This window comes from Vidua macroura, chromosome 3, assembly GCF_024509145.1.
Source record: "Vidua macroura isolate BioBank_ID:100142 chromosome 3, ASM2450914v1, whole genome shotgun sequence".
Lineage (NCBI taxonomy): Eukaryota > Metazoa > Chordata > Aves > Passeriformes > Viduidae > Vidua > Vidua macroura.
Window position 1 is genome coordinate 43,577,973 of NC_071573.1, and position 123,868 is coordinate 43,701,840.

General features: G+C 39.3%; 4 protein-coding genes across 4 annotated transcripts; 1 reads left to right on the forward strand and 3 right to left on the reverse strand.

Annotated features, from left to right (window-relative positions):
- Positions 1 to 4,053: 4,053 nt before the first annotated feature.
- On the reverse strand, positions 4,054 to 27,227 carry C3H1orf198 (chromosome 3 C1orf198 homolog). The gene is made up of 4 exons (XM_053972867.1): positions 24,875 to 27,227; positions 17,536 to 17,586; positions 8,418 to 8,972; positions 4,054 to 6,529 (listed from the first exon to the last, which is right to left on the reverse strand). Exons 1-4 carry the CDS (start codon positions 25,220 to 25,222, stop codon positions 6,473 to 6,475), a joined length of 1,011 nt encoding a protein of 336 aa, XP_053828842.1. The 5' UTR covers positions 25,223 to 27,227; the 3' UTR covers positions 4,054 to 6,472.
- Positions 27,228 to 28,006: 779 nt separating this feature from the next.
- On the reverse strand, positions 28,007 to 67,643 carry TTC13 (tetratricopeptide repeat domain 13). The gene is made up of 23 exons (XM_053973284.1): positions 67,400 to 67,643; positions 63,579 to 63,673; positions 60,617 to 60,692; positions 57,755 to 57,825; positions 55,438 to 55,503; positions 53,849 to 53,941; positions 52,676 to 52,792; positions 51,747 to 51,857; positions 49,370 to 49,452; positions 48,127 to 48,268; positions 46,588 to 46,762; positions 45,973 to 46,129; positions 45,572 to 45,702; positions 45,108 to 45,240; positions 44,532 to 44,624; positions 40,213 to 40,296; positions 38,677 to 38,761; positions 36,271 to 36,377; positions 34,784 to 34,919; positions 34,034 to 34,113; positions 32,815 to 32,893; positions 31,243 to 31,322; positions 28,007 to 28,169 (listed from the first exon to the last, which is right to left on the reverse strand). Exons 1-23 carry the CDS (start codon positions 67,641 to 67,643, stop codon positions 28,046 to 28,048), a joined length of 2,562 nt encoding a protein of 853 aa, XP_053829259.1. The 3' UTR covers positions 28,007 to 28,045.
- ARV1 (ARV1 homolog, fatty acid homeostasis modulator) lies at positions 67,598 to 82,857 on the forward strand. Its single transcript, XM_053974507.1, has 5 exons — positions 67,598 to 67,980; positions 77,152 to 77,271; positions 78,936 to 79,089; positions 80,306 to 80,530; positions 81,010 to 82,857. Exons 1-5 carry the CDS (start codon positions 67,642 to 67,644, stop codon positions 81,114 to 81,116), a joined length of 945 nt encoding a protein of 314 aa, XP_053830482.1. The 5' UTR covers positions 67,598 to 67,641; the 3' UTR covers positions 81,117 to 82,857.
- An 11,209-nt stretch (positions 82,858 to 94,066) lies between these two features.
- Positions 94,067 to 100,285, reverse strand: FAM89A (family with sequence similarity 89 member A). Its single transcript, XM_053974689.1, has 2 exons — positions 100,001 to 100,285; positions 94,067 to 96,056 (listed from the first exon to the last, which is right to left on the reverse strand). Exons 1-2 carry the CDS (start codon positions 100,250 to 100,252, stop codon positions 95,898 to 95,900), a joined length of 411 nt encoding a protein of 136 aa, XP_053830664.1. The 5' UTR covers positions 100,253 to 100,285; the 3' UTR covers positions 94,067 to 95,897.
- Between the last annotated feature and the right edge of the window lie 23,583 nt (positions 100,286 to 123,868).

Sequence of the window (123,868 nt, forward strand, 5' to 3'; positions counted from 1 at the left end):
GTCAGTTGAAATCCTCTATAACTGGGGTCACTGAGTGCTGGGTAAAACCTGTGAGACCAGATTCAGAAGCCACCCCTGATTCTCTTTCTTATTATAATGTAACTTCCCTTACCAGCACATTACCATTACAACCCAGTTTTTCCATCTGCTCTTCTGGCTCTACACTGGTGAAAGTCATTTGGCTTCAGAGAGTGGTGTTGTAAGAGAGAAAAGAGCTGGGTTCCAGTGTGAGGAAAGAGCAGAGGCGAGGCTGGTGACCTGGTGGTTGGGCTGATGCCAGCAGAGGGACCAAGGCTGGCTCTGTACATCTTAGGGTTTTGCACCCTCTAGTACAAAAGAAAAATAAAATGTTGATAGAGACAAAAATAACATATTTAAAGAATGCCCACAAAAATCCAGCGGTCTCTTAATGGCCGTGCTTTACAAATACTTCTGTGCCTGATTTTCCAGGCATGTTTGAGAAGTTCGCCCAGGGGTTTTTAAACAAAGTGCTTTAGGAGACTTTGCTGTAGCTGGTGAAGCCTTCTTGTGGCCCCTCCACTGAGGTGCTTGCTGCAGGGGTGGGGGCTTTGGCAGGACGGCACTAGACTGGAGAGTGAATAACAGCTCAAGATGAAAGGTTTTTCTGTGCTGAGGGTCATGAGAACTGATGGGCTGCAGGTGGGCTCTGGTGCCTAGCTTATGAGCTACTGGTGGCCAAATACCTCGAAGGGAAAGTTTCCCATCCTGGCATGGGCCCTTTGCTAAGCTGCTGCTGCAACAACAATCTCTGCTGCTGGGGAGCGAGCCTGGTGGGGAAAGCTTCCTTTAAAAGGGCAAGCCCAGTGCTGGAGCAGGCTGGACCGGAAGCTGACAAGCTCGTCAGCAAGTGCCCACCTGGCCAACTCCTGGTTCTTGCTCCATCTATCAACAGCAACCCACCCCTTGAGCCCCGGAGTCTTGACAGCCCAAAAGGGACAGCTGCCTGCCAGGAGTGACCTAGACCAGTGATGGGGCAGGGAGAGGTCTCAATCACTGGCTATAGGTCTGAAGGACCTGGCTCCATGCTTTGGCACATTCATGCCATGCTGGGAAGGGGGGAGTGAATGTCATTCCTAGTGGAGAGGTGCTGGACACATCAGTGACAAGGAACTGCACGTGGCTGGAGGGGAGAAGTTCGTTCAAAGTCATAAGCAAGATTTGCTTGTTCCCAGCCAGGGCTGGTTTTGAACCAGCTGGTGAGAAGAACATCCAGGAGGGTACTCTGCTTTTTGCTAAGCTTGTTCTTAGTCACCAGTGCTCCTGAAATGCTACTTGTGAAATCTCAGTGATGAGAAGTTTCCCTGGGACTTTTGTGGGATTTCCACAGTCAGATGATTTGATGCCATAGTTAGCTGGTTGACTCAAAGCTTGGGTCAAGGCTAGTGGTAGAGATATGGTACAACTTGCCCTAAGATTGGGCATTCAGAATTATTTTATCTGGGATTTTTTTTCCCTTTCTCAACTACTTTTAGTGGTTTCTGGAGGAAAAGCGGTTAAGATCTGCATGAAATTTAGCATGCTAGATGTGCCCCAGTGAAAGCAGGTCTCTGATGCCTCGCTATGTTATTAGAATGTCTTGCAACTTTACGTTTTCTCGCTAATAAGGCACTGCATGGCTCTTAGTGACTGCTAAACCATTCTCCTGGTGAGATGGGAGCCAGAGAGGATGAAACAGAGGACAAGCAAGAAGCAGTACTCCTGTGTTGGCAGGACAGTGGGCAAAGAAGTACTCATCTGTCAGTACTTTTGCAGGGACTTTGGCCAGACTCACTTTCTGGAGCTCAGTGTGTCTCAGACTCAGGCCATGGGGTGTGCTGAGGGCTTAGAGGCAGTAGCACAGCCCCGGGCAGCAGCTCCCAACACTTCAGTCCCTGCAGCAGTTGCTGCCTGCACTGCTGCCAGCCTGGTGGGAGCTCAAAGGTGCCCTCCTATGTGCTCTGAATCACTGGCAGCAGCTCAGTTTCTCCAGGACAGAGAAGTTATGAAAAAAAAAGCTTTAATTACTGGCCACAAATATTTGCAGTACTCTTGCCTTGGAGCAACTGAGCTGCAGCCAAACGGGTGGAACACAAAGGGATCAGTACAACACTGATCAGGCCAGAGAAGGGTTTCTTAAACAGAAGCTTATAGGCACACACCAGAAGTTTCTTTCTTGGCAGATGTAAGGTCTGAAAAATGTGTCAAAGAGAGCAGGATATTCAGTTAGAACTTTAATAACAAACAGCTGTAATAAAGCCTGGGCTTCCTACAAGTCAAAATAAATTTTGCCACCAAGCTAAGTGGAGCCAGTGTTCCAGTTCACATAGCTTGGAAATGTCAGGGTGGAGAGGACCCATGTGGTGAATTTTCTCCTCCCAGCTGAACTTTGTTTTTTCTTCCATCACCTTTTCTTCTCCCATCTCCATCGGGATGCCACTCCATCTTTTCATAGCAGCCAGCACTTCACAGCAACAAAAACATTTCTCCGAGATAATTTGCACCTATTGCAAGTGGGAGATTTTCAAACACTGCCTTCAACTCTGGTTATTGGATTTCAGAGAACAAACTCAGGAAAGAAATGACCCATTTTTGTTTTGTTGGCATCCCAGTCAAATCCTGACTTGCCAAGGGCATTTAGCTCTATATCCTGATCCTGCATAAGGTCCAAGTTTCACAGCCATGTGCTCAGCCACCCTTTGAGTGAAGAACTTTTTTCTAATATCCAACCTAAACTTCACCTGACACAACTTCAGGCCATTCCCTCAGGCCCTGTCACTGGTCACCACATTATGGTTTTGCTCTCAGAGTAATATACAGTAACATACTGATTCAAGTGGGTGATGGGCAAACTTGGACAGCAAAGCCCAGGGGTCTGTCTGTTAATAACCCCTACAAAGTTGGCTTTGTCTCCCAGGGACATGACTTGCAAGCTCTTTGAGGGATACTGTTGCTCAATGATCAACAGGACTGCCTGCTGGGTGCTGCACAAGTACCCACAACCATGACCTCAAAGGTTGTCCCAACCTCAGCAAATATCACCAAAGTCACCACTGAATCAATCAATCAATCAATCAATGAATCAATCAATCAATCAATCACCATTCTTCAGCCACAGCATCTTTTCTACTCTGCCAAGTCTTCACTCATACATCAGACCTGCTGGCTCCATGTGCTGAGACAGTGCCCAGATGCTGTGGATTTGCCTTTAGTAGAGAACTTCTAAAAGTTGAGAGGGAGCTTAGACAAGATTGAAGCAAATTATGTGTAGGCCAGATCCTAAATATAGTTGGAATACCACCCTTAGTTGGCTGTGGAGTCTTTCCAAACCAAGTTCTTCTTCAAATGCCTTTTTAGCTGTTGGAAATCAGCTCGAGTACAAACCAAATTGTTTTTCCAAATACATTTCTGGAAGAAGTAGATGTGAGCATGCAGAAGAAAAACTATCCTTGTGGCTGCACTCTTGATTCTCTTACACTTTGGGAACTTGCTGCATATCATGAAAGGCAGGCAGTGAGACTACCCAGTGGCCTCTGCTAGCACCTTCCTTTTTGTGAGGTGCTTTTAAAGCCCACTCATAACCCATCCTCTCCCCCATCCTGCTTGGGTCAAGTGAAGGAACAGCTGTGTGGTATTTCATTGACAGCTAAACCACAACATGAAGTTTTCAAATTGCTTCTGCAATAATGATCCAGATACTGCTTTGGATTACCTGGAGATACTGGTGGGAGAGTGTGTGTGTTAGGTTTAAGTCTATTGCAGTGAAGTACAAATAGATTTTAGTCTTCCCAAATCTCATCCTGCCCCCAGCTGTCAGATTACATGATAAAGCAAGAATACCTCCCCAAACAGATTCACTTAAAGGCTTGAAAAAACAGCTGAAGTGTGTTGATTTTTTTTTTTCCCCCGATACAAAAAATTCAGTTTCTAAATTCTCAATCAAATCATTCTTGTGTGTCTCTCAGGCAGATTCAAGATGCCCCAAATGACTCCAATGGCACCGAGGAAAGCACTGTATCAAGGACAACATACAAAGCAGCACAAAAACTTTGACAGTTCTATTTAAAGTGACTTTATTAAAACATTGTCAATATAAAATGTGACCAAATACAATTTCTTGTTTGTAAGAATGTTTAATAAAAACATATTCAAGAAAGAAGGAGCATCAACTCTTGTCAAAGCACAGGAAAAACCTACCAGGATAAGTAAAAAGTTCTGCAGCATGTTCTACCAGCTGGTCCCAATGTGTATTAGGGTCAAGTTAGCTGATGGAAGAGACAGGCAGCCCAGGTCTTCCCTAAGAAGCTTTAAGATATTACCAGAGATTTAAAGTAATGCTCCTTGACAGTAGGAGACTTTGTTTTCAGATCTCCCCAAATCAGAGTAAGATTAGAATGTGCATCTTCATTTTTGATTTACTACTTTTCAGCAGCTGAATGTACAGAAAATCAGAGTCGCTGGTAACTGTAAACCCCAAGATTAACATTTATTAACTTTAAAAGGAAGGTGCAAGTCAATATCAATCATAGATCTAAAGAATTTGTGTTAAAGTTGTTCTAAGCTGTATTAACTCTGGATGCTTGTAGCAAATGCTACAAAAGAAAAAACAGCAGAAAATCCAGGATGGTAATAACAAGTATTTTCTGAACTGCTGAATGAAGAGATAACATCCACAAACTACAGGAGCTTGTACATCTCAGGAAGAATGTAAAAAAGCTTTCAGAAGCCTATATATAAGAGTATGCTATACAATGACTTCTACTCTGTGGTGATCTTACCATTTAGCTAAGGAACCTTTTAAGAAAACACTAGAAAAAGTGGAGGTTTTGGCGTTGGGTTTTTTTTGGGGTTGTTTTTTTTTTTTGTTTTTTTTTTTTTTGTGGGGTGTGGGGGCAAGAAAAGGAATGCTTGCAGCATTTTCTTTGTCCAAGAAGTAAGTTTTAATGCTCTATCAGCATATTCTACTTGTTCAGAGCAAGCAGCACACCAATTAGAGGCAAGGATTCTTCCAGGACATTGCAAACTCTTCCTGTAACAAGCAGAAAAAATCCTGCTGCATCCAATTCTGCACATTTAACTGCCCCTGGCACCGAACCAAATGTCAAGTGCTAATCCATGAGAAGCCTAGCACAACTATGGCTTAGGAGATGGTGACCTTCTTACAGCCTTGGCTGGGACCCATTAGAGCCCTGTGTTTTGCCTTCTACCCCAAACAAATGCTATGGGACTATTGCTGAGGTAAAGGAAAAAGTCAAACCTTTGGCATTGGAGCAGACCAGTCACTGGCTGTGCGTGGGGGAATTAAGGCTTCAAGGTGAGGTAAACACAGTGAGAATCAGTGTGTAAATCATGCTGCATTTCAGAGACAACAGATCCAAACGACAGCTACTCTTGTTCTCTACATTTTAAACACCAAAGATCATTCAAAAGCAGAACTGGAGGCAACACTGCCAAGGACCACCTTGAGATGCCTCTCTGCACCTTAGGAATAAATGTAAGCCAGATGTTGAACACTGAAGAGGATGAACCCACAAGGAGGAAAAAGCACCAAAATTGATGAGTCCTTAATTGATGAGACGATAAGCTGCTTAAAAACCAAAAAAGCCTCATACTGCTGTGACCTCCCATAAACATAGTGGTTTAACACAAAGGTAATCTACACTCCAGAAATTCTCAGTGCTGTAGTTCCAGCACTAGTATTATGAAGAGTTATGCTCTAGGTAAGGAGGCAGTAAAATTGTGTTCCCTGAAGAATTTCTCAAATTCGTTAGGTGTTGTCCCACTCCCTTCTACCCATCCCCAAGTCTTCAATCCAAACATCAGAAACACCATTTCCCCTGGTCATTTCTCTACCACTCTTAAGTTATTTTAGCAGATTTGTAGGGTACAAACACAGTGCTTTTTTGCATCCATCATTTTGGCAATGCCTTTGCCTTCTTCAGAAGAAAAAGTGTCTTCAGTAAGTGATACAAAAGATACTTTCAAAGGAAATGAAATCTACCAATCAATGCAATTCTGGATGCTTGTTTTTCATACTGTTTTTTGTTAGCTATCTGAAGTATGGTTGGAACCACTCCACGTGCAACACTATTTCTTACAAGCCACGCTAGCAAGGTTTCCACTGAAAACAGCAATCTGGTCCTGTAGGTTCCATTTCTAGGATACAGAGACTCTCATTTGTGTTTCTTTAACATGTGTACAGTAACTTCTCCCATCCTCTCAATACAGTAGCTACTAAAATTTTTAACAGATATTAAAAAAATATCCAAATGAAACCACACTTCTATCACTGTTTAAAAAACAAAAACGCATATGGTATTACAAAAGTTTATACAAAGGCAAGAGTTTGAAAGATACATTTAAGAGTTTGAAAGTTACTTCTAGAAAAAGACATAAATGCTAGTAAATTAACATACAAGGAGAAAGGTGTTTCACTCCTTCCCCAAAATTGGTTTGATCTGTTCTGAAGTATCTTTTACCAGTTGTCTAGAAAATCAAAGCCAGTCTTCAAGATAACATTGCTTGTACTAGTCTGCAAGGTAAAAAAAAAAAAAAAAAAGGAAATAAGATGTAGTTGTTAATTATGGTATTACAAACTCAATATCTGACAGCCTATCTAAAAACTAAAGTTTAAAATGTTGCCTGACAATATTTCAAAGTCTTCACCATGCTCTAGGATACCTAAGTAGCTACATCATAAAATGCTAGACATGACATGGTAAAATACTCACAATGCCCAAAAAGGCAATTCCAGATAAAAATAAAATTATTCTTGTGGTCTGCAGGCAAAATGTTTTTTTTTTCTGTCATGGAAAAAATTAATGAAGATCAATTTTTTAAACTATAGTGCGAATTTCAGAGAATGAAACAAACACAGAAGGCAAGCATCATTAATTCAACAGATTGTCTGTTGCAATTAGAGCCAGTTGTTTGCTGAAAACTACACAGATTAAACTTTGATGACAAGTTATTTACTAGGCTATCCAGAACATACATACTCCTGCAGTGTTAGCCATGACATTTAAGGTGATTCTAGTGTTTAGGAAGAGTATTCAAGAGGCACAGCTGAGTCTCTGGATTCTCTTCCTAGAGCATGGCTTCCCAGAACAGGGAAGAAAATCCAGAAAAGAAAGGAAGAAAATTCTTATCATACACGAAGTTCTCTGCTCCTCTCTTCCCATTTTCACATGGGAGGGTTGTTTCTCCACAGAGAGAAGAAACAGACTTTTCAAACTATTTCAGTTATCTTGAAAACATTCACAAAGGAATTGAAACTGTTAATTTGTAAGAAAACTCAAATTAAAGGACTATCATATTCACAAATTGTAGCTAGGCAGCTCAGGAAACATTATCCCTCAGCCTCAGAAAATGCTAACTAAACAAAGGGCTGCGAACACTGGAGTGGCTTAAGTATTGTTCTCTCCTAAGTGCTGCCACTTACTTCTCTTGTAACTAGTTACCTCACCCTGCATCTTTCAGACTTTACATCATCTTGTTTGGAATTCAAACAATCCCAGTTGGGAAAATAGAGAAAAACCTGTGTGAAGTGCTGAAGGTGTACAGTAATGTGTCAGGCTATTGCCAGAGTGATGCCACAGATTTCAAACAAAACTGCACAGCTGTGCTTCAAGTACCACTCCTCTTCTCTACTTCACAGTTTTCAAGCTTTTGATCTCTTTCTTTTTTTTCCCTCCTTGTATCATATCCTGCTGTTCCCTTTCTTTTCTCACAGATCACCATCTGCTTTTTAAAATAGCTTCAACTGGCTATTGATCTGCTTAAGGTTATTTTATGTTGTTCTGTTGTTTGGGTTTTTTAAAAAAACATTGAGAAGGCTAATTCTGGAAGCTCATTCTATTTCTATTTTGGACTTTAAAAAAAAACCACATTTGAAAGCAGCACAGCTGCCTGGGACAAAGCACTGGGAAGTGGCTCTCAGGCTACTGCTTGGAACAGCTGAGAACTAGTTCACCATTCACCACTATGCTGTGTGTACCAATAAAGTATGCTAGACCCTAGTTCACCTTGAACTTTTCAAGTTAAAAAGCTTATTCTTTCCATTAAGTGTTTTTCTTTTTCAAATAAAACCCCAAAACCCCACAATCTCTTTTATGTGATACAGCAACTTGCTAGGTTGCTGTCAATTAGCTACTTGGTGCCTTGTCAGCATTTCCGGTGTTAGATTTAAACTGTGCCTTTATCCTATGTGTTAAAAAGCACTTAATTGAAGTTAACATGTTAAACAGACTGTTAAATAACAGATTAAATAGACTTCTTCACATCTGAAAGACAAAAAAGCCATCAAGCTGAGCTATGGCTTAGTGCCTTTTGGAGTTCCTAATCTTCCAGAGTGGCCCTGCCAGATTTTAATGTGCTGTACAGTTCTTAAATATAAGGACAGTGGGTATAGCTGTACTCACCTGTCCAGGCATTTGTGGGTCTGTAAGTATAGTACCATCAGTATCTTCCTTGTTTGTCCTAGAAGATGCCAGATCCTGTGGTGGATCAGGAAGAAAGAAGTAATCTAGAGAACTAGTAGGGAGTTGAGTAGGTAGAGGTTTCTCCCACTCAAGAGACACAGAAGGTGTGCTGGGGACAACAGACTTCTCTGGTTTAGTTATGCTGGGCTTCTCAGCTTTGGTCATCTCCTTTGGAGCAGACTCTTGCCTGTAAAAAGAGGGAAGGGGCTTCTCTCCTTTCTCCATGGACTTGATCTGGCTGGGGGTCAGGGACTGGAACTCAGACTTGTCTCCATCAAACTTCGAGCGCTCTGCGTTTATCTTCCAGAAGGACAACTCCTCTTCCTTTCTGGATGCTGCTATCAGCCCCTCAGAGCCAGGGGTCTTATTGGCCTGAGAAGATTTAGGGACTTGGACACCAGGTGCTGCTTTAACAGGCTGCCTCTGCTCATTCTGCAACTGGACACCACCTTGCTCTTGTATGGAGAGAGATGCAACACTGAACTCCATCTGACTCTGTTCAGGGACAGAAAAAAGAAAAACAGCATTTCAAAGCCCTTTACATAGATACAGTTTTAACTTTCTGACCCTGGTGCACACAGATAACACCTCAGCCCATTGTGAGACAGCTCTCAGACAACAGATACCACAGCAAAGATAACTTAATTCCTCATAAATGTCTATCTTTGTACTTTCATAAAAATAATGATTTTTAAAAGTCTGAACTGCAAGCAAACATAAAAGTCCCAGACCTGCTGCAGAGGAGACAGAAAGCAATTGTATTGGAGTTGCTCAGTGCCATCTAAGGCAGCAGTGCACAGCATGAACAGCACTGAAACATAAGAATAGTGGCACTAAAACATTACAACAGCTGCAGATGCATTTTGAAAGTCAGAGATGTTTTACATGAAAATTTTAAGAAAAAAAAAGCTTTGGAGTGTAGCTCAAAAGGCAATTTTCCATTATAGTCTTTAAAATAGTTGGCTACAGGTCCATTTGCTTCCAAGATAAAGGATTAGATGTAATGGTTATGCATAGGTGAATCATTTTATAATTCTAATGCCCCTCTGAAGGAAGAGAAATAACGCCAGCAGGACCAGTTCTTCACCTATTCCAGAGCTCTGGTTTGTTTTCACTTGCAGTACTGAGATGGCTGTACCCATTTCTGAGAGGTAACACTGGGCCAGGGAAGCAAGTGACCACAGTTAACACATGAAAATAATTTTACAAGTCACAGAAAAGTGAACAGTACTTCAAAATGTTTGTTTTACTTACCACCACTTAAGTAAAATGATTCTCAACTAGCTAGACACTCTTCAGGCTAATAAAAGTTAAGCCTTATTACCCTCTGAGAAACATGTAAGCATATGTGCCAGGAAAGAAAAACCTAATACACAGACTTGTGTTTGTAAAAAGGAACAAATAATGCAAGGAAAAAAAAATGCCTTTACTGTTAAAGCTGTGTTGTTGTCATTATGGGCCTGATTGGGTTTGAAAAAATCTCAATAGGACTTGTAGCCTTTGCCACAAATGGTTGAAAGACACTTTGAAAGTTCATTACAAATTTGTGATGTTTCTTCACCATTCTACTTCATTGCCCAGCCTTTCCTGAATGAAACTGCAATAGCATCTATGGGCTGCAGTCTAAAACAAGTCCTAGTTGCATATAATTTTCACTGAAGTGTTTGATCTTGAGTCCTACATTACTGTGCATGTGAAGTTCAAAGGGACTCTAGATCTAGCAGGACTCACATGCCTAGTAGTTAATATTCAGAAACTTCTCATCAAAGAACCACTGTTAAGCCAGATTATTTATAAAACAAGTTTTTTTTAAAAAACATAATTTGTTTCATGGACTTAGATCTGACCTTTCTAAAGAATTAGATGCATCATTTTTCCAAGGCTGTAGGCAAGAGAGCACCAAGCTCCATGTTCTCATGAAGAATATACTGTGCTATCAAAAGATGCAGAACATAAACAAGCTGCAAGTAATTATAGCTCAGCTAGAATAAGGTGAGTGCAAGGATACACACATGTCTTACCAAACAACTCAACACCCCACCCTGCCTGCAAAAAACTATGAGGAAAAACCTTAGTGCTCTGATTTATTTTTTTTAAACAAGTCATGACGTAAAATTAAGAGCAGGCTATTTATTTGCAGATAAATTTTGCATAAACAAACCATAGATGCAATGGTGTAGAGGATTATTTACAGTGACTGCCATTCCCTATATTAAAATATAGGGATTTATTTCCTTAAGCTCATTTGGCAGTATTACTGAATAGTGATTTACCACCCTGAAGTTAAGATGCTTTAAGACTTTAGAACTGATAAAATCCCAGCTTAAAAAACCCACAACACAATATAAAATAGACCTGCAATTCCCCAGTAGCCAAGAGAAAAAACGAAAGACAGATTCTAAAAATCAAAGCCAGGTTTAAAAAAAAAAAAATCCATCTTGGAAGACTTAAGTCATGTAGGAATTAAAACAGTGCTACTTTTTGTCCTGCAGCAGTCTGCTGTCTTCTGAATAGCTTGTCCTGGGGCTCCCACTGGGGATGACAGTAGCTAAAGGCCATCACAGCAGCAGTCACTTCCAGCAGAATGATTCCTCCACCCCCCCAGCCCAAGGGAGAGGGAAGATCAGAGCCCAGAGTGCAAACAGTCATCATAGCCCCCAGGTCCACCAGGGTAGTGTTGGAAATAAAATCCAGAAAAAACACCAATGGAAGGGAAGTATGGGTCTATTAAAACAAAAATTAGAAAAAGTAAACCAACAAGATGGCTCTGCACTTCAACAGCAGCTAGCCAGACAAGCAAAGCCAGGCTTTCTGAGAAGTTCTTAGGCTGTGGAGCTAAAGACACTGACTGTGGTGATATTTTATGTTCTTTTTATGGGGCAAAATATCAACTCAGAGCTGTGGTTTGGAAGTGGCACATCGCTCCTAGTGTAGAGAAGAGTGTGGCACTGGAGCAGCACTTCAGGCAGTTGTACCTTTCCAACCTGCTCATGGATACATGTTCTGCAGAGGATGTCCTCTTTGCCCTTTGGTGCAGAGACCACAGGGTGCACCCATTTCAGGAGACAGGACCACCTGACATTTGAGATTGCATATCTGTCTCACAGAATGCTCTGGAGATCAAACAGTTCATAGCCTGACACGGAATAATCCAAATGAAAATACTTCTTCAGGAGTTTTCATTCTCCCACAAGGAAGGCAAAGAAGACAAGACTACCCCAACAGGTTCTGAAAGCACTGTGTCTCAGCATGATGTAAATACAGCTCCGAGAGGTCACAGGGATAATTCTGCTTCTAGCATTTAATTCCAGAAGCCAAGAGCTTCTGTGGACCAGTCACAAGATATTCTGTTTTCCCTGAAATATATAATGATTCTATTTGACTTCTGAGGTTATTTAACACATCTAAACTCCTAAGAAATGTAGCTGACGAAATAAAATGATTAATAGGCAATATCTTTCCGGTCAAAAATTTGGCAAAAAAACACCCTTCCCCGCAAGGAAAAAACAAACCAAACAACAGAGCAGCAGCCCAAGTAGGAAGATAATTTCAGAGATAGAAAAGGCCCATGTGTGAAATACCCTATGCTGATATCTAAGTAATGAGTAGTACTGCACACTCTAATGAGTCACTAGACACTACAAATGTGATTTTAATTAGAGTTCTGCTCTCAATTTCTTACATCAGATTGCAAATTGGCAATTGGTTGCGTCAGCAGGAGAAGGAAAGAAACTATATTTAAAAGACAGCAACCTCCCCCTACCTCCCAAAAAATGTCCTTTTCCTTTAGGTTTGCCAGCCATGAGAATATCTTGATGCACATCTCTCCTGGCCCCAGCCAAACTGAGGGTAGCAGCTCACCTGTAAAGGTTTGCCTTCCCCAGGCTGGGACAGAGTTGCTGTGAGCTGCACCTGCCCATGCAGCGCTCAGAAGTAGAATTGCACTTGCGGCACTCTGCCAGCTGCCACCCTGGGGAGGCAAGCACTGAACAGTGGGATGTGATTTCATGGTCAAAAGCAAATTGTCTTTCAGGCACAGTTTGGGATTCTAGAGAGAGGGTTTCAATTCCCCACTGCTTTCATTGATTTTGTGTTACTTTACATGAGCTGCAGTTTCTGTATGTATAAATCCCCATCTGAGGAATAAAATAAAAATATTTTCTTTTTCCTACCATCTGTCCAAATGGTATTTCTGGGAATCGTTCAGCACAGAAAGTCTCAAGAGTTTATAGACAGACTAGTACAGTCCCAACTGTAATTTCTATAAATTATTGGAATTCAAATAAAAGCTATTAACAGTAGTAATTTTACAGCAGTAGTATTTTCAAGATATTGCATGAGCAAGTCTTTCTCAACACATTAAGAGAGAGGGGGTAGAGAGTGCATGTGAAAACATACACAAAGAAGTATTCTGAGGTAAAGCAAACCTAGAAGTCTATGATCTTTTCAGTCTTATCCTTCTGGTCCCAAACCACTGCAAGTGCTTAAATATAGGAAATCCTGTCTTGATCATTTTTCTGTATTATAAATATAAATAATATAAATTGCAGGTTTTAGGAGGTTGCATGTCCATCCTTCCTTAAAAAGACCATATGAAGGTATTTAGGAATTTTGTTTACTGGATTAAAGAATTTAGACCAAACTTCAGTCTCAAGGCAGCAATAATCCACTAAATTGTAACAGTGGCTGTATATACTCATGGGAAACAATGTATGCTGAAAGAGAGGCACCAGAGGCACTGAGAATGTAATGATTTAATTATACTGTATGAAATCAGGTCTCAGTTCATAAGTACATATTAAAAACAAGATGACCACAAAGAACCCAGGATCTTTTAAAGCTTCTTATTCACTCAGCAGGAATGTGTAGTACTTTACTAAGCAGTCACGCAAATACAGCCAAAACAAATTGTTTTGCTTGGCAGGCTGAAAAATCCAAATTGTTGAGACAAAGACTACAGAAACACTGTCAAAAGCAACTTGTTTTAAGCACAGCCTGATAAATGCAGAGGTAAGAAAGACAATTTAAAAAGATTTAGAAGATGACTTTGCTTTGCTGAATGGACAAAACCAAAATAAATATAGGGCTCAAAGCAGCTGCAGTTTTTGCTTTGTTTCCTGTGCACACCATGGGTGTTTTCAGGATCTTTTCAGAGTCAGAAAGAAATCCTTGGGTCAGCAGAGGCAAATTGCAAGGGCAAAAAATAGAGCAAAGCACTCAAAACCAATCTAAGTAATTTCAGTCCATACAGAAAGATAATGCCAATGTTATATAATATGGACCTTTGGAGGAAATTCCATTCTATACCCTGCTGATATGAACTGAATACAGTCAGCCACTATTTCTGGCTAGCTTGAGCAAACTTGTACTGACAGTGCCTGGTTTTATGCTCAAAACCAACAAAGATTGATGCAGGTAACTGAATCCTTACACTTGGCCATACAGACTAAAATAAACCTTGAACACACCTTCTATTACCACAGGTTGGGTTTGGCGGGTTTTTTTTTGCTCAAGAACTAATAGTCAACAGAAGTTTTACAGCACTGCAGCACTGTATTTTAAACATACTTAGTCTAAATCAAAAAGGGAAGGCTAATCTCAAAAGCTCAGGGATCACTCTCCTTCCAAGGAAGTGCTGCCATTTAAGCCAGCTTGGTAAAAATAATCACACCAAATTATAGCTTGTATCAAACAATTATAATATGCTGCTAAGGAAGGAAGGAAAAAAATTCTCTTCTGCCACTGTGTTCCTATTAAAAAAAAAAAAACAACTAGGGCTTGTACAAAGAAGGATACTGAAGACTGCCTCAATTTTAGATAAAGGAAATGGTTGGTAAAGCATATTTATTACAAGTGGAACATAGCTTTTTATTGAAGAGATTGAAGCCTGTCATTTCTTCAAATTGCCTTTTTTTTAATTTGTTTGTTTGTTTTAAACACAGCTCAGAGGCTTCTCTTTTCAACAAATACCTGGAGGCCTGTTGAAAACAGAAGAAAATCAGCAACTATTCTACCTGTATCAAGATAAAGAAATCTTTAGATATGCATGTGTCAATTTAAAGCATTTGGAATAAAACCTATTTTTGTTAATAGCATGGATTAGAGGTAAATTGCAATTTATTCCCATGCTGCTCAGTGCATTCCGTGTGTTAACTGAGGTGGCAAAGTGAAATATTTTCTGCCCATTACTAAATTAATTAAGTCCCTCCGTGCCCCTGCCCAAATCTAAAATCACAAACCCCATAAAGTTCTGAGTTCAGGAAGAGTTGCAGAAAAATTTTACTTCCAAGTTCAGGCATGATTCTTGTTTTCCATTTATATCTTGAGGTCTGTGTTGAGTTTCACTGAATTTTTACTTCAAACAAACCAAGAAACCTCAAAGGCTAAACTCAGCCAAAAATGTCATCTTTCATCTCACGTAAACCTGAAGCCATAAATAGAATGCCCTGAACTTATAAACCTGGGTAGAGCTGCAGTTAAAAATGTAACCCACATTTCAAGACATGTTATGTCCATGAGGGCTCCACCCATGAACCAAATCACTCCCTCCAATTCAATCTTTAGTTTTAAAATGTCAGCCCTTTTGCAGTGCCAAGAGAACTCACTGCTTCCCAAGTTTTCCTTCCGAGAAGTTTTATCATTATCTACTAAAAATATTATTTTAAATGCTGTCTAACAGCTAACTTGGTAATTTACATTGTAGTTCTGCTTTGTTTGCCTTGTCTGAGGATTTAAAAATAAAAAGGTGAGACAAGAAATACTCATCTAAAAATAGTGGTGATATTCATGTAAGTGTTTGTTGTGATATGAATGACTGCAGCCCTATCTCACATTTGTGTTTAAAATGAGAATACAGAAAGTTTACTTGTGACACAAGTGAAGTCACTAAGCCCTTCAACAACGTTCTGAACAAAATGACAGCAATTCAGTACACTGTTCTCTAGGTAAGTTTGACTGCCATGGAAGTAGGGAACCCATGGCACTAGCTACAGTGAGAAAAATTTGTCCATACCTTATCAACTAGAATCCCCATTGGCATCACTGTTACAGCTGAGAGCCTTCAACCTGGGAGAATACATGCCCTCCCCTCTTCTCTACACTTCTCACTACCCTCTCACAGTTTCCATCATGTTAGTTACAGAAAATACTAATTTTGCTGGTTTATTTTTCTTTCTCGTTGTTAAAAAAAAAAAAAAAAAAAAGCCTATTGGCTTTACTGATTTACATCTCTACTTTCTTCTGCTCTACAAAAGCCTCATTCCCTTCCTTGGGTAAGCCAGTGCATATTCCTGCACATTCAGGCAATAACACACTAAAAAACACAAACCAAACAAAAAGCTCTGCATTAAAGGGAGATCAGGGAGAAGACTACTATGGAAAGAACAACCCATCCTGGGTAGAGCTCATGGAATGCTCACAGGTAATTGAACAATGCATTTCAACACACCAACCTTCTTGAACAGCTCATTCAGGTTTCCTCACATGGGACCATTTGAGTAAGGCTACTTTTTCCTCAGCTGGTACCTCATTAAAAATTGCCTTCCAGTATTACCTCATAAAAGTTAGGGAAGATCAAAGAGTAAGCACAAAGCAAGATCTCCACTTCTGAAAAGGAAGACTCAGCAGTGGAAGGATTTGGTTGAAAGATTGATACACTATGGAAAAACCAAAAGGAAGAATCCACAGGAACCGACCAAACCATACCCCATAAATCCAGACAAAATGGATTCTCTAGACTTTTGCTAAAGAAAAAGATCACGCAACTTTTCAGCCCACAGCTGTGGCACAGCTTTTATTTCTGGTCAGCAAGGAGGGAGAGGGGAAAGAGAGACACAGAAAATCCTCCACTGGTTCCTGAACCATCACAGCTTTTAAGGGAGTTTTAAGGCAAGTGAAGACTGGCATTGGCTTCTCTTAAACCACAGCACTGCAGGCTGCCAGGACCCAGGAGTCACATCAAGTTATAGGTTAATCAGCTTCTGCAAAGCACAGATGGGGTGCAGCTACAGGCAGTGACCTTGAGCAGGGAGGGCTAATCTCAGATCAACTGGATTAATTTAATATTCACTGGCATTTCCAAATAATTACTCTGCATTAGGCTAAGATTATATTCATAAGGTCGTACATGATTATCTACATAGTTCAAGGGGAAAAAAAAAAAAAAAAAAAGGGAACAGGGCAGTAGCAGCTTTCTCTGGCAGGTAAGGGCAGAAAACACGAAGTCTGAAATGTGTTATTAAATTAACATGCCTGCCATACCCAGTTGAGAAAGACAATGAGCTGTGGTTTTGTTTCCAGAATTTCTCCAACAAGAAGAACTAAACTTGATTTCCCACCACACATATGGCACAACTGTGTTTCCTCACACTGCAGGTTCAGAAAGATGGAGAACTCTGGCTCTGTGTTAGCCATATGAGAATCCCATCGTAAATAATGCTTTAACAAAATACCAGAGATAAAGTGAGGTGTAAAATAAACCCCAAACCAGCTCACCACAGAAATATATGTTATTCTTTTAAGGAGCCTTTTGGAGAGGAAATAGCACAGTACTTCTAGCATGACCCTAGGTTAACAAGTTTGACTACATTTGTCCTAACATTCTAGTTCATAATAAAAAGATGAAGTACTAGACAGGCTTTCAGAAAGAATCCAGTGAAGTTATGAGATACCTGCAAATTTCTCACACCATCTTCTAGGTACGTTACCCCTGACCTAAAAGTGAAATGCAGCTATATTTATACAGTATCTGAGACAAGGGTCTTACTAAACCTAGAAAGTTGATTTAAAAGTTTGCAACAAAAAATAAAATTGTAATGAATTGGTTTTACATCTGCACTCAAAGCCAGAACATTAGTTCATGAAGTACATTCTGAGTTTCTCCTGATGTAAATCAAAGCATACCAGTCTTGTTTGATTTGTAGTATGGTCACTTTATATTGCTTGCACAGAATAAAGGTGATATTAATCTATCAAGTAACAAAATGAAGACAATAAACACAGAAGGAACAGCATAAAATGACAAAGCAACATTAAAAAACCAAAAAAGCTGTTTCATTACCTTCGTTTCCCAGGAGAATGGAGCTGAGTGCTCATCTTGCCAAGTTATGTCCTGAAATAAAATTGAAGAATGACTAAAAATCAGAAGAGTAGCTCATCTTCTCAGAAGCATCACACAGATGACATTATGTTACAGTGCTGGAACTATAACAACCACTGCTACAGAACTGACTAAAAAGTGAAAGCACTACCTAAAGATGGCACTGATTACATTTTAAGACTGACTGAAAGCAGGTCCTCTAAGGGGAAGGTTATCAATACTATACCAATTTAATCTACAAAATATATGACGGTTTAGCCTGGCCTAAATCTCCTGAAATGGTTTCTCCACAAATAGCTTTAAAATTATATTTACAGTTTTCTACTAAGCATTTCTTTGGTAGCCACAAGCAACACACAGGGACAGAAACAACAAAAGGAGAAGGGGCCTCAGGGAAATCAAGTCCCATTTCCCATTTCCTCCCTTTGGCAGACCAAAGAGCACGTGCACAACCAAGCAGCTGTGGGGCAGTGAAACAGCTGCGTGGCCATCAGGCCAAGCCACAGCTCGATCCAGCCCCAACAGAACACATCATCGCACCACAGCAGCGACGGCCACTCTGAAATACATGTCAGTGGTGTTGAAGGAGCCACACGGCATCCACAGCACAAAATCTGAAATCCATTATTTGAAGATGCTGCATTTCTGAAAATAATCCTAAACTGAGAAATTTAAACAATCTCTTCATACATGGCATGTCCTCTGGAAATACATGCAGCCCACACTGAAAAAAGAAAGGGTGGAAAATAATTTGAAAAATGATTGTTGTTCATATTTGTTGAAGAATTCCAACAACATGATTGCATTTCTATTCCTAGTTGTGGCTGGGACTCACTGGTACACTGGATGGTCCCACAGGTAGAGGTGGTGAGCTGCACCCTCCATACTGAGCAGGTCACTGCCTGTGGACACGGCAGCACACCAGGGAAAGAATAGGAGTGGGAACACCGTATGGAAAGGGAAAGGCCAGGAGTGACCATGCAGGATTTTCACACTCCTGTTGTTCAGAGAATAACAGAACTCAGCCATGTTTTAGCACAACACAGGAACCCCACATTTCACTGTGGCTGCTTTTTTCTTCTTATTTCTGGTCTCTGCCTTTCTAGGAATATGTTTCTCAGACATCTGATAACATTCTCCTGATCTGCCCTCTCTTACTTCACCGTAGGCAGATTTTTATGGCCTAGAGCTATGAGATCATGATTATAAGTGTCTAAAATCATCTCCTAAACATAAAAACATGTCATACTCCAACTATTATTCATCTGTGAAACACAGGGTTTCTAGCAGCAAGGTATTTGTGGTATACATGAGAACGTAAAAAGAAACTGTTCTGGTAGAGCTCATTTAAGAGGAAAGGCCCGGGCTCTTCTTAAGCACATATTGTGGCCAAAAGGAAATTTGGTATAGGAGATTTTTGCCAATAACACAAATGTAATTCACGTTCTCTCAATCCAGGAAACAGATTCTCAGATATTTTAACATTCAAAGGAGAAAATGAGCAAAAGTCTGCTTTTTAGTATCTATCAGCATTGGCACTGTGGTGTGCTGTGGTCTACATGAGAATGCCACACCACTCAATGTGTGATACCTCACAGCAGGTGTGTCTAATTATTTCAAACTCCTTCTAGGACAATATCCTTTGCCTCTGAAATGGAGTTGGCACTCCATTTCTGAGGCATGCATAAGAGAGGAATCATGGCCCAGAAGGGAAGAGAGATGGGGGAACCTAACCATTGGATTGAGTCTCACACACAAGGCAGGACTATAACACTTCTCTCTGCATGGGGTCTGGATAAATCAGGGCTTGACTTCAACCACAGCAGTAAAGGACAGAACTGAAGTCCAGAGAACAGTGTAACATTCCTGCATGCAGTCACAGCACCTTAAAGCTCCAGATGTGTAGGCACAGGTGCCAGTGGGCTTTATCTAAAGAGTTTAGAGGAAGCTGTCTCTTCTTGCCATTCACAGGACAAGCAAACCAGCCGGGAACCAGTTTTAAACTTGGCAGTAAGCCAAGTTCATCCTCGTCCCAGATCCAAGACATCCAGTTCTTTATTTTGCTGTATTTGAGGCAAGAGAAGACAGCACTGGCAGGGACAGCTCTTTACCCAACACTCCCTGCACACCCTCAACTCAGCAATGACACCGCTGCTGTGAGCAGGCCCTGAGGACAAAAGATCGACCACAGAGGGATGAAAAAGCAGCATGGGGAAGACAGAGTGAAGGTGTGAGGCTGTTATGCATTCCCTGCAGGACAGAGCAAGTCAGCCTCCCACTTCATAGAAGCTGATGTCTCCTCAAGCATCATTGTCCTTGTTGGCACTGCAACTTGTAACCTCAACCTCCTGCATAGGCAAGCAAAAAGTTCCTGGAATGAATTAATTTTGGTAACAGTTGTCAAAAGTTCTGGTCAGAGATACAGTCTAAGAGTTTCACAGATTATGTAAGATGGAAGTAATAGACCCTTGTTAGGCAGCAGCTTTCTTTTTTTTTTTTTTTTTTTTTTTTTTTTTTTTTTTTTTTTTTTTTTTTTTTTACTTAAAAGGATGGCTCGTTTCTTGGGCTGCACAGCCTAGGCCTCCTCAGAGCCAGTAACTCTGAGGGGCTCTGTCCACATTCAAAAGATTTTCCATGGCATATAGCAAAGAATAAAATAGGATAAGACATGGCTGGAGGATACAAATCTTCAAGCAATTGATGTCTGTGGTTATTTAAAGTGTATTTGGGGCTAGGATGAAGGAGACAGTTGACAAGTTCTGCCCACTGTCAGGGAAGGGATGGAAGTTTGTGGCCTCCACCTCATGTGTCTTCACACAGAGAACATGCAGAGGACCAAGTGAAAAGACAGGATACTGTTGAACTGTGTTGTGCTATCTAAACTACCTGATTTGTGTTTATCACCAACAAAATATGAGAAGTAACTTAGGTTTTTTGTAGAATAAACAAGTTCTTACATGCTTGACACAACTGGGAGCAAAAGAATCAACTATTTCAATAATAACAGAAGTGAATTATGACTGGAAATTCTAGAGAAAAAGGCTTTATCATCAACATGCTTGTTTTCCGCACACAACAATGCCTTCTTCCAGAAAGAAGGCAAATAAATAAACTTTTGTTCACCAGCGTTAAAAAAAAGAACCTATTTGTAAGAAATGGGGCCTCATGCAACACATTTCTAAGCTGAAAAAGATGAGTGAGAAAGAGAGGCAAAAATCTGGTCATACACTTTACTTCAACAACCAGCTGCAAAAGATATAAAAAAGAATCACAAATTACATTTGCTATATGTAGGCAGCTTGCTGCAAAACAATATCTGAGTTTCCAAATGGAAGACACTGGTAGAAATATGCCTGTGTATCTGACATGAGCATTGTTCAGCACAGCTGACAGTAGCTGGGCAAGACACAAACTCACCAATAAATGCTTCTCAGAAGTGTTATTAGAACACAACTTGCTGGTTACTGAGGTTTTACTGCACTCAAAAGCTGCCTTTCATCTTTGAGTGTTTGAAAAGCACAAATCTCTAAAAGGCCCAACTTAAACGTTTTTGCTATATCAATTATTTGTTGCTTTAAAGCAATTTTAAGTAGGGAAGTAAAAGGGTTGATCCTTTGTTTGGTGCCAAAGTTCTTAAGGCTAAGCAAAACAAACAGCATCTCTGCCGGAAGGCAGGTAAGTCAAGCTTCCCTCTTAAAACACAATGAATGAAGCTAACCAAACTCTCTTACCTGTCTTTCCTCCACATAAGATGTTTAACACTTCCTAAAGCATATGGCATTTCTTCCAATAAAAAGTTCAGTTATTTCACATCCAACTCTTTTACTGCTCAAATACTGAATATCGATTCAAAGAAAAAAAAAAACTAAAAAACAAAGGAAAAATCAGACAATGACTCCGTGAGTATGTCACATGCTTATGGATAAAGAGGGGTGGTATTAAGAGAACAGTGAGAACCTGCTGTAAACTGAATATCTAACCTATCTTTCACTGAACCAGAGAGAACCCAGTGGTATCGACTGACATCAAATCAGTTGCATTATCAAAGGTTGGCCATTACAGCGTGCAAAGGGTGGTAGCCTCTCACATACTGCTGGTTTTCCACCTATTCTCCTCATGGTTTATGGCATATTTCAAAAATAATCCATCTATATTACATTCATGCTCAATCTCAGTTTGTATTCCAGATTTCTGTCTGCTCAGTTAATCTTCATTTCTACTGCTATGGGCATTAAAATGAAGAAATTATAAATGGAGAAATGCCAGCAATTGGAGGCTTGTTGGAAAGAGGAAGCTGTGTTGCAGCATCCAAAAGCCCTTGGTCAGGAGGCTGGGGCTGTCTAGACACAGAAAATTATGGTAAAGCAACAAATAGTCTCCTGAGCTGGCTCATGTGCGATGATAGCAAGTCAATCTTCAGCAAACAGGACAAAACTTATTTCACTGGGATGTGAAATGACCCTGTTAGCCTAATTCTCTTTTGAAACTGTGTTCACAGCGCCTGCAGGGCTTCTGCTACTGACTCCATGACTGGTGATGCTGAAATGAGGAGAGATAGAAGAGAAGGAACAGTGACTCCAGGCATTTGCTAAGAGTCACACATGGTGCTGCAGTGCTCTAGCATCATAAAATGACTGGATCATGGCTACAGGATGCCACGGTCCTGTTACTGCACGTCTATTTTCTGTAACACCCTTCCCACACAACCAACATACTCAAATGTGTTTTGAAAATGTAAGAGTTGTTTATAGCTTGAGAACTTACAGTCCTGGGCTACAAGTTCAGGAGATAAATTTGGTGTTAGAAGAAATATACAGGAAATGGTGGGGGCAAGAGGGAAGCAACTGTCCAGAAATACAAGACCACTACATATATATATCCTCTGGACCACCTTATCATAATGGTCATATGCATGAAAATGGGACTGAAACAGTGAGAGGCCCAGACCAGCAAATCAGTATCTTCAGTATTCATTCTTGGTTTGCTTTCTACCACAAACTCCAAAGAACATGAGGTCAGAGAGATAAAATTTCCATGCTTAAGCAAGCCCAGGTAGATCACTACAGATTTCAACATCAGTTAACAGGGAAGATGAGCTGTGGCTGGAAACATGAAACTTTTGGACCAAGTGTATCAGCAAGACCATCATCAGGCCAAAACACTGTCACTGAAAGCGCTGCAGCATCCAGAAGTGATTCTGAGGCATGCGGGCTACTCTCTGTTTCACTGCCTTAGGATACCATACACCAATAGCCAGGGAGAGCAGGCAGGACCAGTCCAATTGTCCTGAGCGAGGGCTGGGTGACCACGGTGCATGCAGAGCTGAGTCTCACACAGGCAGCAGGGGCACAGCTCCCTGAGCCATCTGAGCAGGACACAGAGATAACAGAGCTCTGCAGGCCAAGCCTTCGCGAGCCCGGGAAGTTGAACTGAACAGGCGAGGGACTGGCATGGCAGTGACTCTGCTACAGTGAGACAAGGAGGAACAATTTGTCAGCCAGGGCAAATGTCCAGCAATTGGGTCGAATGCCAGCAAGGGAGCCAGGGGAAAGGAAGCTATCAGATGAAGAGCCAGGAAAGGCTCCAAGGCTGAGTAGTACAGTTGGAAGAACTAAAATGGAAATGGCAAATGCCAAAATGAGTGCAATCTCTTTTCTTCAGAGAAGCAATTTATATTAACTTCTGCTTAGAAGTCAAAGAGGAAGTCAGTTGAGGCAGATACTTCCAAAATTAAACACTTTGTATCAAGTATTTGGCCGAACCGTGTCTTCTGTGGTTAATGGCTACAGAAACATTAACATTAGGCATATTGTAACTGTATTTGGGGAGAAGAGGGGAAAGAAAACTATTTGCTCAGTTTCAGATGGACTCTTTAAGTTTAGAAAATTATTATTTCCATACAGTGCAGCACAACAGCCTATAAACATGCTTGCTTTCCTTCCAGATCCACATAATTCAAAGCAGGAAGCACAGCAGAGCTCTCCAAGGATGGGAAAACTGAACATATTTATTTTCCACACTCTTTAAATTCTTTCACAATTAACTTCAGATTTCAGCTTCTTTTCAAAGGTTGTTTGCACAACCAAATTTGTTGTCTTGTGTCCTTCTACACCTCTTTTCGGCCATTATTATCAAATATTATCTAGAATTTTGGGTATCATGAACTAGACCTGTAGAACCTGAGCTGTAGCTCTCTAGCTTTAGATATGATGTGTGTGCAGAACAGCATCACACCTTCCTGACACGGCAGCAGTCTCCTGGCACAAAGCCAGTTGGGAACCATGATGCCCAGTATCAGTGTGCCCCACATGCTTCTTAGAAATCCCATTGCAAGGGATATTGGAGAGGAGCCTAAAAATAGCACTGCTCTCTTTAAAATTGGATTGGTGATTACAAATGGAGAAGCAGATTTTTTTTTTCTGGTAGAAGCCACATAATTAACAATAGGTCACTTAAAGTTATTATATGGACATAGTGAAAGAAACCAGCTCTGTAATCATACAAGAATAAAAAATATAATAGAAATGTAAAAGAATAGAAAACAAAGGGAATCAATACACTGAATAAGAGACACAGTATCTGAAGAGTACTGTCAGGTCTCTTTAAGCATTGTTAGACCTTCCTCCTCAAGGGCTCACACTCGGTAATACGACCCACAGACCGGGTACTCTTTTACTGTGGATTTCCAGAAGGGCTACCACGCTTCACCATTGGATAGATGGTTCAAAATCCGTACTTTTTGCCATCTATCTTTCCACACCCTTGTTTTTCCTGGCATGTGACATGGAACAGGCTGCATTTTTTTAGGTGTCAAACATGCCAAGAGCTGGAACGTTTTCAGTGTTGTATTTTTAACCGCGTCTAAAACTAGAAACGAAAAGGAAGAGATTTAATTCAGTGTAAACATTCCCTACAGCCCATTTTCAGCAAGAGACTGTGTCCAGCGCCATGCCCCGCCGTCGGGGGAACTGAGACCGTCCTCTTCTCCAAGTCTCCTTTCTGCAAAATCCACTTCAGTGCTATCGCTGCCGGCACCTTCCCTGCCTTTACGGTGTAACCCAGCGCCTCTTGCGCGGTGAACATCCCGCCCTCCCGCACAGCCAGGCAGCGGGGAAAAGGAATCAAGCTCATCACCGGGGCAACTCCTCCCGCTGCCGACGGTGCGGAACGCCCGCCACCCCGTGCAGCCCAGCGCCGGCGGCACCACAGCCCGGGGAGGTCGCGGTGGTGCCGGGGATGGGCAGCGCCGCTCCCGCCCGGACCCCGCCGGCGCCCCTTCCCCTTCCCCCGAGCCCGGTACCTCGTCTCCGAAGCGCACCACCTTCTGCCCGGTGTTGAGGCGCAGGCTGGGGTAGGAGGCGGGCTGCGCGGGCGGGCGGGTGGTGCTGCGGTGCGCGGCGTAGCGGGCCTGAACGTGCGGCTCTACCAGGCACTTGTCGATGATCTCGTCCTGCTGGCGGGGCGGCAGCCGCTCCCACTCGGGCCCGTAGCGCTCGCGGATCCGTTCCTTCTCCGCCATGATCTTGCGCGCCATGGGGCTCAGAGAGGAGAAGTAGCTGAACCGCTTGCGCTCCCGCTCGTCCAGCGGCCGGTTCCCGTTCATCACCGCCGTGCGGGAAGCGGCGATCGCCGCCGCCATGGAGGCCATGGCCACCCCGCCGCCGCCAGCCCCGCACTCGCACGGTAGGACTGGGGATGGGACCGGGAAGAGAACCGCCTCCTCCGCTCCGCTCCCGCAGACGCCGCCTCCCTCGCTCCCTATAAAGCTGGGCGGCCGCCGCCCCGCGCTGCCCGCCCACCACACGCCCAGTCCGCGGCGGCCCCTGCCCGCCTCCCCCGCAGCGCCGCCTGCCCGCCACTACCGCTGCAGGGAGCCGGCCTTTCTCCTGCCGCCTTGGGCCGGCGACAGGGACGGAAGTGGGGACGCCGCCCCCCGGGCTTGCTTCGGTCTTGGTACCGTCGATAGCGTGAGGCTGAGCGGGCCCCGCGGCCCTCAAGTGCTCCTGCCCGCAGCGCTCGTCTCCCACAGCACTTCCCTTTCTTTGTCGAGGAGGTAAACTGTAGTATTCCCACGCTGCCGGGGCTAGGAGCACCACGAAAGGACTTGCCTCAGCTGGCAGAGGAGCACCGTGCCCAAGAACCTGCCTTTCCTCACTTCCTAAATAAGTCGTACGTGTTTCTTAACACCATAGAAAACAGCAGCTGGTGTCAGAAGAGAGAGGATGCCTGGCACAGGTGCTTTTGTCCAACTCCACCAGTTAGGGTGCAAGACGGTCCGAAGCCTCTGTATTAATTTGATAGTAAAGTTGCAGCCTAAGTGTAACAAGTCTAGACAGTAGGAATTAGTTACATTGGTAAAATAGATGCCTAAAGGCTGAAATAACTAGGTTTTCTGGTCTCTCCCTTTGCTGTACAAATGCTTGTTTCCAGTAACAAGTCCTTATTTTGGCAAAAGATTCACCGAGGTCCTACACACAAATTCCCAAAAGATGACCAGTCTCCTGGGGTGGGGGAAGCATAGTTCCTTTCCACAAAAAAAAAAAATCCCAAAAACCAATAAACAACAAGAAAAAAAGTCAAGCTTACCCAAGATAGGCAAATATGTCAGAAGATTTATGTGAGACTAAATCTATTTTGACTTTTGGCCTAGGTAATTGCAGGGGAAATTTTTATTATCTTCAAAATATATTACAAAGTAGCACAAATACTGAGGTTCAGATTAATGGTTTTTCATTGCTTAGCCTATTTTTTTTCCTCAGTCTGCTTTCTTTACTATCATTCTTAATAGATAAATGACTGGGGCTGCAATACATTAATGTTCCCATTTAAGAGTTCAAATGGTGTCGCCAGACCAGCTGTCTAAGATGGCACAGAAGAGGATGGAAAATGATAATTCGATTTCTCCACATACTTGGTCCTTAGGAGGTAATTACAGTTCCCCAAGTCATCACATACCAGCCCAGTTATATAATCCTGTTTTGTTTGTTAAACTTGTTTGAGAGCACTTGACTTGAGCTCACTTTCTTAGTCACCTGCATCACACCCAGAGAAAGAAGCCTTTGAAACACATTTGCAGCCACACACACACTCATAAGAGGTGTAACACACGTTACCCCAAACCCTCCCGTGATCTCCCATTAATCTCTTTTGCCTGCCACCAGGGGCTGGGGATGAAGTCAGTCACAGGAGTAAGAAATGAGGACAAGGAAACCCAAACAATTGCACATGGTTTGTTTGTCCAGGCAGTTTTTTTCTTCCCCACCATCCCTTTTCCACTCCCTCTGGTCTAAACCCCAAAACAAAACCCCTCCTTTTTATAGCTCCCAAGACCGTCTGGTCAAATGCCAGTATAACTCCCCTTTCTCAATGAATAATACAAGGCATAACAAAACTTAGAAGAGGCTTAGAAGATCACATTAGAACACAAGGTATAAAGTTAGGCATAGTTTCCAGGCTGCTGTTTTTCCAGGAAAATACCAATTCCTTTCCTCCTTAATGAAATGTAGTAGAGGTTTCTTAAACTTCTAGACTTTTAAACATAAGAAGCAAACAATGCTTATTTCTAGTGGGATAGAAGAAGGTACTCAAGAACAGAATGTTGGGAATACCTTTGTCACAAATGGACAGCATCCCAATTCTTTTAATGAAAACTTACAAGCCTCCTTTATTCTTACTTGCAAAAAAAATTCTGATCAAGAAAGTTTAGAATTCATATTCATTAGTACTAAACATACAGGTGATCAAATTTGCCTTTATTATGGTTTGGTTAAGGAAACCTGCCTTTCCAGGACGCTGCCAAGTCTGTCCAACAAAAAACAACTCAAGGAACACTAGCTAGTGCTCCCAATATACTTGAATTCTGTCACTCTTTTAATAACTTTTGCTAACCACCACCATCAATGGGTACTTGGAAAGGGAGATTGTTGTGTTTCTGACATTTACTCACCAAGAGCCTAATTCCAAATAAGTAATTGGTTTGGTTTTGTTTCCTAATGATGTTTCCCTGAGCTCCATTCTTTTAAGGTGACACCTGTTCCTTCACTGGACTGCACTACATGAAATGCCTGTGTATTCTCCAGTTACTTACACATGGTAGAGCTCTAAGTGTTCTGTGCAGAGGCTTTGAAAAAAAACAGTGAGAAGTAGGATAGCATTATTTCCAATGAAGATTACTTTTCTATTTTTTTATTAAATAGATTTTCATAACTGATCAAGTTTCTTACTGGTCTTCACTTTGGCCCCTGATTAACTATTTTTGTTAGAGTGTGTCTTAATACAAAAAAGCAGTAGTTCTGCTTCTTTTTTCTTCTTTAATATTATTGGTCACAGAAAGATTTCTTTTACTGGTGATAAATAGTCAAGTAAGTTTGTTCTATTAAGAAAACCAAAATAAAATCAAACCATTTTGACCATAATTTGCCATTCAAAATAATTTACAAAGCAGTACCTCTTGGCCTTTTATTTGTATAAATTATACAACAACTATAGTTTTTTTTAGACAATGAGATGAGTCTGTATTTAATACTTCAATCATCGTTCTCAGGGTTGGAAAAGTCTCTGATACTGATGGTAGGCTCTTGTAAGAAGGTGAAATACTGAAAGAGGAAAAAAGTTATTTTTTAATGAGTTTTATAATTTCCCTGCAAGTTAGCACATTAACTTAGTTAACTCAGACTTCTCCTCATCACTTTCTTCAACAAATTTGGGACCTGTGTCTAGAATCAACGTGATGCAACAGGCTTAGGGCAGAGTGGCTGAAAGCTGCTAGGCAGAGAAGAACCTGTGGGTGCTGGTTGACAGCAGCTGAACGTGAGCCAGCAGTGAGGCCAAGGCGGCCAGTGGCATCTGGGCCTCTGTCAGCAATAGTATGGCCAGCAGGACCAGGGCAGTGATTGTCCCCCAGTACTTGGCAGTGGTGTGGCCACACCTCAAGTCCTGTGCCCAGTTTTAGACACCTCACTGCAAAAAGGACAATGAGGTACTGGAATGAGTCCAAAGAAGGGCAATGGAGCTGGTGAAGAGTCTGGAGCACAAGTCTTAGGAGAAGCAGCTGTGGGAGGTGGGGTTTAGCCTGGAGAAAAGGAGGCTCAGGGGTGACCTTATTGCCCTCTAAAACCACCTGAAAGGAAGGTGTAGCCACATGGGGGTTGGTTTCTTCTCTTAGGTTAACAAGGGACAAGACCAGAGTAAATTGGCTCAAGTTGTGCCAAGGAAGGTTTAGATGGCATATTAGGAAATATTTCTTCATGGGAAGGGTGAAGACATTGGAATAAGCTGCCCAGGGAAATGGTACAACCACCATCCCTGGAAGTCATCAAAGGCATGTGGATGCAGCACTTGGGGACATGGTTTAGTGGTGAACACAGTGGTGCTGGATTAGCAGTTGGACTCAATGATGTTAAAGTTTTTTCCCAGCCTTAATGATTCAATGATTCTCAGAATCTGTTGTTCACAAACAGCTCTTGCTTTTCACGACTACTCCGTCACCATACAGAATGAAAACCATGTCCACATAGAAGAGCTTTCAAAAGCAGCAGAAGTTAAAGAAAAATGCATTGCTTTAAGTCTCCCAGCCTTATTTACCATATCCACTATTATTTGTCTACCACAGACAAATTAGCCACTCAGGCTAATTACCTTCATGTTATTATATCAAGTCCTTTGGGCTGTAGTTCTTCAGATTTTTTTTTTTTTTTTTTTTTCCCTCAGCAAAGTCAACTTTAGCATTTTCTCCACTCTGGCTCATTTCCTCATCTATTATACATCTCTACTTTGACCCAGTGATTCCCTAGATTCTACTGTACTACAAAATGGTATTGATTAAAAATAAATTTTTTTGGCAAGGTTATTTTTAACATGAATGACTTCCCTGATCTGGTTTGACATGGATTCCCATAAGTTTCAACAGTACAGCTGAGGGAAGCAGAAACACATGGGTAGCACTAAAATATCTTAAGCTATCTTAAGATATCTTAATATCTTTATTAAAAGTAGTCTTAGAGACTACTTTTAATAAAATCCACAACTTGCTACACGTGTAGTTTAAAAATGTCACTCCTTAATGAATACTGAATTTTACTCATTTACAAGTAGATTTTTAGTCTAAGTTTGACAAAGATGTCCTTGAATCTTATTAGCCTTCTTCACTTAGGAAGGGATTTTATAGTCTAGTGAAATTCACCAGGCTCAGAACCCCTGATAATGAAATCAAGAAACACTAATCAGTGTGAGATGTTTGGCACTAAAAGCAGCTGCAGAGTTCCACAGTCTCTAGGAAGCTGGACCAGACCTCAGGAGGTATGGGATCTAAGATCCTGTTCAAAGAAAGGTCAACTGAGAAGTCAAATCAGGATGTCAGGGCTTTATCCTACCAAGTCTTGGAAATCTCCAAGGGTGGAGACTACACAGCCTCTTTGGGCAGTCTGCTGATGAAAAGACTAGGCTAAATCTAAATGTTGTTTCAACTCATGCACATTGCTTTTTGTCCTCCCACCAAACACTCAGAGGTCCTGCAGAGATGCTCTTCAATCAAAGCCTTATCTTCTCCAGGCTGAACAAGCCCAACTCTCTCCTGTTAAGGCATGTGCTCCAGACGATTGGCAATATCGGTGGCTCTCTATTGAATTTCTTCTGGTTTATTACAGTTATCATCCCCAAAAGTTGTTTATTGCCACAGAGAACCATCATTGGGTCACAGAATATTTGGTAAGCTCATGTTGATTGTTTTCTCTGACTTCTTCCTTCATATCAACTGAAATGCTTTCCTAGAGGACTCACTTCATGACTTTCCCAGGGATCAAAATGAAGCTGACCAGCCTACAGTTTCTCTGGGTTACCTTTTGGCCTTCCTGAAGTGGAACTCAAGATTTCCTTTCCTGCAGTAACCAAGAATGTCCCCTGATGTACACCATGTTCCCAAGATTATAGATGGCCCTGTAAGGACCTTGGCCAATTCTCTCAGAACCCTTTAAGTGTCTTGACCCTGACTTGAAGCATACTAGAACTGGTGTTGTGTCTGGCCTGATTTTTATATTTTGTATGGGGAATAACAAATTTGGGACCAATCAAATGCACCTGATTCATAATATTAATTCCTTGTCAATGTATGCAGTATTAAATTATAAATTCATATGAAAATTAAAAATTTGAAGCATTGCACAAGTCATGCACCTATACTAAGTAACGGAATTCTCCATATTTAAAATGTCTACCTACTTTGAAAACACTTATTCTCCAAATCAAAACAGAACTAAAGGATAAGCAAATTACTTCAGATGCATAATTTGAAGAGACCCATAGGAATTTTAAAAAAGGGTAAAAAATTTCCTCTTGCTTTGTTCACTCATTGCCAGATGTACTAATGATGAGCCGAAATATAAAAAGACAAATTTGACCCACTGGACAAAACGAAGAAAACATTAACCCAAATAATTTCCTCAGAGGATAATACATAACTGAATGTCTAGACTACTAACTACTCTGTTAGACTAGAAATACGCTACTGTGTATGTAAATGCAAATCTTCTCGTAATTCCTAAACAGTGTTAAAAAATACACTGAATCCTTTACTAAACTCGTAATTTCTAAGTAACATTTCTTAGTATAGGTTTGAATTTTACATATAGTATTTTGTATTTTATTTCCCCATTCCCCATCAAAAGGATTTACCTTTTTAGATTCATCCAGCTCCTTGCTATTTTGGTAAACGCTTCAGACCCTGGTGCTGTCATGGCTTCAAAATCAACCAGCTGAAAATTCAAGAAAACAGAAGAGATATTAAGGGACATTCCTCTAACTTTAGGAAGGGCTTTGAGGGCTTTGTTACCTATATTCTTGGTAAGACAGGAGTAAGCTTACAAACCAGTTTGTGCCCTCACCATCTGTTTGAAGTCAGCATTCAAGCCAGGCACTAAAATTCTCTGTGGGGCTTGCACACCCCAACACAACCAGTACTGGAAGCTACACTGGCCATGGCTACTGAATGACTTGTCAGGCAACAGCAGGACTCTTGGCTACTGTGCACCTTTGACTTCAGAGCAGCCTGAAAATGCATGTTGTCATAAGTCTGGGACCAGCTTCGCCCTTCTAACAACTCAGGCAAAAAATAAATTCCAATTTCATTCCACAATTTCTTCCACATCATGAAAGCTTTTCTAAAAAGTAAGTTTATTTGTATTCAGGCACTCTGTTTCAGGAAAAACCCTCAAATGTAAAGATGTCCCCAGTGTTCCTGTAAGTCAGAAATCCTGCTTAGAAGTAATTCTGAAATTCTGCTTGCCTACATAAAATCAGGCAGCAAAATATTACTCTATCAAGTCCTAAAAAAATACTTAAGAAACCCCACAGAAGTGTTTTACCTTAGCTTGAACTCTCACAGAATGGGGAAGATAGCAGCTTAATGGTGTACTGAAGAGAAGCTTTCTTGCTGCTAAGCAAATGCTGTTTGCTCTTAAAAGCTACTAGAGTTCATTGTACTCAAAGGAGTACATTGTTTTTGGGACTTTCTAGAACAAAAGATAAAATCACCCCTTCTTCAGTTATCCATGCAGGGTGTTTTCTTCAACAACTTGGATTCTTACTGGAATTTTACTGATTCTTTTGACAATACATTAAAGAGACAGAGGTATTCTCACTCCTTTCATGCTGAAAAGGTAATACAGCTAACACCTCCAACTGTCGAAGAAAAGGAAATCCTTTATTAAACAAGGTGGTATAATACTCAAATGGAGTCACTTAAAAACTAGGACAACTAGGACTTAGTTTGACTTCAGCAGAATACAGAGGAGAAGGAGAAATCAAGAGAAATTGCAAATCCATTTCTACTAGTCAAACCCTAAAAGCTCTACAATACGCTGAGAGTACAGATAGAAAACTTCTGCTGTGCACCAGAAGAATCACTAATTCTGCCCCAGTATTCTCAGAACCCTTCTCAAAGCAAACTGAAAAGAGCAGCTCAGCACACTGGAAATGCTTCAGTAACAGATTTGTAATTCCTATCGGACCAAACTGCTACAATTTGGCTAATCCAAATTATTGCACATACCATCCTCTAAATTCACCGGCTGTCAGAACAGTAATGGAATTTTCAATACTCTCTCAGGCTGCAAGACATCATAACATGCAGCTGACCCATCTCCAGCAAATAAGCATGCAACTTCTGTTCATTCTTACAGCTCTTTCCCCAGATTTACAAGTATTAATTTCTCCATCAAGACTGAGCTTTGATATTTTGATACTTGCCTTTCCTTTAGGGATTTTTCCTGATACTTCTTTTCCACTTGCCATTAGTGCTCCCATGATCACTGAATAAGCTATCACACTAAAAGAATAAAATTAAAAGCAACAAATGGAGTAGAAATCTTTCCATAATGCTATTTTGGACTACAAAAGAAATGGAACATAGTATTTTTTCATAGAAGGCTAGTAAAGATTACTGTGCCAGTTATTTTAGAAGGAAAAAAACCAAGCACAAAACACTTAAATAGTGAAATCACTGTAACTATGCATCATCACTAGAATGAAGTTATGAACCTAAGGAGTTTTACTACTGTTTCTACATTAGTCAGAACCATATTTTCAGACTTTGGAGCTCTTAAGACTCCACAGGGCTGAAAATAAAGCAGACTCCTGTTCCCAAGAAGATCAGCTGTAGCCCACAAGAGTTTATGAACTCTACTCCAATAGAGCTAGAGGCACTGTAAAGTTTTTCAGTTATTTAACTTTTAACTTAATTTTTTGAACTGTGAATCTCAGACAGAATGTCCCTTAATTTTTACATTCTATAAGATAAATGCAAAATCTGATTATAAAATCCCAAAATCTCAGAGGTTTTTCCATGCTGAACTGTATCTAGAAGTAAGATTAAAGATATTAAGTGCTTAAGTGCTTTGTGGAACAGAGATTCAGAATAGTTTTAGATGTACGCAGGTTTGCATTAAACTAGAATTCCAGCTGAAGAGTTCTGTGATATATGGAACTTTATCCTGCAGTTTCATTTGGTGACCCTAACAGCTGCAACAATTTACTAAAATAATATTTTAGTGTACTTCATTAAAGTTATGCCGAAGTATATTTCATCTTAAATACACATTTCAGGAAAAACTTCCTAAGTGAAATTATAGTGGTGTAACACAATATGGATTAGAAAACCAGGCATTACAATTTAAAAATAACACTTCTCAATGTGTGAGCTGATATTGATAAAGACTGAGCTGAGACTAGTCATCACTTTAAATATACATGCATCTATGAATAGTTACCACTAGCAATTACAAACTAGCTTTTAAAACAGTACCAAGCCAGTTCCCATTGTCACAGCAGCAGAAAAGGAAAAGCTGTGCAGGGCACACAGCTCTATTAAAAATAATATTAATATTAAAAAATACATTAAGATACTGCAAGGCATGGACATCATACAGCAGGAATTAAAGGTAACAGACATGAGAATACCAACACTAACCTAGATCCTCTTGAAAGTGGCATTAAATTATAGAAGTAATAAACTAGTGACAGGATCAAGTTGCAAACAGCATCTACTTCCTAAGAGAAGAAAAAAGCATGAATTAAAGATAATTTAACAGCCAGGTAATACCTTACAAATGTACACATTGCAAAGTCTTACATTATTACAAGTATTTTTTAAGAACCATTTCAAATGTAAAAATGTCAAATTATGAAATTGAAGTCTGATTAATAGATGTTTGAACAAACTACTTTGTTGTATCTTTAACATTTAGATGAAACACAGTTCATCTACACACCTATTAAAGGATGTGTAGGCACAAGCCCAAATTTAGTTAGACTGTCCTAGCATATCAAATCAACACAAACACAATTCTAGCGCTTCTCATGAATTTGTGTTACTCATCTTATATGTAATCACCATGAGCCAAACCCTAAACAGTACTTGCAGGGATGATGACAAATGTGAACACAGACCCATGAGAAAAATAAAAAACCAGAACACACTGCAATACTGAGATCTTGCCTGGACATTCTCTAGTACTACAGGCAAAGCCCAGCAAATTTTAAAGTAACAGAATTATAGCAACTTCTTAAGGTACTTGTCATAATTGGGCTTAAGTGACTTTATCACCTATGAGCTCTGTCAAGAAGTAGTAGAACTGAGACTATTAAACAGAGAGAACTGAGACTATTAAAAACATAAAAGGCTTTTTCAAGGAATTAATCATTCCTTGAACAGCCTTACCCCCAGCTCTGCAGACAGAATTAGAATTTTTCCTTTAGCTGTTAGGTCCTTATACAGTGCATCTATTTCTGCATGATACAGCTGTGTTCTCTCTTCTGTCGTCTGAGTTTCTACTGAAAATAGTATGTTCCCCACTCTGTTAAGCAAATGAAAAAGAAAAGGAGGTAAGACATTTTGTGAACAGAACTTGATGCATATCCAGGGTAAATTACAAATCTACTACAGTTCCACATCACCTTTTTTCTATCATCTTCCTAAGCAGGAGATCATGTGCATTACTTCCCATTTAATTAAAAATCCCCTAAAATAACTGAATTAAAAATGCTGCATCATATCCTAAGTTTGAAAGAATATATAAAGACTGCCACCTAATAACAGATGAAGTATTTCCATTAAAGAATACCTGACAAGGATTAGTGTTTCACTTAAATTGTGGGTAAAAAATAAGAAATATTAAATTTTAAAATACCTTCACAGATTTAGGATTTTTCTATAGAATGTTGTATGTAGTTTTCTTCATTTCCAAACTACCAAAACAGCATTGTTTTGGTATAAAGCAGTTACAAACTGTGGATCAAAACAGACTGAATGACACTGAACAAAGTTTGTCCAGAACAAAGTTAGGCTATTTACTGACACCAAAATGTTTTCCTCAAAATAGTGAGGCCATATATTTAATACCCTTTCATCATATATAATCCTGTGATTTAGAATGTAAAATAAAAAAACAAGAGATACATTAATATTTTAGCAGAGAAGTTTGGATTCCATGCCACTCATTGAAAGCACACAAATTCTGGGAAAAAACCCAATGCATAGAATTTAAGCTTTTTTAAATTAAAGTTTTTATTTAATAGTTTGACAGCACTTCTAAGCTTCAGCTTTGCTCATTTTTCAGAAAGACAAAGAATCAGAATCCATAAAGTGAGACATTTACTATCTCACCCAGAGAGTGACCCAAAGCCTCCTGATTGTATTCTCATACATTCAGGTACTATGCAAATTTTCACTTGCAAATAGAAGGTCTACAAACATCTCAAACCTAAAAGAAGTCAAAATCTCAAATAGAAGAGAGTGTCTCCTATTCTTACATCACATAAATTTCCATTTCAATCAGGACTTCTCAGTCAACACAAATACAAGGTCTCACAAGAAGAAATGCATTTTGATATGTATAAAGATAAGGTATTTGATATTTTTCCCCTTTAGGCATTTTAGGCATAAGCTGAAAAACAAGGTCTCTTATCACTTTTGTGCTATATGTTTGAGAATCAACTCAGTTCCATCAGTGTTACCCAAATCTCCTTCTTGTTGAAAACACAACAGGAATTAAGCACTCAAATGAATAAACTTCAGTTTTTTACAAAAATGCCACTAGTGAAAAACAAAACCCACTTTATATGAACAGAAATGGCATTTCAGACAATTAATTGCTAACAGTTCATCATTGCTTAATGTACCCTAACCCTTGAAAACAGTGAACATACTTATCTCCTGTTATTGTAATTGTGAATCCATCGTATTCTTTCCCTTGATCCTTCAGGCTGGGGACTTTTGTGTTCACAGTGAACCCATCTCTGGTTTTACTGTTAAACTGCTTTTAAAAGAAAAAAAAAGTAATATTAGAGGTAGCAGAGACAGAGACTATCTGCCTATTGTTTTGAAGCACATAAAATACATGGACTAGAAATGAATGTGGACCAATTTACATAACAGAACAAAGTTACTGTCAGTGGCATTATTTCATTCATCCTTTATTTCCTTCTGAATGGAAACTGAATGAGGCATAGTGTCATTCAACTTTATAACTAAATAGTGAATAAAATGTGCTGTTTATGAAAAGCCACTGTACAAAGCAGTTCAAGTTGTACAGATTCCTCTCCAAGTTGCATGTTGATGGTAACCTTTTGGTGTGACAATGTAAATGGAAAAGCAGGATTTTGAGACCCCATTTTATGTTTACACTAAAACACACTAAGTGGCTGCATTAGTCCAAGTGTGAATTCTAGAATACAACCCAAAATAAGGGTTTCTTAACTGTGATCCACTTTCAGTTGATGTTTATCCTCATCAGAAGGCAAATATCTCTAGGTTTAAGAATTTTACAAAGCTACAATATCTAAGAGTAACACTGTAGCCAGAGTTGTATAAACCAGGCAAAACTGCATTTACGTAAAGCCAAAACCCCAGCTTTCCACATACAGCATTCACCAGCTACCCAAATAACCAAATTACATCACTATTAGACAGACACTCATATAGGCACTAATAAAGACTAGTATGCACTAGTGTTCACTCATGCAGTTATTTATATTAACCCAAAACCTGTGACCTAGGGTGTTTTGTTTCAAGAGAATCTGCATTTATTTTAAAGGAACAAAAAGCCTCTAATGAGACAGCATTCCACTTTGATACAGTTTGGAATGGGATGCAGGAGACTCAAACCAGACCAAAATGTACAGGTATGGAAACTGGGAAGAATATTTGCTGCCAGTTGAGACATTTACTTTGAAACAATAATGTACAGTCCACTATATTTATATATTTTCATCATTTTCTTTGAGTAACCTGTATTTTTTAAATCCACTGGTAGCATTTTTTCTGTCCTACTAGTTAAAAAGTAACCAGATTGCACATTTGTGTTTCAGGAGGGAACACTTAGATGTCCATCCACCCCAACACCTACTACCTCTTCAGCAAAAACTTTTGTTAAGGTTTGGTTTGTATCCATTTGGCCTCATCTTTCAAAGCCAAGAACAAGACAGTAATATTAAAAGGACCTCTTAAATTAGGGTGTCTTCAAAGAACATATATGCACAACACATTTTAAAACCCAGAGAAAAATGTAGTGCTTAAACCCCATAGTTCCTGCAAAGATAACTGTAGTGCACAAGTGAGCATTAGTATCAAGAACACATCCAAACCCAGACAGTCTGTCAGGAGTATCAGCAAAGCAGCTTCAGAGATCTCTGCTCTATGGCAACCCAGCTGCTTTGCTTAGATAGAAAATTCCAATGTGGACACATAAGATAAAGTAAAGAATTTGTCTCTAATTAGCATAATGGTTTCTACCCAAATTTTATTCTGCTCTGAGTAAAATACTGTACAATCCTTTAAAAAGGCATGTTTTGTATCTTTCTTTCCCCAGCCCCCAAATACTTACACCCTAGATGTATGTTCACCCTAGATTAATTTGGAGGAATGGGGGGGGGAAAAGGAGAACAACTTTTACTTAAAACCAGCTCAAGCCTTACTACTCAAGTTGAGATAAGAGTATAAATCATTTTGCAGGTCATATATCCAAAGCCTTTAGACAAAGACCACCAGCAGCAGGAATAAAACCTCTACGTTTCCCACTCCTTTTTTGCTAAGTCTTCCTAAGCTCAAAAATGTTATCCAGGACTTCATTTTAGCTATCAGTCACAAGGAACAACTATTCCCCCACTTCCCTGTGCCAGCCCCACCACATACTGAGCTGAACCAATGAACATAAAAGTAAAAAGAGTTTCCATATTCCTAACCTGACAGACACATCAATCATTTTTTTTCATTCCTATTATACAGGCACAGAGTGAGCCTACTATGGCAGATCTGACTACAAACCCTCTTGGGTTGAGAAGACTGACTTCAAAGAATTACATTTAACATTTTGGTTTCCCATTATTTTGTTACCAGTTCACAGTTAGGCCAAGGATTTCAAATATACATCACCCATTTGCACATTTCAAAGGGAAGGTTTAACCCTATATATCCAGATTTGGAGTAAACTAAGCTAGTATTTCCAGTTACTCATTTTAAGTTTATATACAATGGTTTTATTTTGAGGAACTGAATATCTCCCAGAACACATTTTATGCTTTTTACCATATATTAAAGTTTTTTTTGTAATTTACCTTCATTATGGGAAGAAGATCTTCTACTTTATGTACCTTTTCCAAAGCTTCTCGAACCTCTAGCAGTCCTTTTGGATTATTAGCACTGGAAAAAAATTAAATATGTAATACAACAGTTGAACATCTGTAGAATTTCTGGAAATTAACATACCTTTAACCTCATCAGCCACAGTGAAGTAAGTTATTGAAAGTTAAATAATTATTTCCAGAAAATTAGTTCCTTTATACTTGTCCACATGGTCTCCTATATTTCAAAAAGCAATTTTCTGCTATATCAGCTCAGCTTATTTTTTTTCAGCTTCAAACCTCAATTTCACTATTCAGATTTATCTTATTCTAATCAACTATTCTGTCTTACTCTTGCTATTGGCCACTTTAAAGCATCAAACAGTGTTTGCATGAGCGTGTGCGGGCAGGGGGTTCTAGGTAAGGAAAGATGGAAGTACAAGAGTTAAAATTAGAAATATTCTTCACAAAATAGACGCACCTGGGTAGCCTCAAAGGCAAGTAAATACTTCAGATGCAGGCACAGCTGGATCATGAAGAAACCTGTTGCAGTACTGGCCTAAGAATTATTAATTACACTATACCAGATTTTAAGAACAGAATTCTTTTAGAAATCACACCACAAATTGGTCTGGTTTAAGGTCAAATGCTACTGGGCTTACTCTGAACAAACTTCCTATCAACAGAGGACAGATTGCCAGTTACTACAGAACTTACATATTTTCAGCAACTATCATAAATTTCTAAAACTTGAACATTTTCAACTGTTACAAGGATTTTCTGTGCTCCCATTTTTTGATATTTAAACAGCATAATGAGATTGAAAAACAGAACTCAGTATTGAATAAAAGTTACCAGGCCAGAGGAAAATTAGAGGGCTTAAAGCTAAAAGAGTTTTTTATGTTATCCGAATACTGAGCCACAGTATTCAGTTCAGATGCCAACATCAATTTTCATATTACCTTTAGTCATATTATTTCATTCAAGATTCTACAACTCTCTTCAGTTCCAGGACAGCATCTACCAACCCACCTACGTAACAGATAGTAGATTCTCTGCTCATTTAAAACTCCTTGTCAAACACCTGTTTCAATGAAAATTACCTTCCACATCTTTGTTTCTCTTTTTTCCTCACTTCTTAATAAATTTATATCAATAGTCAGAGTAACTGTACTTGATTCTACCAGGAGGAAACCAAACTTCTTTAATAAATCATAAACTCAAAAAGAATAGAGATCCAATCATGACAGAACCATGGCTACAAACTCAAAAAAGTTATTAGTTTCTAGATATACTATAATTCACAGGGTTTTTTTTCCTATTAAGTTTCTTTATGAATACAATTTTCCATTTAATACAGGAAATTTTCCATTTCCTGTAAGAATTAAAACAATTATATATGCTAAGGAAACCAGAACTTGCTAAACTAAGAAAAAAAATCTTTCAGACTTCGTGAAATTAATATTATGTAAAATTCAGATCACTATTAGCAGGAGAACAAAGCAGGGGGGAAAAAAACCTGTAATTTACCCATGATAAACAAGGATCCTGTCTTTGATAAAATGAAGAATTTTCTCAAAGTATTCCAGGTACCGCATGTTAATGACCTGTCCCCTACAAAGAAAAGAAAGGATTTTTTCAAGTCTTGTTTTTCAACTCAACATTCCAGGACACAAATATTAGTCATTAATATCTGACACAATTTTATTCACAGTTGCCCTGTAAATTAAAGGAATGAACCATGTAGGATTTATCTACGTGGTAAATTGCCAATCTTCTATTTTAAATATAGATTACATAGTGAACTTGCTCAAACTCATGTATCATTAGAATTGTTGTTCTCTGATAAACTACATTCCATGCATATTTCTCCATTTTAGTGTGCCTGATTCCAGCAAATCCTATCTATATATAATAATTACCAATTTGTACAAGATATAATCTTCCCTAGACTCATAGATACAACACAACTAGATAAGAAATCTCAATTTGCACATCTAGAGAATCAACATGGTCCAGTTTACATATTTGGCAATATATATGTTGATCCGCTCTGACTGTCCACATGTATTTTTCTTTATTCACCTATGTCCTTCTATATTGAAGTATTTTTGCTTTTAAACCCAACAGTTACAAGTAGTAACTGAAAAACAAAAACATTAAAGGTGTTGCTTTTTCCCTTGGACTAGTAAGTTTAAAAAAAAAAAAAATGTAGAAATGTGGTAGAAATCTGTTAGGATTATAACCACTCAGAGGAAAAATTACATACCATTACTGCACTTGTAGGAGTCCTTCCTCTTCTCCCAGTCTACAAAACAAGATTTTATAAAGCAAGCATTATCGCTCTCTGAGGAAGCAAAACCACTGTCAATCACAGGAAGCTGTGTACACCTAGCTTTTTCTTTCCACTTTAAGGGATTTTTGTCAGCTCAAGTCCCTGTCTAATGTCTCACTTGACAGTCTCTCACCTTAGGAGGCCTAGTCTCAGAAAACCAGCAATCAGTCCTCAAAAACTGAACATATTTAGAACACATACACATGTCTGCACATAGGAAAGGGAGGCAGAGAAACTGGAAGGATGAAGACAAATCTAATATACATAATTTGCCCTTGTCATACATCCCATCCTTTCCCATCTGTACTAAAAAAATATCTGTACAACAGGCAGTAGCGTGTCAGCATAAGGAAGTGGATTCTACTTTAGTGTCATCTTGGAAAATACGTCCAAAGCAGACCTACCTTCTATAAGGCCATCTAGAAGCTGTCACACCGAGAAAGACTTTCGGTGGGTGGTCAAAAGTGATTTGTGTTTATTCCCACTCTTTCTTCTTGTTTAGTAAACACTACCAACAAGAATTCCAAAGTTGCAGTATTCCAGACTGTCTTTTTTTTTAATAAGGACATTAAGCATATCATTAATGTTTAGCTGATCACAAATCCTTGCTTTGTCTATGAAAACAACAAAAGCTTTCCAAAACATTTTCTCTACTTTAAATCAAACTTACTAGCTTTGATCATTTAAGCCAGAAAGAAGATAAGCCAAATTCACCCCTGTCTATAGACCAACAAAGAGACAGATGACACACTTGCATCTTGAGAACATTAAGATCTGAATTCCTATCAACAATTGTGAAATGCAAGATGTTTCTTATGTACCTTTTAAAAAGGTCCCCAAATTGACACAAAACAAACAAAAAAGGTTTTTGTTTTCTGACACATTCCAAACATTTTGCCATTCTGGAAAAGAAAAAAAATTAAAAACCAAAAAAAAACAAAAAAAACCAAAAAAAACCAAAAACACCTCAGCAGACACTGAATGCTAATGCCTCCACGACAAGACTCATTTGACAGGAATCACTGAACAATACTGGACTTCCAATGGAAAGAAAGAATTCAAGTAAAGAAAAAGGTTGTGCTAACAGACAAGTAATCCAAGTATTTCTGCCCACAGAAATTCCTGGTGTATAATTCAGATGAAATAAAACCTAGAGAACAGCTTGAGCTCAGCATGACTACATCTTTTACAAATGCTAGAACACCCAACTTCTGTTGCTATACTTCTTGTTTGACTGAACAGCTTTTATTTTAATATACATAATAACCATGCAAACTGCTATTTGTCAGCCTAAATCTATTGTTACACTGACAGCATGGCTGTCAGGTAGCCATGCTATTTTAGAAAGAATTCAGCCTTAGTCATATGGATATGAGAATAACTTTCAAACCATAACCTAACTATAAAACAAAGTATATCTTCCTGAAGGACAGTCAAAAGACCCTAAATCCATCTCAGTTATCAAGAAAAGGGTATTAGCTCTGTGCCTTATTAGTCTCTTCAATCAGCAGCCATTTTACAAGCTGAGAATGTAAAAAGGAAATTATACAAATGTGCGTAATTCTTTAAGAAGAAATTTTAATTTAGAAATCTGTGAACTAGAACATGCTTCAAAACTAAAAAAAAAAGAAAAAAAAACACAACCATTACCACTTAATATGTTCATTTATTTTATCCCTCACATCATGTGAAATAATCAGGATGGAGCCAAAAGCAGAAACAAATCACAACAGAAAGCTGATCAAAGAAAGTGGTTATTACTTAAGGCTGAAGAACGACCAAACCAGAAGAGGTTTCCAGAGTCAAAAAGAATGCAATCACCATCCAGTACTAAAGCACGAGCAATTCCTAAGGCAGTGGTATTTAGGGTGCTTCAAATCTACTGTTTCTTCATAAAAGGCAGCAAACCAGTATTTTTCAGAGAACCACTAGTTATCTATGAAACAAGCACAGCCAAAAATGCTGAGGAGATCCCCAAAAGGCTGAGCTAAACCAAAAAGGTTAGAATTAGGCTCACTGTGGGCCTACAGTTCTGAATGTTCATGAAGCTTGCTTCAGACTTCTATAAAATGACCAAAACAGCTGTAATAGTACATCATCAGTTTTGCCAGCACTCCCTGATGAAAGGAAAACAAGTACCTTGGCCACTGCAAAACAAGTGTTCATGACACAGAGATTCTGTACAAGGACATATTTCCACAGATTAAATGTTCAGTATTAATTTCAGGATGTTAATTAAGTGCTGTTACATGAAAGCCTTTCTGCCAACACAGATCACCTAGAAGTTAGGCTTTTACTCTCCCATTTAGAAGTAAAACCATGAAGAAACAGGTGAAGTATGGAATGCATCTCTGTCTCCAAGTACAGATGGCTGTGGTTTCTGCTGCATTGTACATAAAACACGACAGGAATGTAGCAACAGCAAAGACGGAAACAGCTTGGAGCCCAAATGTAACCCTTGGCTTGAGTGAAGAGAGAAGCCTGAACACAAGACTGTTCAAAAGCAGCACATCTTGCAAAGTATATGATCTGCACTGGAGTTTAATGCTGCATTAACCACTCCAAGTAAAGGAGAGGCTGCTAGGGTCCATTCCACAGACTGGAAGGAAAAGTGAGGACAAATCCTCATTAGCTTCTGCTAATCAGAACATCACTATTTCTCTGCCTGAAATAATTCTTGAGAAGGCTTTGTTACCCTTATTCTCCTTTTACAGTATAGCTTCTCAAAGAACAAAGAGATAGACATACATAAAAGTAGAATGACAGATCAAAGATTCAGTATTTCCTAGGAGGGGGTGAATTAAGATGAAACCTGGCTACATATTTTCTTACACAAACACACTCTGCTCCTGTGATTGACAGTGATGTTGCCACATCGAGTCTATCACACTTGTGCTACTCCAAGGGAGGTAGCACTGTCATGACTACAAATACAGAATTTTGCAGCATGGGAGAAGATGGAACATACAACAGTGGTTGTATCTTTTAAATTTTACCTTTATTTGGAAATGCAACTGTTACCTTTCACAGGTTCCTTATTTTGTCATTTTTGCTTTACTTTGGCCTGCCTTGAAAACAACTATGAGAACTGTTTTTCCTCTTCACTGTAAATCAGTATTAAAGCTAATAGAAAAGCATTGTTTCAATACTGATGCCATGCCTTTGAGAGGCAGCATTCACAAAAACTACAACTATGATGAACTTAATAAAATTTTTACATTTAAGTTACTTAGGAAATAAAAACAGCATGTAAAAACATACATATTCTGGATCCTTGTTAGATACTGCTATAACTCAGTTGTACAATTGAAATTCAGGAAAAAGAGGAAATCTCATAAGAGAAAATTGTGCACAAATCCCAAATGTTCCATCAGAAATCATAAAACAAATATTAAAGTCAAACAATAAGCACATATACATTGAACGCTGTAAAACACTGTTTCACAAAGAGCTGTTAATTTCTGGTACAACCCCTTACTGTGTGTGGGAATGCTATTTGGTAAAACTTTCATACCTGATTAAGTTAATGTGATTATTGAAACCTCTGCTAAGGCTCCGGGCAGGCATTTGGTCCAACCAAAGCACAGGCTGGTCAGGGTCAGCTATCCTACAAAGACAAAGGACATCAACATTGGCACACATTTCAATCCATGTAATATTTCTATAGAGCTTTATTCACAGACAGAACAATTTTAGGCAAAAACTAGAATTCAGATTATGGAAAAGAACTTTTCCTGAAACACAGGGTTTTTTCTTATAAAAACCATACAACACAAACATTTGATGTTTCTGGAGTTGAAACTGTTAGTTTTTATTTGCCTTAGCTGCAATGGTCTCTCACAGCTTTGCTTCAACTGGAAAACGCTACTCTGATTTTTTCTCTCCTCTATAGAAGAAGAAAAATTGAGTATTTTCAGAAGTGCACTCCTTGTACCTACACCATCCTTTTCTTTTATCAGAACTTTTCTAGTTACAGAATGGCAGCAAGTGTTCATTTTCTTCTCCATGACTGCAACCCTCTGATCAGCTGGAGCACTCATCATTAACAACAACCAGTCCAGGCTTGCTCTCTGTCCTCTGCGACCATTACCTTCGCCACTTCACAGCAACATCAAACATATCTCTCCACTGCATCAGTCTGGTCTTCCCATTCATCCGAACTTTGGAGTTTGCCCAAGTCCGCTGCACAGCTTGCATTACTTCTAGAGTGGCCAATCCCATTGCTGAGGTGAGGCATGAGGAAAGAGGTACCAACAACAGAAACAGAAAACCAATTAAAGCCAAATACTCAGTGCTGCACGGACAGGAAAACTGAAGTGAGAAAGAAATGTATTTACAGGAAAAGAACAGACAACCTTGAAAAGTCTGGGAGATCCTGATTTCCAGTGCCCAGCTAGGTCAAGAAAATGCTGACATAATGATTATTTTAAACTTTCTATCTGATTTGAAAGAAACAGAGCATAAAACTAATTTGCAGATAGAAAAGATACAGCATTCAATTATCACATTGACTCCCTCATCCCCTCTCAAATTTACAGAACATTTTCAGTATACCTCTATGTATCCTTTTATTTGGAAGAAATCCAGGTGTCTCATACTGCATCATGGAACCCAGATGATCAGCTACGCATATGAGTTCTTGCACATCAGGCTTATAGTTTTCAAAATTCTGAAATAACACATCTCTTACAGAGGAGAAAAACATGCATCAGACATAGCTTGGCCATAAAAATCCTGAAAGCATTTGGCAAACAAATCTGTGTTTTACAAATCAATACCATTTGTGTGAGAAACACTTAAACACAGGGTAGACAACACTCATTCCTCCTCCAGTCCACTGAACATACATAGTATGTTGCAGTTACACCCAATACCTCAAATTAATTCAGTCTGACCGAATTCAGTGGCAGACACCCCCATTTAAAATAGGCTTAAAAAAATCAAAAAAATCTCACTTTATATGTGGCTGTAACCCTGGCTGTTCTTCATAATTTTCTATAAGAAATGGAAGATTTTTGGCCCAGTGATCCTTGAAATTTCCAGGAAGATCTGTATCTGTATTATACTCTGTAAGAGGGGTATCCAAATGTGCATGCAAATATCTAGAATACTCTGGAGGAAAGAAATAAAATTAAATACTGTTTGCATAATCAGTTTACTTATGCCATTACACAAAAACAGTACCCAGGTTATATGCTTGTCAGTTAACTAACACGACTTAAATAAGTCATTATTTTTAGATAATATAATTTTTATATTAGCCAATTTCCAAGATAGAAATAAGTCTTTCAACTAAGTATCACCAACAGTCTACATTTATGTAGAAATGTATATTCCAGTTTTGGACCTAGCTTTTAACTGTATGAACAATAAGTCAGTGTACTTTTTTCTTAACATACACAGTCAACAGTGCTCATGAGAATCTAGTTTTCTCTAGAACGACCATAACTACAAGCAAGCTTGCACTTTTAGAGTCTATGAAGCATTTAAGAATATCTTAAAAAAAAAAAAAAAACAAACAAAAACAAACAAACAAAAAAACCAAAAAAACCCCAACAATTCCAACTTACCTCGGAGATATTTCACTTTCAGATATTCCGGACTGGCCTTCTGTCCTGGTAAAGGATCATTTAACATAACTTTGGTCTGAGCTTTTATGCCCTCATAAAACTGTCCCATTGCAACATGGCTGAGACCCTTCATGTACTGGCACACTTCATTGTATGGTTCTAGCTGTAGACATCTCTAGGAGATTAAAGGAACAAAGCACCTTTGTCTCAATCAAGAGGCAGAAAGAATATCTTCAAATAATCCATCCTGTCTGGCCAGAATAATGTAATAATCAATAAAGATGTATTAATCAATAAAGATTTATTGATTCTTAATAATTATATTAACAACTAATTATTAATTGATTAATTATTAAATAGAGTATCTATTATATTAATTATTAATATTAATTAATAATTAATATTAATAATCAATAAATATTTATTGATTATTAAGATCCACTTCCATCATCATTTGCTTTCAAATGCTGCTGAACACTTAAACTGCTAGCAAATGTACAAAAAAATATTTTCAGTTTTATCAAAAGGGAAAAAACCTGAAAACACAAACCTTGCTAATGCCTTTGCATACTTTGCTGTAAAAATATTAGCTCAATGTTAGCTGGGTGAAATTAGGCAAAATATACTCCTGACAATATTACAAATCATTTGGGGTTAATTATATAGATATATATCTTTTCTGTATTCATCTCTTCATTGCTTAATGCATTAGTACACTCCTATGTTATTCAGCTATTTACTGTAGGTTAAACACACAGCAAATTCCTGTTTATGATTCAGAAATGAATGCTCCAATTCTGCCAGCAATTACATGTCTTTAGAAGATCATCTCCATCTCAGAAGTTGAAGTACCTTTTCAATTACATCAGTATCTACAAACTGGGTTATAGAAAGTGAATATGTAATAATGCACATAAAGTATTCTCCTTGGGATAAGCACAGACTCATTTGGAAAGGCATCTTATTTCATTCCCTGTTAAGAATATGGGCATACACATAAGATCTGCCTTTTTTTTGGTCTGTCTCCAAAATAAGGCAATTATTTAATACCAGCAGAGATAGGCAAGATTTTGACAACATAAAAATTTTTGCAAGCATGATGAATCATAACATATGCTGAATTTTTCAAAAGAAAATACTCTAGAGAAATAAGATAAACATTGTAACTTATTTTCAGCTGAAAATTACAGACTAGTACATTTTACCGTCCATCCAATATGAAAAAACTTTAAAGTCCAAGTATTAGCAAGAACACAATTACCAGTTTAAAAAGAAAAATAAAACACTTCAGCCAGAGCTTGGCTTTACAAACACATAAAACAGTTTAAAAAGTCACCTGAGTTTTAGCAAGATTACACTTTAAAATTACAAACTGTTAAGTTTTATCTTTTAAGACAGACTTCAGAAAAGAATACTTCTAGTTCAAATGCACACACACTCAGAATGAAAAACTGTGAAATACGTCCATTTTATTGCACTTGTTGAATACAAGACCATGTTAAAACATTTAAATTTTGTGTTTAATTAGGGCCTGCTTACCTTAAAATTCTTTAGTGCTTCATCTAAGCTTCCATGATGATAAAGCATCATTCCTTTGAGCTGTAATGTCTGAACATGATTTTGATTCAGCAGTAAAGCCTTCTGGAAGCTCTCTGTTGCAGCATTGAAGTTGCCAAGCTCTCTAGGTGATTCCAGAATGTGGAAAGTGAAAAATATAGAAGGCAATAGTGACAAAAAGAATTACTTGTTAAAGGTGATTTTAAGGTGTCCAAAGGAGATATCATTGAAGAGAAACACAATACTAAAGGAACATTTCTAGAGCAAAAGCAGTAATTTTGCAACTATTCTTCTGTGGTAATAACAGAACAGCTGCACAGAGTTTGTTACTCCCAGAAATATGTATTCTGAAATACAACCCCACAAGATCACAGATCTTCACAATCCTCAGCAGACATTAAAACTGTAAAAACACATACCTAAGGTATTTCTTCAGAAACTAAAGTAAATAAAACTTCCACACAAAGCATTCTTGGAAAAAAATTATCTTTGAGAGGTCTTTTTAACTTTTAAGTACAAACATGTTTTTAAAAATTTACCAACTACTTAAAAGCTGAGTAAGAAGAAAGCATATGGTGTTTGAAAACTGAAACTAACTAAAAATTTATGGACTGGAATTACTCCATGTGCAGGACAGCTGTACATATAAGCAGACAGTAAAAACAGTCACAGAGAAACTGTCATGAGAAAATTCAAACAGAAATAGTATACAATCTAGTTTATCATAGTTTTTTAATTCAATAATTCAAACAAGAGCAATCAAGAAAAATAAACAAGGTTTACTAGTTTTAAATACATTTGCCAAAAATAATTTTTAGCAGAACAGTGATTAACCACAGCTCTTTAGTTTCAAATAAATGCTTGAACACCAAAGCCACTACATTTGAAGCATGATTTAATCAGCTACAGCTCATGTTGTATTAACACTTTCTATCATTTAAAAATCATTTAGCACACCTAAAACACATCTTACTGAAAACTGTCATTTAACTAACCATTGAGTCTGTGAGACTGTGAGCTACCAGAGACTAAATTAAAAATACAAAGTAAACATAGAAATTATTTATATTGAACATATCCTGACATAGCCATATTAGCTACTGGAGCTAACAAATACCACGTTTGGTTCTGCACAACTTTGTAACAAAAGTGTAAAACTTAGAGTGCATTTTAAAGAACACAACCAGATGAAAAAAAGACTAAAACTACTTCTGAATATGAGTACCTGTAGGCTTGTCCCAGACTTTTATATGCATCTATGAAGTCTGCCTTCTGCTTCAGAGCTTCTTTGAAGGATTCAATGGCTTCCTACAGAAAGGGAGCAACAGAAAAATTTGTTTACTACATTCATCAAATTTCAGCATCCTCAGTAGTTACTAGCTATGGAATTTACGGTTGTATGTCAAAAGCTTTGAAAGGAACAAACAAGGCATGAATTTATTACAAAATTTATGGAGTAAAAATTATTACATAATAAATGAAATACCAAAACATTCTTTCCAGTTCTGACAGATTTAGCTGGAATTCTTTTGTCTAATATGCAGAGGGAATGAGCAATTCTTTTAGTATTTTAATAGAATCCAGAGATTAAATCCCTTCAGAGTTTGCTTTCAAAGCACAATCTGGTCCCAAAGGCAAAGCAGTCTGTCCTTACAGTCTTCCTTCTTCATTCATAATACACCTTTTCAGTTTTGGAGTCTTTAGGGATTAGAGTAAGTGATCATCCCCACACAATAGCGTGTACTTCGCTATTACTGCTATTGCTGTTGTAAGGAATACAGTGTAATAAAAACAAAAGCTAACAAAATAAGCATGTGGTTAAAGAAATATTCCTCTTCAAAGAACCTGATTAAGAACTCAGCTTTTCAAATTAGAGTGGCTACACAAACTGGAACGTTCAATACTGAGACTTAGAATTAAGGATGGAATAATCAACTACTTTCTATTACTAAGGAATGCCCAAAAAGTATTTTGAAGTCTTCAGTGCAATAAATTAGATGCTGTACGGAAAGAATTACTGGTATCTTTAGTCAACTTAGAAATTCTTATTTAGAAAAACTATCAAATATATTCTGAGCACTACAATGTGCACAAAAATACCCACTGAACAAAAATGTAGGACAACCACCTACAACTATGGGTAGGCTCATATCCTATAGTTAAGTTTTAAAACCAAGATTATTATTCCCAAAAGCAGCAATTCAAACAAATCTCTTTTCACTCAAAAATGAACACATCCACCCTCAACCTAGATCTTCAATTTTCAGCAAGCCTTATAACAGATGGCGTGTATAGCTTTCCTTTAAAAGGCAGCCTGAATCTGACCAGAAGCTAAGGTGTAACTGGGGATGAAAAACCACTCAGTGACCATCTCTCTGAACGTGAATATCAGAGAGGGAAGATGCTTCCTTTGAGAAAAGAAACTGGGGGGAAGGAGGTGGTAGTGCAGAAATGTGTTGAAAATGTATCAGAAAGAAGAAGAAGTTGCTTCTATTCTGCTAACTGGGACAGCATTTATTTTTGTCAGCTGTATTTTCACCATCACTTTTTGGGGTCTCTGTTGCCTACAACAAAATTCAGAAATCTGGACTGTTATTTGCAAGTATCTCTTCTTACTGCAAGAAGATACAGACAATAAAAGTTCGATTACAGTCTGATGTTCTCACAGCATACAGTGAGACTGGGGTAAAAAAATACCTGCTTGGATATTTAAAAAGTGAGGAAGTGGACTGCAAAAAAAAAAAAGAGATAAAAAAAACAGTGCTTGCCGGTGAAAGACAGCGGGCTAAACCTCAGGAGTCCTGGGTTCCCTCCAGATTCTGCATACAACCCTTAATGAACCCCAATTTATTATCACAGTTTAAAAAAAAAGACAGCTTCCACTGCTGGAATCCAGGAATCACACCACTGCATCTTAATTTTTCAAACTGAGGATTTCAGAAAACTTATATAATTACTCTCCATCGTGGAAAATAGCAGCAGTACCTCTAAATACTTTACAAACAAGAAACAGGGGAAATATTACTACACCTAAAACAGAGAGAAGTTTTGAATCAAAAAATGGTGAAAACTTAAAGACATGGGATGAATTTACTTCCCTGCTGATTTTAGAAACTGAAGGAGCAAGTATGTTCCCCCGAGTTAGAAATCAGCCTTCCAGAAACAACATATAAATGAAATAAGCTTGCATAAATGCAAGGCTCTTTCCTTGATTATTCCCTAGCTCATTCAAGGAAGAGTTTAAAATTATTTTCCTCTTCATCTCTCTCCCCTTGCCAAAACCTAGGAAACCTCCATTCCATTTTGAAATCTTTGAACGTAATCATATAAATACTAGCAGATGTGCTAAATACAAATATCCTTCAAAGTACTTCTTAAACATGTCTGTTATCGCTGACCTAATAAGATTCAACAAGACCTTCAGTATTTACATATCATATAATGAAATCTTTTTATTTTGCTTGCACTCTTTTATCTTAAAAATCATCCTTATGTGAGAGAAAATACATACATCAACACCAATGATATTTCTACTATTTTATGGAAATAACTTCAAATAAAGGGTATTGTTCTACATGAACTATTGTTTAATATAGCTTTACCTTCAAAAGTCCTCTGTGAAAGAAGGTTAAGCCTTTATAAAGTATAGCTATAGGCTGATTTTTATTCAGTTCCAGTGAGCGCTGAAAATCTTCATGGGCTGTTGCATAATCCTATGATAAAGAAGATTTCAGATTATACAGAAAACACCAAACAAATAAAGAGGAATACGCACTTTTATATCCATAAAAATAAACTTCAGAGTTTTGTTTAATATATGAAGTCAGTCTCAGGGCTAAGCAGCAATGATTATCAACTACCAATCAGAAGATAAAAGAATGCACAATGCACTTCCAACTTGTACAGGAATTGTTGTATAAAACATGGTAAAGTAAATGGAAAAATAGCTGGAAGCAAACAGTGAAATCAGAAGAATCAAGTAGGAAATCAGCTATCTAGTATTCACACAGTCTTTGAAGATAAAGCTACTTGTTCTACGTTAAAGCTTTAAGAACACACAGATCACACAGCAAAATTGGATGTTAGCATTTTTGTAGGGTTTTTTTTATTGTGAGAAGTGTTTTAAGTATATAGAAGACTTACTGCCTTGGCCATAAGTATTTTCCAGTATTTTAGACTGGTGTTTAGCAATACTAATTAAATGCAGCTGCAGGTTATAAATCAAGTCAAAGTCTTTATCCACATCCTACTCCTCAAACACAAAAGAATCTGAGGTGTGCATGCAAGGTACTTGTCCACTGATTCTCGTCATTAAACAGATTTGCAAATGAAATACTTAGAGAATATCTCTGAACTGTCAGAAAGCCAGCTACAGGAGAATTAGGGCTTTTGTTATTATACTGGTTTGGGTTTTTTTAACTAAATATGAAAGAAGTTCTAGAACAAAAGTACAAATAGCACAGAAGTCAACAAAATAATGAACAACATCCCAAACAACCAAAGCCAAAGAGAATCCCCAAAATCCACTAACCTCAGATATGAAGTAAAGGGTACCTCTGTGCCTGTAGAGTCTTGCTGATGGTTGTAGCTGAATAGCTTTGGTGAGATCGGATAATGCTTCACTGATTCGTCCTAGTGGGGACAATATCTAAGAGTACAAAACCAAAACACAGTTTAGAGCAGACAAACTGAAGAGACTTGTTTTATAAGTATGAACATTATTCTTTTCCATGTTCAGCTTTCACAGAGTAATTGTATTTGCTAGAATAGGCTGGAAAGTTCCACTATAAATTTTAGTAATTATGGCTTTTAAACCCCTATGAAAGAGTAAATCTGAAAGAATTTTCTCAAAACTATCAGTGTACATGAACATCACCACATTCACAGAAACCCTGTATTCCAAACTAAAAACAAGTTGGTCAAAGCAAAATACTCAATTTCAAGCCATTTCAACATATTCAAATGAAAATGTCATTAAAGTATTCTCCTAAGCCTTATTTGAAAAGAACATTCCCCCAGTGGAAAATGGTCCATTTCCAATTATTCAAATGCTTTTCACATTTTTAGATCAAGGTTCACAAATGTACTAAGAGATCACAAAAAACATTAAAACTCTGAATATTATGGCAGCTATCATTATACAGCATGCTGACTTAAATATTTACTCTTTTGATTTGTCTACAAAGCTGCTTCTTAACACCCATTTTCTGTAATTTAGTTAGCAAAACAAAACTTGATTTTCAAAATAAAAAATATATGTGGGTTTGAATGATTTTTCAATTACAAGCACAAATATAAACCCAAAATATTTCATTTTTTTTAAATTTGGTATTTTAACAACTAGTATTCACAGTAGATTTACTAAGGCAACAGAAGGTGCAAACAGTAAGGTTCAAGTGATATTTTGATTAATTTTATAAAAAAACCCTTAAACACAAATGATCTTGTTATATAGTATGTCAAAAACTGAACATTTACACATAATATATGTCATTCCATTGGCTGGAGTAACTCTATATGGTCTATGTCTTATTTTAAAACTAAATATTCCACAAATTACACTGTTTGAGAGAAAATGCATATGTTTTAAAAGAAAGGAGAATAGAACACCAAGCTTTAGCCATTGAATCTGTTAAGATATAACTGGAAACACTGTATAATTGCAGCTTCTCCAAAAGTCTGAGAAGACACAAAAATTGCTCACTTCTGCTCGCTGTTCAAATACTTCAGGATGATCTGGTTCTAGACTAATCACCCTACTGAGCTCAAACAGAGCAAGTTCAGCATTTTTCATATCCTGAAAAGGAGAAAAATAAACAAGGTGAACAACTGTGCATACTTAGACTAATATACTCTCAAGATGAAGGACAACTAGATTGGCTAAGTGTCTAAAAGTGTAACAGTTTATACTAAAAGCTCTTCACACCTTTGCTAAAAATATCAAGACGCATTATTCTGCAAATAGGTGGGAAGAAACATCGGTCTGCCACAAACTGAAACTAAACTTTGTTTGTACACATCATCTTTGTGTTGTACCTCTAATAATTTATTAATATAACTCTGTGAATAAATATTAGATATATAGCTCCAGAGGTACCTTACTTGGCAGCAACACTGTTTGAAGCTCCCACATGAACTCCTACACACAGGCACACTCACACCCACCAATGTTGTCATCAGCACTGTCTACAACTTCACCCAAGTAGTACTGATAAATGGGGTGACACCAACAGCATCCTGCCTATCTAAAATTTTAAACTGTCCTCAATGAAGTAGTTAATTAATAGGATGGAAGTAGTTACTACATTAGAAAAAAAAAATTGAAGTAATTATATAGCACGTTCTGTATTAGATTTCATTGATCTTTTTCTTTTGTCTCAAAGCAATTTTGTGCTTAATATCATCTTTGTGTCTTGAAGGTGTCACTCAAAAACTTTTACGAAGTGAAGCTGTATCAACACCTAGCTAAACTGAGAAAACAAACTCATGCTGATGTTAAAAACAAGCAGATATGAGGGACTCCAAGCTCTTGTCAGCACCCCTTGATAATTAAACACTCTATACAAAGAAAATTTTCAAGAAGTTATTCAATTATTCATTCTTCTAAAACTCTAGCAACCATTCAACTATGATTCAACTGGCCACAAAGTCCTAGAAGGACCACAATCTACTCATAAATTTCTCTCCGCTCAAGAAGTTATTTGAGCAGTAAGTATTGCAAGCAAGTAATTTAACTTTGGGGTTTTTTTAACAAATTCAAAGTGGTATACCTATCAAGAGGCATAAGCAATCAAAAAGCAATGCAAAATCCACTGTCTTGGAAGAGCTGACAATGTTCCCAGGCTGCAAAAGACTTTTTCATTTCCAAATGAAATACAGATGAGATATAGAGATGAATTCAGTGGGACTTCATAAACCTGTCTCTCAGAGGCAAGACACTGCTTCTTATTTTAATAGGCAACTCTTTCAAGAAGCTGTGGCTCACAGCCTTATTATCTATCACTCACAACAGTGCCTAACCTTCTCCTTTGGCACACTCATGTCGTGCAGCTTTACTTCCACAGTCTCACAAGGTAACGTATCCATGGCTTGGGCAGTATGATCTGCTAGACTCCTCTATGTTATACAGTGCACCAGCCAAGGGACAGACTCCTCATGGAAGTAGAACAGCACAAAGACTTTGGGGTGTACTTAACACGTTCTAACCAGTCTAGTTATTCCTGTAACAGGCTTTCTTATAGTTCAAACTCAAATAATTCAGTTCGGTATTAATTTAAAAAATTATCTACTCACATGTAGTCCTTTTTTTCCGTATGCTATCCCTCGTCCATAAATTGCACTAACCAGCTCTGGTTCTTCCTGTTAAACAAATAAAATATTAATTTGTGGTGTGGGCTTTTTGGTTTTTTCCATATGTATTTAATTTTAGCTGATCTAAACTACTAAGCAATGAACAATCACAGCTGCCAGGCAAAGAAATTTATTGTATTACAGTCCATACTTTCATATGCTCACAACTTCCAATTCAATTTAATGGAATTGTTCTGGAGTATTTGTCTGGTAAAAAAGCCAAACAGAGAGGAGTTGTCATGCCAGTGACCACCTACCAGAAGCTATTACCGAGTATACATTAGAATAGATTAGAATACACAGTATTTATTAGAATACTCTGTTACCCAATCCATTAGCTGCAACCTTACTGGTAATTATGTTATTTCTTCTGTCTCATGTCACTGAACTGATAAGAAACACATAATTTGGCCACTCAAAGCTTATTTTGTATGCAACATAAATTTGAGATTTAAAATTTGGGAGCAAGATATTGAGACATCCTGATGGAATTTATATTCAGACAGCAATTAAAACCAGAGGTATTCTACCAAAATAGTTCTGTAAAATTCAAGCCAACTTTCCTCGAGTTAGATTTAATTTTGTGACTTTCCTACTTGGGCACTTAGGGAGGATGCACCCTACTTCTTGTTGCAATCTACTTCTTGTTTGATGTCATTTACTCCAACCACAGTTTCCCATACAAATTTCAAGAACTACACAGCAAAACTGTTTTGTCAACACAACAATGCCTATACAGTCAAGTTTCCCTGAAAACCAGTTCACACCTGCAAGGAACACAGATGTCCCACAAAAGTTTGTAGCACAGGCCTGGTCTTTTTTAACTGGGACATCTGCCAAGAAACAAACTGTTTCCCAAGAAACAAACTCTGCTGTGGACAAAACAACACAATCCGTGACACATCAGTGCTGGCAGCTTGCCAGAATCAGCTGATTCCAAGTTTATGCTTGGCTTACATCAACAGTAGGTAACTTCCTACATTTAACATAACGCCTAAGCAAAGCTGTTTTATTCAGTTAAATGTTTTAATGCTCACTTTGTATGTATTTAAAATTGCCTTGTGGAAAACTGAGTGAACAATCATGATTACAGCCTTTCAGGCATACTATAAGCATGATATTAAAGCATACTTTTCACTGAGGTGTGGGCACTTTAGAAGTATTCTATCACATAAACACTTCTCCCAGTATCTTTCTACACTTGGTGTATCTTGCTTATCTTCACCGATATTAAGTTTCCTTCTGAATAAAGACAGGAAACAATACGTAAATCCAGTGGTTTTGGAAATTCTCATTAGGGTAAAAAAAAATCCTCACATTAAAACAAATCAAAGACAGATATCACTAAAAACTATATCAACCAAATAAAAATAAAAGCAAACAAAAACTCCAAATGTTCTTGTCCTCAGATAAATTCCCTGGAATAATTCCATTAAATTTCCACACTTCCACTCAATTTAAGAACAAGCCATATGACACTTAAAAAAAAAAAATACATGCTATTATTTGCAGTATTGCTTTCAGCTTGCATTTGTGTACTTTAAACAGTTTAAATGAAAAAGTACGTCCATGCTTCTGGATGTTCCAGGTTTTTAGCAATAAAAATGCAGTATTTTTAAATCATCTTTAGTCGAAGCTTATAAATTGTTTGGGCTGATTTTGTTTTAAATGTGACTACCTCCTACTTAGCTGCAGAAGATTCTGAATTCTATATTTTGGTCAGGAAGAACATCCATAATATAAGTATTAGTTATGTTTTATTTATATATTAAACTAATCAAATTCTTACAGTTGAAAAAGGATAAAGCCAGCATACAAAATCATTTATCATTGTGAAAGCAATGTGTTACTTGCCACTAGCAATAAATTATCTCTGTCAGGGCTTTTTTTCTCATGTTACTGGCAACATGCTGTCACCCAAAAAAGTCTACTTTAAAATATCTCATCCTATACAACAAGCAGACAATCTAAAAAACTTCAGCTCTGCAGAGGTCAGGGCTCTGAACACATGTGCTTTTTTGGACAAAGTGCCATAAAACTTTATGCCTACAGATGAGAAAAATACTCACCAAATAACCAAGATACTGATCACCCAGTTCTAACAGTACGCTTATGTTTGGATGGAAAAGAAAACGAACAAACAGTAGAATAATTACTCTCATTTAAAAATCCTTAATTTAGTATTTGTTTTATTAAAAGCCATATGTGGCAACGGATATTTTCATTAAGTTATTTCCTGGGGTCCAAGCAGAAAACTTACCTGCAGCATTGTTGAAAAATGTCGTAGAGCTTCATCATACAAGCCATTGCCAATTAACACGTAAGCAATTGCTAACAAAACATTAAAAATATAAATAAAACAAAAAAATCCAACTTTTTAAAAAGTATTAAATACTATCAAATTATAAAATGTTTAAGTTCCTACATCGCAGTGAAGATTAAAATAATCAGAGGATTCCTGAACAGCCACCAAAATGACATTCCCTCAGCCATTACCTAGCATCCATTAATTACTCAATTCATATTGTGCTCTTCAGAGATGTTTTGGGGTTTTGTGATCTGCCTGTGGGTTTTTTCTCTCCTTTTTACAAGTTGTTCAGGAAAGGGTCCATGTTTGCTTCTCAAATACTCAGGATCTGAAAAGGTACTATAATCCCAATAAAATAGTCCTGGATGCTTTCTCAATTAGAAGTGCCACCTTGCTATCACTAACTTTTTTTGACAATTTGATTAAGGAACTTCCACTTGTTTGTGCACATAGTGCTAAACTTTATTAGTTCACAATAAGGTTTTCCTTCATTTGAATTACCTAAAAATACCTCAACTAAACTGATTTCATTATTTATAAAACTGAAACTGAACAACAACTGAGTCTTTACTTATGTTATAATTATGAAAAACTTTTAAGTTTTTGTGCATCCCCCCATTTTTAAGCAGAAGCCAAGTGTTTGAAAAAGAAACAGACTATTAGAAATACGTTCCTGTAATTTCCACATTACAAAACTCTAGTTTTGCTTGCATGACTGAAGTTCAGTTCTGACAGCTGAATATCTCAAGATTGTCTCATTTTGCATGTCTTAATCTCCCGCAATTCTTAACTCTGAACTAAGCTCTGTCTACACTGCCAACAAAACACAGTACCTTGAAGACCACAGCTATGAAAGTTAGAGAGAACTTCCCCCAGGCAGTTTGTTCAAACAGCTGGCAGTGGAACTACGAGCAGATTTCACCTTTCCCCACTTACAATGAATTTAGCAATGGAGGAGACACCTCTTAGCTTAATTATTCATTCAAACATGAGAAGAGACAAGTAAGTCATTTCAAGCAAAGGTATTATTAATAGGATACAGACATTTGTGTTTCAGGCACGCAGAGCCACATTGTTTTGGCAGTGCTGCTAAGCACAGTTCATTAAAAAAGGAAAACAGTTAAATAAAAGAGAAATAAGAAGTGTATTTAATCCAGAGCTTGTCTCATATTCAGAGCACTTCTATTATGAAGAAGGAAATATTTGTGTGCAATATAAGCTTTCTCCTCAATACATAAAAAGCTTCACTTGGCACAAATACATAGTATTACCAAAAAAGGTAATAATAATTACCAAATTACCAAAAAAGGCAGGGGAAGGACAGTATGAAGAGCTCTTGAATATTCCTCATTTCATTCTTCTTCAAGACTATACAGTTATTAGTATCATCTTTAGGGTTCCAATCCCAGAACACAGAAAAGATGGAACATAAAGTTAACTCAACCATTCCAGTGTTCAGAAAAAATGTGGAGGATGCAAGATAACCAAGACTTACATTGTCACTCAGTTGTCTTGCTGATAACGACTGTAATTTCTACAAGACACCTGGCAAAAAGCCAAACTGAACTGTGAACTGTCTATAAAACTCTAGCTAGTAGCTGACAGGTAGCAGCTGATACAGTACCAGCTTCTTTTTACACGGTATCTTTTTGATTTTTTTAATCTTTAATATTACAATACTTACAAAACTACAAGTACTTCATTATGAAAAAATCTAATGGTTAACAATGGCCCATTACCCAAAGTATTTCAGTCCCAACATTCCTTCAGAAGGCCCCATACATTCTGTGTTCTCAGAACTTCTCCTCAGAACGGTTAAAAACAACATGCACAAACAAGAAGGACCAAACCAGGCTCCTCACACCACAACATCCTTGGACTAAAGTGGGTAGATAGGTGCCAGCCTACATGTCAAACACAAGAAAAGAGACCTTCTAGCATAGCATTCCAAGTCTACAGAACAGATACTAGAAGTATCAGATATTTTCATCTGAATAGAAGTTTGGTATTTGCAGGATCCTATGAACATATCTAGGTAGTCTAGGAATATGAAAAAATATTAAGCCCCCAAATTTTCCTGGATAAATTTGTGAAGGTAGAAGCTATGTCCAAAAAAACTTTTTAATTATTTTAAGTTCATTAGAGGGGAATAAAATCTCCCTTTACTCTTATACAAAAGATGGTCTGCTGCCTTCCTTGACACACACCCTCAACAATCTCTTTGCTGCCTCGGAACACCTCTGTTTGAAGAAGCAGTGCGACTCCATTTTTGAGTCCCTTGATTAAAGTATTTCCTGTTCATTTATTTGAAATGCCCCCATTTTTTTTGTGCTGAGTGTGCTTTGAAAAACTTCAAGTAGCAGCCTAGGTCATAATTCAGAAAGTCTTCCTGCTGCATATAAGTTTTGATGGGAGGAGTGTGGAGACAGGAAACAGATGCAAGATCTATGCTTCATAGAAAGCATATTGCATTGGTAACATTTTCTAGATATTTGAACAGTTTTAGTCATCAATAATCACAGAAAAATGGAAACAGGAAGTAGCCGAGCATATTAAAAAGGACTTTATTAGAATTCTTTTTGAACATCTGCTTAAGCAGACATGGTGAAGAGTTCTAGTGAAGAAAGTAGGAAAGGTTTTTAGCAACCGAGATAAGTATTTGCTTTATACAAACAGAGAAAACTTGCTGTATTTCCAGACTTATTAAGATCAATTTGAAATTAATGCATCACTTCAATCATCAATTTTCAAAACATTTAGTGCTAATAATCAGCACATCATTCACCTGTACAAACCTTATATAAAATATCTTACCCAATTCTTCATTTGTGTTGTCATTATCAGTAGCAAATGGAAATCGTTTTTGCTCAGCAAGCAACTTCGCTTGACTCTGTAAAACATACATTTTTAAGTGTTCAGCAAACAACAACACAGAATTTAACAGAAAATCCATGTCCTAAATCCTTAAGAGCATGCCTTAAAACACAAAGTTAAAACTATTGTGAGTTAAAACTAATGTGATTACTAATGTGAAAACTAAGGTAACTGAAACCAAGTTCATTCCTAGTCTTCCACAGGGAGAAAAGCTTCTCTTCAGTTAGATGCTGCTGTTTTCTGCTCTAACATAAGGATAACTAAACCTCAGAAAAAACGCCGTCAGGATTTTACGAAGGACTGATGTTTCTGTATTGCATTTGCTTAAGGTGAAGTTTTCAGGTCTTTTTAAGACACCTTACTTCATAAAAAAGTTTATGCTGTTCACCCTATAATTACTCCTTTGTCACCTCCAAAGGGAAGAGTAAAACACTGAAAATAAACACTGAGAAGAGCATCACTCCATCAATATAAAAAAGTTAAACTTCACCAAATGCCATACTAAAGAGTCTGTCCTTTCAACAATGATATTCTATCATTTCTGCACTTTGTTCAAATTGTAGCCTTATCTAGGATGTCTGTTCCCCAAATAAGGCACCTATAGAAACCAATACTGTCAAAGACAAGCCCCTCAGAAATGTAGAAATATTCACCTCTGTTTACTTTCACAAGTACTTTCCATAGACAGCTGTAAGCCTACCAGAGTAGTTTATGTTAGAAAAATACAAAATGTTCATTTAAATCAATAGGTCTTTCGAACTGTTTTAGGAAACAAGAAGGGGGGAAAATAACATCTCTCTCCATTCAGTTATCTTCTTTCAATTCAACTAAACAGCTTATTTCCACTACTGCGCTCCTTTAAGGTTGTTTTACCTGTCCAATCAAAAGTAGTCACATTAATCGTGTCCACAACACAGACATTTAGTTTATCTACAAAGTGCAAAAGTTAAATGGTCAAATTCCAATTGCACAATTATTGCCCTGTGTGTCTAATGATGAGAAGAACATTTGGTCTGCTCTAGGAACTTGAGTATTTTGGAAAGCATGAATAATTAGCAAACAGATTTTACAAACTTTTTATTTTTTACTGCAATAAAAAGTTAATGTATGAGCTCTGCATTATACCATAACAGTGAAAAATGTTACTCCACCTATATCTGCACCGCTACAGTGACAGAGTGTGGCAGTTATTTCCCTTATAGAGAAAAAAACATTAATAAAACAGCACAAAAATGAGCAGGGTTCAACAGATATAACAGTAAGAAAACTAAATCTACATTGCAATCCATATGCATTTACAAACACAACATTTTTATATCACCAATGGCCTTCATGTAATGACCTTTAACACTTAACACTGCAAAACATTATTCTTCTATAATCATTTTAATATTAGGAAAAACAGCACAACTTTTTTACTGAAGGACAACCTCTTCCTTGGTGGATTTACAAAAACATATCTACACATCTTTGTCTGCAGACAAAGATAAGATATAGCAAGATTCCACACTGATATTGGAAAATAAGCCCCAAGCAGAAGAATCTCACAATACATTAGGATAATTTCCTACGGATTACTGAGCTGCATGTGACAGCAAGAGAAGTACCACTAGCTCATCTATTTTGTCATTACAGAGTAACAGAACCATTGGGGTGGCAGAAAAAGTGGTTTCTCACTTTCTCACACTTTCTCAACAAACTCTGAATTCAGGCACAGGTTAAACATCCTGCAACTCTACACACAAAAAAATGTCAGTCACTCTGTCTTCAAGAAACAGGAGAATTTTCATCATAGCACCATATCCTAACAGGTTGAATTCTTGCTCTCTTTAACACAACCAGTTTGGGTTTTTTTAACAGGGAAATTTCTTACCAACAAATATACATTTCACTGTGTTAGAAAGAATTGCTTGTACTGTTGGACTAGACTAGAAAGATCTTCTGAATAATATATGATGAAGTCTAAGGAGAATATTCAAGTTAAATAATTGGCTTAGTGGATTTGCAGTACAGTAGTTTTAATTCCAAGTGCCACCTTTGGAGAACTTGCTTCCAGTCATAATATTGCTTACACATTCCCTCATTGCCAATAATTCCTAAAAATTTGCCAAAGCTACTTTGTTTATTCACATGGAAATCATTTGAAGATTTTCAACACCTGTACTCTACTGGACTGAAGATGTAACATCAAATCCTTGTTCTAAGAGGCTAAGAGTAGTGTTGCAAGAAAACCCAAATTCCAAAATAATCTTCTTTAATCCTCTTGAGGTCTCTCTACCAAAAAATACTCTTCTTTTGTTAGAATATTCTTCACATGCCAGGTCAGTATCACATTTGGTGAAACACGGTCTGAAGTGTTTAATCCTCTTGAGGTCTCTCTACCAAAAAATACTCTTCTTTTGTTAGAATATTCTTCACATGCCAGGTCAGTATCACATTTGGTGAAACGTGGTCTGAAGTCTCTCTCATCTTTGCACAATGTTACTTCTGTAGAGACTAGAAGTCATTACTCTTACTTTTACACATGTTTTGTAGTAAACCCCAGGAAGTCAATCTGGGTAGAAACTACTGCATCTCCCCCTTTTTCAGGCATAGCTCCTGCACTCCCAAAACAAAAAATTAATTGGTTGATTAACTGAGGTGAAAGTTAGCTCTCAGTGACATCTGATTCAATTAGTTGACAGCCCTAAAGACTCATGACAGATTACTACAAAGTAATACTTTTATAAGCAACTTGAGTTTATTCTTATTTAAGCCTTTTGAGCAGCTATGCCTATTGATTAATAGATCTATTTGCATTTATTTCCCTGAACTTCATTCTAACTGGTTATGCAGCTGTAGTGATCTGTAACTTCAACAATCTAGTAAAATTATTTTGTACGTTATATTCTTGATAACATACCAGAATTTTTTCTGTATTCAAGGAAAGTATAGATTCACAAGATGATGATCCTCCTATGTCACAATCTGATTCATGGAAGTGCAAAAATGATGAATCTGGGAGAAGAGAGAGAAAATACTTTCAGGAACTCATAGAGTTACATATATGCTCTATTACCACGCCTCACATTTCTTCATGTTTGGCTGAACACTTTCCCCACTGGGCATCCCATAGGGCAGAACTTTCATGAAGCGCTTTCTGCCCATAGCACTACATCTGCACAGCCAGGGAAGTAACAGCTGACATAAAAGCTTTATATAATTAGTTTTATCCCTACTTATGCTTATGGTTAGAAATAGATTAATAAAAAGAGGTGCTAAAAAAATGGGGCAGAGGTGAAAAAGGAGGAAGCTGGAAGCAAATAACAAGAGCTTGGGGTAGGCATGTCCTCTTTCAGCATTATGATTCCATTCTCTCACCCAAAAAGTAACATATAAAATTTTCATTCCAATCCCAGAGAGGGAAATAAATGGAATGGACCATAAAGAGGTAGGGGAAAAGCTGCAGAAAAGCTGCAGATGTATAAAGACTGTAAAAAGCAGCCAGAATAATGAACTGTAATTGACCGAAGATATACAAAGGTAATCTACTAAGAATGCCATTTCAAAAAGCGTAAGACTGATTCATTTCTCCTAATAGTCAAACAGCTTGTTGGCATAGCAGAGAAAAAGGTTAAGATACCAAACAAATAAAGAAGTAATAACAATAATCAACAACACCCTCTCAGATTGATAGACTACAAAACCACTACTTTCCCTACATGATGCTTTCAATTGCTATTCCAATAGAATTGTTAACTTTCGAATCTTTGGAACTAAAGCTTCTATAATCTTTAAATGTTTCAAGAATAAACAAGAAAAAGCAAATATACAGCATTATCTCCTTGAAACCATGTCACAAATACCAAATTTTATCATCTCACTTGATTTTGTAAATCTAAACTTGCTGCTAAGTTTGAAAGGCTGGGGGGCAGGGTTTGCTCTTATATTTTGACTTCTTAAGGATTGCAGTTAATTAATTCCCTATCTCTCAAGCACAGAGCTAAAAAAACCAAAAAGAAACAGTCTTCTTCTAAAGAGAAGTCAAAGCAGCATCTAAAATCATTCCCTATAAATAGGAACCTGGATCTACGTTGAGCCATAAATTATAACCAGTGGGAGAAGTTTTACAACAAAAGCAAGGGTGGTAAAAAGCAGAAGTTCAAAGTTTAAAGTCAGTCCTGTGAGAACAGCAGCAAACCACTCATAGTTTCCAAAAAGAGTGCTGCCAGCATGAGGTTTCATCACTGCCCTTTGTTCTTCACATTGGTCAAACGCTCCTGTGCTATGCCAGCGTTATTAACACATTACTTCTTCCTGTTGGTGCTTGTGATTCAGTAACTTAAGAGTTTTGGCTGCAGACTCAACAAGAAACTTTCACTTCAGACATCAAAACAAAGAGGTGCAGACATGGCCTACCTCTGGAATAATTTTCGTCACAACAGCAATGATTTAGTGAAAGAATTTCTTGTAAGGTGGTAGGGAATAAGACAGCCAAGCCACAAGCTTGATACAAGCTACAGCAGAGAAAAGCCTCCTCAAATCTTGCAGTTCTTGGGGCAAAAATACTGCTTTATTCATATGGAGAAATGGATCTGCCTTTGTCTTCAAGTCAGACACAATCAAAACTGAACTACACTAACAACTTCATGAAAATGAAGTTTTCTTCATTTTCAGAAACACGAACCAGATAAAGTACTTTGGACCTTGTAGTAGCCTACAGGGAAAACTATTTGAGACCAAAAAAAATCTCAGCTTCTGTGCAAGTTGTGCTAAAACAAAGACCGAGAGCTAAAGGGATTTTTTCAATTGCAAATTCATTTAGTCCTAACACTTAAACAGCAAGGAGTGAATTGGTATACAGCTATTTGAAGTTAAGTATGTTGTTCTGTAAGTCAGGCCTATCTTACCACCAGTGAATGCAAGGTACCTGAGATACCTGATGATTCAAGCAGAATTATTTGTATCAATCCTAGTTACACTGGTTTCTTTAAAACATCCACCATTAAATCAAAATCTAATCTTCCAATTCCACCTCTGAAGGAGTACCTTGAGTCAATCATTTATATCTGGTCTAGTAACAGATGTAATCAAGTGCTTTGCCATTTATTAACTTGTAGGGTATACAGATTTTTATCTCAACACTGGGTGAAAGTCTCCTTGTTTTATGCTTAAGCTTGAATAGCTTGTAGCAACAGTTACCTGAGATAACTTTCACGATCTGATTTCATGTTTATGTACTATGGTTCTCAGCCACTGTAGTCACACACACACAAAAAGGTGATAAAAACCAACCAAAGAACTTTATAATGTGAAGATAAAAGTACATACACGAGGGAGGGCAGAAAGTAAAAACCGAGGTGCAGAAAACTCATAAGAAGTTATTTCCACAATGTCTATTATTTAAGTGGATTATACTAGTTTTATATTAGTTGTTAGGGACCACGGGAATTGTCAATACGAGCACAGGCTTTATGAAATAAAGGGCAGAAAAAAAATCACAAAACCACGCTGACAGTTAAGATGTCATGACACATCACTGGTTATTCTCTTATACATAATTTAGTATCACATTCCAAGCAATTGACAGACCTTTCTCTTCATCTGTATTATATGTACACTGTGATTCAGACTGGCATTTTTGTATGGCCCACTCACACCATGCTCAAGATCAACAATCATAACACGTTAAGCCACATGATCCAGACGCAAAAGATATCCAAGCAGATAAAAATAGTTTTAACTATGCCTGTATTACAAGACACCAATTAACCTGAAAAATAGCAGAAAATCTGCTACCCAAACTTGGCACTCATAAAGAGAAGCATCCAGTTCACCAGTAAAGTACATGTAACTGTGGCTGAAATTAAATCAAGCTGCATCTCACTCACTGAAACATGGAACTGATATGGTTGGAAGAGACCTATGAAGATCATCCAGTCCAACCTTCCTGCAGAGTCACCTTGAGCAGGTGACACAAGAACACATCCAGGTGGGTTTTGAATGTCTCCAGATAGGGAAATTCCACAAGCTCCCTGGGCAGCCTGTTCTAAGTGCTCTGATACCTTCATACAAAGTGGTTCTTCCTCAAGTTGAAGTGGAATTTATCATATTTGAGTTTGTGGCCATTGCTCCTCATGTGTCTCTGGGCATCAATAAAGTCTGGCACCATACTCTTGACACCTGCCTTTGAGATATTTAGGTACCCTAATGAGATTCCCTCTCAGTCTTCTTTTCTTTAGACTAAAGAGGCCCAGCTCCCACAGTCTCTCTTCGTGAGAGAAGTTCCAGACCCCTGGACCCTCTCCAGCAGCTCCTTGTACTGAGAAACACTGCAATATAAGCACGGAGTGCTGGCATATCCCCATACTACTGAGCGCAGGAATTAAGAAGCAGACAGAGTCCAGCTGCTGGGCTCGGGAGGTGAGTAGGGCAGCAGGGATCCTCCCGTGTGGTACCTAAGGTTCGCCCGTCCCAGGGGTGAGTTTTTCCTCGGCTCGCTGCCACAGCCTCTGTGGCTCCGCGGCACACACCGGCACGGCGGGCTCGGCGCTGCAGCTCACCCGCCAGCAGCCTCGCTAGGAGTCAGCCGAGCGGCAGCGGTGCCCACGGCCGAGGGGCCGCCGGCACCCCACACCGCCCCGAGCCCACCACCAGCACCGCCGCCCCCGCCCGCCGCTCCAGCGACCTCGGCACCACCGCCCCGGGGTGCGGATGGTCACCGCAGCCACGCCCGTGACTCACCGCACTCGGCTGAGTACTGCTCCGCCCACTCCCCCGCCGGGCCGTGGCGCTGCCGGTGCCGCTCCTGCTGGAACAGGGACAGCGCCTGGTAGCGCTCGGTGAGGGCGAGCGCGGCGCGGGCCAGCAGGGCCAGCACGGCCAGCGGCACCCACGGACGGCATGCCCACGGACGGCATGCCCACGGACGGCATGCCCACGGACGGCATGCCCACGCGCCGGCAGGTGCCATCTTCACGGCGCGCATGTGCGCTTCCTCGGCCGGGAACATGGGATGCCCCCGCCGCCCCTCCCACGGGGCCGCCGTCGCACTGCCCCCTGGGCCACGGAGTTCCCTACTGGCGCAGTCGGGCGTATGGCAGCAGCAGGAAAACCACAACTCCCGGGATGCACCACGGCGCGGTCTGGCTCAGCTGCTCTCCCGAACGCGGAAACGAGGAGGCGGTGTGGAAGCGCTGACAGGGCTGGGCGTGCTCCCGCGCGCCATGGCGGCGCTTGGCGCCTACCGCTGTATCGAGTGCAACGGGGAAGCGACGGAGCTTTACCGGGACTACCAGCGCGGGGTGCTCCGTATCTCCATATGTGTAAGTCGGGGCGGCGAGCAGTGGGTGGGAGAGGCCAGGAATGCACGTGGGAAGCTCTGACGTCAGCAGGCGGCGGCGGCGGCGCGCGGCACGTGGTGGTGGGCCCGGTGGCACGCGGGCGCCTGAGCCCCTTGGAGCGCCCCCTGCTGCCGGGCTCCGGCCATTCCCGCGCGTTGTGGCCGCTTTCCCGAATCCAGGTGTTTTATGAGGAAAGGCTGAGAGAGTTGGGCCTGTTTAGCCTCGAGAAGAGACGACTGAGAGGGAGACTCATCAATATATATAAATAGGGAGGGTGTCATGAGGATGGAGCCAGGCTCTTCTCGGTGATGCCAAGCAATAGGACGAGAGGCAACAGGCAGAAACTGATGCACAGGAAGTTCCACCTGAATATGAGAAAGAACTTCTTCAATGGGCAGGTGACCAAGCACTGGAACAGATTGTCCAGAGAGGTTGTGGAGTTTCCCTCACTGGAGATGTTCAAGAACCATCTGGACACAACCCTGTGTCGTGTGCTCTAGGATGGCTCTGCTTGAGCAGGGAGCTTGGACCAGATGACCCTCTGTGGTCCCTTCCAACCTAACCCATTCTGTGATTCTGCAGGTTTTCTGTCTGCTCTGCTTCCCATTGTAATTTCCTCCTGTTCCTTGAGTGCATCTGTGTGGTGGAGCTGTCCTAAGTGGCCTGCATGCTTCTTGCTTCTGTGCAGGGCACTGCAGTGCGTCTGCTGCTGTGTGTGCTCGGCCTGGCTCTTGCTGAAGGGCAGATCTGAGCGTGGCTCCATGGTTGAACACAGCTCTCGTGCCACTGGACCTAAATGTCAGGGTATGAATGATGATTATTTAGAGGGATGTGGGTCCTGGTCAAAAGTTGAACATGAAAGTTGAACATGAGCCAGCAGTGCCCTGGTAGCCAGGAGGGCCAACCCTGTCCTGCGGAGCATCAGGCACAGCATCACCAGCCAGGCAAGGGAGGGGATTGTCCTGCTCTGCTCTGCACTGGGGCAGCTTCACCTTGACTGCTGGGGGCAGTTCTGGGCAAAGCAGAGTAAGAAAGATGTAAAGCTATTGGAGAGCATCTAAAGGAGGACTACAGAGCTGATGAAGGATGTAGAGAGGAAGCCGTATGAGGAGCAGCTGAGGTAACTTGGCATATCCAGCCAGGAGAAGGGGAGGCTGAGGGGAGACCTCATTGAAGTCTACAGCTTCCTCTTGCTTATTAATCTGGTGCTAATAAACAGATTTAAGGCAACCTGGGAGCCAATAGATGGCACTCATTCCCCTTGGCATTTAACCATTTGAGGACTAAAGATCCTGGTCTGTTGGACTTGTAGAATCCACGTAGAATCAAAGACTTAAGTCCCAGTTGCTGTATGCATCACAAATGCTAAACTCATATAAAAAGAGTAAAGAACTGAGTAAAAGGAAGAGCAAAGAATCACACATTCCTAGCAATTTGGAATTCTGTCCACCTTTCTCCATGCAGCCCCACATCTGTACCATTTTTCACTGACTCGTACCAGTCTGTTTCCTCTGGCTATGTTGTGAGTCATCATGGTTCAGTTTCAGTTCTAGTTGCTCTTATGTGGCACATGTCGTATTGTCACAAAACTTCCCCTCAGTTTCTGGCCACCCAGGCAGTGCTGAGAGCTGGAGACATGTTAGCTCACGGCACATAAAGTGGAGATGAGAATGTTGAAAGATTGTCAAGATCAAAAGATTCTTTCAGTTGAACTGATGTGACTTTGGGTTTATCTCTGTATGGCACGAAAGCCCTACTCATGTCTCCAGCTATCAAGGCCCCATGGTTTCCAATAGAGCAATGCTTGGTTTACTTTTTAATTTGCAAGGATAGTTTTGTCACTGTACCAACCCTCTACAGGCATTCTATTCCATGCAGACAAAGCTGTGCTCTGGCCAGAGACCTGGAAAGTCGTTAATCATCATGCTGCTGACAATGAAAAATAGTCAAGTACTGAATGTCCTTTGATACCCTTCATAGACTTTCATGAGTAGTGATATGAGTGTGTCAATGTTATGAATCTTCTTGATGATCAAACATGAAAATAATGATAGCTTAGAAGTCTTCACTTAATATATGAAGACCCCACTTATCAGTGCAAAACATCATTTATATCAGTTATGTATAAAACTTAGAGTGTAGGCCTCTAAAAACTTAAGAAAAGCTGAAGGTATTTAAGAAAAATTGAAGGTCTGAGGTGAGATTAGAAAGTGTGATCACTCAGCCTGAGAACATTTTTCAGTTGTCTTCGTGGAGTGAGAGCATTGAGTACTCCCTGTAGCATTAAGAGAGAAGAAGTGAAAAATTCATAGAAAGATTGTATATTGATACTCAAAGTGAGGCCAATGGGCATCATCTAGATATTTTTTTTGTTAAAAAGCACTTATGTTTCATTCCCATTTTCAAGTAGTACCTGGAAATACTGACACCTTAAGGAAAAAAAAAACAGACAACCCCAACATTTGTTACATATGGTAAGTAAAACAGAGGGCCCCAGAAAACTGGGAACAAGCAGAACATTGTCAGGATCATCACTGTTTCATACTGACCTACAGACTTTCCCCAATACTATTTTAAAATTATCCTTGATACCTTAAGAAATCTGCATCTAAAAGGTCTTTGCCATTCTCAGGACAACCCTGTCATTTAGCACTTTTTGGAACAGTATCTCAAGGTTGAAGAAGCTAAGTTCTCCCAGCAGCAACTTCTGTCTAGCCCTACATTTATTTTAGGATGTGTTTAACCTCATCTGGATGTGATTTTGAGGTGGAAGATTTAAATTTGAATGCATAAGCAAAATACCATGATTTTGTATTCTGTTATTAATTTGTTGAAGAAAAGAATTAATTTTTTCCAGAGGCAAATACTAAAAGCTTCCATTAAGGAACATGTGTTTCCAGCCCACAATATTAGAGCACAGTTTTGGAAATTCAGCCTAATGTTGCTTCAGTTTAGTTACTCTTAATATAATTTAAAGTTTCTTTGAACTCCATATTGCAATTTTAATGTGGGCAAGCATTAAAGACCTCACAAATGTTATTATCCACTCTGGGAATAAATTTGCAATGGATGCTGAAGGAACTAAAGGAACTTTCTTCTATAAAACATAGAAGTCCATACAGTACGCTTGGGTTGGAAAGGTCATGCTTTTCTTAATAACTGTGCAAGGTGGCTAAGTGCCATAAATTCCTCAAGTTCTTTTTGAATCTGTTTTGTTTAATTAAGACCATTTTCAGCTGAAGCCTAGCCCAGACCTCTGGCATTGCACATTCCTTCTTGCTGGAGATTCACATTTAGTGGATGAACCATTTTCTCATCCTGCATATACTTAGCTGTGGAAGTAGCGTTACAAGAGACAGTTGGACCTCTTCAATATGGTTTTTGCTTAGTTTGAAAACTGAGGAGTGACAGGGGAGGGTGTGGAATCTGTGGGCATGTTAGGATTGCCTCCAGTGGAGGTGACATTTGACACTCACTTTGCATCTCCTGGGTCTGGGTTTAGTCCTAAGTTGTGGATGTACTGATGTGTTCCCTATTCCCAGAGACAGGTGATGGTGAAAGTAAGCCTAGGTGGCTCCTTCTAGAGAAGGTTTTTGGTAATTATTTTGAGACCCTTAAAATTTACTTGATCCGTAAATAATACAGCAAATCTTCACTGAATATATTACAAACCAACCATTAAGAACAGTAAGGAAAAAAATACTGTTCAAATAACACTGCTACTACAGTAATAATTCTGGGGCGTGGGGTGGGAACACGTTTGGCTAACCTGAAATAAACTCTGCAAAGTGCAATGAATACAGAAAGAAATTAGCAAACTTTGCTTATTCAGAAGTAGAAGGAAAAGCATGCAAACGTTTTTAAAATTTGGTTTTTAATTTCATATATGTTGTTATGTTTAAAAATAAAATGTTAAAAATGCTCCAGACCATAATAAAGGAAAAGAAATTACTTACTGCAATATATAGAGCACAGTCACCTTACAAACACCTTGTGTTTTGTAATAAGAAAGCCAAATTGCCTGAGCAGCTCACACTTCATTTAGCTTTTCTGCAATTAAAAAATAATTGAAAAGCTTTTTTTTTTTTTTTTTTAGCAAGGCAGAGAGACCTTGCTTTGAATGCAAAGCATTTATGTGGTATGGTACAGAATCTGTCAAGAGTACAAAGGTCATCCTGGAAAATAACATACGCTAATTTTATGTAACTCTATTTACAGGCCAACTCACTACTGGAAAAACAATTTTTAAAATTTGTTTTCTGAAACTGAATGCATCTGAAACTGGACTGTTTTGTTTTTCAGTCTACTGTGACACGTGGCTCCATCCCTAATAAAGAATCCATTTCTGAAAGCAGCACAGCTAATGTGTTTTATTATTTAAGGGTGCAATTGGGACTAAGAGCACTCTCACAAGAGCCTTTAATTTGCCTAAGAACCTATGCAAATGGACCCCTGTTCATGTGGAAGCTATGTAAATGTTGTTACAATTTGCTGTATGTGTAGTCCAGCAAAAAATTGTATCTTAATTTTGCCAAACCCTGGAGAAAGGTATACTATAATAAGACTGTTTCGTTGATATTTCTAATGCCCAGAGATTTGCAAATGTATTCCTGATGTGGTTTTCATGGTAGTTTTAAATCAGGATGAAGCTTTATTCTTCAGTGTGTATTTTTACTTTCTGTCATGTCCTATGGCTTCCTCCTCAAGTGTTCTTTTACTTTCCACAAAATCATTTTTTTTTTATTTTCCCAAAATATTTTTTTTTTTAAATTAGAGAGATGAATCCAAAAAAAGTCGTGTTTATATACTTGAGAAACTTTATCCTGCAGGGACAGAAGGTGTTTTCTCAAATAATTGTATACCGTATTGTATTGGGCACACATTGTGAACACTGTTTCCAAATTGAGTATCTTTGATGAACAAAGCAAGAGTTATGTCTTTTGAGTAGTGATTTATAAAAGGCTGATAAACATGAAGTTTGAATTAACATATCAGTACTTTTTTTTTTTTTTTGGTCATATTTAATACAACTGAGACTCTAAAATGTATGTTACTTTCCTTAAATGTTTTAGATTGCTTTGATCAAAAAGAATCTCATATACTACACTATGAAGAAGATGGTTGTACTTGCCTTTGAAGTTTTCTTTTTTCTTTAATTTGCCTTTGCTAATTGGTTTTAATTTTTTTAAGATAACTAAGCAAACTTCTAAGTTATGAAAGTGGAAGAATTTTTTTGAACAACAAGTATAGTCAAATCTTCCTAAATATTTGATTAGTCAAACAGTTCTTAAAGTAATAGCCATTTAAATTTGCTAGAATATTGATATACTTTTAACTTATCCTTTTTTAGGGGAGCACAGTATCTGTTGGATTTTTGTATGTCACTATCAAACCCTCATAATGTTCTTTAAATTTACCAAATCAGAAGAAGATGTGTAAATAGAATTTATGGTGTGAAGCTTGACTTTTTTCTTCTGCAACACAATCTGAAAGTACGTGTTAAGCAAAGTAGTGTCTATTTTTTCAAGAAAAAATACCAGTTACTTATTTCTGATGCCAATTACATATTTAAGGCACAAGTTGAAAAATGGCTAAAAGTGTAGAGAAATCCAGTTACCTCTTTCTCCTGCTTTTGTGATAACTGAGGCACATCTTTGAGAAAGTCCAAAGAAGATGAAAAAGCTCAGGTATATTAAAGATGTGCCTTCTTCACTCATGCTGCCCAGGCCACTGACTAGAGCTGTGCAGAACAGCAGTGGGGAACTAGACGTGGGCACCAGGATTGTAGTTAAATTGCCTAAAATCTTAAGTGTGCAAGCAGTTCTCCATAGCTGAGCTGCTCATACCAATCTTCTCTCAAAGTGTTAGTGATTATCAGTGTCCCCAAAGTTCCATCCCTTTAACTAGCTGAAACTATCTAGTGAAACGTATGTGTACTTAAACTGCATCAGTCCTTGCTTGCACTGATTTTGCTGAAGATAGGCTTTACTCACAGGTTTCCTTCCTAGGCATTTGAGGTTGGTGTTAGATGTTTTAGTTGTATAGCTGGACAAAATAATGAAATAGCCAGGTATGGAAAAAATTCTTCCTAGAGGACATATTAGTTCTGTAGTATACTAATGGAACAGCAGCCATCATCCAATTAGTCCGTAGCAGTGCACACACAAGTCTTTTGCAGCAAAGGTAGTTTGTAGGTCTCACAAATCCCTGGGTGAACTCACACTTGCTAGGTTACTGGGTAAGCACAGAGGATTTTTCCTTCTTGCAACAGAGACTCAGAAATAAAGTATCTTAGGAATATAAATTATATTAAGAATAGGGCTCTCATATAGCTCTAGAAGACAGAAATACTAAATTCAACATAATTTTCACAGCTGCAGAGAAGGTTTGGTATTTGACTGCCAGAAGCTGTGGGGCAGAGGACACCACTATTTCTGTATTCATTTGCAGCAGTCTCCATATATATCTGCAGTACAATTCTGAACTGTTGGTTTTGCCTGGATGGTTGGTCTGATAAATTTTCATTGTCTAAAAATCATGTCAGCTGTCAGTGAAAATTTTTCAATACCTCTTAATGCAAATTTTTTGATCAGTGTTTGATTGGGATATTCCGATTGAAAATACCATTCTTTACTCAGAAAGAATTTTGGTCCTGGTCAGAAAATGTTCTGTTGTAGGAGAATTTGAGAGCATAATGAAACTGGGTTTATGTAAGATACTCTTCATCTAACCTTTATGACATCCCTTGTGTTGAATAATCTTACTTTGCCCAGTGCTTGTGTGAATAAACCTACTAAAAAAATTGCACTTGTCCAATGCTACATCAACCCAGAGATGTGAAATATGCAAACTACTACCTATAAGAATATGTTTATGATTTCCCAGTAGAAAGAAATTCAGCAAGACACTGCCTCTAATTAAAGTAGCAATTTCTCTTTCACTCTATTAAATCTTATAACTGTGGTCTTGTGTTATGTTCTTTTTCCATCTAATTCACTTTATTTTTAGACTTATCAAACTCCTGGTTATTGAGGGAGTTTTTTAATTCATTATCTTTAACTTGTGTACTGTCATACACAGTGCAATAAGTCTATTGAAATGAGTTGAGTTTTTCCTTAAGCTGGACCAAACACTGATTAGAGGTTGCAGCGTCCCCTAGACCCTGTGTTCAGTTTATGCATTTGTTCAGATGTTTTTCTTGACATTGATGTTGGACTTCTGAGTCAATTTGCTGGTGAAATTCTGCATTCTCAGATTCTACAAAAATAATTCTGTTAAATAGCAAGGCAGTGTTAACTTTGGACACTGTCATAGTTTTGGCTGATTTAATTTTATGTCTAGTAGCTGGTAGAGTGCTGTGTTTTGGATTCAGAATGAGAATAAGGTTGATAACACATGGATGTTTTAGTTGCTGCTATTAGTGCTCACCCCAAGTCAAAGACTTTTCAGTTTCCCATGCTGTGCCAGCCAGCAGGAGCACAAGGAGCTGGGAGGAAACACAGCCAGGAGAGCTGACCCAAACTGGCTAAAGGGATACTCCATACCCCATAGAGTGTCATGCCCAGTAAATGAACTGTGAGAGTTGGCCAGGAGGGGCTGATCACTGCTCAGAGATGGAACGAGCATTGGCCAGTGGGTGGTGAGAAATTACATTGTGCAGCTCTTGTTTCTCCTGGGCGTTATCTCTCTCTTATTATCTTCCATTTCATTACTATTATTATTATATTTTGCTTTATTTCAATTATGAAACTATTCTTTTCACCACCCATGGGTTTTACCTTCTTCCAAGTCTCCTTCTCATCCTATTGCAGGGTGACTGAGCAGCATTGTGGTACTTAGTTGGTCTTTGTATGACAGAAAAATGAAAATTGAGAAGCCTATATGTTCTGTCCTGGGCATTTGTCTGTAGGTGTGTGTTGTCTGCATGATGCTGCATTTTTGACTGTTGCAGCATTTTAGAAAGTGGTGTGCCGACATTTCTCTTCTGGCAGTGCACCACCATGCACTCATAATTGAAATAGAGATAGTTTCTGTGACTGTTGTGTTCTCAGCATGGCAGCTAATGTGAAGGCCTGGGGGACCAAGATCAGCTGAGGACAGCTTGGAGGAACCAAGTAGCCAGGCTGGAGGATAAGCAGCAGGAGAAAGCAGGCCTGCAGGAGAGCACCCTTCTGCAAGTGCACTTGTTTGGGCTGAAGTGGTGGCCGCTGCTCCTCTGCTACTCCTCAGCTCTCTGCTAGAAGTTACTTCCTCCTTAGGTCTGCTAGATGAACCTTTTGTGAGATTATTTAACCCTCCTGCTCACAGTAGAACAGCCTTTTATTAGCCCTAACTCAAATCAAGGAGTGATCAGCCAGGCAGGTAAGTCAATAAAGCTGGAGGGGATTGATGACCAGCAGTTCCCAGTGGCCTGGGTGAAATAACCTCTCTAGCAGAACCAGCAGACGTGTTGGAGAAGTGATGTTTTAGTGTCCTACCACTGTTTAGTGCCAACTGACTCTCTGGCTGTGGATCTCTGTGAAAACTACATTATCAGTATCTGAATGTATTGGTGTTTGCTTAATGATGGAAAACTGGTTGAAACAGACAGACAGTTTAACTGTATGGAAGAACAATACAACAGCAAAAAACATTTACTGTCTCCTTGAAAGGAAGAAAAAGGTAGGATAGGAGGATAAAGCATCTCTGAAAATTAAGAAGTGATAGAAGAAATTAATTTTCTTTCTAAAAGATACCCAAAATAACACAAATAAAATATGCAGTAAATGAGCCATGATCAGTTAACCTTTAGCATGATACTGATGCATTTCTTGAGTCTTAGAAAAGTAGTTTAGTTTTTGGCATCTGTGGAACACAAAAGTCCATTCCTGTACATTTAATTATCGATCTTAATCCAAACCCTGTAAAAATCAATAATAAATCTTTCTATTTTATAAGGGAATTCTGTGTGTCAAGTGTAGTGTCAAGGGAGAAGAAGCAGTTTTCTGGATGGATTAAAACACTTTTGAAAATGAAGATGACATTAGAGAAAAACTAATAATAATTGAATTGCTAATTTGTATTTATCCAGTTGTACTAAGATCAGAGAAAAATTTTTTAAACTCTTCCTTTCCTTTTTTTTCCCCCTAATTCTTCTTATTTTGTGATTTTCAGAAATTCTGCCAGAAATCTGTGGATAAATACATTGAGTATGATCCTGTTATCATCTTGATTAATGCTGTTTTATGCAAAGCGCAAGCATACAGGCACATTCTTTTCAATACAAAGATAAATGTAAGTTGCTTTGTCCCTACCTTGTGGCTTTTTTTGTTAAAAATATATTTAGGTTTGGTAAGTCTGTTGCAATAGTTATAAAACTTTAAAGACTGTTCATCTCCTGCACTTCCACAGATTTCAGCAAGCTGAACCAGTTATATCATGAATAGAACACATGGAATCTCAAACTCCCACCATTACTCAGACAGCTTCTGTCCTCCCAGAAGTGATGCTGAAGTACCAGCAAATACAAAGTCATCTTACATGTTAAAGAGAAGGAACTGCAAAGAACTGTTTGTGCAGTTTTCTACCTAACCTCTAACCTGCCTATCACAGTAATTGGTGCTAAAAGGATGATGTGCTAAATTCCACCGTAAGAGAAAGACCTAATTGCAAATTAATTTTCAAATTGAATTTCTGTTGGAAACAATTCTTTTTCAAATGAGCAATCAGAGTATAACATACCAAATTAGCAATACTGTGCCAGTTAAACTTACTGTACTAATTTCTCATAAGTTTCCCTCTGTGTAATTAACCATGCCCTCAAAACCAGAGCAAAAGATGGTGGCTTTCACTTGAACTGTGGTTGATGCAGAATTACATAGTTGGGCTGGCCAGTCTGGAGTGTAGAGGTGTAGTGTTTTAGTATTGTATATTTTTACTCTAAGGACTGATTTCCCAGGAGAGGGAAGCTAATCTAGAGCAAAATCTTTAAGCATAAGTATGTGTCTTCATGTTGGTACCTCTTAGCCAGTTCTGTTTAAGCAGTGTAGATAAATACATTTGCTTCATCTTTCAAGCATAAATCTGTCTAAATATTTTTAATTAATTCGGTTTCTAGAGATTGGTAATGATGTTTCCTGTGAGGCTTCTGCAAGGACTGTCTGTGAAAAGTTCATCTATTAAAATAAATTGAGTTGAATTTTAAACTGGCAATGCCTATGCATGTATGTGCAGTTGGCATAACTTGCCTTCAATGGAAAAAGTAGAATCCAGCACAGAAATTGTTATGGCTTGTTTTAATCTGTATAAGACCAGAAATCACCTCATATATGCACTGGCTTATAGACTGTATATTGTGGAAATATGCTAACTGTTGGCCCTCACAACATAATTTTTGACATCACTTCAGAAGATATTTTAAATGGTTTTGTTTGGTTATATTGCTCCCTTTATTTTTGGTGCCTTTCCCTTATATGACTAAGAAATATTTTGGTATAACTACACTACCAATTTCTTCTAGTGGAGATTGTCCCAGGGAACAAGGCTACTTAAACCAGTTTGCTGAATGGAGTAGTTGCCCTTAAACAGAAATTTTAGATAGTATAATTCTATGCTAACAATGGCATAATTTTGGTTTTTCATTCCTAGCTGAATAGCCTTCCCAATTTTAAATGGTATGGATCAGGTCTTAACCACAGTTATATAGCTTCTTCTGTACAGAACTGTTCATGCAGTTTTGTGCATGTTGTAATTGTAATTTGACTATCATGTTAACAGATGTTAAAAGTGCTAAACTAGTGGCTCAACAGAAGTAATTTTGCTTATATGCTAAAGAAAAATAATACACTTACAGAGTTTGTGTCAAGGTGTTTAAATGTATTTTAAATACTGATTTCTTGCTAATGCTTTAATTTATGCTGATTTAATACTACTCCTTTTATTGTTCTTTCATTTACCAGATTCATGGGAAGCTCTGCATATTTTGTTTGCTCTGTGAAGCTTATCTCAGGTGGTTGCAACTACAGGATTCAAGCCAAAATACAGATCCTGATGACTTAATCAGATATGCCAAAGAATGGGATTTTTATAGAATGTTTGGCATAGCTTCTTTAGGTAAGATTGGTGATTTGTAGTATATATTCTTTAAACACTGAAGAACTTCAAGCCCATACTGAAAAAATTTATACAGAATGGATGTGATGTCCAACCCAGTATGGTTACACAATTACACATATATTCTCTAATTTGCCTGCATTTAATGCAAATGCCTATTTTGGTCCTGATGACAGTTCAGACTGATATGATCAGCATTAGATATGAAAAGACCGAAAAGTGGCAATATCCAGAAATCTTTGCCTGATATCTCTTGACATAGTTTGAAGATCAGTGTAGAGCTCAGCCTTATTCCATGCTTCTGTTGACTTCAAAGTTTATTATTCATTAAGGTGATACAGCCTTATTAATGTAAACAATTGGGAAAAGCTGTATCTGCTTGGGTTTGGTTTTTATAAACAAATACACTAAAATACAGACTAGTGTCATCCACAATAAAGAGTAAATACTTCTAAGACTGCACTTGAAGATAGGGGAGCGGTTTTGTTCTATGCTGGTTAAAACATTTTTTCTCATACTTTTTCAGATGTGATAGTGTTTTAATCAAACTTGCAGACTAAAACTAGTATTTTTCTTACACATTCAGAGCTTAATTTAAATCCTTTATTGTCTGATGTTGTTTTAAGTAGGTTTTTATAGTATGTCAGTAAAAATATTGAACTGATTTTTCAGTAGTGACTCATCTATTACAATTATTGTGGGAGTTTCTTTGACATCTGCATTAATGCCAGCATATCACAGGAGTGGTGGTAAAAAAAGTCTGGTAGCTCAATGGTGTTCTCACCTTGGTGTTCTTTCTCATGCTGGATGAAAAGGGTTCATTGCTGGTGATCTTTTGCAAAGAATGATTGATTTTGTTTTACAGCCTAACAGACAGTTGAAAAAAAACCCCTCTCTTGTTGCTAAAAAGTGAAAGTGAAGAGGTTCTCATGCTTGACTTCCTCTGCTATATGGAGTCAGAAATCACAAGTATTATAATCCTACAGATAGAATCCTGTGATAGAATTATTCTGAATGTCGTGATACTGAATTGGTTTAAGAAATATTTGGCCATTAAAATGAACACAGGAGATAGAGAACATTTGTATTTCCCTGTGGCTTTTAAAAAGTGACTCCTTTGCATTTGGGACATGTAATTTTACTGAAATTCATTCAGATCTGGACTTGATTTTTGGCATTTCGTTCTCTCTTTCGAACACCTCTTATCTCCTTTCAGAACAAACTTCATTTTTCATTGGCATTTTTATTACCTTGTGGTGGATGACACCTGAGATGCTGAAAAGAAAGTCTGACTTCATCTTACTTCTCAAAGCACTCCTGTTGTCTACCTACGGAAAGCTCCTGCTAATTCCAGCTGTTATTTGGGAGCACGACTACACGCCTTTGTGCCTTGCATTTATAAAAGTGTTTGTCTTGATATCAAACTCTCAGGCAATTAGAGGTACATTTTCGCATTTTATATACTACATTATGTGTATAGAATATGTGTGAGAGACTGCTGATGTTACAGAAGCCATTATTGTTGTCTTTTTAATCTATATCAGATACGTGACTGAAATAGCTCTAGTTTAAAATTGTGTTCCTTAAACTTTATTAGAAAGTGATTGAAACAAAAAAAAGGAAGAAAAAAAAGTACCTCTTATCTCACTATTATCTCTTTGTATATACAGTATTATATCCACCAGATCCATCTGTTACAATTTGAGGCAACTCATGAATCATTGAAACATAAAATAGATTTCTTCTGAGTTTCTGAAAAATTAGAATGTCATATTAATTTCATTCATGTCTTCAGAATGCAGACTTTTAACAAATCTGTGTGATTTCTAATACACATAAATTAATATGAATTCTCATATGATTTCTGTGATCTTCTTAAATGATACCTGATACATTTGTTCTGTTTTTTTTTTTTTGCAGTTACATTGAACTTGAACCGAATACTCCCTTGGTTTGCCATCTTCTTTGGATTAATTTTGGAAAATGGTGTGGTCTGCTTGTTCCAGAAAATGGGATGGCATGTTTGAAATGTCAGCCCAGTGAAGAAATACCAACAACAGGATGATAATTTTCTAAGAATGATCTCTGCCAGCAGGCTCCAAAAGCCCTGTTTTCATAGATCCCTATGAGAAGGTGATAGATAACAAAAAAGCATTAGAAGTTTGGCTATTTACTGTGCTGAGCCATAAAACTTCTGCCTTAGGTTGTTTATTTTCCCATTAAAAATATGAATGTCTCACTATCCTAACAGTTTTATAAATCTGGCTGCATAGCTGTTGTTGTAATAAGAAAAGTACACTTAAAAAAACCCAGCCCTGCTACCAATCAGCGCATTTTGGCAGAGAGAGGAGGATGAACTGTTCCCTTAAGAGGAAGGGAGTCAGTGGAAAAATGTAAAAGCCAAAATTTGTATTTCTGCAAAACCAGATTTTCAAAGAGAAAAGTGAACATTTGCAAATAGTTTATTGGAGAAAAAGCAATTATTCCAGAGTGAAACTACAGTAGGAAAACCAACCTACATTCTCTGGAATGTTTGTGTAACAATCCAAAATAATAAAATATCTAGTTCTAGAGTAATCTCTAGGAATGATAGTTTTAAACTGGCTTGAAATTTTAGGTGATCTCATAAATATTTGAAATTTTGTGTGATCTCATAAATGCTGCTTTGTTCTGAAAGCTGAAGAGAGAGTGAAAGGCCTGACCCCCGACATGCAGGGCTGTTTGGGATACTGCTGCTTCTGCATTTAAGTCACACCCCCCACACCCAGTCCTCATCTGGCTGTACATTTAGTGGAAACAAAAATTGAAACATGAGGCCATTCAGCAATAGAGTAGTTGTTTAAAAATAAACAAACAACAAAAATGTTTAGGCCTAAATTAATGAAGAAACATTTATAGAAGTTCTGCACCTTCTTCCTCAGCAGGCAAAAGAAGAGCTAAGTAGCCCACAAAGGAACTGACAGAATCAGTTTCCACAAGACAGTAAAAAGGGCACAAACCCACTTTTGTGCAGATCAGTTTCCATTCATTCCATCAAATATTTACCTCTCCTGCTTGAGTTCTGGAAGGCTTTACTGTCCATAGGGATTATTACCATTCTTTGCTTTCCTCAGAAGCTATCTCAGGTCTGTGTTTTCCAGAATGAATCAAAAAACATTTTGCAACATCTTCAAGTTAATTCCCAATAGGTTTAGAGTTAGTCTAGATTACGACCACAAAAGATATCAAATGTGTTTGTCTGATGGAACTGCCCATGCTATGCAAGTTACTTGATCAGAAGAGCAAATGGTTGCTGATTCTATTAAATCAAAGGCTGACAGCAGTTTTATTGTGTTACACATTGCAATTTCCTGAGCATGTCAGAGAAAGCAAAAAACCCCAAATTGCAACATTTTGAAGTATATGAGACTCTTAATTTGGTTGGTAATTAATTGATTTCCCCAAGTTGAGTCTGTTTTGTCCATGACAGTAACTGGTGACTAAACTCTCTCCATCCTTATCTCAACCCATGAGCCTTTCCTTTTGTTTTCTCTCCAGTGCCTAACTGGGGAGCGACAGAGCAGCTTTGGTGAGCATCTGACATCCACACTAGCACTGGCAGTGGTTTCAGTCTAGAGGCTGAGTGGAGCCCATTTCAGTGTAACTAATGCAGGTCATTATATGTAAACATGATGTTGTCAGCGGCAAAATTGTAAATACAATGTATATAAATTTTATTTGAGAATAGTCTTCTTAAATTAAACTTCATTTTGAATTTTTAAAAACTGATTTCAGATATTTTCTGAGGTTTTTTTCAGAACACCTAGAATGGACACGAACACATTCAGAAAGAAGCAGTGTTTACCTATGGTGTCATATACACTGATAATGTATCAGTTACGCACTCTGTAATGCTGCCCGGAGCCACCACTGCCCTTACACAACTTGGAAGCAAGAGAAGACAATTAAAAGCTACAGAGCTGTGGAAAAAAGCAGGTGTGGTACAGGTTCTCAGTCTTCAGAGGCATCATTAGTAATGTAGGGCATTCAGCATTGTTTGGTGTTAAAGTTACTCCTTTACCAAAACTAATATGACAAACACACTAATATTTCATAAATCTAGGGGGAGCTTAAGGATGCCCACTGGGAAGGGGGGTGCAGATGAGTGCAATTTTTATGCTTTTGAAAGCATATGGTGCTTCAAAGAGAACCAAGACTATTTTAAGGTTCTGCCTCTTTAAAACCATCACATCTCTCTTGCTTTTACTCTTTTTTGTCTTTTGAACTTATCTTTTTTCCATAAACTTTTTGTAATGAAACAGTTACCTGTTCTGGAAGATGGATGGCAAATAGCCCTTTCTGGGGATCATAATCTGTTTCACTAAGTTATAGGAGAGGATTTATTTGAGTTAAAAATACAGCAACCTGGGAGTGAACCTATAGAAACTCTTTTTTTGCTTGGAATCAGAAGGGGTATTGTGCCTATGGAGCAAATTCAGAACTGTGTTGCATGAAATGCACAGAAAAATCAGGGGTGTTACTGAGACTTGGATTGAGCAACAGCTTAGTGATTGCAAAGTGGGAACTGGGAACTCCTGTGGGTCCTTAGGCCATGTAGCAAGTAATTAGAAATTAGTGTATGCAAAATTTGAGAATTACAGTAAAAGCTAAGGAGGGTTAAAAGAGAAAGTAGGAGTCTGGCAGACTTCTACAAAATTAAGATGGCAATAAAAACTGAGGAGATAGCATCTCAAGAAAAATATGTAAGAAAATATGCAGTATTGATGTTTATGAGTATATCATTAAGCAAATATAAAAACATTCTACTACCAAGTTTGCAAATGATGAACATGAAAGAAGAGTAGTATTAATTGCAGACATTTTTGTAATAGTCTAAGTGACAATACGACATAGCAAAAGATGTTTTCCGAGCAGTAAAGTCTATGGTTTTCCCTAGAAAATATACCAGTAATCTCATTACCTCAATGGTTTGCACTACAGCCTTAAAAATACACTTTTATAAGGCAGGATTAGCAATTGTACGGTGATAGAATTAGTCACTGAACAGGAAGAGCTATGCAACAGCAGAGCTTCTCCCTTCATTCTGCATTAGCGTGTGCTGCATTAGGCTTTGCTGGTGCAAAGGCTACCACTCTTGTGCCCTCCTGCACATGCAGACAAGGGAGCCCTTTCTTCCATGAAAGTCCTATCTCAGAGGCATGTAAGCTGTCATTTGTTATCCCAGTCTTCACCAAACTGAAAGTAAAGCAGGACATCTGTACTGGAAAATTATTAGCTGATTTCTCATAAAACAAGCATGCCCTTGTTTCTCAGGGGCTTGCCTGCTTTTGCACTCCTTGAGCACTCCCCAGCCGACTGCTGTTAAGCACTGCAGTGCCAATCTGGAGTTGATGAGGAAACCACTGTTGATTTCAAAACTGGAAGGAACACACAGACACTCTTGTGTAGTGTGATTAATTTTTGTTTTTTAAAATCACAAATCCAAGCTTTTAAAAATGAACATCCATCTTCAGTTTGGAGAATGAAATTAGTGATGAAAAACAGATCACAAAATACTTGTTTTAGTGACTTGGTATCAAGGTCAATTCAAGATACAACCACAAAAGCTGTAAAATTCAAATTATTTCAGGACGACATCTCTTAAAAACCTAAACAGTCCCACAAGCTGGGATTATTCTGCATCTTGTTGAGCTCTGCAAAAATTCATGTGGCAGGAGAGAGAATGAATGCATTCCTCCACTGCTAAAATTCAATAGGGTTTTTGTTTATGAATTAATTTGAAACTCAGGTTTCTGCAGTTAAAATTTGCAGGAAGTTGTAAATAACAAGATTCCCATTTTCTCTCCTGCCTCTTAGCTGTTCTGACCTTCTTAGTCTTTCTGGTAATGCTTACTGTATTACTGAGGTGGCAAGAAAGAAGATATGAACATAAGGAGCTTCATGAAATCTTGATCTGCTATCCTAAATTTATAAAGCTTTTTTTGAGCTCTGTGTAGACAAATGACAGGTCTGCAAAGCAACTTGGGAATACTGCTAATGATATTTTATTAGCTATTAATTAATAGCTATTCATTAAAATAATAGCTATTGTTTAGGTTTGTTTGGGTTTTTTTCTCTGGGTAAAAATGTGGTTTAAATTCCTTTACATAGAAGCATAAGAGTGTGAACTTAAGAGATTTTACATGTGCTGGCTGCTGCTGAAATAAATCCAGATGATCCCTTTGATTTCTTACAATCTCTGACTGTAATTCTGAGGACATTTTTTAGGCAGAAGAACTGTTTTGCTGCACAGAAGTGCATGCCATGGCTCTCTGAGCACAGGACTGGGGACCTGAATTAATACCTGAATCCTAATCCTGGCTCTAAGACCGACCAGTGCTGTGACCTTGAGCAGGTCATATATGTGGCTCCATAAAATGATTGTATCTCCACCATCACAGGATTTGGGGGAGGATTAATCTTTTCATGTCTGCTTAGAAAGATGAAAAGCATTAGGTCCTTTCAGTTGCAGGTTGTTAGGAGTCAGTCAACACCATGAATGTCAGGAAACAGACAAGCCAGGAGCCAGAGAATGTGAATATTAAAGGTGACATGTTTAAAGTCTTATATATACTAAGGGGAGCTTTAATTCTGACCCTTGCTGGCATGCAGTTCTGGAACGTACACATCTGAAGACTTCTAGGAGTATATACAGCAAATCACTCATCCCTTATTCAGATTTTGAAGTTATTGCAGCTGTTGTGTGCCAAAATAAATCTGAAATTGGTTTAAAAACTTGGAGCAAAGGGAACTGGCACATTAGTTGATCTTGCTTTCAGCTATCTAAAAGAAAAAATAAGGTACTTTATTTGACAGTTTGAGACTTTGAGGTAGGAAGCACTGGTACATTTTGCAGAAAAATATTTCTTAAAAAAATACTACAAACCATTGGTATCTTTTTAGTAAACAAATTCAATAACATTGCACAGATTTAAACAAGAAAAGAAGACCTCAACAACATATAAGCACTTCTACTCACCTTGCACTCCTTCCTCAGAACTGCTTATTCACTCTGTAAGCATCTGTGGGTGTTACCTTTATAGTGATTCCCTGCCAGGCAAGCTGCAGCCCATCTGATACTGTCATACATGCATCACTCCTTAACTTTGATCCTTTCTTTGGTCTCTCATTTCTCTTCCAGAATAAAGCTTTGGTTTTAACCATCAAAGCCACATATGTATCATGTCTTGGCTACAGTAGAGATAGTCTCTCTTTTTCTTAGTAGGGCTACAGCGTTCTTTTGATCACTGAAAATCAAAAGCCAACAGAAGTGTAATAATAACTAGGAAGAAAACATTTCCTATTGAGAACATCCAGTGGATAATAACATGCCACATACCAGCACAAGAAAAAGTGTCTTGGATTTTGCAGGATAGGGACCAAAGGAGAATGTATTACATTGAGCATACGCCTTATAAATTTGACCAAAGCAGGAATCTGTTTCCCTCTAAGGACATTTATCCTGCTTAGTAGTGTGAAAATGGCAGATGGGTTGCACAGCAAGGAAAACACAATCCATCTCTTACTCATTTTGTCCTGGAAGGGAGCAAAATGAAAATAAAACACTGATGATTCACGAAGAATTTTTTTCAGGAATGGTGGACATTATTTGAACCCTTTTCTTTAGAGAAGCAAATTAACTTTGCTGTGGACGAATACAATGGCAGGTCTTCATTTCTCTACATAACCACATGACAAGATTCAGTTTGTACTAGAACTCTCATCTTTTCAAATGTATTCTGCACTTCTTTAAGTGGATTTTTCCCTAAAATAGTTTTCTGCTCAACTGAATTGTGCAATTTATGTAAATGATGTGTGTGTGTAGATAGAAGGAGAGGGAAGGTCAATCCTGTTCCTACAGTCTGTGAATTTTCTGCCTTATCTATGTATGAAATGGTGCAGCTTCTGTCTGTTTAAAGGTCCTACATTGAAAGGAAAGGCCACCAGCAAGAAAGGCACTTTCCTCCCACAATAGTTTGAGTATTGTGCAACAGAACAGATTGTATCAGTTTTTAAAAAATGTCATGTCCCTGACAAAACAGTATCAGAAGTATGTAGAGATCACGTCTCCCTTCTCTCATTTTTACTTGGCTACTTTTAGGTAACAAAATACCAGCATGGTGATTCTAATCTAATTCAGCTGCACAAGCACTTCGATTGAAAGTTCAGAGAGGTGTTTTTAATCCTCTCCAACATGACTTAATAGAGGATGGCAAAACAGGAAGCCCTCGTGTGCAGATCCTTCCTCACTATAATGGCAGGGTGGAAGGTGCCATCTGTCATTTCATGCCATTATATTGGAAAGTGCTGTCTCCTCTAAACTCTGCAGCAGCTGCTCCTGAAGGCTCAGCTCTTTGTCCTGAGCAGGCAGCTGCCTCTGCCACCCCCTTGGGAACAGTTTTGTTTTCACAGAATCAGACAGGGCTAGAAGTGATCTCAGAGGTCATCTGGTCCTTCTGCCAGCCACTGGGATGGATAGGCACTCCTGACAGATGTTCTCCCTGGCAGGCAGAGATTCTGTCTCTCAGAGACCAAACCTAAGCTGCCTTTCCTAAATTAGGAGACCCGCCAGCTCCCACTGCATGTAGTAGTTTGATGCCCAGTTGTTTTTCAACTATGACCATTTATTCAAGCAATATGATTTTGTGAAAATACAGGATTTTACTTGAGGAATCTGTTGTGAAGATGGTGGCTTGGTCTTTTAGAAAGTTTCTGTCCTTCAATTTTATTCTCCAGGTTGCACGCTGTCACTGTCGAGCAGGACGGGAACAGAGAACTCCAGATCAGAAGGCAAAGAAAATGAGCTCTGATTTATTTCAAATATACCGCTCTATATATAGAGAACATCGTGCAGACTAATTTCATTGGTCTTAGAGTAAAAACATGTCACACCATTGGTGTACAGTGAATGACGCACAGTGGCAGAGCATATCTATAAACAATGTGAATAACAAGATAGATTAGAGAATTATTTACATTCTTTCCCAACTGTTTCCCAGGCTCTTGCCTGGTTAGAAAACCTTTCTCTTTCTCTCTGACTGAGCTGAGAATATCCACAGCACGCTTCCTATTCTGCTACTCCCTGCTTAGACTTGCTAAACCAGTGATACGAAAATCCATCAAATTCCTTGGCTGCAAGGACCACAAAACATTGAAGATTTAGTTTTAAATGAACAAGGCAACCTGCACCTCTTCATATCTACTACAGACTTTTTGTAAGGACATGAGCACTGGGTAACACACCATTAAGCTGAAACAAAAATACAATCAGTGCCTACAAATGAAAATAATTCAGAGAATGAGAGAATGGGCATGCTGCATTGAGATCTCTGTTCCTGGAGAATAAATGCATCCCTACAAACTCTCCTCATTTGCAAAAGAAATTGTATTGTAAATTTTCATTAGTGGGTGCACATTTTAGCAGATGCTTATACAAATAAATGTCTTCAGTAATAACGAGATATGCTTGGCTTCTCTAATACTGATTGATGCATTCTGCCTGTACACACCTGCATTCAAAAGCACAGAAAAGAGTATTATTCTCTATGAGAAGAAAGAACATTGAAAGCTTCAAACAGTCCTGTATTTGCAACGGAAACAGAAAGGACTTTTTGAATAACTGGCTAGTGATAAGTGAAAAGTCCCATTGTGTAACCACACAAAGCACTGGAGACAAGACAAAACCTATTTACATATGAGAACTCAGACCTCAAGCAAACCCTATAAGGAAGGGCATGAGACAGGATAAAATATATGCAAAACCCAGAATTCCTACTTTCCCACAGAAATTACTGCAAATTTCTACTTCTCTCGTTTATCCTTAAGGGTTAATCCTGTATGCAAGCAACTGTGCAATGATGGTCTCCAAAAATACACTAGAACTCTGTTCATAAATGTCTTTCCTCTTCTAAAAATGCACACAAATTATACATTTAATAGATGCTATATATTCCATGCTCTCTACAGATTATATCAATGATGCAAAGTATTTAAGGAAATGTTTTTCCAATTTGAGCATCATGACTAAGTATCAGTCAGAAAGAGCAAGGTTATTTTAAAGATACAAGATTTTTCATATGGGACAAGATCCACATAGTAACAGAGCTTTGATACTCTAATGCTATGAGAAATTAATTTTCTCTCTGATTTTATATACTATTTTTTTCAGCTGATTCTGATAAAATGTCCTTCCCCTATACCAAACTATTTTAGTATTTCAGTTGTTTACCTTTAGTGCAACATAGCATATAAGAAGTTATTTTATTCCACAATACAGCCTTTGATGTTGTTTAGGAGTAATGGAACAGGTTAAAATGTGGTCCTGTTTAAGCTTGTGCTTTACCTTTTCAAAACTTTGCTTGTTAGCTCACCTCTGCATGCAATGTTTGAATTTTCCATTATCCATGAGGCCTTTCAATACAAATAATTAGTGCTTTGTTAAAATCAAGATTCAGGTAACCAAAGATACTGTAAAGAGTTGAGAGAAAAAAAAACATCAAAATGTACTGTCCCTGTCATCCAGGTGCTTGCATAACTGAAGTAATGACCTTATTACACTGCCTACTTGTAAATTATTTAAAAGGTTCTGCTATTTGACGAGTCAGAAGAGTTTAAGCAAGAGCTGGTAGGGCTCAGACAGGCAACTTTATTGTTTGTGACAGCGCCTGGTATCCTGAGCCAAAAGGAGCTCACAAACTCTTACTCATGTGTCTACCCAGATAATCACATAATAATGTTCCACAGGACACTTCTGACCTGTGGAAAAAATGCTTGTGACTTCTGAAAGTGAGTAGTTAGCACTGCAAGGAGGATTGAACTGCTAACGTGAATTTAAGGCAGTAGTTTGACATAGAACCGAACTCTTTATGCACCAACAATTCCAAACAATCTGCTTCAGCCACTAAATTCTAACAATCCATTATTTGCATGGGATTTCTCCTCTCATATTAAACTGAGGAATTCTGAAAGATTACATTCTCTTGCAGACATTATCTTAATAAAGTCTTAGCACAAATGCATTTAAAATCTGTGGCAAAAGGTCAGAGAAGAACCAAAATAGTCACAAGTCTGTGTATTTCAATAGCAGATGGCTTCGTCTTTTTAACTTGCATACCAACCTTATCTGAAAAATGTAAATTCTACTGCTAAAAGCACATTCCTCTGAAATCATATGTGGGCTTCATTACTTAGGGCTGGTTGTTCCCACATTCATTTAATTAATTTTTGTGAATAGAACAGATGAAATAGAAGGGGCCAAAAACCTAAGGGAAAGAGACTTTTGCAGTGAATATTCATCCCCTCCAAAGTTCCTCTGTCATTTAAAACCAAATAGCCAAACTCACTGCTGAGTGAGTCATCTCAGTGAGAACCCCATGCTAATCCTCTTCATTCCTTACAAGATGCAATTGCCCCACAAGCTGCAGGTGCCAGTCCAGCACACATCCAGCCTTACCTAGACTTTAATCCCTAGAGCACTTCTGGATTCTGTACGGCCATCTCGGCTTTTCCAGACCACCTCAGCTCAGGAGAGTGTGTCCCTGTGCACAGATCCCCCAGGCTCTTTCAACCATGGCAGAACTAGTCCTCACAGCAGACCCTGAGTGTTTGTAAAGCTACCTGCAGAGTTGGCGTGGCCAGGATCATAGAATAAGCAGTTAAGAGGCTTTACCACATAGGGAGCTTGGAAACTTACAGAAAATGTTAAAATCAATAGAAGATGACTTTGCAAATAAGAGAAATATTTTAACTACTTTGCTAAAAAACAAACAAGTTATTTCCTTAGGTCATGCAGCGTTGTCCAGAGTTAAATGTAGTAATTTCAAATAAACCAAAGATAATGGATGGAAAAATGTACTTCTGAGGAGTTATTTTCTGAGAAAATGCATGTCGTATATGAAAAGGAATATGAACCTCAAACTGCTGTGGTAATGTATCCTGTACAGGCAGGCATCACAAAAACAGAGTAAATTCTTTCTAAGTGGCTGAAGGTCACAGAGCTGTACATTGGAGAAAAGACCTGTTGTTAGGGTTCCCTTTGGCACATACCTGATTAATCCTTCCATTTCACATTCCTCCCCAGCAGGCAGCTGAACAGCAGAGTGAGGGAATTAGTTTCCTTTGCCCTCAGAGCAACCTAATTCCTCAAGGAAAATGGATGGTTTTAGCTAGGCAGCTAAATAAAGTCAAAGAAAACATGTTCTTTTCAGTTAAGCAAGAGTGTGTACCTGCAACAAATGACTGTCCTATTAAAAATGCATGACAAGTAGCGTAACCCCAGTCTCTAAAATAAGTCAAAAAAGGACATGAAAAGTCCCCCAAGGTGTCAGCAGCAGAACTAATCAAATATGGGACTTAAAAGAACTCATGTCCCAGGACCTCAGCATCTCTTCCAAACTGTGCCAAGCTCTCACCTCCAGAAACTCTAACATTCCTCCCCACTGCTCTTCCAGCATCCCACTGAGTCCTGAAGGCAGCCCCTGGGGGGTTCCCAGAGCCCCTTGATGCATATGCAGTTTTCATCCTCACTCTCTAAAAGATGTGCTGAGACTCACCTCCCTCCCACAGGCCCCCCTGGCACCCAGCACTGCAGTGCCCCAGCTACTGCAGAGCTGCTAGCAGCTGCCTGACCACCCAGCTTTTGCCTTCTGGCAGCTGGGTGGCCAAACAGAAGCCAAAAGGGGAGAGTTATACCTGTGATCCTGTCCAAGGAAGAAGCAGTTAAGTCTCTCTCTCCCCTCCAGCTCCAAATTCTTAAAAGGTTTCTAAGAACAGAGCAACTTTCCAACTTCTGTCCTGTTCTAGATCTAGTTTATAGCAAGCAGACTGACAGAAAATGCCTGGACAGATTACTGCATACACTTTGTTTCCTTAGGATGAAGGCTAAATGTGACACAAAACCTTAGGCTTATAAATAGGTACTAGGTGGATCAATTATAAGCACTGTGGGGGCTTTGCTACTCTCTTCATTGCATTTAAAATTTGCAAACTGAATTCTTTACAAGAAATTGTAAACATAATTTTTAAAAAATCAAATTATTTTAGAAGCCACATAAAATTATTTGGTTACCTATTATTAGAAACTAAATTAATTACAAATACTATAATAATTTTTGCCTAGTTCTCCTAGTCTTCCAATTTCATGACTAACCAAATATTGTACTAAAGCCTCACCTTTAGCAAGCATCTAAACTACACCTAAACTGAGTGCAATATTGCCTCACCTGTACTGGAAAACTCTTTCTTTGAAGCAACATTCATGCTTTTTACAAATTATTCCAATGATTGCCTACTGCATTTCAGTGCATTAAAGCATCACCTTTTAGTAATACATTTGTGGTGTGTATTTGAATATCTCCTTTATCTTAGTATGCAGCTGTTCCACAGTCGTGGAAATAACAAACAGAATTTTGATTTTAGGAAAAGATCCCTGCTTTGAAGTCAATCCACACTAAAGTCAATAGCACTGTCAGTGACTTCACCAGGATCTGAAGCTGAACCTAAATGCTCATCTGTTATATTAGCCTTAGTATCAGTCACCCATTACTTTTTGGCACCTGCATTCTCCAAAGCAGAGCACTCCTTCCAGACTCTTTTCTTATTGTAGACTAAGGAAATTTCCAGGGAACTAAACTGTAATGTAATTATGACAGTATGACTCTGCAGTTGTCATGGCAGTGGAATGAGGGTGATATGCTGTTGAAGTAAAAATAAAACTTCAAGTACAGCTAGTAGAGAACCAACAATTTTTTCTAACTGCTTAACCACATTTATAGGCCCTTTGGAGAAAGGCCATTGAAGTCACACAGGGTAGATTACCCTCTGAACTGCTGGAGCAGCAGGAGCCTGACTGTTCTTGCTTCCTTGTAAACCTGTTTTTTCCTGGGCCTGCTCATTATTGCATGTGCTATGTGGCACTGGAAAAGTTGCACAGTGTTCACTGGGTAGAGAAATTTCCAAGGGTTTCTTTTACTGTATCCTTAAAAGGTACCCTTAAAAACTAAGGAGTTGAGATGAACTGGGGTTATGGAGTCAAAATGGGAAAGCTGTGCTGGGACATGGTTTGGACCACGGGTAGGAAGTTTTTGTAGTAACATGATGACTCTGTTCCATCTACCAAACTCGGACTGAAGCTGCCTGTAGCAACTACTCAGTATTTAAGCTACACTTTCATACCAGGCACCTCTCTTTCAGAGCAATTTCCCTGCTTCGTGCTGTTACAATGTGGTAAAGAGATACAGCTCACAACTGCAACATCAGGTATAGAAATCAGCCTCTGAAACAACTGCTTATAGACTTAGTAACAAATTTCTTCTTTTTAAAACCTCCATCTGGCTAGCCAGCCCTCGTGGCATTTGAGTTTTCCTTAGGAACACAGATTATAACTTCTCTCCCACGCAAGATGGTGTTAATAAAAGGGACAGGGTGCTGAAATCTTAGCAAGTCCTTATAATCCATCCTGGTTTTCAGTCCAAATTTTGTGAAGTAATGTTTTAGGACTTTTATTCCTCCCTTGGCACAGGAAATACCAGCCAAACGTTCCATGTTGCCTAAATCATGAGCACGATTAGAAACATGAATCATTTTGCTTTTTAATTTATGTAAGAGAAAGTACTGTGAATTTTGCTCTAGTCCATTCTCACCACCGAGACTATTAAGTAATGGCACTGTCTAAAGATCTGTAAAACAGAATCATTAGTTTTAGTAATAGAAACAGGATTTTCTCCTGAATTCAAAACCAAATAAAATCTAATTAAGACAGAGAAGCAGGAAATTCCATTCCAAATAGAGGTAGGTGGAACTTTTTCAAATGTAATTCAAAAATTGATTTTTTCAGTCCAGGGTGATGACTAGTCCTAGTTTTCTTATGGGAGGGTTGGGAAGGGGGATAGGGTTTGTATTCACTGAAAAGGTAAATTAAAATACACACTACATTAGAAAGTTATGCTAAACATCATGCTTTTTATTTTTTGGGAAAGAGCAAGGAAATAGCAGTACTTCAACAGACTAGAAAAAGCCTCATGTAAATACTAAAAGCACAGCAAATTATACTAAAAAGCTTATACATTCTTAAGTCAAAGCATAAAGTTGCATGTAAATATGTGTGTGTATATATATTTATACATGTATACACACATACGCACACAACTTTTAAGTACAGATATAACTATCTGAATTATCTGTGTTTTCCTTATCATTCAGTTTAGTTTTGGGTGAGTGAACCAATTAGACCAGAATTAACATTAAAAAAATATCCAACCACTGCCACAGACTAGATTAAGAACTTATACACATACACAATTACAGCACAGTCTTTACTCTTGTGGCCTTTGAATTCCACTAAAATCAGTCAGTTTTAGAGGGAATGCACCCTGGAAGTCTCTTGGCTTTTATCACTGAAACATCCTAGCCTTTGTTAAAAACTAACAGAGGAGCTACCCCAGAATGTGCTCTCCAATTCTTCCTGCAAACTGCATGCATGCCAGACATGAACCATGCAAAAACCCTTTGAGGTTCAAGCCCTTAATTATTACCTTGTGTCAAGATTCATGTACTGTGCTTTACAGCAATCTTCAGAATTAATTTTAAGAAACTAAAATCACATTGGGAGTTGATTTTACTTAAAATAGAGAAGGGTGAAAACTCAGTTGGCAACTCTCAGCTGATTAAGCATTTCACACTATGAATTAAAAAAAAAACTTAATCAAGTGCTTTAGTAAGTTCTGAAAACAAAAATAAGTTCTATTTCAAGAACAAGTTAGTATAAAAACTTTTAACATATGCAAAGTATGTGCTCAAAATACATATTTCGCATTTTTAAAAAGAGCTGTCATCTACCTTACAGCAACAAAGTTCACCCAGTATAAAATATTGTAATTTGTCATATGAGAGGTTTCCTTATTCTTCATATGATCAAGAACACTTGCACAAGAGTTCATGATATTCCAAGCCACATAGTGGCAGACAGACTATGTTTGAAAATGTGCTTTTACTATGCAGTGCAGTAAAAGCTAAGCAAACCATTTCAGAGCAGCGTTTAGCAGGTCGAAGAGCTACGTCGATGCAAGAAATCCAGAGAAGTGTATAAAAGTTAATGCCAAGTGGTAGTACCAAGAAAGTGAATTAGATCAACAGAAAAAAAACCCCTGCTGATAACATTCACTATCACATGTACAGCTTGTAAGCTAGGAATAAATTAGCTTAAGGAGAAAAAAAAAAAAAAACCAAAAAAACTGTGTAAACAATTCACCCAGTACAAAACTGGATGCAGCTGGTAAGAGCAGAACTAGCTTAGTAGTGCTGAGGATGTGCGTGCATCCAGATGCCTGTTCAAAATGCATTTATCAATGCCACTGACCCCCCCAAAAATCACCTAGAGCTATTGACACCACAGCAGAGGCTTCCCTCCCCCCTTATGAAGTTATTACATCGCAGGAAGTCGCTGCTGTCTACTACGATTAGAATTCCAGTTATAAGCTACCAATGCTTGTAAGGTGAAAACGCCCACCTTCCAAATTAAATTGAAAATTCTTGTCAAGCATGTCTCTTCAAAAGTTAAAGTACAGCACTTTGCTCAAGCGGTATTTGCATGAGTAACTTGTACTGACAGCCTGTTAAAATAAGAGAATTTAATACAACTCAGGGTAGCTGGGTGTTCCTCCTCAGGAAGAGGGATCCATACAAATTCCAGTTGTTCTTGTTGAGGTGTGTTATAGGGAGAGAAGGACAAAAGAACTTCAGTTCAGTCAGCCTCGAGGGGAATCTTCCTGTTTTTAGAAGTATTCCTCCTCTTCATCAAAAAATCCGTTTTCCAGGGCATACGAGCAGTCTGCGTTAGAGTCAGCTTGGCAGGCACCTTTGTATTCTTGAATGGATTCGTACAGGGAGTAGAGCTGACACAACAATGACATATCCAGCTGCCGAAGGCCAACCTGAAGGGGGAACAATTCAAATAATCAATTGTCTTTCTATGGCAGTGTAATGCGGTATATCTTCTGTTGCTAAACTGGAGGTTCAAGCTTCTTTCCACCTTGAACAGTTATGAAATGTGAAAGTAAAATTCATTTTCTAAGGTGACAGATGCCCCACGGGATAAACTGGACAAAAGGATTATAATCAAGCCTATGCTTGAGTGATGCAATGAATGATGTGATGCAATAGTACAGAACAAATGCAAAGTGTTCTTCAAAATGTTGTATTACAATGATGTGCTTAACTTCCAATAAGCAGTTCACTGCTGTAGGAGCCATGGCAGATAAATTCATAAAGTCTATATTCCTCATTATGCAAGGGAGATATTCTTCCAGAAACACCATGTGTCTTTCACACATCTTTTTCTCACACCATCACAGGCGCTCTGCTTTTGTCTGAAACGGCCTGGAGTAAAAGTTTTAGATGGGACTCTAACTGGTTTTCCCATTTCCCAGCTAAGTATTTCTACTCTAATTTTCTTTTCTATATTGGCATAAACAAGCATCTTACAAAGTCACATGTGTCTAGCACAATACAGCACACTACTTCCTGGCAGCAAAACTAAAGCAGAAGTGACACAAGGACAAACGTCATCTCTTGCAAATGTTCAGAGTATTTTCATGTGCCACTCAAGCATAGGCTTGATTATAATTATGGACCTAATATTTTGGTCCTTAAGCTTCTCAAATATTAGTTCCAGACCAAATTAAAGATTTGAAGAACCATTTAAAAGAAGGGCTGCATTTTATGCCAGGTACAAAACCAGTACGTTGCACTGCAAGCTGAAATACAGCTACTCATTTAACTCAATTCAGTCTCCCTCCCTGGCAACAAAATGGAGAGTTCACTTGGCATCGTCACCTATCCAAGTCAGATCAAATTAAAACTAGGTTTTGTCTTGAAGCAAATTTTAACCCAATTAGAGATTCTAGAGAAACAGCCATTTCAGCCTTATTTTTCAAGGAAGTGTTAAGCCAACATACTGCTCCAAGTGAGCCTCAGTTTCATCAAAAAGAAGTTTTTGCCACAACTCATGTCAAGAGGAAATAAATAATGTTAGCAGCCTTTACTTCAACCTGAACACCAGGCTGTATTTTACTTAGAATGAGAACTCTTTGCCTCTCATTATACTTCTAAATTCTCAGGACACAAGAAAATACTCAGCACACAAGAAAACCACAAGAAGCTACCATGAAGATCTTACTTTGACATTGCTGAACTAGGCTACCAGTAGCTCTTTCTGAAAGTGGGGAGAAAAGAAAATCATACACCACAATGCCACTAAGAAAAACAGGATACAGCATCTTTCAATAACAATACAAATTACTTGGTGACATCATGAAGCTAAAACATGAAGTCCAGCACAGGCTAAATGTGAAGACTTTAGGACAAGACATGGAACACTGTACTAGCTGCCAGGATATTACAGGTAGGTCTTTCCACCACCTCAGATCTATGCTACTTTTCTCACCCATTTTCCTTTATAACCTAAACAGCTCACCTCAGGTAAGAAAGAACGCTGTGAGGCTGGACTTAATGCTCTGACATATAAGCGTAAGATCCACCTGGCAGACCTGCATGAGAGCTAAATGTTTGAGGGACAAGACTGCAATCCAGAGCTGCTCAAAAAGCAATCAGGAGTGAATCAAGCAAAAAAAGTCAACCTGGAGACCGGCGACCTTTGTCTCCCAAGGAAAGTGGGTGCATTGTCACCAGCAGCTCTCCTGTTTCAGCTCCATAAAAGACTTCAGTACCTTCTGTGAAGTTCAATCCTACTGACTGCCAAGCACAAACTTCAAGAGAAAAATTGCTCAGCAGAATTAAAATAATAGGTCTTTAAACCAAATGGTTATGTTTAATATCTTATATTTTGTTGCTGCCACTTATATCAAGCAATCAAACAAGAAGTCTACTGAGAAAAATGCAGCCTCTTCAAAACTTTCAAGTATGATCCCCAAGGAAAGAAAAGCCTGGAGAAATGTCCAACCCTGATAGCATTACCACAGTTTTTAATGCCAGCCAAGCTGTGCTTGACTCTTGATAAGCCAACCTATAGCACACAATTCCATGTGATAACTCTGTTCCTTACAATCACAGTTCTGAAGTGACCTCTCCTTTCCTCCCTCCCTCTCCAAAGCATCCAAGTTCATCACTTTCTCAGCTTTAAAAACTTACATACACAGTACCTTGCTTGATCATGCAGGAGAAGATGCTCTGTGCATTTCTTCCTCACTCACTATGGAAAATTTAAAGCAAACCCATTACTCAATAAAAATATCTTTGCTGCAAGAAAGAGTGTTCAGTATCACTAATAAAGTGCTTTTATTTTCTTGATGAAAGACAGCCTGTTGGTACACAAGAGTCTCTCTAATTTGCACAGGCCACAGACAAGTACATCTGGAACCAAGGACCACGTTGCTTGAAAGTCTTTGATGTGTTTAGAAGTATCTTTTTCTTCAGAAGTATTTTATCAAATTATCATCAAGGACAACAGAGTATTGAAGTTTAAAGAGGAAGTCTAGTTATCAAATGACTTGAGAAGTATGTCATTTGATTTCCAATTAGGAAAAAAAATAGATTAGACTTGCCTAATGAGTTATCTTTGCTTTTTTGGAAAGGCTTAAGATGACTAAGACCATATGTCCTTGTTTCCTTTTACAACACTGCAGAAGAAAGCCCCAGCACTTGACAGACGCCCATCCTTCCTGAGCTTTAATGCAAACTGGCAATTCTAATACACAGTTTTAAGTATTATCTCTAACTATTGAAACACTGGGAGCAGACTAAGATTTCAGCACACTACACTGTCCTTATAAATCCACAGAAGGACCTTTCAAAAGAGCTTTTTGTCCTCAAGCACATTTTTAGCCTGAGAAAAACAGTCTTGGCAGATTTTCAGCAATATAATATTTTATATGCTTCACAGAATTATTAAGAGTTGGAAGACACCTCTGGAGATCATCCAGTCCAACCCTCCTGCCAACGCAGGGTCACCTCAGGCAGATGACACACAAACGTGTCCAGGTGGGTTTTGAATGTCTCTGGACAGCAGACTCCGTGAGCTTCCTGGGCAGCTTGTTCCAGTGGTCTGCTACCCTCAATGTAAAGTTCTTCCTCATGTTGAGGTGGAACTCCTTGTGTTTAAAGTTTATGGCCATTGCTCTTCATGCTGTTGGCTGGGCACCACCAAAAAGTCTGGCACCATCCTCTTGAGACTCACCTTTCAGATATTTATATATATTAATAAGATTTCCCTCTTCTTTTCTCTACACTAATCAGGCCCATCTCCTGAAGTCCCACTTCGTAGGAAAGATGCTCCAGACCTCTAATTATCTTTGTGGCCCTCCACTGGACCCTCTCCAGCAGCTCCTTGTCCTACTGATTCTACAGAATCCTCAGCGCGCGAGGCTTAGGCAATTATTAGTCATTACAGCTGCAGCTTGCACCAGCAAAGCACCAACACCCAATTAGTGTTTAATCAAAAGGTGCGCCAGGTCGCCCGGAAGAATTTCGCTATAATAATGCCGCGCTACAGGATCAAAACAGAGTCCTGGAGAAAACTACGCCGAATCCCAGCCACTTGGGCCGCACGAATCACTGCCGACACTGGGGTATTTTTTAACTCCAGCCTTTCAGCGTGGGTGCCGGGTCCCGAGGGGTGCTGCAGGGCGCGGTAAGCGGCTCCCCATCCGCACCCGGAGCAGCCCCGCCGCCACCGGCCCCCGCCGTTCCCTGCCGCCGGTACCAGCAGCCGGGCAGGGTTACGGGGGCTGCACCGGCCCGGGCCGCCCGCGCCCTCCCGGGGCCGGAGCCGGGCGCCGTTCTGGCCCCGGGGAGGTGGCGGTGCCCCCGCCGCCGCTCGACACGTCCACCGCCCCGCCGAGCCCCGGCCCGCCCCTCTCACCATCTCCTTGCGGAGCAGGGCCAGCGCCGCGTCCAGGTTGGGAGGCTTAGGCGGGCGCGGCGAGCCCCGGCCGCCGCCGCTCAGCTCGTCCTGGATGCGGGACTTCTGCGCGTAGAGCCGCTCCAGGTCCCGCCAGCGCCCGCCCTGGCCGCCGCCGCCCGAGGACGAGGAGTTCAGCAGCCCGCTCAGGCTCTTGGGCAGCGGCGGTAGCCCCGCGCCGCCGCCGGGCCCCGGCAGCCCCGGCCCGCTCATGCTGCAGCCACGGCCACCGACGGAAGGAGCCGCCTCGGCCCCGCCGCGGGAGGCGCCGCCCGGAGCCCGCCCCGCCTCCGGGCCGGGAGGGGGAGCCGTGCGGGGCCGGCGGAGGGAAGGGAGGCAGGGGATGTAGCCGTGCGGCGGAGGCGGAGGAGCCGCGCCGCAGATGCCCCGGTCAGTGCCGGGGCCGCTTTGTCTGAGCCGAGGCGAGTGCCTGCGGGCGCGGCCTCAGCCCGTGCCCCGCAGAAACACCCCCGCGGCAGCGGTCGGTCCCCGGGCACAGGGAGGCAGAAGGGCCCTGGGGCAGCGGGGGAGGGATGAAGCGCAGTGAAAGCAAGCATGAAAGCAGATTAACTGCTGCAGGCGGAGGGTGACCAGTTCTTCTGTGGAGATGGTGTTACATCAGTCGCCTGGATAACGCGACTACCTTTCCATCAAGGTGTTTCTTTCTGCCGCGGTTTGGGCTGGGGTAAATGTCTTCTCAGTAGCCTGTACCGTGCCGTGGTTTTGAGTCAGAATGAGAATAATGTTGAGAATATACTGATGCTTTGATTTTTGCTAAGTCGTGTTTATCCCTTTTTTTGTCTCTATGTGTCTGTCTCATGCTCTGCTGAGGAAAAGGTACACAGAAGAAACTGAGAGGGAGCATAGCCGTGACAGGTGACTCAAACTGGCCAAAGGGATATTCACCTTTTTTATTTGTACTTTGTTCTCAATTATTAAACTGTTCTTATCTCAGCCTACGTGTTCTACTTTGATTTTCCTTCCCATTCCACTGGGGGAGAGGGCGGGGGAGTGGGGTGGCTGAGGGAGGAGCTGTGGTGCTTAATTACCAGCTGGTCTTAATCCACAACACTTTCACATGCCCACGGACAAGTTTTGTACCAAAAGTGTTTTATCTCCAAGCATTGCAACTACACAAACCTAGGTCTATCTGATTTATGAGTCAAATTTCTCAATCTGAGAGTTAGCCTGCTGTCTGTCTTCTGACGTTATTCACAGAGAGGATTATTGCTCTGCTTTGCAGAAATACCCAGGTGCTTTCCTGAGAAGGCTGTGCAGAGGGAGCCATGCTCCAGGACCAGGAATGGGACACGGGAACCCCCAAAGCTGCCAGTGGGGCCACAGCAGCACAACTTAAATGTGCACAACCTCAATGAGGAAATCTTTTATGCTTCCTCCCTTTCTCCTTGGCATGTTTACATCTCCGGAGTCTCTTAGGAAAAAAAAAAAAAAAATAGGGCAGTTTTGGATTATTCAAAATCCAAACCAAAGCAGGGTATTAAATTGGAGTTCTGGGAATATGCTGCCATTACAAAGGCAGATTGTTTAGAGGTGCATTCCTATTCCCATGACCGTGCTTTGTTTCTGAAAGTGGGGAGACAAGAAAATCATACACCACAATGCCACTAAGAAAAACAGGATACAGCATCTTTCAATAACAATTCTTTGTGGGGTTTTCTCTTCAAGAAATACCCAGATCTAGTGATTTTGAGTTAAGCCTCTACATACTTTCAGTTTTGTTCCCAGACTCGCATGTTTTTTTTCATGGTTTAAATGTCATCGGACTCTGTGACAATTGTTTTCAAACTGCTTACAGTTGAGGAAGCTTTTGCCAGTCTTTGTTCATGTTTACATGCCACTTTAGGGATTGATTTTTCAGACAACCTGATGTGCTTTTTAATGTTTTTTGCCCTGGAATGAAGATTTTTTCCCCCTGTTAGGCATGGTGCTACTTCTGCCCAAGTTGATTGTGAAAAATAAAGTTGTGCTCATAGCTTTTATGAAAATAAAGGCATTTCAAACCATCATATTGAAGATTAAAAGCGTCAACCAAGGGTGCCTGACTGCAAAAACTTTGTTTTGGTTTGTTAACAAAGTACACACTGTACTATTTTTCTGCTTATTAGCAAATGCGTTTATTTGTTCTCCATTCATCACCCCCCTTTTTTTTCTCCCAGATGACAGCTATTTGAAAAAGTTTGTATTATTTTATCTAGACCACCTTATATTTTTTTTCAGTTTACCTGATTTCATTAAATTCTGACTGAATTTTCTTCACACTTGTGTCCTTTAGGCACCTTGTTGCCATGTTTACCATTGCACAGATCTTTATGCTGTTTTACTGCTCAGTTTTGTAATCTGAAAAAGGAAAAAAAAATACTTTTTGGTTTTTCAGTGACCCTTCTCTCAACTGGCAACCTTATCTAGCCTTCATTTATACTTAATTCATAATTATCCTTTAAAATCTAAAGCTATTGCTTTATTTATTCCGACATAGTTATAACAGGGTGATAATGGAAGCTGAAGTCTTCTGCAGTTATGTCTTTTGGTTATGAAGCAAGCTTTTTTTAGCTGTATAGACCTCTTGGTCTTTGTTGGTTCCCAGAATTAAACTACAGAAACATGTTACTTGTCAAAAATTATCTTTACTAAGGACGTTACCTCAAAAACCCCCACATTAAAAATACACGTTGCTGTGCCATAAAGAATTAGAAAGTTCCAAAAGAGTGGTGTCCCATAACATCTTCTTTATGCATTATGGTGTGGGTTTAATTTACATGTTCATATGTGATGTTTTTCATTTCCTAATTCATTTGGGGGATACACAATGCCTGGGTATCATTTGTGCATCCCTCAAATGTAAATCCCTGTTTACTAACAACCCTCTCTCCAAATGTGGTGGTCTATATGCATTACAGCATACCTTGAATTGATACATTAAGACTGTTCCCTACAGCCTTTTCTCTGATGTTTTCCCCTCTAATAACTGAGATATCCACAGATGTTAATAGAATTCCTTGTTATGACAGCCCTTTGTTAGAAAGTAGTATTGTTATCCACATTGGAACAAGGACATGGAGCTGAAGGTAGGTAGCAATAAAAAAAATTGACTAATTTTAAATGCCTGGTTTGCAATTCCTAGGAATGACTTTCCACCCAACAGAACTGACAAAAAGGCATGTGCCTCTGCTTCAAGCTACCCTGCACAGAGCAGCACCTTTGCTTAAAGCTACCTTCATTAGAAATTTAGAGTAATAGTTCAGAGTTTGCATCAACACGGCACATGTCACATTTGTCAGCTGTGCATCAGGGATATCCTAAAACTTGATAAACAAGGTGCACCAGACCTCCTCTGTCAGTATTCTTTTTGTGTTGGGAAGATGCCACTCATTGGGTTAACTTGAAGTAAGAATTACTTGTCAAGGGCCAGTCAGGATCCAGATATCACAATCTGGGCATAAGCAAGACAAATTAATAATTAGTTACACATGCTTTACTCTTCCATTTGCCCCTGTAGTTAAAGTACCTGAACACACTCTGTTTCTCATGAGGCCTACGGCTTTTATGACTGATATGGAGAAACAGAGATCAGACTCTTCTGCGGTGAGAATGATGGGAATCTCAGCCACTTGGCAGGAGAATTCAGAATTTGCTGGGTATAATTGGAACCTGATATATAATGCAATATAGCGGTATATCCAAACAGAAACTAGATTTTCAGCTAAAGATCATTCAATTCTTAGGCGTCATTTTTCACCAGTTTTAAATTAAAATGGTCGGGTCCTAATTTGGACACTTTTTTCCCAGGTGTATTTTTATAACTCTGCCTAAAAGGTGAAACCCCAAGTATATTCTAACACATATCACAGAGGCTTCCAGCTAGGCACCTAGCAAAATGGTATCCCAGATCTAGAGCAGAGATCCTCCTATTTAAGCTACCTGAGTAAACAGGAGCAATAAAGGGCTCTTACTTTTTTTATAGGTCTGCTACCTCATAGATACCCAAGAAAGACACTTCAGCCTTTGCAAGATTCAGAACAAAGTGCTAAAAACACAAATATGGAGGTTTGTGGATCCAGGTTCCAGTTTAAAGTTTTTGGTGAAATGTATTCTTGTGGCTATAAACCCTGGTACACACTACTTGCTCTCTCAGTCTGCTGCTGTTGCCCTTGTTGTTGGTTTTTCACCAGATCCTGTCCTTGTCCTGGCATAGACCCTGTTCCAAAGCAATGTCCCCTACCTATGGTCTGCAATGCCATCGTTCCTATCCATGCCTTTTCTTGCTTCAGCTGCCACACATGGATGCTCGACCTGTGTGTCTCTGGAGAGGGATCCTGGACCAAGAAATCGCTGGCCCTTTATACCCTCAGTAGCTGTGCACCTTCACCTGCCCCGCTCCTCTGGGTCTATTGGCAATTTATGGGGTCCACCAACACCTTATTGAAGTCTTTCTCCATGCCCAGGTAGGCAGCTCTTATCTTACAGCTTGGGCCAGCCTTGGGGTCCTCCAGGGTCTCAGTCCTTATTTGAAGATAACCAGTCTTTGTTTATCCTCTGCTTAGCCATTCATGTTAGCAAACAGAGTTCATTTAGAGTGCACCTATGCTAACTTTTGAGCAGCACCCACTCATGCTAAGCTGTAAGCAAGTTGCAGTTAAACTTATGCCTACACAATTAATTTCTAATATTCTGTAAGAAAACTTATTTTACTCTTCAGCACTCTTTCTGCTATCTTCCTCAGCTTTTCTGCCATATCTGATGCTATCCTTTAGCCTGCTGCAGTGAAGTCAGACTGCTAATTCTTCCTTTTTCATGGAGAAACAAAAAAAAAGAAAATTTTGACAACAGGAGAGAGAATGTATCTAGGGTGTGGGGGGTAGGTGTGACAGAAAGGTGGTTAGGACTGGGCCAAGCAAGGGCAATAGATGCAGCAGGAATCAGAGGTTACAGAGAGTGATCTGTAGAGATCTAATAGTGTGTATTAGTAACGGTTTTATCACTGATGGCAATTCCCAGCTGGCAATAATTCACATGCAGGGTTTTGTTTTTCTTGTGAGCTTTGTTTTTCTGTTGTTGGGTTGTTGGTTTGCTTTGCTTTGCTTTGCTTTTGGTTTCTTAAGTGGCAGCAACTCTAAGCAGAGCTCTCTTTCCTCTCTCCTTTTCTCAATGAGGACGGTATGGATTTTGAACTAATTTATGCCCATCAGTTAGAGCAGTGAGGAGCAGTATGGAAATCTGAAGAGCATGTGCACATGGCAAATAGTTACATTTCTGCAGTGATGAGTGGTCTAATTCCTCTCTCTCACTGTATTTTTTTACACTGCAGTCAGTTCCAAGTGCCGTGTTTTGTGTTGTGAAGGGGAAAAAAAGACTCAAAGTATGTACTTTCATACCAAAAATTTCAGCTCAGAATTATAGGAAGGATCATTCTAAGGAAAAATAAAGACTGGATCTGAAGGTAAAGTTGATAGGACCTCTAGTTAAGGTATCCAACTGTTTGTTTTCCTGATTATGCCAAAATATGGTTTGTTAATATCTCTGTTCAACTTTAGATCAAACTATAAATCTTCTCCACAGTACATCATTGCAACACTGGTTTAAAAATCTCCTTTTTCTGTCCTCTCACTTTATTAAATTAGGTGTAGTGGTATCAGCCTTTTTACCCCTCCCTCTCCAGCCTCATAGATTCTTCCCCATTATGAGAACTCTAGGGAAAAAGAGTTGTAATTTAAACCACACCAAATTCATAATCCTATAATGTATCCTTTTTTTTCAGGATTTCTGTTGTAATTAAGAAAGCAAGACATTTTAATATTTCTTATCAGCTGGTAAAAGTAAATCCCTCAAAATGAAATTAGAAACAATGGTAGGCTGTAGGAATTTATAATTTCAGTATTATATGAAAACTCGTAGCAATGAAAGAATCCAGCAGACTTTGTGCGGTAACTGTGTAATAAACTAGCCTCATGCCCAAAGCTCTTAGTGGCTCTGAACATCTTCCCTACATCTCCTCTTGCTGTGCCAAACAAACAAAACACCCAAAAAAAAAAAAAAAAAAGAAAAAACAAAACAAAAAAAAACAAAAACAAAAACAAACAAACAAACAAACAAACAAAAAACCCAAAAGCCAAACAAACTTCAAAGCACTTTAGGATATTTTTCTCCTCTTTCCCATGAGTTCAGTATAGTTCTGATAAGCATTTATCTATTCCAAAAGATGGTTTGAGGGGGCATTTATTACCAGTCTTTGTGGTTACTTCACTTTGTTAGCCTCGCAACAACTCACTTCTTACTCTCAACAGTCCGACTTGACTTACAGTAACAGCTTTCCAGAATCTGATTACTGAGAGCAGATTGCCAGGGGATCAGAGCTACAGGCTTTAAGGGTATTTGTCTTATTCTCCCAGTGACACTGAGCAGACCCTTTCCTTTAGTGAGATCTACATTGGGATCAGATCTGGAGGATGCTGTCTAAGCTGGGCTGAGGTCATCTGAGGTAAAAATGATGGGAGCTCTAAATCTGCAGGTGAAACGGCACAGCGGGAAGCAAGCTGCTGAGCAGGAATGGCCGCGGGTGCACAGAAGTGGGAAGGACTTCTGCTTGCAGAGTGCAGTCTATTGCAGATTCTCTAGCAATTTGTATCTGCCTCAAGGCCTTTTTGAGTGAGGAATGGTCATTGGTAATTCTAAAAAAGAGAATTCTTTATTTCTCTGTGAAATAGTCATTTGGAACAAACACAGAAGTTTCTATGTTCTATTCTATCAGGGGATGTTAGCAAAGAGATCATATTTCTTGCTTCTTTCTTCTGTGTTCTCCCTTAGCAAATGTGTATATGAGATTTTTTTTTTCCAGGCTGAATATAGAAGTCTGTTAGATAACATGTTTTCACTAGATAGATGTAGATTACACTGCTCGGGAGATAAACATTCCTCTTCAGCTGTAAATTACTATAATGCTGGCTGGGGGGGCATAATTTTATATTCAGATGTACCTGTGTTCTTGTAACAGGACCTTTCCTCTGCTGCAATGCAAATAGATTTGTGCCTGAACTGAGTTGCTGAATAATTAAGTTCAAAACTGAGGCTGTAAAAAGCCCCAATTCATACCCTTCAATTCAGTTGTGCCAAATGCCATTGTCCCATACTGCCCTCCGCCTGCCTGGAGCTCTGCCTGCCACTGCAAAGAGGCTGCACTCCTCTGCAGGCACTCAGAAGGGAGAGTGATGAGCAAATTTCAGCAGGGCCTCTTCTTTACAACAGCTGGGGTTGCACAGGATGGATGAGGCTACAGCGGTGCCTAAGAGCACAGCAGCCAGCCGAATTGAGACCAGGCCAGAGCTTGAGGGGAACATCCTTGTGTGGACCTGGATCTCTTTGTCTTGTGCTGAAATTGAGCCACCTCTGAGGTGGGACAGGGGAAATCATTTAACGGTGTGTAATGTTATTTCTAAATGGTTTAGAGGAGAAAGATACTCTACGTAATTGAAAGTTCATTTAGGTGGAGAGAATGTAATTACCTGGCACAGTTAGAGGAGCAAAGCTATTATGAGGCTTTGATGAAAGTTGTCATCAGTTGTTTAATGGCCAACAAGCCACTAGAATTTTTGTTTCATATTTCATACAAGAACAGCACATTCAGCAGCCACCGTGACCCCTAAATTCAGTGCAGGGACACTCAGCAATTACTGACTTAGAGGCAGATGTTCTACTACCTGAACTAAGATCATTGCTTCTTGCAACATTTTAGTACGTAGCACCTAAACAGCAACAAGTTAGCAACAAGTTTGGGACTTATTTCATATAGGCAACCTATTTTTTTAATGGTACAGACCAAGGAATATATTTGAAATACTGTCAGTATTTAAAAATTCAATACTTTCTATGCAGCAAACATAATGCTTGAAAAAAACTTCTTGGTGTAAGTACATGATACCAGATTTTTACCTGATGTGAACTTGGCAGAGATATTGTATCAAAGCAGTTTCCATTTCAAACAGTGTGAAAGCAATCCACCCCTCTTTTTTCCCCTTCTTCTCTGTTAGGAAAGCCCCTCTCAGGCAGTGCAAACTGTGTGGTTGTTTCTCTATCTCCTGCTCAAGAACTGTATGTGCCTGCCAGGAGGGAGGGTGATCCTTATCAGTGTGTCCTGAGCTCATGCGCCTCTCAACACAATCATGCTTTTCAATTTATTGCAGACAGACATGATTGTCCCAGGTTGACATGTGGACTGAGAGAATGGTTCGGTTCATCTTCCCTCCCTGAAGTCCCTCTAGCTTTTCTTCATTGGTAGAGACATTGAGGAATAACTGTAATGCCAACAGCTGCCGTTGCCAGGTGGGAATTGTGCTGGAGTGCAGCAATTCCTGCACACACCTTAGGCACCTGCTGCAACATTGGAGAAAACTCAGATGTGACAGGATCAAACCATACAATAATCCAGTCAGTTCTTTGTCATTTTACAACTTGGTGCCATCTGGAGCATGGCACAGAGAGAGCCTCACCCAAAAAGCAATCTATAGTAAATGTTGAGGTTGCAAAAGGAAATGAAATTTTAAAAGTAAAACAAAAGGCTAAAGCCCCTGCAGGTGGAAATACGACAGCAAATATCCACAAAGAGGGGAAGCTGCTAAATCCAAACATCAGTGCTGGAAATGAGATCAGTTCAAGCTGATCCCTAATCAGTCACTGACAGGAACAAACAAGTATACAAATGAGTTGGAGGGAAAAACAAGGATTTATGAAGTATTTTTGGCAAGTCTGGAAAAATAAGAGTCATTCCATTTGGCAAATGTAATCTAAAGGCTTTTTTGCTTTTCTTTGTTGAGTTGTCCAGGGAAGATGGAAGCCTATAGAGACTGCCTGAATAAGAACCATCAAAAATAGGATTGCTATCAAGTCCAACACTTGCTGTGAAAATAGAAGTTTGTTTTAAGGCACATCAATAATTTTATTTCCACTTGCATCTCTAAAGAATGCTAAGGAGTTAGAAGCGGTGGAACCTTTTGAAGATCTTGTTTACAGGTTCGACAGGCAAAAGCAACTTCTTCCTTCTTAGCCTCCTTTGTCTCTTAGCTTCTTTTTTAAAATTGTAATATAGAGCATAAACAAATGTCATTTATACAAGGCCACAAACTCCTATACTATGAGAAATAAGATGTGGAGTGCAAGGTATGCATGCTTTGAGTTCAACTTACTGTTTTTAAATCACTTTGAGAGTGCAATTGCTCTTTAATTATAAGTTTTTAGAACTTTTTGGAAAACCAGTGACCTGGAATATCTTTTAGCTATCTCACAATTATTGTCAAATTTCAACTGTAAGAAAAAAAATCAAGAACCATCTCTTTTATTTTTCAATGCTTATGAAAACTTTTAGAATAGAATGAACATAATTTTGTCAGTGCTTTGAAAATAGGTTACTTGCATCCTGTGGCACACACTCTTTTGATGACGACATTTATATTTATTCTTGTCAAGTCATTTTCTCTGATATTGCTTTGAGGTAGAAAGAGGTAAAATGATAATTTGATATCACTTTGGTGAACTATCATAGATCAGAAGATAAACAGTAACTCATAAATACCATGATTTTTTAATAATTTCAGAACTGAAATATGTTGCTGTCTCTGCTCTAGACTTGATTCTGAAAATTAATTACTTTTAATTCTCATTCATTTAATGAAGTATCAACAAAGCCACAGTTAGCTAAAACTGTGAGAAGTATGCAATTTAAGTTATGTTCCAAAATTTTCATAGGAAGATGCTTCATAATATGTTCTGGAGACCTCTGTCATTCCTAGAATAAGCCCCACGAGGCTTGATCCAAATGTCATGCAATTCGGTGTCAGTCTGTCCACTGGCTTCAGCTGTAGAGAGGATTGGGTTAGAGCCTATGTCTGAAACAGCGGGATGCCTCTAATGTCTGAATGTTGGATGTTTCAGAGAAGAGCTGACAAACAATCTTGCTGTCAAGATTTCCTTAGGGGACTTCAGTCTTCAGAGCAATACTGATTCACCAAATAAACCTGGGAGGTGCATAATAATCAGATAAAAAGGATGAAGAAAGATGGTGTTATTTGTAACACTAGCCTGTGTAAAGGACTCGATCAGTTTTATAAGAGAAAATGTAGGGAACTTGTAGAAGGCTTTCATTAAGCAATATTAATGGTGAAGTTCCATCACATTTCACAAACAGACAATGTCACTAAATGTGTGGGGGTTTTTTTTAGTGTGAGGGCAAGAACTTAATGTGTGATTTACAAATGCTACTTTTGATACTGGCAGTGATATGAGACGATCTGAAGAGCTGCAGGTGACCATGTCCTGGATTACTGTTGTCCGATAACATCAGCATTTCGCTACCAAATACCCAACTTGTGCAGGTAAGGGCTTTTTACTCTCATCTTCACTGGTTTTCACACTATTGCTCCATCTTGCTGATACATTTGAGTGTGGTTCAGCCTTTCTCAATTTTGATCTTCATCTTCTTAAGAGTTTGGTTTGGGTTGGTTTTGGCTTTCTGGTTTGTTTTGTGGGGGTTTCCTGCTAGGTTTTTGTTTGTTTCTTCTAATCGCCATATAGAAATACCTTTACTATCACAGACTGAAGGGCCTGGTTTTATGTAATCACTCCTTTTCCTCAAAACATCTCCTAGAAGTGTTAAGTGCACTGCCACACTTATTTGAACTGCAGCATAGCAGGTAGGTTGTGTAATGCACTTCTCTAAATCAACTTGAGCAGATGGGAAGGAAAATAGCTTGAGCTAGCACAGCACAACTCCCCTTGGGCACTTTTCAGATGGAGGTGGCAGTGCAGCCTGGCAATGCCCTACTGTCTTTATTTTGTCCTCTTGAATGACAGAGGCAGCCTAGCCTGTATAAAGAATTATTCCCCCTGGCTCTTCCTCTCCTTCCAGTTTACACTGGGAGCACTGTACAACTACCCTCTTTTAAATATTGCTTGTATGGTAATTTTTCTCAGCCATCACACATTGTTTCATTTCTACTGGTATTTAGGCAAAAAAGAGAGAAGATCAATAAAAAATTAAATAAGTGGGATATAAACAAGAACAACATAGGTTAAAAGGTAATTAAAAATAGTGATATTAATAAGTCTTTTCTTATGCTTATCGGATAGGAAGCTCAGAGCTGTATGAAGAAATTAAACCTCATAAGTTTATTAAAACTCCATGATCATCACTAGTAAATTTATCTGAAACAGAAGGAACGGAACACTACCAAGCAAGGCTAAATGCATCACTTAATTCAACCTCACTGTAATCACTGAGGTCGTGAATTTGGGTTTAGCTGGCATCATCTGTTCTCTGGTGTAGAAGCAAATGTTTATATAAAAACAATGCAAAAATCATGTTAGAACTGACTGTTTTTATGAACCATTAGAGAAAACAGGCTCCATGTTAAGTCAGTTGTAACAGAATCCACTGGTTTTGAGCAAAAGCTTCACCTGGAAAATTTGTTATTGTGAAATTAATTACATATATAAATGTCAGTAGTGGTGTCACAGGTTTTAAGTAGCAGGTCAGCTATTCAGTGAAGGAGGGACATAATCAAGATCTGACCAGAGGTGCTACTTTTTCATGGTGCCTCATGAACAAGCAGCAGGAAGAGCTCAAATCTTTAGTTTAGTACCCTTGCCCCAGAGCAAGCCACGGCTGTACCTCAGAATCTGCCCAAAGAGCCATGAGAAGATCTGATTTTCTCCTGCCCTTGCTCTGATAATCCAACAGAAGTACCTGTCCTCTTTTTTCTTGTACTTCATCCAAGGATTCAGTTCACTTCCTCAGTTCACTTCAGTTCCTTCAGCCTTCTTTCCTCATATAATTTATTGATGTCAGTGGTTGGGAAATTGCTAGCTACTCTAAGCTTTTACAATTTTCAAAAAGACTACAGCCCTGTGTGCAAGAATATTCCCTTATGTACGTCCTCTGCAACTCAAATTGTGCTAGACCTAGTTTAGGATGACAGAAAAATGGGCCAAAGAGCTAATAAAGCTACAGAGAGTTTAAGCTGTCAAAGTCTTTATAGTCCAGGGACAAACCCCGTTAAAGAACCTGGAGCAGCAAGGTGCTGAGACAGATTTAAGCCTTTCTAAGCCAACTTGGTTGTGATTTTCCATACATGCAACATTTGGGTTAACTTTGAATTCACTGGCTGCAATTCCTCCCAGTCCTCTTCTTTTTTCTTGAAGTTTCCTAAGTTTTATACTACTCTGCTCTGTATCACATTTGTATCTTAACCCAGCATTGTCTATTTCCTTCACATTTCTCAAACTCTTTTAAATGAGCCATTCCGCAACATTTTGCTGTACTTCCTCATCTTGCAAAGGTTGAATGTATTTTTTCCTACCTTTTTGAAGCTTCAGTGTAATGTGAAGCACCAGGCGTGCCCTTCCAGCTTTTATTTTCTCTACAGGAGTCTGTGCTTCGTTTACTGTCTTTGCGAAAGACCACGTGAGCAGCAGAGTTCACAACTGACGTGAGAGGCTCAATTACGCTCCCACTCTCAGCACAGGTAGAGCCAATACATTTTTCATTACTGTGGCAGGGGTTTCTATGGGTCTCATGATTTTTGTAGGGTTCCTTATGGGAAATTCAATGAGGGAGATGCTGGAAGATGATAAACACAGGATCAGCTTTGAGGGGGTTGTTTTGGTTGTGGAAAAGAGAGATAATGACCTTGAAAAAGAAGCAGTGAAATAAGAAAGAAGAGAGAAGAAAAGCCTCTTTTGAGGTTAGGTTCTCAGCAGGGAAGGAGGAGCTCAGTTTAAAGGTCATTGGGCCTTTTGCTGGAGCAAAAATAATGAGGAGGAATAGGCAAATTTGTTGGAGGACACTGCTCCAGTGGTATGGTGAAGTATGTAACCAGTGAGACAATAAAGAAATAAAAGAAAGATGTGGCAAAAGGAAATAAATGTTTTCTGTAAACAGTGTGGAGAAAAATAATACCCTTAAAACAGTAAGTAAAATTGTCAGCATGGTGAAAAGGAGAAGCTAAACAAAGTGGGAAAAGAGAAAAAGAAGAACATTTATACTGAAATGCATGTAGGGGAGAGGGGGCTCTGCTTCCTCTGTTTTTTCTCAAGCTTCTATTAATGTATGTAGTGAAGAGCTCTTATTTTTCCATTCACATGTTTCTTTGCACCTTTCCACATAACTTTTCTATGTTTATGGATATATATCACAGAATCACAGAATATGCCGAGTTGGAAGGAAACCACAAGGATGATCGAGTCCAAATCCCAGCCCTGCACAGGATACCCCAAGGGTCACACCCTGTGCCTGAGAGCATTGTCCAAACGCTTCTTGAACTCTGTCAGGCTTGGTGCTGTGACCACTTCCCTGGGGAGCCTGTTCCAGTGCCCAGCCACGCTCTGGGTGAAGAACATTTTCCTAATATCCAACCTAAACCTTCCGTGAAACAACTTCAGGCCATTCCCTCATGTCCTGTCACTGGTCACCACAGAGAAGAGATCAATGCCTGCCCCTCTTCTTCCTCTCACAAGGGAGGTGTAACTGCAATGAGGTCTTCCCTCCAGGCTGAACAGACCAAGTGTCCTCAGCCACTCCTCATATGGCTTCCCCTCAAGGCTCTTCATCATCTTTGTAGCCCTCCCTTGGACACTCTCTAACAACTTAATATCTTTCTTATATTGTGATGTGACTTACAGATGGGGTTATCCAATTTTACATCACTCTGAGAGTTTCCAGAGGCATTACAGCCTCAGCAGAACACAGCTGCATCTCATGCATCTCATGGTTTGCAGCGTGAGCTGATGATGGGCTTAATATCTTTCTTATATTGTGATGTGACTTACAGATGGGGTTATCCAATTTTACATCACTCTGAGAGTTTCCAGAGGCGTTACAGCCTCAGCAGAACACAGCTGCATCTCATGCATCTCATGGTTTGCAGTGTGAACTGATGATGGGCAGTAGTGATGGACCCGCCACTCTGATACTCAGCTGTTGGAGAGGTTTCTTCTTTTCTTCAGCACATATCTCAGCATTTGATTTTTGACTGCTGCAGAGTCAAATCTTTCATTAAGAGCTTTTGGGGATTTACAGACTGTGACCTAGGTTTAATGTGCCACAACTATGCAACATTTCCAGTGAAGACCTCCACTGTGCCATGTCCTAGACAGGAAAGGACTTTCAGTGGCCTTCAGGGAAAGGTTACAATTTCATCTTTTTCCCCAGGTGTTTGTCTGCAGGAATATGGAAGGATTGGATAGATGAGTACTGTGTTTATTTGGGGAAATACTGTCTCTTCTGCCTCTGGGCTGAGAGGAAATACATTTGGCGATGTGTTATTGTTAAACTATTTACGTGCTCTCTGGAGAGAGTCTTGTACACAGGGTACTGTGTCTGTCTGTAAGAGGAATAAACAGGTACATGCTACAAAGCCAGGATTTGTAGCAAGAACTCCACTCTTCATTGACAAGGAAAGTGCAAGTGACATTTACTCAGGAGTTCACAGTAGTATTTTGCTCGCAAAATATTGCACAGAGTGAGAAAAAACATCCCCTGAAGAAACAGATGAAGATGCATTCCTTAGGGATTGCTGTGTGATGGGACTTCAGGAGCAGTGGTCAGCACTGGTAGCCAGTGTCCCAAGAGCAATAACAGTTCTTTTGCCCAAGGCACAGCCATCACAAACAAGTAGTTCTACCTCTCTAAAATTGCGCAGAGGAGGAGACAATTAAAGGCAAACTTTGACATTTGGAAATTAGTCAGCCACCCTGTCTCATTCCTGCTTGCCTGCCTGTTTGGCAGCAGAGCTGGCTGGGGAAAACGTTTCTCTGATCACAGAAGGCTTGGATGCAAACTGGTAGATCTACAGCTGGAGCGTCTATCAGCATTACCTTCAATCAAAATTTTTCACTAATGAATTTAGTTTAGTGGTACAAAAAATAAAGACTTGGGTTAACATTTTGTCCTTCTTGGCCTTGTCTTCTTTTTCCCGTGAATGAACCTCACACACAGCCCACTGAAGGGGAGGTAGTTTCAACAAGCTGCTTACTGAAGAGCCACACTCCTCCCACGACTAGTACCTGCCTTCCCCCTGTTCAGTCCCATCCCATGGCCCTCCAAGGCATCCAACTATCTGTTCAAGACAAATTAATTCCAATCCCAAAATCTGTTTAATGTCCTTCTGTAGCCAAAACATGAACTTGAGGCTTGCTCTTCTTCAAGTTGTTGCCTACCTCGATTTCAAACGCTGCCTTTGCAGGAATTATCACCCTAGTTAATTACCTTTCCCTTCTTCCTTCCCATCTCACTGTTGTCCCTCTGCCATGCCACATGTGGCTCAGGCTCTTATCAGCAGTTCAGCCTCCTTCCCTGCAGAGATTGCAAGGCCTCAGGATGGAGAAAGCTGCTGCTGAGAGATGAGGAAAAGCTGAGAAGCAGTGAACCCCTTTCAAATGTGAGTTGGAGAGGGCTCCTTTCAGCTTTCTACTCGCTGTCAGATGTGCTTCTTGTCAATCTCACAGCCCTTGAGAGAAAGTGGCAGAAGAGCTCTTACTGCCTCAGTTTGGCAAACAGACAGACACGTAGGGCAGAGGGATGCATAGCTACAGATTAAGAAACAAGTATCTGAAGCCACTGGAATAAAGTTGAACAAAGCCAGAGAGCAATTATAAAAGACTGAGACTATAGACAGCTTTGCTCTGTGGCAACCTGAATCATGTTGAAAATAGTTTTTTGCTGTTGTTGCAATGGAATTGTTGGGTTTTGACAAATACGTCTTTCAACTGCTTGTTTCTTTTTTCTCTGACAGAGCTCTTTTTCACTAATTCAGATAAATTCTCTTTGCATTTCTGTACTGGAATAATTAAACTCTGAGATTATTCCCCTAAAGTGTGGGACTATGTGGCATCAATCATGTCTACCAGCAAGACTTTCCTCTTCTGTAGCAGCAGGAGTACTGGCTCAGCAGTGGTCTGTGAACAGAAGAGAGGCAACAGGTAGGGAGACACAACACCTTTTATTACACCAAATGACAGAGCTGAAGAAAGGCTCTTGTATGAAAAGTTGCCCATTTTCTCCAGTAGTGTGTGCTGGTCTAATAAAAGACGGGATTTCTTCCTGCTAGCCTTGTGTGCTTACAACACCTGTGCTTTGATCAGAGCCTGCAGTTCACTTCAAACACTTCCCCAGGACATTTGTTTGTTTTAATCACCATTGGCTGTTTCTTTAGCTATCAAAGGAACTACTTTTGCTAGCTTTTGATATGGGGAATGCACCACTCTGTAATCAAATGATGTTTAGCTCATCCCTGAGCATCTAGAAAGAAACCTTGAACAGCAGTTAATGGCTAAATGAAAACACGTATTTGTTAACAGCTGTGCAGACCAAGGGTGGGGTGTACATGTATACAGTTTGTTGTGCTGTATTTGTATTGCTGAAAGGTCAAGGCATCTTTTTATTTTATATTACAGATTCAAGGCATACTATCTTTACTTTTTACATAGACATGTACAATTTTAAAAATGCAGAAAAAATTTCGAACTTATTTTTTTATACCATTCAACTAATGGAGTGTCTTAGAACATCACAAACCCACCGTTTATGGCTTACAGTGATCTTGTGATTGCCATTGTAATTATTATTAGTGGACTACAGATGGCTAAGTAAAACTATTTGAAATTTTAAATATTAAAGAGGAAGAGGCAGGCAGAAGTGAGTGTCTTTCTCATCTCACTGGGGTCACCTCAGAAGCCTCTTCTAGAATTCCTGCAGACCTCATTCACCCTTAATTCCCATACACCCTCTCTGGGTTGTGATGGAAATACAGAAAAGCTGGCTGTAATTACTCAGAGATGATCAACAGGTATGTCTTATGTAAATACACCCACACACAAAATTCACATGTATGAAAAAACATTCTACTCCTAGTTTGAGACCTCTGTTGTCTCAAATAATGATGTCACTGGTGATGTCACTACCCACAGGTAGTAATACAGGCCAACCTGTGTATCACCCAGTTTTAAGCTTAGAATGTCCAGCCTTTTGCCTGAGCAGGGGATGTTTGGCACGGGCCCTTGCACCTCAGACTAGAATATTGGTGATGATGGCTTCCACTGAAGAAATGGTCGAACACACTGCCCTGCACAGCAATCCACAAAGTGATCCATCCAGTATTAGTGAGTTACTGAGATGAAGAGGAAGACCAGGGGAATGTTCCTCAGCACACCAGAGGCCATAGAGAGGATCAGTGCCCACAACGGGGCCAGTGCTGGACCATCTCCAGTGCAGGGGGAAGGCTGCTCCTGGCCCTGTGCCTGGGACAGGCACCATGGAGAACCTGCAGTCTCATTGATCCTCTGGGCAAGACGGTGGCAGAGGAGATGAAGGACCCTTGAGACAAGGGTGTGTGGCATATTTCAGCATATTTATACCATAGCCTTCCTTATTTCTGCTCTGTGTCCTTGGGGATGAGGGTCAGTTACAACTGAATGTCAGCTAACATCGCTACCCACAGCCGTCGTATGAACTGAGAGGGCTGTTAGCAAGGCCAGAAATAACCTGACACCCAGAAGCAGGTAGGGCAGTGAGTGGGGCGGGGGACCTGTTGTGCAACCTGTCCTTTTGCCAAAGGAATGATGCTCTCACCCCTTCTCCTCCAGTGTTGACATCTGCAGTATCTCTCCAGCCCCCCACTGCTGGTGCTGCTGTCACTTCAGGCAGCAAAGTCCATGCAGGTAGCATTTCCCACCTGAAGCCAGCTTGACCCACCAGAAGGGTGGGTGTCATGGGTAACCTTGCTAGCTGCCTAGAGCAGCTTGGGCACAGCAGGGTAGTGGACAGCAGGTCCCCGCAGCCAAAGGCACCTGCCCCGTGGAGGGATGAGCCATGGTCTCCACGTGGAATCAATCCCACCCTCCATTTCTTGCTTGGTGACCTGTGCTGTGCACAGATCGTGAATGGAGACTCTGTTCTACCAAATCAGAAAAGAAAAAAAAAAAAAATCAAATGCAGCAGCGTTTGAGCTGGAGATATTCCAAATATCAGGAACAAATAGAAATCACGGTGCTCTCTTTGTACAAAACATTTGTGGTGCTGTTAAATAAGCCACTACAAATGCTGTAATGTTCCACTGATTTTTTGTTACTCAACAACTACTGTGGTGGTTGAGCAGTGAATAGGCTAAGCTGAGTTTTCCTAGCAGAAAAAAAAATGAAAGAAAATCGAAATCTCAAGTTTTAGAAAGAGACTGATGAGACTGATGGCACAGCAGGAAGAAGGGAGGAGCAAATGGAAGTTTGGCAGTCTGGAAAGGTTAGGTTTCAAGCAGAGCTCTTGGAAAGAGGTCAGGGGCTTACCATCCTCTTAGGAGATCAAGGGAAGGCAAGTCATGAAGCCAAATGGAATAATTTAAAGGAGGCTAGTGAGAGGGAGAGATGGGGCCAGCACAAAATAGCACTAGGGCAGAGATCTGCCTGGTTTGGGACAAAGGAATTTGGTAGGACTATTACAATCCTAATTTTTCCATTAACTGAGCAATTACAGAAGACACCAACACATACTTTGAAGATACAGAATTTCAACTTGAAGTTAAAACTAGTTGAATCTTAGGGGCACTATCTTAAGTTAAAAGGAAAAAACAAATTAAAAATTAATATTTGGCCAAATCCTTGCAGCTCTGCCTGTGCAGGCAGGACAGCTGATCTCCACTGCTGCCATCAGGTAAGGAAGCAGTCATGCACAGCCCAGAGCACTGCTCCCTGTGAGCACTGATCCTGCTTGGAGCTGCCTCTCTAGAAATCCATGTGTGCTCATCCATGGGAATAAAGCCTCACTCTAACTAAGGGAATTATTTTAGTTCCTCCACCTGCTTTATCCTATTTTTCATCTTCCTCAAATTCTCCTTAGCATTTTTTCCCATCTGTTTTTTTGCACTTCTATTTTGCACTTCCCCCTGTTCCCTTTATTGGCTGGTGTCAAAGATAAGGTGGACCAGATTCATTGTTAAGCTGATGCGATATGGCCCTTTTTAATGTTCTTCCTTGGATAACAGCTTGCTAAAATTAAATCATTTAGTAAAAGAACAAATTAAATCATCAGCTTTGGTTCTTTTTTCCATGGTTAACATAAAAGGATGTCTGTTGCATTTCATTTGAATTAAGGATATAATCATATGCACATTGCTGAAGCTATTATGTTTCATAAAGTGGTTTTATTATTTTCTGCATATTTTTCTTTGTGTGTGGAGTCTTTTTCTTTCTATTAAATTGCATATCCATAGAGGATTTGAGGGCACTCAGCCAATTAATCCAATTTGGAGTTGGATGGTGGCGGGAGTGGACTAAGTCCCTTATCCGTTCCCTTCAGCTGTTTTACTCTTCTGCTATTGATGGAAACATAAAATTAAAAGTGGAATCCACTCATAGGAAGCAAGAGCCCAGCAAGAGAATTAGGAGGGAAAAGTTGAGGAGGGAGATTCTGACTAATCTCTCTACAGCTGGGGTAATGTGCTGACAGATTTGATTTTAAATACACATGCAGTAGATTGGGTATTTCACAAATATTGCCATTTCATTTATCTTAGTGGGTATCAAAGCAAGTACAAGAAGAAAATTGAAATCAGATTGGTAATGGTTTGGGTTTTTTTTTGAGGAGTGCAATTTATGGAATTCTGGTTTCCAGTGTGAGGTGTACTGGGAAATTATGAAGCTTGAGGAATGAACAGGAGGCCTGAAAGTGGATTAGCCATTTCTACAGGACGATAGCAGAAGCATATAGAGGAACTGGCCGGTGTTTATACTTTTATGCACATTCTGTGCATGCTTCATGTTATGTACAGGCTACGATGAAAAAGAAGCTCAAGCACTTGAAATCAGTGGATGCAATGGTGCAAAGTTTGATGTAAATAAGTATTAGAATATGATGGACCAGACTGCCTGGTGAGTCTGTGGGATGTAGCACAGGATTTTTTGTAAAGGTGCACAGAGAGAAATGAAAGAGAAAACAATTTCTATTTCTGCTCCTTGTTTTTCTCTTGTGGAATGTGTTTGGAGAATTGTTTACCTGGAGTGATCGATTGGATCATGGTGGATTGTTTGGGCCTGATGGCCAATCAGATCCACCTGTGTTTGGGCTCTCAAGGTCACAAGTTGTGGGTGAATTAGAGAGGATAGTTAGAACAAGTAGGTTTTGTAGTTTTAGTATCTTACTTTATATAGTATATTAATGTATTTTAACATAGTTATAATAAAGAAATCATTCATCCTTCTGAATTGAGTCAGACATCCTCATTTCTTCTCACGGGGTTCGCCGGCATCTACAAGAGTGGTATTCATAGTTCTCTTTTGATTTTTGATTACCTTTTGATTCCGGACCAGAGAGGGCCTTGCATTTCTTCTACATTAGTATTTCTCAGTAGGCCAAATGGTGACAGCTTCCCTCCATGACCCAGATTGCTGGAGCTGCACAGGAGTTGAGTGATGCTGATTCCTTTATCTTTATACAAACCTCTCTGCTGTGCTTCTGTTTTGGGCTGGCATTTGGCAATGCACACTGACAAATAAAATCTCTTATGTAAGGGGGTCTCCCCAGGGAGGATCCTCTCCCTCTTGTATCACAGTGATGTGACAAAGAAAACCTCATAGACAGCATCATACCCAATCAGCAGGCTGGTCCTTCTGCAGTGAGGGCAGGAAAAGGACAATCCTTTGTGCCCAAGGGACAGATAGGCACATCTTCCATCTCTTGAATAAGGGTTTCTTGCCATAGCCGGTACAGAGGAGTCATGGGATAAACCCCACCTCTTTGCAGGATTCATGCTCTTCAGATCGCTTCCCTCTTGTCCATGGGGCTGACCCCCACCTAGGGCTGGATTCGGTGTGAAGTGGGGAACAAGCAGAGCTTTGGAAGGAGGAGGCCTCTGTTTGTGAGACGAGTAGTGGGAGAAAGGCAGAAATGCTGCAAAGGAGTCAGGAGGGGAAGGTGAAGGAGTTCAAGGGAGTTTCTCTGCATCAAGGAGTAGTGAAGAGTAGCAAGGAAAGCAACATAAGGAAGAGGGAAACAGAATCTCTGTGCTTATATAAGAATTTTCAAAGACGCTGTCATAGATAAAAGGAAATGTACCAAAGGGAAAGAGAGGACAAAAGCAGAATGAAGGTGTTTTTCCAATCAGGAAATGTAATACTCAATGAAGTTAAAGAATACATTGCTGGTGTGAGTGCGATTGATTTGGCTGATGCCTGTTTGCTCCCTCCTGCTGGGCAGCTCAATGGGCTGCTGAAGAGAAGGATGCATAAATCTCATGTAGGTGAGGCGTGTTGATGATAAAAGCTTGGTATCTGGTGGACTTGCCTCCCCACTTGACTGATGTTCTTGTCTCAGACCACAGACATGGCTTTTTGGATCTTGTACAAATTCTCAGTGGTGCTGCAAGGGCCATTCCTTCTCACTTCTGTCCTTGTGTAGGCATGGGCACCTCTGAATCAAGATGTTGATGCTGAAAGCTAATTGTCCTGGTCTGGATTAATGCTTGTGGCTCTCTGAAAGCTGCTGTAAGTGCAGGAGAGGTGATGAGAACGGGCAGCTGGGGGTGGTGTCAGAAAGAACCTTCCTGTACAGAGGTGACACAGATTTATGCCAGATTACAGTGCTCATCTCATCACCAACTGGCAGGACCTGAGTTTCTGTGCACATTAGAGGCCTCTCCTTTCTTGATTCTCTGGTGCATAGCAATGTAGGAGTTCTTGTTTACTTATCAGAAACAAAGCTGAAAAGAGAAGGGGAAGCTCAAGGCAGCCTCTGTTTCTGCAACCTGTCAATCTGGCCCCACTCACAGTTATAATCTACATTTTTCTTGGCTCCTACCCCTCATTTCTCAATGCAGCTTACAAGGCTCCTCATTTTTGATGCTCCTGCATGGCATTGCAGTACATAGAGGAGGCTTTGGTCAAACCCCCTAGAACTCCATGTAAATTTTGTCCCAGTACCTACAGTGAAGGCAGGTTTGACAGGTCTCTCAGTCTTTCAAATACACGTTCAGGGCTCACTTGAGCTACTTACAGAATAGAAGAGCAAAGCCCATCTCTCAGGGTATTTATAGATTCTTCATTGCTCAGGGACATTTTCTTGCTAGTTGTCTCTTGCTAAACAAGGATAGCACTTTTTGTCCTTTCTTACATTTAGTAAAGGAGAAAAGCTACTTGGGCCTCCCTTCTTGAGAAGAGACTTTTCTCAGTGAGTGACATTTGGATTACTTCCCCAGCCCAGTTCACAGAACACTGCCCACCCTTTCAGGGACCAAACTGCACTACCCCCTTTGTGTAAGTGTTTTCTTTACATGAGAAGAGATTGCCACATGGTGGCAATTTACCTCCACTTTACAGTTTACAAGTGCCTAACCCAGTCTGGATTCTTTTCCAAAAATGTTTTCCTTCAGCCTTTCCTTTGCTCTTAGGAAACACTGGTACTTCAATGTTGAGATTACTTAGCCCTTGTTTCGTTTGTGGGGGTGTTTGTCCCTCCCCCTCTAATCCCTCCCACTCCACAATGCTTGGGATGCCATTACTTTTTCCTTCCTGCTTCCAGCCTTCCTACCAAAAGAGGATATTGGGACATGTTTGGATTTTATGTAATCCTTGACTTTCTTAAAGTGCCGTGTACACTTTTCTTTAGAGGCCTGAATGGAATGACCATAGAGACAGCTGAGGGAGCAGGGAACCATGTCAGGACAGGTGCAGAGGGTTGAGGCAGACTGCAAGCCCATGCTCAGAACAGCTTCCTACAACCCTCTCTCCTCAAGCTGGCCTAGGGAACAAATGAGGAACCCTAACCCAGTTTCTGCTGTAATACCATTGAAACCAAATCATCTCTAGGAGAAGTTTACTGTTACTTTCTAAAAAGGCAACAAATGTGACACAAGTACTCTAACAATCACTCTGTGAGGATGTTAACCCTTTGGTGCTCTGAAATGTGTCCACAGCAGGGCCCCATTCCTTGCTGTCCCTCACACACAGCTGCTCAGGGTCCAGTGCTCTCATCCTCTCACCTCTCAAAAGAGCAAACACCCCTGAGGATGCTGCTTGCAAGTTGAACTGTAGCATTGAAGGAAAAATATCTCACTCCACTGCACAAAAGCAGCAAGAAAGAGAGGATTCCTGGCACAGCAGAAAAACCAAGATGTCCCTGGAGTAATTCCAAAGTCTTGCAGGCTGATGTATTTTTACAGCATCACAGAAACATGAGCTCTTATTTTTCAAGAGTCCTGATTATAGGTTAGTGCCTTTTGTGCTTTCTTTTAGATATGAATTTGTTAAGAATTATTGAAACTGACCTGTTACTGGGATTTGAGTGTGCCAACCTCCCACTTTTTGTTGGCATATATGTTTAAAGCACTATTTTTCTTTGTATTGAATTTCATTCTTATATGGCTGAAACAGATTTAGAAGTGTGAGTATTTGTTGAACAATATTTAGGATCAAGCACCATTTTTTGCCATTTAAGCATCATAACAAACATATACTCAGCAGACATTCTGAATAAAATTCCATTGTATGGAATTGTCCTCAGCTGTGAATTACATTTTTCATGGCAGATTTACTCCTCTGACAGAGAAAATTCAATATGTAGCTGCATTTCTATTACAGATACAGTCTTCTGCTAGCCAACAGATAAGCTTTTTATCAGTGTCCATGCTTCTGTGGCACTCTTCTGGGCTGCTGTCAAGCTTTGCCATCCCTTCGTTCATGAGCAGATCAATGTGAAAATATTTGAAAACCCTAAATTATATAATAGCTACTTAAATGCATGCTCAAAAAAAACCCAAAAAACCCCAACCAAAACAGGACCAAACA

What these genes read in the sequence shown, in the direction of transcription:
- C3H1orf198 (XM_053972867.1), bottom strand. Translation starts at nt 25,222, where the DNA reads ATGGCCTCCATGGCGGCGGCGATCGCCGCTTCCCGCACGGCGGTGATG. An exon ending in TGGTGCGCTTCGGAGACGAG is followed by an intron (nt 17,587 to 24,874) that starts GTACCGGGCTCG and finishes ATTTTATTTCAG; the next exon opens with GACATAACTTGGCAAGATGA. An exon ending in CATTCTCCTGGGAAACGAAG is followed by an intron (nt 8,973 to 17,535) that starts GTAATGAAACAG and finishes GTCCCTGAACAG; the next exon opens with AGTCAGATGGAGTTCAGTGT.
- ARV1 (XM_053974507.1), top strand. Translation starts at nt 67,642, where the DNA reads ATGTGCGCTTCCTCGGCCGGGAACATGGGATGCCCCCGCCGCCCCTCC. An exon ending in TTTTCAATACAAAGATAAAT is followed by an intron (nt 77,272 to 78,935) that starts GTAAGTTGCTTT and finishes TTCATTTACCAG; the next exon opens with ATTCATGGGAAGCTCTGCAT. An exon ending in GTTTGGCATAGCTTCTTTAG is followed by an intron (nt 79,090 to 80,305) that starts GTAAGATTGGTG and finishes ATCTCCTTTCAG; the next exon opens with AACAAACTTCATTTTTCATT.
- TTC13 (XM_053973284.1), bottom strand. Translation starts at nt 67,643, where the DNA reads ATGCGCGCCGTGAAGATGGCACCTGCCGGCGCGTGGGCATGCCGTCCG. An exon ending in CAACACAAATGAAGAATTGG is followed by an intron (nt 57,826 to 60,616) that starts GTAAGATATTTT and finishes ATGTTTTGTTAG; the next exon opens with CAATTGCTTACGTGTTAATT. An exon ending in AGGATCCTTGTTTATCATGG is followed by an intron (nt 38,762 to 40,212) that starts GTAAATTACAGG and finishes ATTTTTTTCCAG; the next exon opens with TGCTAATAATCCAAAAGGAC.
- FAM89A (XM_053974689.1), bottom strand. Translation starts at nt 100,252, where the DNA reads ATGAGCGGGCCGGGGCTGCCGGGGCCCGGCGGCGGCGCGGGGCTACCG. An exon ending in CCCTGCTCCGCAAGGAGATG is followed by an intron (nt 96,057 to 100,000) that starts GTGAGAGGGGCG and finishes TTCCCCCTTCAG; the next exon opens with GTTGGCCTTCGGCAGCTGGA.